Source organism: Leuciscus leuciscus (assembly GCF_965113295.1).
Source record: "Leuciscus leuciscus genome assembly, chromosome: 21".
Classification (NCBI taxonomy): Eukaryota; Metazoa; Chordata; class Actinopteri; order Cypriniformes; family Leuciscidae; genus Leuciscus; species Leuciscus leuciscus.
Genome location: NC_138745.1, coordinates 12,047 through 156,225, shown reverse-complemented (window position 1 = coordinate 156,225; position 144,179 = coordinate 12,047). Strand labels below are relative to the sequence as shown.

General features: G+C 41.7%; 4 protein-coding genes, 2 long non-coding RNA genes and 1 pseudogene across 7 annotated transcripts; 2 read left to right on the top strand and 5 right to left on the bottom strand.

Moving 5' to 3' along the window:
* Positions 1-24,878: 24,878 nt before the first annotated feature.
* LOC309484908 (solute carrier family 2, facilitated glucose transporter member 11-like) lies at positions 24,879-28,086 on the bottom strand. The gene has a single exon (XM_082151382.1). The coding sequence runs from the start codon at positions 27,537-27,539 to the stop codon at positions 26,028-26,030; it is 1,512 nt and encodes a 503-aa protein (XP_082007508.1). The 5' UTR covers positions 27,540-28,086; the 3' UTR covers positions 24,879-26,027.
* Positions 28,087-29,941: 1,855 nt separating this feature from the next.
* On the bottom strand, positions 29,942-31,883 carry LOC309485585. The gene is made up of 2 exons (XR_014201238.1): positions 30,859-31,883; positions 29,942-30,643 (listed from the first exon to the last, which is right to left on the bottom strand). It is a non-coding gene; the product is annotated as an uncharacterized lncRNA (long non-coding RNA).
* Positions 31,884-71,645: 39,762 nt separating this feature from the next.
* LOC309485582 (solute carrier family 2, facilitated glucose transporter member 11-like) lies at positions 71,646-74,863 on the bottom strand. Its single transcript, XM_082152498.1, has one exon. It carries the CDS (start codon positions 74,304-74,306, stop codon positions 72,795-72,797), a length of 1,512 nt encoding a protein of 503 aa, XP_082008624.1. The 5' UTR covers positions 74,307-74,863; the 3' UTR covers positions 71,646-72,794.
* A 2,566-nt stretch (positions 74,864-77,429) lies between these two features.
* On the bottom strand, positions 77,430-108,214 carry LOC309485648 (stonustoxin subunit alpha-like; annotated as a pseudogene). The gene is made up of 5 exons (XR_014211710.1): positions 107,321-108,214; positions 103,961-104,021; positions 102,598-103,336; positions 78,347-78,382; positions 77,430-78,131 (listed from the first exon to the last, which is right to left on the bottom strand). The product of XR_014211710.1 is annotated as a stonustoxin subunit alpha-like (transcript).
* LOC309485015 (uncharacterized protein) lies at positions 103,679-107,332 on the top strand. Its single transcript, XM_082151581.1, has 6 exons — positions 103,679-104,133; positions 104,746-104,817; positions 105,043-105,111; positions 105,396-105,464; positions 105,744-105,812; positions 106,030-107,332. The coding sequence occupies exons 1-6, from the start codon at positions 103,976-103,978 to the stop codon at positions 106,781-106,783; spliced, it is 1,191 nt and encodes a 396-aa protein (XP_082007707.1). The 5' UTR covers positions 103,679-103,975; the 3' UTR covers positions 106,784-107,332.
* Positions 108,215-114,932: 6,718 nt separating the features above from the next.
* On the top strand, positions 114,933-118,014 carry LOC309484795 (carbohydrate sulfotransferase 3-like). The gene is made up of 2 exons (XM_082151177.1): positions 114,933-115,029; positions 115,446-118,014. Exons 1-2 carry the CDS (start codon positions 114,950-114,952, stop codon positions 116,680-116,682), a joined length of 1,317 nt encoding a protein of 438 aa, XP_082007303.1. The 5' UTR covers positions 114,933-114,949; the 3' UTR covers positions 116,683-118,014.
* A 173-nt stretch (positions 118,015-118,187) lies between these two features.
* On the bottom strand, positions 118,188-122,070 carry LOC309485496. The gene is made up of 3 exons (XR_014201210.1): positions 121,233-122,070; positions 118,631-118,659; positions 118,188-118,325 (listed from the first exon to the last, which is right to left on the bottom strand). It is a non-coding gene; the product is annotated as an uncharacterized lncRNA (long non-coding RNA).
* Between the last annotated feature and the right edge of the window lie 22,109 nt (positions 122,071-144,179).

Here is a 144,179-nt window from a genome sequence, read left to right as displayed (position 1 = left end):
ATATGCACGAGGGTGATTCCTGAAACTGATCACCGCTGTTCTATATTCATTGTCAACAGGTACAGACCAGTTTCAAATGTGTTATTAATTACTGTTTATTATGTATTTATGTAAAAGAGTCTTTTAGACTCGCGCCAGTCGAGAGTGAGAATGGCCGCGAATATGCACAAGGGTGATTCCTGAAACTGATCACCGCTGTTCTATATTCATTGTCAACAGAATAAACTTCTTAAAGTGCGATTTGGTGTCCATCTGATTTCAACACAACACAACGCAGAGACTACACTGTTACAATGGTGCCGTGACCGTGACTCTGGAAGCAGCGTGGTGAATCGACTGATCATAGATTTCCTGAGGAGTTCGTGCCGTGGGTGACGAGAGTTTTCGCGCCGGAGCAGTTTGCTGCAATACCGTTTTTGTCCACAAGGAGGAGTAAAGGACCACGTTTCACTGCTGAGAGGAAGAAAGTTCTGGTATTGTGGTATCCATTTGAAGGCAACATTTGCTTATTTGACAATAATAGCCGTTGAAGATTGAACTTTGAAGGAGATATAATTTTTTTTATGACTGAGGTTTATTGAATAGTATTATTGGTGAGACTGAAATTTGCAAATTCATTTTTATTGAACTTTGAACTCTGAATTATTATTATTTTATTTTTTTCTCTCTTTCTGAAAGTGCTTTTCTGAAGTTTTGAAACAACTAAATTACATTTAAAAAAAAAAAAGGGGTAGATTTTTTTGTTGTTGTAATTTTTTTGTGAGTAGTATATATATATATATATATCGTTCTTCATTGCTACTGTCAATATAGGATATGGCTTCAGACAACAGTTTTGGAAGAGGTAGAGGTCTATTTATGTTTTCTCCTATGCCATCAGTTGGGAGCGGCAGACTTAATTATACTCCTGTCACATCTACTCCAATGTCTGCCTTAGAGACTGTACAAGATGTAAATGACAATTCAAGTCCCCCACCTCCCCAGTTCAGTGAAAGTGGACTAAAACAACCCAGTTTGAAAGGGGATGAGTCGATGGAATTAATAGTGGGGATGGTAGAACGAATGGGACGCTCTATTGGGGAGAGCATTGCATCCTGTTTAGAGTCTAAAGTGTGCAGTTCAAGTAGTGCAGACTCATCTGTTTTGAACAGAGTTCTAAAATCTGAAATCAAGGAACCTGTTTGTTTCAGGGGTGATCGGGCTGAGCCGTACAATATACATGAGTGGGAAGCCATAGTGCTGTCATATTTGCGCAAAATAGGGACGCCAATTGAAGATCAAGCTGATGAAGTCATTGGTAGGCTTTTGGGGCGGGCTCGTGAAGTTGTGAGGGTGGGCCTGCGTAGTAACCCTTCCATTGATTTGTGCAAAGGCCCGAGTCCTATTTTTGATTTGTTGAAACAACATTTCAGTGACACAGCTTTTTCTAGCATGCCATTAGCTGATTTTTACGGCACACTTCCACACGCTGGTGAGGATCCCTTTGATTATTGGCTGAGGCTGAATAGGGCCATGGATATGGCTGAGGACTGTCTAAAAAGACAGGACAAGAAAATTGACAATCTATCCCATGAGCTCACTGTAATGTTTATCAGACATTGTCCTGACCCTGAGCTTTCCCTTATATTCAAATGCAGACCTTTGGAACAATGGACGGCGGCTGATGTTCACGCACATTTGGAGGAGTATGGTAGAGAGAGACGATGTGGCTCTGTTTCTAGAGCGTCCCCAGCCATTTCTCTTTTGAAACAGGAAGTTGCTGTCCAGCCTCCTGAAACAAAGGTTAGCAAGGCTGTTAAACCGGAGTCTGTTTTATGTCAAACTCTGTCAAAAGCCTACAGAACCTGTTGAACCCATGGAACGAATCTTAGCAATGTTGGAACGTGTCTTGGAGCATGGGCAATCAAGTCGTCAGGCTGGCACAGAGCGGCATGCGTTTAAGTCACAGAGAAACAGAGTGAGGCCTACTCTACCATGTGAGGTGTGCGGAGATGTTGGCCACACCACCCATTTTCACTGCAGAGCAAATCATCTGTGTTTTCTTTGTTACAAATCAGGTCATGCACGTGCAGAGTGTCCTAAAGCCAAAGCCTTCACTGCTAATGTGATGCCTGAAACAGATGCTGTTCCACGTACGGGAAACGACTAGGCCTGCATGTGGAGGGGGTGAGTGCAAGGCCTAATGATGACCCCCGATCATTGTTGGATTACGATCTGGAATCTGTATATAAAAGTGTATGCGAAGAGTATAGTTCTCAATGTACAGTTGTCTTTCAAAATACTCAGAAACTTCAGCCATATGATGATCTCTTCTACACTTCAGTGATTATTGGTGGAAAAGTAGAGGCAAAAGCAATGCTTGACACTGGATCAATGGCTTGCACCATGAGCTCCAAGATCTTACCTCAATTGCTGAGTACTGGTGTGTTGTCAAACCTTTCACTTGCCCCGACAGATGTTGTTTTGGTTGGATGTGGAGGCACCAGAACGAACCCATTAGGAGTGTGTGAGCTGGATATGAATGTGTACGGCTGTCTTGTCACTGTTCCAACTTTGGTAGTCAAAGGCCAGGGTGATGATCTTATTTTAGTTTATTTAGTTTATTTCAGACAAACAAACAACTTAATTTCAACACAGTTAAACTGACAAACAACAAATTTACAGCAGTCTGAAACAGGTGTAGGCTGAAGCTGTTGCTTATAATGCCTACCCTTTTTGAAACATCTATTTTTACTAAATTATTAATTTACTAATTATTGTCTTACATCATTATAATGTTGACAAACAAATATAAACAGAAAACTCAAACATTACTATGTCCTATGCAATACCGTTGCACATTCCAAATACAACAAGAGCAGTTTGTTCTTTTATCATTCTTTAAATGGTTTCATATTGTTTCAGTGCTTTATTTTTAAATAATTTCTTTAACTTATGAAGTGTCCCACATATTTTTAGTTCCTCATGACAGCTGTTCCATAGATTTACACCTTTAACAGAAATACAATGGTATTTTGCATTGGTCCTCACTTGGTTCTTTTTAAATATACAAGTTCCCCTTAAGTAATGTTGGCATTCTCTTTCTGTAAACAACCCTTGGATACTTTCCGGCAATTGATATTTTTTTACCTTGTACATGATCTGTAATGTTTTTAGTTCTACTAATTCTTTAAACTTTAGAGCCTTTAATGCAATAAAAAGGGAGTTTGTTGGCTCCCTGTAGGTGGTTTTCTTTACTATTCGTATGGCTCTCTTTTGAAGCATAAATATTGAATTGGTGTTTGTTTTATATGTATTTCCCCATACTTCCACACAGTAGGTAATGTATGGAAGCACAAAGGAACAGTACAAAGTATATAATGATTTTTCATTTAAAAAATCTTTTACTTTATATAATATTGCAATTGACTTTGAAATCTTGTTCTTAATATAAGATATATGGGGCTTCCAGTTTAAGTTATTGTCTATAATCACTCCAAGAAATTTAATAGCTGACACCCTTTCTATTTCAACTTCATTAATCATTAATTTACTTATTGTATTCGATAATCGATTACCAAATACAATAAATTTTGTTTTACTTATATTTAATGTTAATTTATTCAAATCAAACCAATTTTTTAGCAGTGCCATTTCTTTTTCCATTGTATCCAAAAGTTGTTTCAGATTGTCACCAGAGCAAAACAAGTTTGTATCATCCGCAAATAATATCAGTTTTAATACTTTGGAAACCTCACATATATCGTTAATGTATAACAGAAAAAGCAATGGGCCCAGCACTGAGCCTTGAGGAACCCCACATATTACATGTTCCAATTGTGACTTACAATTATCTATTTGGACATATTGATGCCTTTCCTCTAAGTAATTACTTATCCAAGAGTGAGCTACCCCTCTTACTCCATATCTTTTCAATTTCTGTAGTAAGATGTCATGGTCAACAGTGTCGAATGCTTTTTTAAGATCTAAGAAAACCCCAACTGTGTATTGTTTATTTTCCATTGCGTCAGATATTTTTTCCACAAATTCTATTAATGCATGTGAGGTTGTTCTTTTACTTCTAAACCCATATTGCTGATTACTTAATATATTGTTTTTTATAACAAAATCATTTAACCTTATATAAAATAATTTTTCCAATATTTTTGAAAACTGTGAAAGCAAAGAAACTGGCCTATAATTCGAAAATGTATGTCTATCTCCAGTTTTATATATGGGAATAACTTTAGCAATTTTCATTTTTTTAGGAAATAAACCTTTTTGAAGAGACAAGTTACATATATGTACCAGGGGTTTCTCAATACACTCAATAATATGTTTTACCACAGACATATCCATGTCATTCCAGTCTGTTGACTTCTTATTTTTAAACGATTTAACAATATCAATTATTTCTTTTCCATCTGTTCCTCGTATAAACATCGATTGCTTATTTACATTACCCATTACTCTTTCCGTTCTACTTTTACTACCAGTTCCTACAATCTCCCCAGCCAGACTGGGGCCAACATTGACAAAAAAATCATTAAATTCATTAGCAATTTGTTCCTTATCACTTATAATTATATTATTCTTTGTCATAAAATAGGATGGGCATCCTGTCCTTCCAACGTTATTTCTTACTATGTCATTTAATATTTTCCATGTTTTTGTTATGTTATTTCTGTTATAATCCAATGATCTACTATAGTACTCTCTCTTACTGTTTCTAATAATATTAGTCAGTTTATTTTTATACACCTTATATTCTTGCTCTGCTTCTTTAGTTCTTTTTTTAATAAAAATCTTATATAATGTGTTTTTCCGTTTACATGATTTTTGGATTCCCTTTGTTAACCACGGTTTTTCAGCAAATTTCTGTTTCCCCAATTTCTTTAAAGGACAGTTTTTGTCATAAAAAGTTGTTAGTATTGATATAAATTTGTCATAGGCTTCATCTACATCTTCAACGTAAACTTCCTTCCAGTCTTGTTTTATAAGATCTTCTTTAAAATAGTTAATTGCACGCTTAGATTTATGTCTTGTTAATTTAACTTGTATGTCTTTATTGGTCCCCTTACAGCATGGAATGATTGCAAAAACTGGCAGATGGTCACTTAAGTCATTAATTAGAAGTCCACTTGTTATTTTTTTATCAATAACATTAGTAAATATGTTGTCTATTAAAGTTGCACTATGTGTCGTGATTCTACTTGGACATATAATGGAGGGGTACAAGCTCATACTATACATTGCATTAATAAATTCTGTTGTTGTATTCTGGTTGAGTGGGTTCAATAGATCTATATTAAAATCTCCACAAACAAAGCACATTTTGTTATTGTTTATACTGTCATACAACGCCATTAATTCTTCTGTAAACGTTTCAATAGAAGAACCCGGAGTTCTATACACACAACTTATAATTATATTTTTTGATCTCTCTATCTCGATTTCTACAGTAACACACTCCATAACTTTGTCTTTGACCAGCAACATATTTTCCACAACTCTGCTCCTATAACTAGAGTCAATGTACAGAGCAACTCCCCCTCCCTTTTTGTTCCTTCTGTTCACAAAGAACATCTCATATCCTTCCATTTCGTACATCACAGCTTGATCATCAATGAGCCATGTCTCGGAAATTGCTATAACTGTAATTTTTTGTTCAATTTGTTGTAAACACCGTTTAATTTTTGAGAAGTTTGAATTTAGGCTCCTACTATTAAAGTGTATTATGGATACTGCTCCATCCATTTTTACCTTTACATTGAATTGTTCATCAGTGTAGTATTCACAATTTATTTGTAGATTTTGGAAAAAGTTATTCTCAGGATCAATTTCATTCTCCATTTCTTGTAGTTTATGCTCAGTATAGTTAAATGTTCTCAGTTCTAGTCTTTCATGATCCATACAAAGTTCAAAGGTTTGATATATTTTGTTCAGGTGTACGTATCCCTTGACTGTATGTCCCATTCATCAGCATATCCAGCAGTGATCGTTATTTATATTTACCTAATTCACTGAGTTCTCTTACCATAATGTTGCTTGCTTCCTCGGGTGATCCATTCAACTTAATCCATACCTTGCAATTCCTTGTCCAGGTAGCTTGTATTTTGTTCTGTTTTTTTAGGATCCGTGCCTGCCTTGCTATATCGGCGTTTTTTTTCGTTAGGTGTTCGTTCAGGTACACATCTGACCCACGCAGCTTCCTTCCTTGTCTCAGTAATTCTGTTTTGGCTTTTCTGTTGGCGAAACGTATGACAATTACCGGCTTGGCTTTCCTGTCCTTTGTGGGAAGTTTATGACAGGTTGAGATCGCGTTGGTTTGTATTTCCATATTTTTACTTTTAAAGAACTGGACAACCTCTCTTTCCAGCGAGTATTGTTCGCTCGGTTTGGCATCCTCTCCTTTCTCTCCGGTTACAACACCGGCAAAAGTTTGATGTCTTGTTGTAAGTCCACTTATGATTAAATCATCCATCCGAGAATATTGTTCCAAATCATCGACGCGTCGCTCAAGATCACCAATTCGTTTATCCTTCTCCTTGATCGCTAGTTTCAGCTCTCTTACTTCCTCCATTAGTCCCAGCAATTTAGCCTGCTGGTTAGCCACCTTGCTAATCTCACCAGACATGAAGTTAAGAGACTGTTTGATCTCTTCCATCTCTTCTTCATTCTGTTGGTTTTTCTTGGGTGGCATTGAGTATAATAGAAGGAAACAAACCGTTCTCGAAGATCAAAATGTGCAATTGGTCGTCTCGTGGTGTTTGTGAAAGCTGGTTCTCAAACAGATTCTATTCACTGTTCAGTTTGGCTTTTATTCTTGGCAGTAACCTCTTGAAACATTTGATTCTTCAGCTGAGAGGTTCTTCAGAGTTATTAATAAATGCATCTGAACGTGAGTGTTATATCAATGAGCAAAGCAAGTTACTTGATCTACAAGCCAATGTGGAGAAGTGGAAAAATGGTTCTGTCCCTGACCTAGTGGGAACAGTAAAGATCAAAAAGGCAGTGTCACTCGAACCCATGACTGAAAACTTAGTTTGGGCCAAACTGCAAAGCACTCATGACATCTCAGCTGGCAGCGCTGTCATTTTGGAGCCCAGTAGAGTTAAATCAAGGCCAAGGACAGTGCTGGTTGGGAAAACCGTAGCGTTGATGCGTGAAGATGGATGGGTTCCGCTTAAAGTGATAAACCCTTCAGAGAAAGCAGTGACTTTGAAAAGGAATTCTACGCTTGCTGATGCTTTTCCTTGCATGGCCTTGCAGGATTTTGACTGCTCTGAGTTTTCTGATGGTTCCTCACTTGATTTAGAGCAAAAAGTTCAGAGAACAGCTGATGTTTTGACTGACAGTCCGGATGAGATGAGTGTAACAGATGCTCTGTGTTTACCAGTCAAATCTGGACCTAACAACTCCTGTTCTGCTGATGACACTGCAGTCTTACACAACTTGGGCTTGGCTGACTTGGATGTGGAGTCTTGTGATGTGTCTGCAGACTGCAAAGCAAAACTGGTGCAGCTTATCTCTCAGTATCATTCTATCTTTTCCAGACACAAGTTGGACTGTGGAAAAGCAACAGGCTTTGTTCATCGTATCCGCCTGAGTGACGACAAGCCCTTTCGGTTGCCGTATCGACGCCTTGCTCCGAATCAATATGACAAACTTCGGCAAGCTTTGAATGAGATGGAAGAATGTGAGATCATACAAAAATCTAGTAGCGAGTTTGCATCACCTCTTGTTCTAGTCTGGAAAAAGTCCGGAGATTTGAGAATATGCACAGATTTTCGTTGGATTAATGCTCGCACAATCAAAGACGCGCATCCCCTTCCCCATTAAGCAGACGCTATTGCCGCGTTGGGTGGAAATGCCTATTTTTCAACCATGGACCTCACATCTGGCTACTATAATGTAGAAGTTCATGAAGATGACCGGAAATACACAGCATTTACATCACCTTTTGGATTATACGAATATAATCGTTTACCGCAGGGACTGTGTAATAGTCCGGCCACTTTCATGCGGATGATGTTGACTATATTCGGGGATCAGAATTTTAACAGTCTATTATGTTATCTGGATGACGTCCTGGTATTTGCACCCACCGAAGAGCTGGCGCTGGAGCGCTTGGAAATGGTGTTTAAGCGTCTCAAGACTCACAATCTCAAGCTTGCTCCGAAGAAATGTCACCTCTTGCGGAGTTCGGTAACATTTTTGGGTCACATCATCAGTGCGGATGGTATTGCTACCGATCCAGAAAAAGTCACAGCCATTGCTTCTGTCACTAAGGATGATCTCATGGTTGAGGGTACCAATGTCCCCTGCCAGCAGAAAATAAGGTCTTTTCTAGGTATGGTAGTGTTTTACCAGCAATTTATTGAAGACTGTTCGGCCATTGCCAAACCATTGTTCAGTCTTACCGCTGGAAGAAAGGCTCCTCGTGGAAGATGGAAGCGTCGAATGTGTCAGAGAGAGTTGTCTGCTTCGGATTGGACTGAGGAATGCAGTCGAGCGTTTCACAAATTAAGGCGGGCTTTGCTAGATCAAGTCTTGTTGGCTCATCCAAATTTCAATGAGCCCTTCCTACTCTCAGTGGATGCTTCTAGTAATGGGCTTGGAGCTGTATTGTCACAGGTTCCTAGCAATGGGACGACAGCCAGGCCAATTGCTTTTGCGAGCAAGTCGCTTACCTATGCTCAGTCGAGATATCCTGCACATAGGTTAGAATTTTATGCCATGAAATGGGCAACTTGTGACAAATTCCATCATTGGCTCAGGGGTCAGAAATTTACTGTTTGGACAGATAACAACCCATTAACTTATATTCTGTCCAAAGCAAAATTGGATGCTTGTGAACACAGATGGGTTGCTAAACTAGCACCTTACCAGTTTGATATTAAGTATATTCCTGGTCCAAAAAACGTAGTTGCTGACGCTCTGAGTCGAGAGCCCTTTGTGCACCCTAGTGTACTCCATCGTCTGACGAGAGTTCCTTATGATAAATTGCTGGCAGAAGCTGCTGCTGTACGCACAGGCTGTGTCCAAGATGTCTTCCGTTGGTCTACTCACCCCCTTGACAGTTCTTCCAACACTGGAGGAGTGGCCATTGCCTGTCATACAGCTAAAGTTTCCTTACCTGGTACAATGTCAAAGCAGGAAGTGGAAGCTGTTCTGCACTCATGCAGGCATAATGATAACTCCAAGTCACATGCCTTGTTGCTGCCTCACTTTCCACAAGCGATAATGCCATCAGAATCACCGGACGTTGATGTGCTGTCCCATGAATATCTAATGAAGAGACAACAGGATGATAGTGTTGTAAAAAGGGTGATTTGCTTTGTCGAGAGAGGACGGAGGCCAAATAGGAGGGAACGAATGAACGAGCCGAAGGCTGTATTGAGGTTTATGAAACACTGGGGAAACTTGCTGATGAAGAATGGTGTGTTGTACAGGGTGTCAAAGAATAGTGTCACCAAGAGAAAAACCTACCTGTATGTCGTGCCGGATGCAGTGAAAACCATGGTGTTGAAAGGCATTCACGATCAAGCAGGACATCAAGGTCAGCAGCGGACTCTGTATCTTGCTCGGCAAAGGTTCTTTTGGCTTGGCCTAGAGAAGGATGTGAGGGAGTATGTGAAGTGCTGTCGTCGATGTGTGATCAGCAAGACACCAGAACCGGAGGGTCGTGCACCGTTGGAGAACATCATTACAACAGAGCCCCTTGAACTCGTCTGCATAGACTTTTGGTCAGCGGAGGACTCTGCCAACCGGTCCCTCGATGTTCTTGTTGTTACAGATCACTTCACAAAAATGGCTAATGCCTTCTTGTGTCCAAATCAGTCTGCCAAAGCAGTGGCGCATCAACTGTGGCATAACTATTTCTGTGTTTATGGCTTCCAAGGCCGAATTCACTCTGATCAAGGAGCCAACTTTGAGAGTGCCCTGATCGCTGAACTGTTGAATATCGCTGGAGTCCAAAAATCGAGGACAACTCCATATCATCCAATGGGGAATGGAGCTTGTGAGAGGATGAACAGAACGCTGGGCAATATGATACGTGCTCTGCCGGCAAAGACCAAGCACAAATGGCCGCAAGTACTCAAATCTCTGACTTTTGCGTATAATTGCACCATCCACGAGACCACAGGGTATGCTCCTTTCCTGTTGATGTTTGGGAGGATTCCACGGCTGCCAATTGACCTGGTGTTTGGACCTGTTCTAGACAATCCTGATGTTGTAAACTATGACAATTTCGTCCAGGCTCTTCGGAGAGATATGAAGGAGGCAATGTGTGTCGCTCAGGCATCTGCCAAGAAACAGCTTAAGAGACATGCTGACTTGTACAATAGGAGAGTCAAGGGGGGACCAATTGATGTTGGTGATAGAGTTTTGCTTGCCAACAAGGGAGCACGTGGAAAACGGAAGCTTGCTGACCTTTGGGAGGATACTGTGTACACTGTTGTTGGTCTTAATGCAGACAGTCATACCTACAGGATTCAGCACAGTGGTACTGGTGTTGTGAAGACTGTACATCGTAACCTTCTAATGCCAGTTAACTTCCTTCCACTTCCTGGTGATGACTTGGAAGGTGAGCCATCCGAAAACCACCTGAGTGGCTCAGAGAGTGTTGATTCTGTGGTTGCTGATGTGTCTGAGGATGCTACCAATTACAGAACACGAGAGTGGGTATCACAGCTACCTTCTGATGATGCAGACTTGGACAATGTGGAGGAAGCTACAGATGTTTTTGAACCAACACAGGCTGTGGACGTGACTCAGGCTAATGAATTAGACCATAATGTGATTGACAGCTCTAACACTACCCAGCTGGGACCAGAGGGTAATCAGGATGTTGAGAGTATGGACAGGAATGTACCTGAATCCTCTGCAGAGCAAGTTGATAAATCTGCTTCTGTTTCTTTGAGTGTTTCAACGCCTATTGGTGGTCGTTTTGAGGAAAATAATTCGGTGTCAAATATCAGTGTTCATAATTTCCGTGCTGGAAGTTCACTAAGTCGTGTGAGATCCAGGGCTGGTAGATTGTTTAAACCAGTAACGAGATTCATTGAGATAATGAACCAGCAAAAAGTTCTGGGGTAAACAGGAGTATGTTGCTTGAGTTTTGTATGTTAACACATCTTTTTCTTTTCTTCTCTTCTTTCTGGTATACATTTTGCGGTATTAGTTAATGCAAATGTTACTGTGATGTTTATATTGATGTATTTTGGTTATTTTAAGAGATTGTGATCTATTAATTTGAGACTGGAGTGACGTCTCGCTGCTGAGCAACTTGTGTGTCCAAATGTATGAATTGTCATTGTTTAGCTAACATGTAACGGGCATGTTTTTCTAAGAGTGTCTAGGGGATTGGCCACCCCCTCTTTTCACTTTAATTCCTGTGGGGAATAGTGTCTACACTGAATTTAATTGACAATGTCATGACATTTTGAACACTTTCTACATTTATTTTCTCTCTTCTTAATGTATATGGTTCTTGAGGTTATGTACCTAATGTAATTTGGGAGTCTGTAATGTGTGTGTGTGTGTGTATATATATATATAATTTTTTTTTTTTTTTTTTTTTTTTGGGGTCATTATTTTGGAGCTATTCTGTGCAGAAGCAAGTGGAATTCAGCAGGGGTGAGTGTAACAGGTCAAATATGTGCTTCCACTTGCTACAGTTATTTTCATGTATGGCCCCTTTAATTGCACTCTCCGCCCAGATCTGGCAGAATGATGAACTGGTTCCGGTAGAGTCATTTAGACTCGCGCCAGTCGAGAGTGAGAATGGCCGCGGTGAGTGAGTGCTCCATGTGTTAAATATATTTTAGTAATTATATAACCATTTTATGGGCTAATACTAAGTTATACGTGTGTTTAGAAGTATGTTGTATGATTTGGGTTTGTGTCACTGTTATATGTATTGTAATATCAAGTTTAATGTTCACTTCCAATAGAATATGCACGAGGGTGATTCCTGAAACTGATCACCGCTGTTCTATATTCATTGTCAACAGGTACAGACCAGTTTCAAATTGTGTTATTAATTACTGTTTATGTAGTTTAGTCTTTTAGACTCGCGCCAGTCGAGAGTGAGAATGGCTGCGAATATGCACGAGGGTGATTCCTGAAACTGATCACCGCTGTTCTATATTCATTGTCAACAGAATAAACTTCTTAAAGTGCGATTTGGTGTCCATCTGATTTCAACACAACACAACGCAGAGACTACACTGTTACACATGCTATCCTTGGGAGATATCATTAAGAAGCATGGCATTAGTTTTCACTGTTATGCTGATGATACTCAGCTCTATATTTCTTCACACCCTGACGAAACTTACCAATTCACAAAATTAACGGAATGCACAGCTGATATAAAAAACTGGATGACTAGCAACTTCCTACTACTTAATTCTGAAAACCCCCCAGAGATTCTAATTATTGGACAAAAAACGTCCTCACGTAATAGCCTAGAATACTGTCTAACACTTGATGGCTGCTCTGTCCAGTCCTCGTCGTCGGTTAGGAACCTGGGTGTGCTCTTTGATACCAATCTTTCATTTGAAAGTCACGTGTCTAGTGTCTGTAAAACCGCCTTTTTTCATCTTAAAAATATATCTAAATTACGTCATATGCTCTCAATGAAAAATGCAGAACAATTAGTCAAATGCGTTCATGACCTCAAGGCTAGATTACTGTAATGCTCTACTGGGTGGTTACCCTGCACGCTTAATAAACAAACTACAGCTGGTCCAAAACGCAGCAGCTCGAGTTCTTACCAGAACCAGGAAGTATGACCATATTAGCCCGGTTCTGTCAACACTGCACTGGCTCCCTATTAAACATCGTATACATTTTAAAATATTGCTGATTACTTACAAAGCACTAAATGGTTTAGCTCCGCAGTACTTGAGCGAGCTCTTAACGCATTATATTCCTTTACGTCTATTGCGATCTAAAAAAATTCCGGCCAGTTGATAATACCTAGAATATCAAAATCGACTGCTGGCGGTAGATCCTTCTCCTATTTAGCACCTAAACTTTGGAACAGTCTTCCTAACATTGTCCGGGAAGCAGACACACTCTGTCAGTTCAAAGCTAGTCTAAAAACACATCTCTTTGACCTATCATACACATAACATACTATAGACTTTTATAATTCAATGTTAGGCTGAATAGATTAGGTCAGCCGGAACCGGGAACACTTCCCATAAATCCTGATGTACTCGTTACATCATAAGAAGAATGGCGTCTACGCTAATATTAGTCTCTCTGTTTATCCCGAGGTTTACTGCAGTCCGCCGGATCCAGGCTGTGTCCAGATCTGATGAAGGACCTGCGCCTGGACGCGACGACAGCGCAGTCCTGAAGTGTCACTAGTCTCTCCCTATGAAGGCCTCCCTCCCTCCCCTCCCTTTACCTCTCTACAGATAAAGCGTTGTTGGGATAATTCCGGTTCGCGTGGCTACTCGGAAGCGATACAAATTTTGTATTATAAATTTTAAGGCCAGACAAGTAGTTTGTTGAGGGTTGATTAGTAGGGAAGGACTACACGCCTATAGACTGAACTCGTAATACGCATGTGCACGCCATCAGCGTTCTCACTGGTTCGCATTTTTTGAAGTTTGCGCAGAAAGAACTGAAGAGTTTTCTGTTAGAACGGTGTCGTGTTAGCGGCCTGTAAGTTAATAACTAATGATTGTTGCGACAGAAGTGAATCAATCAAAACTAACTTTATCCGGACAATAACTTTATTCTAGATCTGCTGTAAAGCCAAAACAATCTCTGTTACTTTAATCTCCTATTATCACTGTAAAACTGCTTTGGAACAATCTACACTGTTGAAAGCGCCAAATAAATGAAGAAGATTTTGGACAAAAATTGCTGTAGTTGATCTATAATTGTCCTAGGTCTTACATTTGAAAAATACATTACCCCAGAATAATTCGCTGATCTCACTTTATGAGCAACAACAAATGTATGCAAATTAATCAACTGAAAGTATAATTTTGGCTAGCATTACTTTTGTAAAAATGACGTGTAACAGCAGTTTTGTTTAATATAAGAGAATAGTACAGTCATGTTGGTCCTCGGAACCATATGCTCAAAACACCATGTGCACTGCCTACGGGAAGGGAAGCAGAGCATGCTGGGAAAAATAAAAGCAGTTGGGTTCCTAAGACCTGATGACTGAAGAGGGAAACTTAATGAATATCAGTGATCCTCCTAAAATGTTTTTATATTTATTTATTTGCTACAGCTATGAATAGTGTGCTTGTGCTGCATTTCTTTAAAGGAAATGCCATTGGGTTTGAGATATTCATATTTTCATTAACATTTTTATATTTTTAACTATGGCTGATGTGTCCAAATAGTTTTTAGAACCACTTTGCGTGCCTTTGAAATGCTTGAATTATATCTGGTATTCGCAGACCTAATGGAAACTATTTTGTTTTTGCAAAATGGCTGTAAAAGTAAATTTCTTAGAGAAAGACTGTTAAGACTTACTATAAAGACTATCTCATGAAGACTCACTGCCTGTGGAGCCCACCCTAATGAACATACACAGGTACAGATGAATCGATGAAATGCATGCATGGTGCTTTAAATCTGGGAATTTGTTGTTCGTTTTTGCAATCTATGTGACTCTTAATAAATAATTTATAAGCATATATAAGCCTGTGGTCTACATCTAGAACAATCCTGTTTAGTTAACTGCATTTCATGATATTTCTCTTCTGTTTTTATCTTCTCTTCTTTCCTGAAACATGATTTGCCTGTTTTTATGAATACAGATTATCCTGTCAGCCTCTATTAGCCCTTCTGGATTAGATTACACACTTAAAGTTGGGGTAAGCAGTAATTAAAAAACGCTGTTTAGTTGGACAACAACAAACGTGTGTAGCCAATCAGCATCAGGGGGCGTGTGACAGTGCAGGAGAGAGAAGGAGCAAGAGGGAGATCTGAAGAAAGACTGCAGAAATAGAGATGAGACACAATACAAAAAAGGAAAACTTAGAAGGAATCACTGAAAAATGTAGGGTTAGATCAGTAAAGAGCTTTAGGACCCGTGTTAATATTAGAAAAGCTTTTCTGAAAGCGAAGGTCGGAAAACAGACGCTGGTGTTGCTTTGATTCGCTCCAAACGTGAGTAACACTGGGTTTAGTTTGTCTGGAGATGCTGTGCTGTTAGCAAATAAGAATAAACTCTTGTTTGTTATTACTTTTGTGTTCTGTACGTAAATGTTTTTGTGCTCCCTTGTCATTCGTTCATCATCTGCACTTTATTTTTCGTGAAGCATTATTTAGTTGCGCTTCTGCTATGATAAACAGAATAGTTAGCAGGCGACTGCTAGTGAATGCGGTGTTTAGCGTCGTGTTAGTGCACTCGCCTCGGGGGATCGGGGTTTGAGACTGACTCAGAGCAGGACAGTTAGGATTGGAGTGTGAGTTTTGGAGGCCGAGCAATGAAGAGAGAGGTGTGTTTATTTGGGTTGATTTCAAATATTAACATTGTCCAACATTGTTACCTCACCTTTAACACATTTACCCCCGGTTTCACAGACGAGGCTTAAGTCTAGTCCCAGACTAAAATGCATGTTTGAGCTGTTTTAAAGGACAAGTTCAGTATTTTACACTTAAAGCCCTGTTTTCAGATCGTTTCTGATGAAATACAATGGTTAAGATTGAAATTTGGACAAATGCTGCTGGCCCGAGAATTTTCGACTTCTGTGGTAGCACCCCCCCACCTCCACAATGGTTGCATAGGTGCACTGGAATAATCCTTCCTAAAACGCATTAAACTTTCGTTTACAAAGACGTGAAACTCACCGAGTGGTCAGGGGTGTTCACTGATATGCTCACACAAAAATCGCTGCAAAAGATGCTTTCCAACAGGTTTTATTGTAGTTTTTCATCCAATACAATGGAGTTGGACAAAAATCCAGCTATCAGAATTATATTTCTTTCCCTTCAAATGCATTGTTCACAGTATAGATTCTCTCATTTTAAAAGTGCTGTTTGGGAAACTCATTGTCCCTTTCTTTGATCTTCTGTTTGCTTCAATAAACGCATGCTCTTCTAAGACCCAGTCAGCTTGCTGTCTCTTCTTGAAGCAATGAAGCCACAACACCAACACAACAGCTAACAGGGACAAAAACAGACCATAAAAGCCTGTTTTCCTGAGAAGCATGCTTTCTTTGCTCAACCTCACTCATTTTAAAAAGACTTTGTAAGCCACTTGAGAATCTCATTAAGCTTGGCTGCTATCTATGCAAATAAAGTCAGTGATAAGTATCAGATGAACTCATTGGTTAGTGAGTACAGAAATTGAATATATTTCTATGCCTATGCCTAAATTTCTAATGATTAACTGGATAAATGCTCATTAAATTAATAATTATGTGTATATAATACATACCCCTGGATTCACAGATAAGGTTTAAGCTTAGTCCAGACTAAAATGAATGTTTGAGCTGTTTTAACTGAAAGAAACTTGCACTGATATCTTAAAATATGATCCCAATAAAATAGAAAGACAAATCTGAAGTGTCCATAGTTCAAGAAACATTTTAAAAAACATCTCGCTATCTAAGAGCGATCTATTTCTTACCATTTTCTCACTTTATCATGTTATATTTGATCTATTGTTTCATATACATAGGAAAACATTTATGATTTACAGAAGTCTATTATGCTAATACACTGTAAAACACACACACACACACACACACACACTCCGTAATAATCTTAAGGTCACCATGATATCAGCATAATAACAGCGACTCAAGGTCACACAACCAAAGCTCTACTTGTTTTGTGCTCTTTTACTGTTTCAAAGCAGGGTTAGCAAAAGGTCACAGCTCCTAATGGATTTCTGCGAAGTGCTCTAGTGTATCAGTAACTCCATATTTCTGTAATAAAATACAAAGAAAGGCAGCTCTCAGCGAGGGGAAATTACTCCAACTTACCAAAAAGCAAGTGATAATAAAGGAGCTGGGTGTGTGTGTGTGTGTGTATGCATTCCCATTTCCACATGCTTCCAATCAGTGCTGCTTTATTTCTGTCTGCACCTCAGCCCCGCTGACCTTTGCAAAGGCCCCTGGCTTTATGAGACAGAGCGACACGCGTCATAATCTGAAAACCACGCCCACACCGGAACCACTTTTGTGTCCTTAAAACACTTGTTTTTTTGGGGGTCGACAGGTTATGAAAACTTATTATTTAATTTTTTTAGCTTGTTTGCTGTACACCTTGTCACATAGCAGCTTTTAGAAATTGTTTTGTTTTTTGTTATAAGTCAGAAATGACAAGGAGGAAGCTTCACGCAATGCAAAGTCAATGGAGACCATTGGATTAACACCTGATGTACTCGTTACATCATAAGAAGAATGGCATCTATGCTAATGTTAGTCTTTCTGTTTATTCCGAGGTTTACTGAAGTCAGCCGTATCCGGGCCGTATCCAGATCAGATGGTGGACCTGCGCCTGTACACGTCCAAAACGCATCCCTGAAGTGCCAGCCTCATCAGCCCTGTGAAGGTCTCAAGGACACCTCAACAAACCCGTCTCCATACCGGCGTGAGGACTCGGTCAGCAACCTTTGATTTACCAGTTCCCTTTCAAGGGAACTCGCGTTGTGTCGAAATTGACGCTATGGGGAACGCTTTGCGTGATGACGTCTTGAAGCACATGTAAAATCAGTCCAATGGTGTGGCGGAACGTCAGAGGCGGGTGACGTCACGTACCAGGAAGCTATAAAAGCCAGCCCGAAACAGAAAACGAAAGCTTTCTGAGTCTTCAGTTGCGCTCTGTGTGAAATCTGTCCCTGTTATTTGGTGTTGTCTGTCTATATTATATTATTATATTTATATATTCAGTATGGCGAGTAAGCAGCAGCAGTTTGGAGTGTGTGTTCACCCCTGCCCGCGTTATTTAACGAGTGGGGACACTCACACTCTTTGTGTTGTCTGTTTGGGTGAAGAGCATGCCCATTCAGCACTCGAGGGTGCTGGCTGTGAGCATTGCGATGCGCTTCCTATGCGTACGCTCAGATCCCGCCTGGCTTTATTTAACCAGGATCTCGTTCCCCAGGGCTCTGGTCCCGCCGCTGCCGAGGCACGGCGTCGATCACAGACCTGGGGTTCGCAAATGGATCTATCAGTGGATGTTGAGACGGGCTCTGCCTTATCTCAGCCTCTTTCTGATAGATCCAGTGCCTCTCATCGGGGTGTGGAAGCACGCGTTGCGGTTTCTTCCCCCCCGATGGAGGCACCAATACTGCAATTGTCCAGCTCTGAGGAGTTGGACGTTGTTAGTATTGACGCTGAGTCTGAGGATTCGCCACCTCAGTCTCATGCGTTTGAAGAATTGCTCGATGTTGTTACGAGAGCTGTCGAGCGATTATCTGTTGAGTGGCCAGAGGATCGGCAGGGCGCTCGTTCGAAAAGCAAACTCGACGAGCGTTTCCTGCCATCTCGTGCACAGCCTCAGCGCAGAAGCCTTCCGTTTTTCCCCGATCTCCACACCGAGGTGTCGAGATCGTGGGGGAAACCAGTGTCATATAGAGTGTATACTGCACAAACATCACACTATTCTTCCATTCACAATTATAAAGAGCATGGTTATGGGGAGATGCCGAGGGTGGAAGAGACGCTCGCGAACTATCTCTCTCCAGCAACGGCATCTTCTCTGAAGGCTACTGCACTACCATCCAAGCCAGTAAAATTCACATCTTCCCTGGTTCATAAGGCTTATGCCGCCGCTGGCCAAGCTGCAGCGTGTTTACACACAATGTCACTAATGCAAGCGTACCAGGCTGAATTATTGGGTGATTCTGAAGAGGGCGGGGGTATTGGTTCCGAAACTGTGTCTGAATTGCATAGAGCCACAGATTTGTCTCTCAGGGCCACCAAGGAGACGGCTAAATCCATCGGCCGTTCTATGGCAGCCCTGGTGGCCACTGAGAGGCATTTGTGGCTCAATTTAAGTGATATAAAGGACAAAGAGAAACATGTTCTTTTAGATGCACCGGTTTCCACTGAAGGTTTATTTGGAGATGCAGTTAATAATGCTGTAGCTAAAGCTCAAGAAGCTTCAAAACAGGCAGCTGCACTTCAGAAACTTCTCCCCCGCCGTTCTTTCATTGAGGCTGCTGAGCGGGAGCAGCCTCACTCATCTAAAAAGAGCGCTGAGCACCGTGCCACTCAGAAACAAAGCGTTTCCTCCCGTGCTCCCCCACAAAAATCTCGGGGAAACGGAGGGCGCTCTCAAACCCAGCAGTCTTCGAGGGGTAAAACGGATCTGCGGACCGTTATTACCGCCAAGAAGGCTGCTGGGAAAAAGTCCTGATGTCTGAGGGCTCAGGACAAATGAGGTTGGTCCCCCCCCCCCCGAAGTAGAGCGCCCAACACCTCTTTTTACGGTGCCCGTCTCTCTTCGGTGCCCTCAGGGGACCGGTCTGCCAACCCTGCCGCCTCCGGTGTTTCAGGGCGCAGCGGTCTCCGGCGAGCACATATCTCAAGGACCACCCGGAAACGTAGTGGCCTCGGGATGCCCGCCCCCTCTGAGGAGGGTGTTAGAGCAGTCTGTTCAGTCGTTCCCTGCCGGTGCGCCGTTACAGGGCAACGAACCGACTACTCAACAGCAGGAGAAAAATACGGTGCCGTCTCTCTTCGGTGCCCTCAGGGGACCGGTCTGCCAACCCTGCCGCCTCCGGTGTTTCAGGGCGCAGCGGTCTCCGGCGAGCACATATCTCAAGGACCACCCGGAAACGTAGTGGCCTCGGGATGCCCGCCCCCTCTGAGGAGGGTGTTAGAGCAGTCTGTTCAGTCGTTCCCTGCCGGTGCGCCGTTACAGGGCGACGAACCGACTACTCAACAACAACACAATCCAGAAACCAGTCTTGAGAGGCTGGTACCTCTAGTAGAATCTTTGACAGCGTGGAAGCTACTGTCAAATGTTTCTCGTTGGGTCCTGCAGACCGTGGAAAAAGGGTATCAGATACAATTCTAGAAACGCCCACCTTGGTTTATGGGGGTCCTGCCCACAGTGGTGGGCCCCGAGCAGGTTCTGGTTATGGAACAGGAAGTAAACACTCTGTTAGAGAAAGGGGCCATAGAATATGTACCTCCCTCCAACAGGGAAACCGGGTTTTACAGCCGGTACTTCATAGTTCCATGACTCGGAATAAACGAGTCAGTCATGCAGCTCAAGTTCAAAATGTTAACATTGAGACAAATCGTGCCACAGATCAGGTCCGAGGACTGGTTTGTCACGATAGATCTCAAGGACGCATATTTCCATCCGTCCGTGTCATTGGAAGTTCCTGAGGTTTGCTTTCGGGGGCAAAGCATACCAATATCGAGTTCTTCCATTCGGCCTGGCTTTATCACCCCGCACTTTCACCAAATGCGTGGATGCAGCTCTGGCGCCTCTGCGCCTCCGGGGTATTCGCATCACGAACTACATCGACGATTGGTTGATTTTAGCTCAGTCGCATCAGATGGCGGTTCAACATCGAGATGTTGTTCTCGCCCATATGAAAGAGTTGGGGTTACGGCTGAACGCCAAGAAGAGTGTGCTTTCTCCATTTAGAGGACCACTTTTTTAGGCGTGGTTTGGGATTCAGTGTCGATGCAGGCGCGCCTGTCACCGCCACGCATAGATTCCATCCTGGCAGCTGTGAAAAGTGTAAAGCTAGGCCAGCTACTCACTGTCAAACAGTTCCAGAGACTGTTGGGTCTCATGGCAGCAGCTTCCAACGGGATACCTTTTGGACTACTGCACATGAGGCCCCTGCAGTGGTGGCTCAGGACCAGAGGGTTTTCCCCGAGGGGCAACCCATTTCGCACAATCAAGGTCACGCGGCGATGCCTACGTGCCTTGGTTATGTGGAAGAAACCTTGGTTCCTGTCCCAGGGCCCAGTGCTGGGAGCTCCTTGTCGTCGCAAACTGCTAACGACGGATGCTTCCCTCACGGGTTGGGGAGCGATCCTGGAGGGTCGCTCATCTCAAGGTCTGTGGGAAGACCATCATCGTTCCTGGCATATCAATCGCCTAGAGATGTTAGCTGTCTTCCGGGCTCTGAGGAGCTTTATCACAGATCTCAGGGGACACCATGTGTTAGTGCATACGGACAACACGTCGGTAGTCGCCTATATAAATCACCAAGGGGGTTTGCGCTCACGCCCATTATGCTATCTGGCACGCCATATCCTCTTGTGGTCCCAGGGGAAGTTACTGTCTCTCAGGGCAGCTTACATCCCCGGGGTCCAGAATGTAGGAGCAGACACTCTGTCGAGACAGGGGCTGAGGCCCGGGGAATGGAGGCTCCACCCCGAGGTGGTGGAGCTGATATGGAGGGAGTTTGGCCAAGCGCAAGTGGATCTGTTTGCGTCTCGAGAGACGTCTCACTGTCCACTTTGGTTCTCCCTCACGCATCCAGCTCCTCTGGGACTGGATGCTATGGTGCAGAAGTGGCCGAGGCTACGTCTGTACGCTTTTCCCCCAGTTGCTCTGCTCCCAGGAGTTCTGGAGAGAGTTCGCAGGGACCGGGTTTGCCTGCTTCTTATAGCCCCGCGCTGGCCGGGCAGAGTATGGTTTCCCGATCTTGTGTCGCTCCTCGACGGGCCTCCTCTGGAGCTACCCGTCAGGAGGGACCTTCTGTCCCAGGCAGAGGGCTCGATAGTTCACCCTCGGCCAGAACTGTGGAACCTGTGGGCTTGGCCTCTGAGGGGGCCCAGCTCATAGAGTCAGGTCTCTCAACTGAGGTTGTTGAGACCATTCTACAGTCCAGATCTCCCTCCACGAGGAAACTTTATGCCCTGAACTGGAGAGTATTCACTTCTTTGCGTAGTGACCGTCGGTTGGATCCAGTCAACTGCCCAATTGGTACAGTTCTGGAGTTCCTGCAGGACCGGCTCACTGCAGGTCTGACCCCGTCCACTTTAAAGGTTTTTGTGGTGGCCGTAGGTGCTTACCACAGTCCTTTGGGTGGAATGTCTGTGGGGAAAGACCCTTTGGTATCTCGTTTCCCTCGTGGCTCTTGGAGGCCTTCTGTCCTCCTCCCTTTCGAAATCGGACCAGGAGGCGAATAATTTGCTTTGCCCTGTTCGGGCGTTAGACGCATATGTCCACAGAGCTGCCCTGTGGCGGAAAAGCGATCAATTGTTTGTATGCTTTGGGTCCCCTAACAAGGGAGGTCCAGTGTCTAAGCAAAGGATGAGCAAGTGGGTGGTTGAGACTATCTCACTTGCTTATGAGGCGGCTGGGCAGCCTTCTCCTTGGGCTGTCCGGTCGCACTCTACTAGGAGTATGGCGGCCTCTAAGGCCCTTATATCAGGAGTATCTTTGCAGGATGTTTGTGATGCGGCAGGCTGGTCCTCACCGCACACCTTCGTCAGGTGCTACTCTTTAGACCTAGACTCTACTCCAGGGTCTCAGGTTTTGTCTTCCTAGTGCTGCTCACTTGATTTCACACAGGACAGACATTTGTAGCTATGGTGGCGTTGGTATAGACGTTCCCCATAGCGTCAATTTCGCCGCAACGCGAGTTCCCTTGAAAGGGAACGCCTCGGTTACGACTGTAACCTCGGTTCCCTGAAGAGGGAACGAGCGTTGCGTCGCCTTGCCATATCTCCTTCATGCCTGTCAGCACGACTTCAGACTCTACGAAGCTTTCGTTTTCTGTTTCGGGCTGGCTTTTATAGCTTCCTGGTACGTGACGTCACCCGCCTCTGACGTTCCGCCACACCATTGGACTGATTTTACATGTGCTTCAAGACGTCATCACGCAAAGCGTTCCCCATAGCGTCAATTTCGACGCAACGCTCGTTCCCTCTTCAGGGAACCGAGGTTACAGTCGTAACCGAGGCGTTCAGTGGTTTAACCCACTAGACCACCATCTCCTTCCCACTGTTGCCTTGACTTTTGGCTTGCTTAGTTGGGGATATTTAATATTTAACCTCAGGTTTTATTCTGCCTTCAGGTGGATGATGATGCAATTTTCTTCTAGAAAGAAACTTTGTTGTATTATTGTCATGTTATGACTGTGAAGCTGCTTTGATACAATCTGTATTGTAAAAAGCGCAATATAAATAAAGGTGACTTGACTTAACTTGACTAGTCACTGAGTTGACTAAACACCACCTAAAAGTGTCCGCAAGAAGATTAAAAAATTTGGACATTTTTATAGACAGGAGAAGGGATATTCTGATGTTTACTGTGTACAGAATTTTCCAAACTCATCGGACACATGAAGTTTCAATCTAACCCAAGCCGATCTGAGAAAGCAGCAGGTGTTAGACATCTGCCATTATTTCACCACTGGGTGTCAGTGCTATTCTAAACTAGTGATCGCAACACTGAAGTGTGTGAGAACAGATAACATCAGTATGAACATTTATTTATTTATTTGAAATAAATATTTTAATCACTATTCTGTCTCATTTTTCATTGTCAATCTTTTTACTATTTACATGTTTATGCCCAAAGTGCTTAATTAAGATTCAAAGTCATTGTCCTCTACGCTGTGTGCGTTACTGTTTAAAGGTAGGGTAGGTAGGATTTTTATAAAAAACTTTTTTTCAAATTTGTTTAAACTGTCTTTATATACCAATACATAATTAAAATGTAAGTGCTCTGAAAAAGAGAGTATAAAAATCGAGTGACTGTAGACCTTTTAATCTGCAATAAACACAGCTCATTATTTCCATCCGGGACGAAACAATTGATTGGTTTGGGCGACTGTCACTCTCTCTCGCAACCATGGCTACCACCACGGTTGCTACAAGATCTGCCCATATGCGCGCACCCGTTTGCTTTGAGGAGTGCAAGAGAGGCGCGGAACCTACGAAGAGTAAAATTATGGCAGAGAAAGAGCATTCAAAATTCAAAGCACCTGCATATGCAGTCAGCGAAGGCAAAAACTACTTCCTCGGACCCTGGTTGCCCGCACTCTTGAACGACCTCCTCTGCTTCGCCCTCGACCCTGGACCTGTCCTCGAACCGACGATGCGGTACTTGTCTCCGGAGTGTAAAGTTAGTCCTCATCAGAGTCAACAATGTTTTCATCATGGAAACTCTTACATGCAAAACACCGTATATGTTATGAATCTTACACAAAATTCACCTTCATCACAGTTTAACTGATGGTAATGGAAAAACGTGTATCAATGCAACATGTTTTTAGCTTTGCCTTATAAATATAGCTCGTTACCGAATCAAACAAAATATATTTTAAACTTTACCAGTATCGATATGCTAGCTTGATAGTGAGTACTAAAAGCCATCTTATTTTTATATTTATAGTGATAAAGTTAGGTATTTTATTACATGTGATTCTGACATGATGTCACTGCATGCACTGCACGCTCCTTCCTCTCCACTCGTCTCAGGTAAATAAATAAGTAAATAAATGCGTCTTCCAGCTGAGCCTGAGCGTTTGGCGTCACGCGTTCATGTGTTTTGGGGGCGTGGCTTTGGAAGGAGCTCAGAAGGGTGGGGGTGGAGTGAATGGAAATAATGAGCTGTGTTTACAACAGTCGTGGGAGGTCTACAGTTTTTATACTCTCTTTTTCAGAGTACTTACATTTTAATTATGTATTGGTATATAAAGACATTTTAAACAATTTTGGAATGTTTTTTTTTTTGAAAAATCCTACCTACCCTGCCTTTAAGATGAATTAAATTCATCTAGCCTATTTTACATCTCCCTAGATGTAATAAGAATGCGGAAGTAGTTGTGCAAGTGGTCCATTAGCTGTCAAAGAAGGCACCAGTGTGAATTCAATATTACACATTGAATGCAATTACATGCAAAGTATCATTTATCATGTGCAAAAAAATGTCTAGCTTAATCATATCAATCATCAATGGAAGGAACAGTGAGACTCTTTCATCAAGCAACTTATTTTTTTACTAGCTACAATCTGAGTACAATATACCCATCATAAAAACAGCATTTTGATTTAACAAAGTTCTTACACATGAATTATAAGAATAAGGACAAATGATTAATCATCATGCAATTCAAAACATTTGGATATAATATTCCATTTCATTTGGTTGAATATAGGTTATATTTACTTTGTAGATTACATAGGCAGGTTAGTAGGCAGAAAATATGTGAAACTCTAAGGCACAAATTAATGTTATTTTGTGTTGATACAGATTGTCTTCTTTTACATCTAAATGCAATGGCATGCTGTGAATATTCTTGTTTTGGTTGATTGAGAAGACATACAGTACAGACAGAAGAAAACAATGATGGTGATATAGTGCCATCTGCTGGTACATCAAGCAATCTCTCATACAGACATCTCAAATGCAAGCCACAGGGTAATATAGTGCACTGCTCTTTGGGTGTGGCTTTCAAAAGAAGTAACTCTTTTATAAATAATGAATAATCTTGCATTGGAGACACAGAATGAGGTAAATACACAAGTGCAAATTGTATTTCACTTTTGCAGGCATAAAGATTCAAGTATTCTGGTAAATAGTAAAAAAATAAAAACAACAAAACAACAAAAAACTGTATCCCTGAAATAGAGAATCAAATTCTAAATACATTTCCAACATGCACCTGTTTTGTTTTTTACAATTGCATGTATTGTATTTCAAGGTGATTTCCAACATTCAAATAGGAAGTAGGAAGGTGAAAGACTGATAGAATAAATAATAAAGGTAAAATAATATTAAATCTAACTTTGTTACCTAAATAAGGACTTGAATGCAACATTTTTACATCAAATCCAGCTCAAACTGCGTCACGGCAGAGAGTAAAAACATTAAGAAACAGATAGTTACAGTGACATTACCTTGACGTAAAAAAAATAAAAAATAATTATACATCAACTTGTAGTTTTTTTTTTGTATTCATGCAGGTTTCATATAGTTTTGAAAAACGGATGCCATTCTCACTAATTTTGAATAAATTACGAATAAATTAAGACAAAAAAATTTGTGTAAAAATAAAAACAAGTAGGGAAACAATTACAGAGTCAAACTGATAAAAGTAAAAGCAGAATTGAGTCAGATTTCACTCAGATCTTCTCAATCTCTTGGCATTCTGGTGGATCAGTCAGACTTTGCGATTGTTGACTATATTTAGGACGTCCATTAGCTGTATCTTTCTTATTCCACTCCTCAGTGATCTCTGCCAGTGTCCTCCCTTTGGTTTCAGGTAAAGTGAAACTGATAAAAAGACAAGCAGCCACACAAACAGCGCAGAAGGGAATGAAGCAGAACTGTCCCAGTCCATTAACTATGAATGGAAACGCCATTCCTATGATGAAGAGATTAAGCCACATCATGGATCCGGCAATCATGTAAGCTGCGGGACGTGTCAGTTGGTCAAAGAGCTCGGCTGGGAGGATCCCGGTGACTCCTGCGGGACCCATGCCAAAACTGAAGATGTAGGCGAACACGCAGGCCATACTCAGATACGGCATGCCGGCCACTTTGCCCTCCAGCGAGAGAGCAACAGTGAAGACCACCGCCCAGCAAGACATGAACAGATACCCGCCTGCGAGGAGTAACCTGCGTCCAACATTCTCAATCAGCAGATTACAGGCCAAAGCGGAAGTGAACTCACAGGCACCCGTGCCGATTGTGACATACTGAATCTTGTCCATTGGAATACCGGCTTCCTGAAAGATATAGGAGGCATAGAAGTAAATTGAATCATTTCCACACAGCATCATGGCACTGCTGGCAACCATTACAATGCAGAGCTGCCTGCGGAGACTTCTGTCTCGGATCAGTTCCCACAGTGTCTTGGCATGGGCATCACCTGCTCCTGCCCGCTCCTGGAGAATCTCTTCCATCTCTTCAGTGAAAACACTGCACGCTCTGAGGCGTTTCAGGGCCTGACCGCACGCCTCTCTATCCCCTCGGTCAATGAGCAAGTAACGCGGGCTCTCTGGAAACCAGGGCAAGGTGATTAGCTGTACTAGTCCGGGGAGAGCATTGCTTGCCAGTAGATAAGGCCAGAGAAACTCACTCCCCAAAACTTCAGTCAGACCCATTATCTGGCCCATCAGGATCCCTAGAGCAGTGAAAACAGCCGAGGAAAAGGCAACAGCACCTCTCAGGTTCTTAGGTGCACTTTCTCCGAAGTACATGGGCTGGACGTTCATACTAACACCAGCATTTACCCCCACAAGCAGACGTGCCAGAATGATCATCTCAAAGGACTCAGCCGAGCGACTGCTCAGAGCCAGGACTGCACTCAGAAAGAGAAAGCTGTTGTTCAGCAGAAGGGAACCCTTCCGTCCAAACTTAATAGCCATTGGGCCAGCAAGCAGGGATCCCAAAAGTCCTCCGAGTGAGTAAGTGGAAACAATAAAGGTCCATATCAGTGTCACCTGACTAGGCTCAAGAGCTGTACCCCATCTTTCCATACAGGTCTCATTAATGAACTTCTGAATATAAGATGTGGGTGCATTAATGATAGAAATATTATAGCCATACTGAAAAGTGCCACCAATGGCTGCAGAGCACACAGTTAATGCAAGAGTGCGTGTGCACCCTCCTTGCTTCTTAGTTTCATTCATTTTTTAAATAAATAAATAAATTCTTATTTATATAGTCAAAAGAAAGAAGTAACTCACATGTAAATATCTATGCCATTATTGACCAATTATAAAAATATCTAGCAGGAAAACAGGCACGTGCTGTCCCCGGTGCTCTCCTGTCATTGAACTGTGCGTTGCAGCTGGAGCACTTCCTCAAAAATGACGTCAGTCTGTCGCTCTTTCAAAATAAGAGTCCTTTTGTGTGTAATATAATTACAGTTCCAATGAACACAGTAAAACGACCCTCAGGTGAAAGACTCAATAAGCCTTTCTTAAACTATAAACACTTTAAACCTTCTGACAGTGATCTTGAAGTGGTGATATCATGACTGCAGTTACTCTCAGATCATAAACTGGGGAACAATAGTCCATTAAATACATGGAAGAAGGGAAGAAAAAGAAAGAGGAGAAAAATAAGAAGGGACTTTCAGAGAGACTACTTTACTAATGTTTGTGCTGAATAATCCTGCATTTATATTACACTGTTTCCTATTGCAGGCACTCTTCAACACGTGGGTTCGAATCCAGCCAAAGACCTTGTTCATAATATTTTGGATTGAATTAAATAAACAAAATTGTTGAATGCATACTGTTCCCAGGTTAATAAAACATATGAATGCAATTCATTTGTTGTCTTTTTGACACTCTTTCTTGAATAATAAAATATACCATATTCAGTCACTTGCACATTTGTTAGTTCTAGGCAAGGCAAGGCAAGTTTATTTATATAGCACATTTCATACACAATGGCAATTCAAAGTGCTTTACATAGAATACATTTAAATAATAAAAAGAAATATGAATAATTAAAACAGTTTCGAAAAATTAAATAAAATACAGTACAGTACAGTACAAACAGTCGGACGAACAGCGGCACAGTGCTCATTCAGTGAATGCATAGGTAAACAGAAGTGTTTTGAGTCTGAATGTGAATGTGATTACTGTAGGAGCACATCTGATCTCTTCTGGAAGCTGGTTCCAGTTGCAGCTGACATAATAGCTAAAAGCGGACTCGCCATGCTTAGAGTGAACCCTTGGTATTTCTAGCTGATATGATCCTAATGATCTGAGTGATCCGTTGGGTTTATATTCAGTGAGCATATCTGCAATGTATTGAGGTCCTAGGCCATTGAATGATTTATATACCAGTAATAATACTTTAAAATCAATCCTAAATGTAACTGGGAGCCAGTGTAAAGACCTGAGGACTGGTGTGATGTGTTCATATGTTCTGGTTCTGCTCAGCATTCTGTATGAGCTGACACTGTCTCATAGTGTTTTTGGGAAAGCCAGTGAGGAGTCCATTACAATAATCCACCCTGCTGGTGATGAAAGCATGAAAAGTTTCTCTAAGTCTTGTCTGGAAACAAAGCATCTAATTCTTGCAATATTTTTGAGATGATAGTATGCTGATTTAGTTATTGCTTTGACATGACTACTGAAACTAAGGTCTGACTCTAGTGTCACACCAAGATTCCTGACTTGATGTTTAGTTGTTTGACCCCTAGAGTGAAGGTATGCGTTCACCTTGAAAACTTCATCTTTGTTTCCAAACGCAAGGACTTCAGTTTTGTCTTTGTTTAACTGAAGAAAGTTTTGACACATCCAACTGTTGACTTCATCAATGCATCGGCACAGGGAGTCAATGGGGCTGTAATCGTTAGGCGATAGGGCTAAGTACAGCTGTGTGTCGTCTGCATAGCTGTGGTAAGCAATTTGGTTCTTTCTCATTATTTGGCTCATTGGGAGCATATACAGGTTGAACAGGAGTGGCGCAAGAATTGAGCCTTGAGGGACTCCGCATGTCATGGATGTCCACTCAGACTTATGGTCTCCTATACTCACATAATAACCTCTCCCATCTAAGTATGACCTGAACCATTTTAGGACTATCCCAGAAAGCCTCACCCAGTTTTCCAGCCTGTCCAGAAGTATGTTATGATCGACAGTGTCAGATGCAGCACTGAGGTCGAGTAGTACCAGCACTGATAATTTGCCTGAATCAGTATTTAAGCGAATATTGTTAATTATCTTTATGAGCGCTGTCTCTGTGCTCTGTGCTTTAAAACTGAAGCTCAGCAAACATCAATCCTCAGAATGTCCTGTTGTGTACTTTTGTGAAGTTCAGAGTCGACTAGTGATGGGTGAAACGAAGCTTTTCAAAGCTCTGAATCAACTGAACAAAATGATTCAGTGTTTCGAATCGTTGGAATCCTGCTGGTCAGAACAGGGAATGCAGTAACTCAGGCCAAACTTGCACTAAAACAGCTTTTACAAACACATGCAAATGTTTTATTGAAAGTATAATCCGTCAGATGCAGTGAACTAAACATCTAATAAGATTAAATATCAGGTGTCTGTATAATATCCGTCACACACACTGATGTCTATATGAGGATTTATTACACAGTTATTCTGACGTGATATTTCAGTGACAGAAGTTCAGCTGTGTTATTAATGTAATGAAGAGAAAATAAGAGACTCTATAACATCTCACTGTTACTGATTTATCATGAAGCTCAAAGCATTATGGGTAGAATCTCTCTACAGTCTATTCTCATTCATCAACAGTTTCACTGATGATCTATCATGAACCTTAAACCCAGGATAGAGCGGCTGAGTGAATGTGGTCTTCTCTTTGTGTATGAGGCTCATTGTGTCTCCGTCGACGCTGTAGAAGGACAGAGTTCCTGCACTGTGATCCACATACACTCCTACTCTACGATTGGACTCTACAGGGAAATCAGTCTTTATGCCATTGTACCAGAATGAGTATTTGGAGGAAGAGCAGAACAAACTCCAGGACTGATCATTTTGTCCAAACGAACACTCTTTACCCAGTCCCTTCCTGCTGATGCTCTTATATGACACTGATATATACACAATAACACCACTCCACTCAATCTCCCAGTAAAAGCGTCCACTCACACTCTCTCTACACAACACCTGAGGAAAATTATCAAATCTGTCTGGATGATCAGGATACGACTGGGGTGTGCCAGTGTTAGTAATCACTCTGTTCCCCTCAGACAGACGGAGCCATACATTCGCTGTGTACAGATCCAGAGTGAGCTGACGGGAATCTGATGGAGATAAAACACATCACAATCAGGAATTATGAATCTGATCTTTTAATGTATCTGAACTCTTCATGTTCAGTATATCAGCAGTGTCTCAGTGCAGTTTAATCATCATTCACATGATCAACTCTAAAACTCTTCTGTCATGTTTTCTTTCAGCTTCTACAGGAAGAACATGAACACACTCAGTGAGTTTCTCTGCTTGTTTTCTGACTTACATTGAAGGAAGTCGCTCCTGGTCTCGGGATCAGTGACTGTGGAAATCAACAGACATGAAGAGTGTGATTATCATGACAAGAGAAAGTAATCCTGCATCCATTACTAACACATGCAGAAATCCTCCAACACAGAAGATACTGTATTTAGAGATGTCTCTGCTGTTTACAGAGCCCAGATCCTGACACAACCACTGTTGAGGGTTTGATATTATTGACATGTCACCATATTTGATTTGGCTTCTGTAGACATGAACTGATCACAGATTTGATGAGAGGGAATATGGTTAATCATATTAATCATATACAAAGTAATCATATTGCTTTATAAGACTTGGATTAAAGCTCAACCTCCTTTTTATTCTTTTTCAAAGAGACATCAATTGATCAATACATGTCTAATGCTCAATCATTTTAATCATTCTACTGCTTATTATGAGAATTTCTGTGAATACATGAAAGCCACATTTTAGTTCTAATTATTAAAATCATAAAAATGCATCATTGATGTTTGGTTTTAAATGCTGATATCACAAAATCATATCTCTTAAATTCTTAAAAACATATTGTTATCAGATATTCATTCGACTCCTGGTATCAATAGAATCAGCAGTATTTAAATGTGTGATTTTAACAGTAAATATCAAAAGTTTCCTTCATGTTCACAAATGCATTGTTGTAAATAGTGTCTACTTAAAGTCACAGAGTATGGGGATTTAATGTCAGATATACTGGTTTTAATTATTGGCTTAAAGCATGTTCAACTCGTTCAAGTATTTGCAATAAGACAAACTGACAACAGAGAATACGGTGAGTTGTGTTGTCTGTAATATTGCTGTCATGATGTGGTGAACTAATTCATACACTATATTAAGCTTTAATATGCTAAAATATTGAATCTGTTCTCGTCTTTCTCATTTTATCATTGAACAGCCTGGTCCCATTGTTAATACGTAGGTATTAATACGTAATTTTCAGAGACACAAAAATGTAAGTTTTTTGTACATGTGGATAGATGCTAAAATGTATAATGTGGACGTATCTGCAACATTTAAACGTAGCATTATTACATTTTTACAGCTACAGAACGTCACATATTTACAAATCTTACATAGCATAAAGATATCTGTATCATTTTCCTTTTACCTAAACATACCCTTTTTATACAGAATTTAAACAAAATAAAACGTAATGAACAGAGATGTGGCGGCATTTGGAAAATTTACATTTTAGAAACAATATAGCATTAAAAAGATGTTTTGAGCTGCTAGGTTAGGCCGCTATGCCTAACACATAACCATTTCTTCAAACTACGTAACGTTATGAAGAAAAACATAACAGACAGACAAGTGTAATCACAATCATTTATTTATTGTGAAAATGTCAAAAACGCCACCAAAAGTCGTTCATATGACGATGTGTCACAGTCGCAGTATGGATTCTAAAGAGTTGGATTACAGCGAGCGAATACAATTGATGTCTTTTGTGAATTTCTGATCTGTTTTGGTGTTATACGAGCGTATGGGACGCTCAGAGGGTTCGGTTAAGCTCTAGTAGAAATGGTGGTGGGAGTTTCCGATTAGAGAATCTGGAGCAAGAGAGCAGAAGGGTTTTAGTAGGGTTATTTCCTTTACAATGAACTTCTGCATGCTTTGCATTAATAATGATTATTATCAAAGAATATAATAATGAGATTTGTATTTGTTAAATATATTATTTATATTAATCATAATCATTTTGTTTTCAGGGATGACTGAGGTCTTTTTACATTGGGCTTAAAGGATTAGTTCACTTTCAAAAAACTGTTTTGCTGATAATTTACTCACCCTGATGTCATCCAAGATATCCATGTCTTTCTTTCTTCAGTCGAAAAGAAATTAAGGTTTTTGAGGAAAACATTTCAGGATTTTTCTTCATATAATGAACTTCAATGGCAACCAATGGTTTGAAGGTTCAAATGTCCGTCTCAATGCAGCGTCAAAGTCTCGACACGATCCCAGTCGAGAAATAAGGGTCTTATCTAGCGAAACGATCGGTCATTTTCTAAAAATATATATATATATATATACTTTTTAACCACAAATGCCTGTCTTGTACCATCTCTGAGATGCACCATGCATTGCGTCATCACGTTGGAAAGGTCATGCGTCACATCATCTATTTAAGTTATTTGTCTGTGTACTCCGGTTCAGAAAGGAGGGAAATTAAAACATCTTTGTTTTAATTTATTATTATAATTTTTTTTTATTATTATTTTTGTGACCTTTCCAACGTGATGACGTAATACGTGGCGCATCTCAGAGATGGTACAAGACAGGCATTTGTGGTTAAAAAGTGTATATATATATATATATTTTTTTTTTTTTTAAATGACCGATTGTTTTGCTAGATAAGACTCTTATTTCTTGACTGGGATCGTGTCGAGGCTTTGACGCTGCATTGAGATGGACATTTGAACCTTCAAACCGCTGGTTGCCATTGAAGTCCATTATATGGAGAAAACTTCGGGAACTTACTCCTCTCTGCTTTTCATCGAGTTTGGAAGACTGTGTTTGTCCTGTGCTGTGCTGTTTACCTTGGATTTACCTCAGAAGAACGCGATTTGAAGACAAGAAAGATGTAAGGTAAGAAATTCTTCATTATTAGTTCATGTTACTGTTGCATAAACTTCACATTGCAGTTGAACTGTTTCTAGATATATGGTGAATATTATAATATTTGGACCCGTGTTTACTGTTACTGTGTTTGTGGATATGTTCGATCGCGTTTGAAAAGCAAAACCAAACAAACAAAGGCTTCATGTTTTTACTATTATCTCATTTCATATCATCATAACGAATGGAAACATTTGAAGTAACATATGATAATCAAAATATTTTTCTCTAGCGTAGTTGTTACTGAAATCTTTTGGAAGATTTATATGCTGCTATAGGTTATTGTTATTATTATTTTATGCAGCACTGTGCATAGCCTATGCTTACAAGGCACAACAAACCTGGTGTTCATTATATTATAAATTGTTGGAAACATTTGTGTGTGTGTGTATTCTGTGAATTTTAAAAAGCAATTTTAACCAGAAAAATCTATATATTCCCTATAGTTTCTCTTGCTATCAGTATGTTCACTTTTTTTTTCTTTCAGGGACCAGATGCCACTGAGTCCTGCTGACTTCAACATTCACATGAGTCTCTGTATATGAACATGGTAAAGTGAAAATCAAACACCTTGGAAAGGTATGTACAATATTTTTAGGAATGGCACAAAGGTCTCTGTCTTTGGATGATTGTTTTCAATAGTGTGCTTTATTTGTCATTTGTTGTGTATATTTGGATTATGTTGTGTTGTAAATAAATCCAAACAATCAAAAAGCCATTCTTTTTTAAATATCCTCATTCTTTGTGCAAGGTTGCTCAGAATGATAGGGCCTGATCACTCATAATAGGGCCGTTAGGGGAGTGTCTTTGTCTTTCTCAGGTGTAAAGCTTACATATTAATGAGATGATCACGCCCCTTCGCATAAAGCTTTCTGACACAAAACACGTCTTAGAAATTTTAAATCAATATATTGTCTTCTCTGAATGAGCAGTCAGGATGATTTTCACATAGTTTTGGAGCAAATATTCTAGGCTACGTGATACAATTTTCAAAAGTCTTGTGAAGAAATAATCAGTATGGGTTTCATGACCTTATTTCAGTGACAATTTTTTTTTGTATTTTCACAAACCACGCATAAATGTCATTATCTCAAAACTACAAACTTTTACATATATGCTGCTGATATATTATTGTAGCAGAGTTTGTGCTGAATACAGTGTAATCAGACTTTAGCCATGAAAATGTCACAAGTAACAGAAATAAGCACAAATGTCAGAGCATGTCAGAACACCTCCAGGGCCCAGAAAACCCCTCAGACCCCAGAGGGTTAAGAGTCAACAGTTTTTGTGTTTTAAGTTGATTATTTGTTTTTGTGTTTGTGTTTAGTTTATGATTGTTGTTGTTTATTTATTTATTTTATTTTTATGTCAGCTATATCATCTGGTGCTCTTTGGTCTGTTTTAGTTAAATTTTCTGTTTTAATCTTTTTTTTTTTTAAATCACAGCTTCATCGGAATGGTACGAAACTTGGTGACTTTTACGTTACAGCATAAGAAGATAATCTTAACTAATTTTAGTGTCTTTGTTTATCCCGAGGCTTTCCCGCAGCCTGTCGGATCCAGGCCGTATCCAGATCTGATGAAGGACCTTTGCCTGGACCCGATGACAACGCAGTGCTGAAGTGCCAACTAGTCTCTCCCTATGGAGGATCCCTTTACCACTCTACAGATAAAGCGTTGTCTGGAAAATTCGTTCCCGACAACACATTTTTAATAAAGTTCAAGTATGTGCAAAGTATGGGTGGCGATGTGCCTGTGACGATCTTGCGAGACATCGGGTGCGATCTAACATGGCGGCGCCCTGAACGCAACTAAAACAAAAATAAACCGATCTGCTCCTCAGTTATCTACTATTACAACTTCCATCATCTTAAACACCAGAACTGGATCAAGAGACAATGTGGAAACCTTGGAAAAGTTTATAGATTACTACTTCAACAATTTGACCACCATGCCACAACCACAAAAGAAACATCCGCGGCGGGAATACTCAGCAGAGTCCGAGGATGGAACTACTACAACAATAGAGGTGGGTCTTCTAGAATCCATAAACAATAAACTGGCAATTCTTGAACTACTCCATCAAGACATCAAGGATCTTAAAACCAGCCTCGAATTCAGTCAATCCCAGATAGAGTCGTTGCAAAAAGCCAACAACGAAATGCATACACAAATATCAGAAATCACAACAATAGAATGTCTCTCAAACGAAAATAAACTATTGAAAGAATCCTTATTAGACATCCAGTGCCGCAATATGCGAGACAACCTGATCTTCTCTGGTATAGCAGAACAAATCCAAGATAACCCAGAACAAGCGATCAAAGATTTCATGCATTCTTCTCTCAAACTCCCAAAAGTACACTGCCTCGGATCTAACAACAATAAAAACGCCGACACTAAACGTCCGCGTCCCATCATTGCAAAATTTGAACATTACAAACAGAAAGAACTGGTCAAGAGCAAGGGCAAAGAACTGCGTGAAACTACCTTTGGACTTAACGATCAATTTCCACGGGAGATTCAGAACAGACGGAGAATATTGGTTCCAATCATGAAACAATTTCGCCAAAATGGAAGGAAAGCCGTTCTCACGGTAGACAGACTATATGTTGATGGCCAACTTTACAGGAACGACACTGTGTACTGGTTATAATCCACCGCGAAGGGAAGATTGGAGAGAGAGAGAAAAAAAAAATCATATGATTTTTCTGACCTTGGTGACGAGAGGCAGCTAGCAGACGGTCGGTTTAGCCAGTCTGTCATGGATGAATACCATCTCTTTTCAACAGGTCAGGTTTGCCCCAAAAACTTTTCCAATTGTCTATGAATTCTATATTATTTTGCGGATACATACACTTTCAGGGTGGAGGGAGACAGCCTTCGCTCCAACCCTTCTTGCAGGAAGGAAATCACGACACTGATCGGGCATTTCGTGGGTTCTTGTTGTTTAGAGGAACACCAGTTGACGAAGAGGTTCCACTTCAACACATAGGCATGTCTCGTGGATGATGCTCTAGCGGAAGTGATGGTAGCCCCCACCGCTGGTGGTAGGGTACTCAAACCTGCCTCGTCCCGTCCAGGAGCCACACGTGGAGGTTCCAAAGATCGGGACGAGGGTGCCATAGGGTGCCCCGTCCCTGAGAAAGCAGGTCCTTCCTCAGAGGGATTGGCTAGGGAGGTGCTGTCGCGAGAAGTACTAGTTCTGGGAACCAGGTGCGGTTGTGCCAATACGGGGCAACCAGATTACCTGTTCCTCGTCCTCCCTGATCTTGCGCAAAGTCTGTGCAAGAAGGCTCACTGGGGGAAACGCATACTTGCGGAGGCCCCGCGGCCAGCTGTGTGCCAGTGCATCCGTGCCGAGCGTGCCCTCGGTCAGGGAATAAAACAGGTCGCAGTGGGACGAGTCGTGGGAGGCAAACAGATCTACCTGTGCGTCCCTGAACGGATCCCAAATCAGCTGAACCGACTGGGGATGGAGTCTCCATTCTCCAGGGAGAGGCCGAAGCCGAGACAGCTCGTCGGCCGCACGGTTCAGGTCTCCCGGGATATAAATGGCTCGAAGCGCCCTCAGATGCTTCTGACTCCAAATGAGGAGGTGGCTGGCGAGTTGCAACATACGGCGGGAGCGCAGACCACCTTGTCGGTTGATGTACGCTACTGTCGCGGTATTGTCTGATTGGACTAGTACGTGCTGACCCCTGAGCAACGCACGGAAGTGGTGCAGGGCGAGACGTACAGCCAGCAACTCGAGGCAATTGACATGCCAAAGCCGCTGGGGTCTTGTCCAGGAGCCCGCGGCAGCATGTCCATTGCACATGGCGCCCCAGCCCGTGGTTTTCTTGAGGCATCTGTCGATACAACAACATGCCTGGAAACTCATTGTAAGGGCACTACGGCCCATAGAAAACTGAGGTTCGACCACGGGGTGAAGGTCTGACGGCAGGTCGGAGTCACTGGGACTCGGAGCGTGCCGTGTTGCCATGCCCACCTCGGGACTCGATCGCGAAGCCAAAGCTGAATCGGTCTCATATGAAGCAATCCGAGCGGCGTCACTGCGGCTGCAGATGCCATATGCCCCAGGAGCCTCTGAAATAGTTTCAGTGGAACCACACTCTTGCCCTCGAATTGACGAAGGCAAGTCAGCAGTGACTGCGCGCGCTCGCTCGTAATCTGCGCGCACATGGCGACCGAGTCGATTTCCATACCGAGAAAAGAGATCCTCTGCACGGGGCAGAGTTTGCTCTTCTCCCAGTTGACCCAAAGGCCCAGATGAGCTAGGTGCCGGAGCACTAGGTCCCTGTGTTCGCAAACCTGGTCTCGAGAGTGAGCTAGGATCAGCCAGTCGTCGAGATAGTTCAGGATACGAACCCTGTGTTCCCGTAGGGGAACAAGGGCTGCCTCGACGACCTTCGTGAAGATTCGAGGAGACAAGGCTAGCCCAAAAGTGAGAACTGCGTACTGGTATGCCTGCCCCTCGAAAGCAAACCGTAGGAACGGTCTGTGTCGAGTAAGAATGGAGACATGGAAGTAGGCGTCCTTCAGGTCGATCGCTGCAAACCAATCCCGCGGCCGCACGCATTCGAAAATGCGTTTGGCCGTGAGCATCTTGAATGGCATCCTGAAAAGGGAGCGGTTCAAGACGCGCAGGTACAGGATTGGTCGTAACCCACCGGATTTCTTCGGTACAATGAAGTAGGAGCTGTAGAAGCCGGACTTCATTTCGGCTGGAAGGACAGTCTCGATTGCACCCTTCGCCAGTAGGGTGGCGACCTCCACTCTCATGACAGGGGCATTGCCACCGACCATAGTGAAGCGAACTCCCCGAAGCCGGGAGGAGACTGCGCGAACTGAATTGTGTAGCCGAGCCTGATGGTCCTCGCGACCCAGCGGGACAGTCTGGGAAGCTCTAGCCAGGCTCCCAAGAACTGTACCAGTGGGGTCATGCGGACCACAGACGTACCCTCGGTGGTGCAGCGAGGCGGAATGACCGGCCCAGGCGTGGGTGGAATAGCGGCCCGGTGCGGGGGCACGGTCATTAGCCGCGTCCTGCCAGAGGAGGCCAGGGAAGGATCAGCGTTCCACAGGGGCGTACTCTGGCAGGGGTCTGGCGACAGAGGGGGACGAGAGTGGCGAGGCTCGTGAGCGGCGCGCACTGTCATCCACAGCCTCTTGGGGCTCGGAAGAAAGGGGCATCAGTTCTTGAAACAAGAGATTCTCCCCCGGCCCTCCACCGGGGGAAGGAGTGGCCCTGCTACCAGTTCCTAAGAAGAACTGAGCCCTAACTCCAAGCTGCCCGTCTCGAGAGTGCTGCTTAGCCCGGCGTTTGGCCAGCTAAGGGGCGGAGACGGGCAATGCCGCCCTCCTGCATCCTCCTCCTGCTCGGGGCCGGTGAAGGCTCGAGGGGAGGAGCCGCAGGGAGGCGGCCTCGGCGGGAAGTAGACTAAGGAGACCGCACGGAGGGATGACCGTTGGTGCAGAAGGCCTCAGTCCGCTTCAGGGGAGGGTCGAAGACTGTTGAGCGCAGTCCTCAACCACACCACCGAGGAGCCCAGCCTGGGACATGGGGAGCTGAGAAAATTAATTCTCAGACCCCCTCACATCAACCTGGCTGAGCCCATTCCTGGACCACACCTGTGGACATCACCTGGCCCAGGGATCACGCAGGTACCGATGTCGCCATAAAGCGAGGTCAGTAGTGTGCGTGGCGGATCGACCAGCCCGGACATGGGAGGCATAGCGTCCCTGCGTGGGGGGCGTGGTCGAGTTTCCGCGTTCTGTCAGTGTTGGCCAGGAAAGGACCAGCGTTCCACGGTGGCCTGGTCTGACAGAACTCCCAAGTCAGCACTGCCTCGAAGGCGACACACAGCACTGCATGCCTGTGTCACGATAGTGACAGAGAACATACAACCCATGATCTCCACGTGATCGAGTGCAGCGAAGGCAGAGGACACCCGCGGGCCGTGATAAGTCATGGGGACTCTCGCGAGCCGGAGGTGTCCTGATGCACGTCCGGGTGAAAGGCACTGGAAGCGAGTGCTGTAGAGCAACACGCACACAGGAACCAATTATAAGCCTACAGCGCTCGGGGGGGAGGGCGGCGTCACTCCAACCGATGCTTTCAGCTGCCCGGGAAAGCATGACCATCAGCTCTGGATCTGACTCGACTAACGCTGACAGTCCCAAGGGAGGCTTGTTTTGTATACTCGAAGGTGAGAGGGTTTCTAAGCGAAACCCCATTCGTCGTCACTGACGTAACTCGTAGTGACCACGAAAGAGAACATGAGTTATCTATTTTATTTGTCCATTAGTAGTTGATAAATTGAGGAACATTTATGTTGGATAAAAAGTTAAAACAACCTCAACATGTAAATGTAGTGTTGAGCTCATAAATCACAGAGGTAACGTGAATCTTGTCTGGATGTTACAGGGACAGATGAACACATGTGTTTTTATCTGGTGGAGAGTGGCTCAAGTCCAATGTAATCAGTGATCGTGTCCTCGCGCTTCGCGCACTCGCACTCTCACCATCACTATCAGCCCACAGATCTCTGCGTGTCTCTCTCCATGAATCGAGCAGGATTAATCTGCTCGATTGCTCCTGTCTGCCGTGCTGCTGCTGCTGCTGATGCTGCGTTGCATTGGTTTGCGTCTGTAAGCTTCGTATCTTTCTGTTTTAATCATTATTTACTACCATTCCTTGTTATTTATACTGCTAAATATAACTTAATCAACATCACACATTAACCTGACATCGCTAGCTTCAATCTAAATCGTTATTGCTAGCACAACACGCTTAAAATTTGCTAGCCTGTTAGCTTGCCATCCGTGCGCTCGCATGGTGGTAAATTTATTTATTTATTTATTCTCTAGCGCGCTCGCACCTTCCGTGCGCTTTTTATTTATTTATTTATTCTCTAGCAGGCTCGCGCCTTCCATGCGCTCTTTATTTATTTATTGTCTAGCGCGCTCGCGCCTTCCGTGTGCTCTTTATGTATTTATTTATTTTTATCGCGTGCCTTTTACGAGTTCATAAAAAAAAAAAAAAACTGTGGTGTATGGCAAGCCGTTTGAACTTTTATTCATTTCCAGGATATGAATCCTTGATATCAACAATTCAATTTTCACTAGTTAAAATGATAGTTATTGATATCAGGAATTAGATTTCTACTAGTAACAATGGCTATTTTTGATATCAGAAATTACATTTCCACTAGTAACAATGCTAATTCTTGATATCCACAATACATTTTCACTAGTTAAAATGATAATTCTTGATATCAACAATTGAATTTCAACTAGTAAAAACTATAATTCTTGATATCTGTAATTGTATTTTCACTAGTGAAATGTCACCATAGGCTGCCATTCAAAATCAATTGTTGATATCAAAAATGTATTTCTTACTAGTTGAAATTCCAATTTCACATATCAGAAATACAATTCTTACTAGTAAAAACCTTTATTTTCAAGAATTCAGTTGTCACTAGTTGAAATGTCTATTCTTGATATCAACAATTGAATTGCTACTAGTAACAATGTTCATTTTTGATATCAATAATTCCATTTTCACTAGTGACAATGTTCATTTCTGATATCATGAATGTGATTGTTACTAGTAAGAAAGTAATTTTAGATATCTGAAATTAAATTGATATCAGAAATAAATGTTCAGATATCAAAAATGACAATTTTTACTAGTAGCAATTCAATTGTTGATATCAAGAATAGACATTTCAACTAGTGACAATTGAATTATTGATATCAGTAATTCACATTTTTACTAGTAACAATGCAATTATTGATATCAAAAATTATATTTCTACTAGTAAGAAATCAATTCTTGATATCAACAATTGATTTTGAATGGCAGCCTATGGTGACATTTCACTAGTGAAAATATAATTACAGATATCATCAATTAATTTGTTGATATCAACAATTACATTTTCATTTTTGATATCAACATTTTTTATTGTTGATATCAAAAATGTAATTCTTGATATCAACAATTCATATCCTGGAAATGAATAAAAGTTAAAACGGCTTGCCATAGTGGTGAGTATAGGTCAACAAACACAGTGAGTCATGTCATCTTCTCCTCTTATTGTCACCTGCACCTCATGTAACATGTATAGCATAGCCTTCTCTGCCAGCACAGGTTTTACATGTGATAAATGCAGGGAGATAGTCAGGCTGGCGAAGAAGTTTTCAGAACTAGAGACACGCATCCAAACTTTAATTGGGGATAGTAAGAATGCAAGGGCTTTAGATACTGCTTTGGATACGACTAGCTTAGTGAACTCTGCACACTGTTCGGTTCCGGCTACAGAGCCCGTGCAGCAGGGCAATTGGGTGACGGTGAGACGCTGTAGTCGCGGGACAAAACACAGCTCTTCCATTCCGATAACAACATTAAACAGGTTCTCCCCACTCAGTGAAACACCCACTGAGAATCCTGTTGATTGTGCCCTAGTTATTGGCGATTCTATTACACGGAACGTGAAAATAGAGACACCAGTCTCCATAGTCACATGTTTGCCGGGAGCCAGAGCGCCTGACATCAAAGCAAATTTAAAAGTGCTGGCTAATGCTAATCGTAAATGACATCATCATTTACGAAATCATGACATCAAGGCTAGATTATTGTAATGCTCCACTGGGTGGTTGCCCTGCACGCTTAATAAACAAACTACAGCTGGTCCAAAACGCAGCAGCTCGAGTTCTTACCAGAACCAGGAAGTATGACCATATTAGCCCGGTTCTGTCAACACTGCACTGGCTCCCTATTAAACATTGTATAAACTTTAAAATATTGCTGATTACTTACAAATCACTAAATGGTTTGGCTCTGCAGTACTTGAGCGAGCTCTTAACGCATTATAGTCCTTCACGTCTATTGCGATCTCAAAATTCCGGCCAGTTGATAATACCTAGAATATCGAAATCGACTGCTGGCGGCAGATCCTTTTCCTATTTTGCACCAAAACTTTGGAACAGTCTTCCTAACATTGTCCGGGAAGCAGACACATTCTGTCAGTTCAAAGCTGGACTAAAAACACATCTCTTTGACCTAGCATACACATAACACATTATAGACTTCTATAATTCCATATTAGGCTGCATAGATTAGGCCAGCCGGAACCGGGAACACTTCCCATAAATCGTGATGTACTCGTTACATCATAAGAAGAATGGTGTCTACGCTAATATTAGTCTCTCTGTTTATATCGAGGTTTACCGCAGTCCGTCGGATCCAGGCCATATCCAGATCTGATGAATGACCAGCGCCTGGACGGGACGACAACACAGTCCTGAAGTGTCAACTAGTCTCTCCTCTTCCGCCGGATCCAGGCCGTATCCAGATCCGATGAAGGACCTGCGCCTGGATGCAACGACAACACAGTACTGAAGTGTCAACCAGTCTCTCCGTTTCCTGAAGTGAGGTGGACCCCGGCCGTATCCAGATCAGATGGTGGATCTGCACCTGGACCTAACCATGACGCATCCCTGAAGTGCCAGCCTCATCAGCCCTGTGAAGGCCTCATCGACACGACCAATCTGACCTCTGACCTGTAATGCTGCCTGGATCATAATCATACACTGTTCATTTCTTGGCCAGAGGAGAACTGGCCCCCAACTGAGCCTGGGTTCTCCCAAGGTTTTTTTCTCCATTCTGTCACCTGATGGAGTTTTGGTTCCTTGCCACTGTTGCCTTGGCTTTTGGCTAGCTTAGTTGGGGACATTTAATATTCAACAATATTATTGATCTGCCTTATTAAGGGTGGACGATGATGCAATTTTCTTCTAGAAACAAACTTTGTTGTATTATTTTCATGTTATCAATGTGAAGCTGCTTTGATACAATCTGTATTGTAAAAAGCTCTATATAAATAAAGGTGACTTGACTTGACTTGAATGAGGTTTCCCGTCCCTTATGTGCGATCTCTCCATGCCAATCACTGAAACAAGACACAGGTGTTTGTCATTTGCACTTGACCCACTTACGTCGCACCTGTCTCCCGATCCTCTCTCCCGTCACAGACTTCGCTAGATAACGCCACCCTTGCCACAGACGCATTTGCCAGCGCCGGGCGGAGAGGAGCGCAATGCATGTAGTGACATCATGGTAGAATCACATGTAATAAAATACCTAACTTAATCATTATGAATATAAACAACTAACATGGCTGTTAGTACTCACTATCGATTCTTCCTAGCTTCCGTGCCTCCCCCCCTTGAGTCAAACGGGCGCGCGCATGTGGGCAGCTCCTGTAGCGGCAGGGGTGGTAGCCATGGTAGCGAGGGAGAGTGACAGTCGCCCAGCCAATCATTTCATTCGTTCCGAATGGAAATAAGTAGCTGTGTTTATTGCGCCCTGCGAGGACTACAGACACTCGATTTTTATACTCTCTTTTTCAGAGTACTTACATTTTAATTATGTATTGGTATATAAAGACAGTTTAAACAAATTTGGGAAAAACTTTTTTTCTAAAAAACCTGCCTACCCCACCTTTAAATCAACCCTAAATGTATTAACAAAATAAATGGGTAGCAGTTTCTTCAAAAAGACCACAAAATGAGCAAGTTTAATCAATATCAAGATATTTACAGATAAATTAATTAAACGTGTCGTTCAAATCTTTTAAGTTGTTGCGCGTGTGATAATGCGTCGTAGGTCACATGATAACGTCAACATAGCAGATATCCGGTTCGCATTCATACTCAACGAGATCTGGCTATAAAGTACCTACTCTTTTAGCGCTCGTTAAGTAAGTACTTATTGAAATTAAGTACCTACTCATTGAGTATGCGGTTTCGAACGCAGCACTAGTCTCTATATTAATCTAAAATACTGCATTAATAAAAAAATTTTTTTTAAAAATTAATTTCTTTTTAAATTATTTTCAATGGCAAAAATGGACCATAATTATTGCATAAACATGAATAATTACCATCAAATCCTCTTAAAATACAATTTTACATTTTACAAATTTGACAAAATAAAACAATTTCAGGTGTCCGGTCACTTTTCCATGTCTCCGCGGGTTCCATTCTCACACTGCGCATGCGTCACGTCTGAACGCGTTGTTGTTTTTGGAGCTCTATCGATTTGATTTATAATTCTTGATTTTTCTCTTTAAACTCACTTACAACGAACATTTTCTACTTTTCCTTGCTGAGAAGCACTAACGTTACTGCTCAAACCTCATAGTTACAACGCGGACTGTTGAGCAGACGCGTCTCAAGCCTATTAGTGATCCAACGCTGGATACTCTTAAAGGTACGTCCGTGGATCACGGCTGAACACGTCTTCTCCACACTCATTTACAAACAAACATTTTTTTCCGCCTATCGTGCGTCTACTCTACACCCCTACCACTAAAAAAAAAACGGATTATATCCAAGACTTCAGTCATAAATTAGTATTAATATTGATAGCATCACTGGTAGCTTCGTTGCTAACTCACTGTCCATCTGTTAAAATGGCGAATATATCAGATGTAAGTAGTCTACCTTTTGGTGCAGGTGAGGACACATTTGAGCTGCACGCACTGCAGTCTGAGCTGGAAGCTGTTGAGAAACAGAAACATACACGTAGATAATCCAAATGATGCGTTAGGGGCTGCGTTTACAGATTTATTAAATTCATTTGGGGTCAAGCAAAACGTCACCGGACCAACTCATCGTCTTAATCATACACTCGATTTAATTATATCACATGGAACCGATCCAACCGATATAGATATCATTCCACAAAGTGATGATGTCACTGATCACTACATGGTAACTTGCATATTACGTACTGCTGTAATATGTCATGCGGCGTCGCGTTATCAACCATGCAGAACAATCCTCCCATCCACCATAGATAATTTCTCAAATTGCTTATCTAATCTGTCTCAGCTGCTGCCTGAACCCAAACAAACAGATGAACTAGAAGAACTAACTAGCACTATGAGCACCATTCTCTCTAGAACATTGGATGTGGTTGCACCTATTAAATTAAAAAAGGTCAGAGAGAAAAATAAAGCACCATGGTACAACAATACTATGCATGTTTTAAAGAGAGAAACGCCTCGGTTACGACTGTAACCTCGGTTCCCTGAAGAGGGAACGAGCGTTGCGTCGAAAACTGACGCTATGGGAACGCTTTGCGTGATGACGTCTTGAAGCACATGTAAAATCAGTCCAATGGTGTGGCGGAACGTCAGAGGCGGGTGACGTCACGTACCAGGAAGCTATAAAAGCCGGCCCGAAACAGAAAACGAAAGCTTCGTAAAGTCTGAAGTCGCGCTGACAGGCATGAAGGAGATATGGCAAGGCGACGCAACGCTCGTTCCCTCTTCAGGGAACCGAGGTTACAGTCGTAACCGAGGCGTTCCCTTTCAAGGGAACTCCCGTTGCGTCGAAAACTGACGCTATGGGAACGTCTATACCAACGCCTCCATAGCTACAAATGTCTGTCCTGTGTGTAATCATGTGAGCAGCACTAAGAAGACAAAACATGAGACCCTGGAGTAGAGTCTAAATCCAGAGAGTAGAACCTGACGAAGGTGTGCGGTGAGGACCAGCCTGCCGCATCACAGACGTCCTGTAACGATACTCCTGATATAAGGGCCTTAGAGGCCGCCATACTCCTAGTAGAGAGCGACCGGACAGCCAAAGGAGAAGGCTGTCCAGCCGCCTCATAAGCCAGTGAGATAGTCTCAACCACCCACTTGCTCATCCTTTGCTTAGACACTGGACCTCCCTTGTTAGGGGAGCAAAAGTCACTTTTACGCCACAGGGCAGCTCTGTGGACATACGCGTCTAACGCCCGAACAGGGCAAAGCAAATTATTCGCCTCCTGGTCCGATTTCGAAAGGGAGGAGGACCTCCAAGTGCCACGAAGGAAACGAGATACCAAGGGGTCTTTCCCCACAGACATTCCACCCAAAGGACTGTGGTAAGCACCTATGGCCGCCACATAGACCTTTAAAGTGGACGGGGTCAGACCTGCAGTGAACCGTTCCTGCAGGAACTCCAGCACTGTACCAATTGGGCAGTGGACTGGGTCCAACCGACGGTCACTACACCAAGAAGTGAATACTCTCCACTTCAGGGCATAAAGTTTCCTCGTGGAGGGAGCTCTGGACTGTAGAATGGTCTCAACAACCTCGGTTGAGAGACCTGACTCTATGAGCTGGGCCCCCTCAGAGGCCACGCCCACAGGTTCCACAGTTCTGGCCGAGGGTGAAATATCGAGCCCTCTGCCTGGGACAGAAGGTCCCTCCTGACGGGTAACTCCAGAGGATGCCCGTCGAGGAGGGACACAAGATCGGGAAACCATACTCTGCCCGGCCAGCGCGGGGCTATAAAAAGCAGGCAAACCTGGTCCCTGCGAACTCTTTCCAGAACTCCCGGGAGCAGAGCAACTGGGGGAAAGGCGTACAGACGTAGCCTCGGCCACGTCTGTACCATAGCATCCAGTCCCAGAGGAGCTGGATGCGTGAAGGAGAACCAAAGTGGACAGTGAGACGTCTCTCGAGACGCAAACAGATCCACTTATAATTTCCATATCAGCTCCACCATTCCCCGGGCCTCGGCCCCTGTCTCGACAGAGTGTCTGCTCCTATATTCTGGACCCCGGGGATGTAGGCTGCCTTGAGTGACAGCAACTTCCCCTGGGACCACAAGAGGATATGGCATGCCAGCGCAAACCCCCTTGATATAGGCGACTACCGACGTGTTGTCTGTATGTACTACACATGGTGTCCCCTGAGACCTGTGATAAAGCTCCTCAGAGCCCGGAAGACAGCTAACATCTCTAGGCTATAGAATGCCAGGAACGATGATGGTCTTCCCACAGACCTTGAGATGAGCGACCCTCAGGATCGCTCCCCAACCCGTGAGGGAAGCATCCGTCGTTAGCAGTTTGCGACGACAAGGAGCTCCCAGCACTGGGCCCTGGGACAGGAACCAAGGTTTCTTCCACATAACCAAGGCACGTAGGCATCACCGCGTGACCTTGATTGTGCGAAATGGGTTGCCCCTCGGGGAAAAACCCTCTGGTCCTGAGCCACCACTGCCAGGGCCTCATGTGCAGCAGTCCAAAAGGTATCCCGTTGGAAGCTGCTGCCATGAGACCCAACAGTCTCTGGAACTGTTTGACAGTGAGTAGCTGGCCTAGCTTTACACTTCTCACAGCTGCCAGGATGGAATCGAAGCGTGGCGATGACAGGCGCGCCTGCATCGACACTGAATCCCAAACCACGCCTAAAAAAGTGGTCCTCTAAAATGGAGAAAGCACACTCTTCTTGGCGTTCAGCCGTAACCCCAACTCTTTCATATGGGCGAGAACAACATCTCGATGTTGAACCGCCATCTAATGCGACTGAGCTAAAATCAACCAATCGTCGATGTAGTTCGTGATGCGAATACCCCGGAGGCGCAGAGGCGCCAGAGCTGCATCCACGCATTTGGTGAAAGTGCGGGGTGATAAAGCCAGGCCGAATGGAAGAACTCGATATTGGTATGCTTTGCCCCCGAAAGCAAACCTCAGGAACTTCCAATGACACGGACGGATGGAAATATGCGTCCTTGAGGTCTATCGTGACAAACCAGTCCTCGGACCTGATCTGTGGCACGATTTGTCTCAAGGTTAACATTTTGAACTTGAGCTGCATGTACTCGTACAGAACTCGAAGATCTAAAATGGGACGCAATCCCCCGTCCTTTTTTGGAACTATGAAGTACCGGTTGTAAAACCCGGTTTCCCTGTTGGAGGGGGGTACATATTCTATGGCCCCTTTCTCTAACAGAGTGTTTACTTCCTGTTCCATAACCAGAACCTGCTCGGGGCCCACCACTGTGGGCAGGACCCCCATAAACCGCGGTGGGCGTTAATAGAATTGTATCTAATACCCTTTTTCCACGGTCTGCAGGACCCAACGAGAAACATTTGACAGTAGCTTCCACGCTGTCAAAGATTCTACTAGAGGTACCAGTCTCTCGAGACTGGTTTCTGGATTTTGTTGCTGTTGAGTAGTCGGTTCGTCGCCCTGTAACGGCGCACCGGCAGGGAACGACCAAACAGACTGCTCCAGCACCCTCCTCAGAGGGGGCGGGCATCCCGAGGCCACTACGTTTCCGGGTGGACCTTGAGATATGTGCTCGCCGGAGACCGCTGCGCCCTGTAACACCGGAGGCGGCAGGGTTGGCAGAACGGTCCCCTGAGGGCACCGAAGAGAGACGGCACCGTATTTTTCTCCTGCTGTTGAGTAGTCGGTTCGTCGCCCTGTAACGGCGCACCGGCAGGGAACGACCAAACAGACTGCTCTAGCACCCTCCTCAGAGGGGGCGGGCATCCCGAGGCCACTACGTTTCCGGGTGGACCTTGAGATATGTGCTCGCCGGAGACCGCTGCGCCCTGTAACACCAGAGGTGGCAGGGTTGGCAGAACGGTCCCCTGAGGGCACCGAAGAGAGACGGGCACCGTGAAAAGAGGTGTTAACCGCTCTGCTTCGGGGGGACTACCCTCATTTGTCCTGAGCCCTCAGACATCAGGACTTTTTCCCAGCAGCCTTCTTGGCGGTAATAACGGTCCGCAGATCCGTTTTACCCCTCGAAGACTGCTGGGTTTGAGAGCGCCCTCCGTGTCCCCGAGATTTTTGTGGGGGAGCACGAGAGGACACACTCTGTTTTTGAGTGGCACGATGTTCAGCGCTCTTTTTAGAGGAGTGAGGCTGCTCCCGCTCAGCAGCCTCAATGAAAGAACGGCGGGGGAGAAGTTTTTGTAATGCAGCTGCCTGTTTAGCAGCTTCCTGAGATTTAGCTACCGCACTGTTTACTGCATCACCAAATAAACCAACAGTGGAAACCGGAGCATCTAAGAGAACATGCTTTTCTTTCTCTTTTATATCGCTCAAATTGAGCCACAGATGCCTCTCAGTGGCCACCAGGGCTGCCATAGACCGCCCGATTGATTTAGCGGTCTCCTTGGTGGCCCTGAGAGACAGATCTGTGGCTCTGCGTAGTTCAGCCACTGTGTCAGGACCAATTCCCCCGCCCTCCTCTAAATCCCCCAATAATTCTGCCTGATAGGCTTGCATAATAGACATCGTATGCAGACACGCTGCAGCTTGACCAGCGGCTGCATACGATTTATGAACCAGAGATGATGTGAATTTTACTGGCTTAGAGGGAAGTGAAGGAGCTTTCAGGGAAGATGCCGTTGCTGGAGAGAGATAGCTCGCAAGCGTCTCCTCCACCTTCGGCATCTCCCCATAACCATATTCTTTATATTTGTGAATGGAAGAATAGTGGGATGTTTGTGGTGCATACACTCTGTATGAAACCGGTTTTCCCCACGATTTCGACACCTCGGTGTGGAGATCGGGGAAAAACGGAAGGCTTCTTCGCTGAGGCTGTGTACGAGATGGCAGGAAGCGTTCGTCGAGCTTACTTTTCGAACGAACGTCCTGCCTATCCTCTGGCCACTCAATAGATAATCGCTCGACAGCTCTAGTGATAACATCAAGCAATTCTTCAAACGCATGATACTGAGGTGGCGAATCCTCAGACTCAGCGTCAATACTAACAACGTCCAACTCCTCAGAGCTGGACAATTGCAGTATTGGTGCCTCCATCGGGGGGGAAGAAACCGCAACGCGTGCTTCCACACCCTGATGAGAGGCACTGGATCTATCAGAAGGAGGCTGAGATAAGGCAGAGCCCGTCTCAACATCCACTGATAGATCCATTTGCGAACCCCAGGTCTGTGATTGCCGCCGTGCCTCGGCAGCGGCGGGACCAGAGCCCTGGGGAACGCGATCGTGAACCGAGCCAAGCGGGATCGGAGCGAACGCAATGGAAGCGCGTCGCAATGCACACAGTCACCACCCTCGAGTGCTGACTGGGCATGCTCCTCACCCAAACAAACAACACAAAGAGTGTGAGTATCACCTCCCGTTAAATAACGCGGGCAGGGATGGACACACACTCTAAACTGCTGCTTGCTCGCCATACTGAATATATATATATAATACTGAGTTATACGTGTGTTTAGAAGTATGTTGTATGATTTGGGTTTGTGTCACTGTTATATGTATTGTAATATCAAGTTTAATGTTCACTTCCAATAGAATATGCACGAGGGTGATTCCTGAAACTGATCACCGCTGTTCTATATTCATTGTCAACAGGTACAGACCAGTTTCAAATGTGTTATTAATTACTGTTTATTATGTATTTATGTAAAAGAGTCTTTTAGACTCGCGCCAGTCGAGAGTGAGAATGGCCGCGAATATGCACGAGGGTGATTCCTGAAACTGATCACCGCTGTTCTATATTCATTGTCAACAGAATAAACTTCTTAAAGTGCGATTTGGTGTCCATCTGATTTCAACACAACACAACGCAGAGACTACACTGTTACAATGGTGCCGTGACCGTGACTCTGGAAGCAGCGTGGTGAATCGACTGATCATAGATTTCCTGAGGAGTTCGTGCCGTGGGTGACGAGAGTTTTCGCGCCGGAGCAGTTTGCTGCAATACCGTTTTTGTCCACAAGGAGGAGTAAAGGACCACGTTTCACTGCTGAGAGGAAGAAAGTTCTGGTATTGTGGTATCCATTTGAAGGCAACATTTGCTTATTTGACAATAATAGCCGTTGAAGATTGAACTTTGAAGGAGATATAATTTTTTTATGACTGAGGTTTATTGAATAGTATTATTGGTGAGACTGAAATTTGCAAATTCATTTTTATTGAACTTTGAACTCTGAATTATTATTATTTTATTTTTTTTCTCTCTTTCTGAAAGTGCTTTTCTGAAGTTTTGAAACAACTAAATTACATTTAAAAAAAAAAAGGGGTAGATTTTTTTTGTTGTTGTAATTTTTTTGTGAGTAGTATATATATATATATATCGTTCTTCATTGCTACTGTCAATATAGGATATGGCTTCAGACAACAGTTTTGGAAGAGGTAGAGGTCTATTTATGTTTTCTCCTATGCCATCAGTTGGGAGCGGCAGACTTAATTATACTCCTGTCACATCTACTCCAATGTCTGCCTTAGAGACTGTACAAGATGTAAATGACAATTCAAGTCCCCCACCTCCCCAGTTCAGTGAAAGTGGACTAAAACAACCCAGTTTGAAAGGGGATGAGTCGATGGAATTAATAGTGGGGATGGTAGAACGAATGGGACGCTCTATTGGGGAGAGCATTGCATCCTGTTTAGAGTCTAAAGTGTGCAGTTCAAGTAGTGCAGACTCATCTGTTTTGAACAGAGTTCTAAAATCTGAAATCAAGGAACCTGTTTGTTTCAGGGGTGATCGGGCTGAGCCGTACAATATACATGAGTGGGAAGCCATAGTGCTGTCATATTTGCGCAAAATAGGGACGCCAATTGAAGATCAAGCTGATGAAGTCATTGGTAGGCTTTTGGGGCGGGCTCGTGAAGTTGTGAGGGTGGGCCTGCGTAGTAACCCTTCCATTGATTTGTGCAAAGGCCCGAGTCCTATTTTTGATTTGTTGAAACAACATTTCAGTGACACAGCTTTTTCTAGCATGCCATTAGCTGATTTTTACGGCACACTTCCACACGCTGGTGAGGATCCCTTTGATTATTGGCTGAGGCTGAATAGGGCCATGGATATGGCTGAGGACTGTCTAAAAAGACAGGACAAGAAAATTGACAATCTATCCCATGAGATCACTGTAATGTTTATCAGACATTGTCCTGACCCTGAGCTTTCCCTTATATTCAAATGCAGACCTTTGGAACAATGGACGGCGGCTGATGTTCACGCACATTTGGAGGAGTATGGTAGAGAGAGACGATGTGGCTCTGTTTCTAGAGCGTCCCCAGCCATTTCTCTTTTGAAACAGGAAGTTGCTGTCCAGCCTCCTGAAACAAAGGTTAGCAAGGCTGTTAAACCGGAGTCTGTTTTATGTCAAACTCTGTCAAAAGCCTACAGAACCTGTTGAACCCATGGAACGAATCTTAGCAATGTTGGAACGTGTCTTGGAGCATGGGCAATCAAGTCGTCAGGCTGGCACAGAGCGGCATGCGTTTAAGTCACAGAGAAACAGAGTGAGGCCTACTCTACCATGTGAGGTGTGCGGAGATGTTGGCCACACCACCCATTTTCACTGCAGAGCAAATCATCTGTGTTTTCTTTGTTACAAATCAGGTCATGCACGTGCAGAGTGTCCTAAAGCCAAAGCCTTCACTGCTAATGTGATGCCTGAAACAGATGCTGTTCCACGTACGGGAAACGACTAGGCCTGCATGTGGAGGGGGTGAGTGCAAGGCCTAATGATGACCCCCGATCATTGTTGGATTACGATCTGGAATCTGTATATAAAAGTGTATGCGAAGAGTATAGTTCTCAATGTACAGTTGTCTTTCAAAATACTCAGAAACTTCAGCCATATGATGATCTCTTCTACACTTCAGTGATTATTGGTGGAAAAGTAGAGGCAAAAGCAATGCTTGACACTGGATCAATGGCTTGCACCATGAGCTCCAAGATCTTACCTCAATTGCTGAGTACTGGTGTGTTGTCAAACCTTTCACTTGCCCCGACAGATGTTGTTTTGGTTGGATGTGGAGGCACCAGAACGAACCCATTAGGAGTGTGTGAGCTGGATATGAATGTGTACGGCTGTCTTGTCACTGTTCCAACTTTGGTAGTCAAAGGCCAGGGTGATGATCTTATTCTTGGCAGTAACCTCTTGAAACATTTGATTCTTCAGCTGAGAGGTTCTTCAGAGTTATTAATAAATGCATCTGAACGTGAGTGTTATATCAATGAGCAAAGCAAGTTACTTGATCTACTAGCCAATGTGGAGAAGTGGAAAAATGGTTCTGTCCCTGACCTAGTGGGAACAGTAAAGATCAAAAAGGCAGTGTCACTCGAACCCATGACTGAAAACTTAGTTTGGGCCAAACTGCAAAGCACTCATGACATCTCAGCTGGCAGCGCTGTCATTTTGGAGCCCAGTAGAGTTAAATCAAGGCCAAGGACAGTGCTGGTTGGGAAAACCGTAGCGTTGATGCGTGAAGATGGATGGGTTCCGCTTAAAGTGATAAACCCTTCAGAGAAAGCAGTGACTTTGAAAAGGAATTCTACGCTTGCTGATGCTTTTCCTTGCATGGCCTTGCAGGATTTTGACTGCTCTGAGTTTTCTGATGGTTCCTCACTTGATTTAGAGCAAAAAGTTCAGAGAACAGCTGATGTTTTGACTGACAGTCCGGATGAGATGAGTGTAACAGATGCTCTGTGTTTACCAGTCAAATCTGGACCTAACAACTCCTGTTCTGCTGATGACACTGCAGTCTTACACAACTTGGGCTTGGCTGACTTGGATGTGGAGTCTTGTGATGTGTCTGCAGACTGCAAAGCAAAACTGGTGCAGCTTATCTCTCAGTATCATTCTATCTTTTCCAGACACAAGTTGGACTGTGGAAAAGCAACAGGCTTTGTTCATCGTATCCGCCTGAGTGACGACAAGCCCTTTCGGTTGCCGTATCGACGCCTTGCTCCGAATCAATATGACAAACTTCGGCAAGCTTTGAATGAGATGGAAGAATGTGAGATCATACAAAAATCTAGTAGCGAGTTTGCATCACCTCTTGTTCTAGTCTGGAAAAAGTCCGGAGATTTGAGAATATGCACAGATTTTCGTTGGATTAATGCTCGCACAATCAAAGACGCGCATCCCCTTCCCCATTAAGCAGACGCTATTGCCGCGTTGGGTGGAAATGCCTATTTTTCAACCATGGACCTCACATCTGGCTACTATAATGTAGAAGTTCATGAAGATGACCGGAAATACACAGCATTTACATCACCTTTTGGATTATACGAATATAATCGTTTACCGCAGGGACTGTGTAATAGTCCGGCCACTTTCATGCGGATGATGTTGACTATATTCGGGGATCAGAATTTCAACAGTCTATTATGTTATCTGGATGACGTCCTGGTATTTGCACCCACCGAAGAGCTGGCGCTGGAGCGCTTGGAAATGGTGTTTAAGCGTCTCAAGACTCACAATCTCAAGCTTGCTCCGAAGAAATGTCACCTCTTGCGGAGTTCGGTAACATTTTTGGGTCACATCATCAGTGCGGATGGTATTGCTACCGATCCAGAAAAAGTCACAGCCATTGCTTCTGTCACTAAGGATGATCTCATGGTTGAGGGTACCAATGTCCCCTGCCAGCAGAAAATAAGGTCTTTTCTAGGTATGGTAGTGTTTTACCAGCAATTTATTGAAGACTGTTCGGCCATTGCCAAACCATTGTTCAGTCTTACCGCTGGAAGAAAGGCTCCTCGTGGAAGATGGAAGCGTCGAATGTGTCAGAGAGAGTTGTCTGCTTCGGATTGGACTGAGGAATGCAGTCGAGCGTTTCACAAATTAAGGCGGGCTTTGCTAGATCAAGTCTTGTTGGCTCATCCAAATTTCAATGAGCCCTTCCTACTCTCAGTGGATGCTTCTAGTAATGGGCTTGGAGCTGTATTGTCACAGGTTCCTAGCAATGGGACGACAGCCAGGCCAATTGCTTTTGCGAGCAAGTCGCTTACCTATGCTCAGTCGAGATATCCTGCACATAGGTTAGAATTTTATGCCATGAAATGGGCAACTTGTGACAAATTCCATCATTGGCTCAGGGGTCAGAAATTTACTGTTTGGACAGATAACAACCCATTAACTTATATTCTGTCCAAAGCAAAATTGGATGCTTGTGAACACAGATGGGTTGCTAAACTAGCACCTTACCAGTTTGATATTAAGTATATTCCTGGTCCAAAAAACGTAGTTGCTGACGCTCTGAGTCGAGAGCCCTTTGTGCACCCTAGTGTACTCCATCGTCTGACGAGAGTTCCTTATGATAAATTGCTGGCAGAAGCTGCTGCTGTACGCACAGGCTGTGTCCAAGATGTCTTCCGTTGGTCTACTCACCCCCTTGACAGTTCTTCCAACACTGGAGGAGTGGCCATTGCCTGTCATACAGCTAAAGTTTCCTTACCTGGTACAATGTCAAAGCAGGAAGTGGAAGCTGTTCTGCACTCATGCAGGCATAATGATAACTCCAAGTCACATGCCTTGTTGCTGCCTCACTTTCCACAAGCGATAATGCCATCAGAATCACCGGACGTTGATGTGCTGTCCCATGAATATCTAATGAAGAGACAACAGGATGATAGTGTTGTAAAAAGGGTGATTTGCTTTGTCGAGAGAGGACGGAGGCCAAATAGGAGGGAACGAATGAACGAGCCGAAGGCTGTATTGAGGTTTATGAAACACTGGGGAAACTTGCTGATGAAGAATGGTGTGTTGTACAGGGTGTCAAAGAATAGTGTCACCAAGAGAAAAACCTACCTGTATGTCGTGCCGGATGCAGTGAAAACCATGGTGTTGAAAGGCATTCACGATCAAGCAGGACATCAAGGTCAGCAGCGGACTCTGTATCTTGCTCGGCAAAGGTTCTTTTGGCTTGGCCTAGAGAAGGATGTGAGGGAGTATGTGAAGTGCTGTCGTCGATGTGTGATCAGCAAGACACCAGAACCGGAGGGTCGTGCACCGTTGGAGAACATCATTACAACAGAGCCCCTTGAACTCGTCTGCATAGACTTTTGGTCAGCGGAGGACTCTGCCAACCGGTCCCTCGATGTTCTTGTTGTTACAGATCACTTCACAAAAATGGCTAATGCCTTCTTGTGTCCAAATCAGTCTGCCAAAGCAGTGGCGCATCAACTGTGGCATAACTATTTCTGTGTTTATGGCTTCCAAGGCCGAATTCACTCTGATCAAGGAGCCAACTTTGAGAGTGCCCTGATCGCTGAACTGTTGAATATCGCTGGAGTCCAAAAATCGAGGACAACTCCATATCATCCAATGGGGAATGGAGCTTGTGAGAGGATGAACAGAACGCTGGGCAATATGATACGTGCTCTGCCGGCAAAGACCAAGCACAAATGGCCGCAAGTACTCAAATCTCTGACTTTTGCGTATAATTGCACCATCCACGAGACCACAGGGTATGCTCCTTTCCTGTTGATGTTTGGGAGGATTCCACGGCTGCCAATTGACCTGGTGTTTGGACCTGTTCTAGACAATCCTGATGTTGTAAACTATGACAATTTCGTCCAGGCTCTTCGGAGAGATATGAAGGAGGCAATGTGTGTCGCTCAGGCATCTGCCAAGAAACAGCTTAAGAGACATGCTGACTTGTACAATAGGAGAGTCAAGGGGGGACCAATTGATGTTGGTGATAGAGTTTTGCTTGCCAACAAGGGAGCACGTGGAAAACGGAAGCTTGCTGACCTTTGGGAGGATACTGTGTACACTGTTGTTGGTCTTAATGCAGACAGTCATACCTACAGGATTCAGCACAGTGGTACTGGTGTTGTGAAGACTGTACATCGTAACCTTCTAATGCCAGTTAACTTCCTTCCACTTCCTGGTGATGACTTGGAAGGTGAGCCATCCGAAAACCACCTGAGTGGCTCAGAGAGTGTTGATTCTGTGGTTGCTGATGTGTCTGAGGATGCTACCAATTACAGAACACGAGAGTGGGTATCACAGCTACCTTCTGATGATGCAGACTTGGACAATGTGGAGGAAGCTACAGATGTTTTTGAACCAACACAGGCTGTGGACGTGACTCAGGCTAATGAATTAGACCATAATGTGATTGACAGCTCTAACACTACCCAGCTGGGACCAGAGGGTAATCAGGATGTTGAGAGTATGGACAGGAATGTACCTGAATCCTCTGCAGAGCAAGTTGATAAATCTGCTTCTGTTTCTTTGAGTGTTTCAACGCCTATTGGTGGTCGTTTTGAGGAAAATAATTCGGTGTCAAATATCAGTGTTCATAATTTCCGTGCTGGAAGTTCACTAAGTCGTGTGAGATCCAGGGCTGGTAGATTGTTTAAACCAGTAACGAGATTCATTGAGATAATGAACCAGCAAAAAGTTCTGGGGTAAACAGGAGTATGTTGCTTGAGTTTTGTATGTTAACACATCTTTTTCTTTTCTTCTCTTCTTTCTGGTATACATTTTGCGGTATTAGTTAATGCAAATGTTACTGTGATGTTTATATTGATGTATTTTGGTTATTTTAAGAGATTGTGATCTATTAATTTGAGACTGGAGTGACGTCTCGCTGCTGAGCAACTTGTGTGTCCAAATGTATGAATTGTCATTGTTTAGCTAACATGTAACGGGCATGTTTTTCTAAGAGTGTCTAGGGGATTGGCCACCCCCTCTTTTCACTTTAATTCCTGTGGGGAATAGTGTCTACACTGAATTTAATTGACAATGTCATGACATTTTGAACACTTTCTACATTTATTTTCTCTCTTCTTAATGTATATGGTTCTTGAGGTTATGTACCTAATGTAATTTGGGAGTCTGTAATGTGTGTGTATATATATATATAATTTTTTTTATTTTTTTTATTTTTTTGGGTCATTATTTTGGAGCTATTCTGTGCAGAAGCAAGTGGAATTCAGCAGGGGTGAGTGTAACAGGTCAAATATGTGCTTCCACTTGCTACAGTTATTTTCATGTATGGCCCCTTTAATTGCACTCTCCGCCCAGATCTGGCAGAATGATGAACTGGTTCCGGTAGAGTCATTTAGACTCGCGCCAGTCGAGAGTGAGAATGGCCGCGGTGAGTGAGTGCTCCATGTGTTAAATATATTTTAGTAATTATATAACCATTTTATGGGCTAATACTAAGTTATACGTGTGTTTAGAAGTATGTTGTATGATTTGGGTTTGTGTCACTGTTATATGTATTGTAATATCAAGTTTAATGTTCACTTCCAATAGAATATGCACGAGGGTGATTCCTGAAACTGATCACCGCTGTTCTATATTCATTGTCAACAGGTACAGACCAGTTTCAAATTGTGTTATTAATTACTGTTTATGTAGTTTAGTCTTTTAGACTCGCGCCAGTCGAGAGTGAGAATGGCTGCGAATATGCACGAGGGTGATTCCTGAAACTGATCACCGCTGTTCTATATTCATTGTCAACAGAATAAACTTCTTAAAGTGCGATTTGGTGTCCATCTGATTTCAACACAACACAACGCAGAGACTACACTGTTACACATGCTATCCTTGGGAGATATCATTAAGAAGCATGGCATTAGTTTTCACTGTTATGCTGATGATACTCAGCTCTATATTTCTTCACACCCTGACGAAACTTACCAATTCACAAAATTAACGGAATGCACAGCTGATATAAAAAACTGGATGACTAGCAACTTCCTACTACTTAATTCTGAAAACCCCCCAGAGATTCTAATTATTGGACAAAAAACGTCCTCACGTAATAGCCTAGAATACTGTCTAACACTTGATGGCTGCTCTGTCCAGTCCTCGTCGTCGGTTAGGAACCTGGGTGTGCTCTTTGATACCAATCTTTCATTTGAAAGTCACGTGTCTAGTGTCTGTAAAACCGCCTTTTTTCATCTTAAAAATATATCTAAATTACGTCATATGCTCTCAATGAAAAATGCAGAACAATTAGTCAAATGCGTTCATGACCTCAAGGCTAGATTACTGTAATGCTCTACTGGGTGGTTACCCTGCACGCTTAATAAACAAACTACAGCTGGTCCAAAACGCAGCAGCTCGAGTTCTTACCAGAACCAGGAAGTATGACCATATTAGCCCGGTTCTGTCAACACTGCACTGGCTCCCTATTAAACATCGTATACATTTTAAAATATTGCTGATTACTTACAAAGCACTAAATGGTTTAGCTCCGCAGTACTTGAGCGAGCTCTTAACGCATTATATTCCTTTACGTCTATTGCGATCTAAAAAAATTCCGGCCAGTTGATAATACCTAGAATATCAAAATCGACTGCTGGCGGTAGATCCTTCTCCTATTTAGCACCTAAACTTTGGAACAGTCTTCCTAACATTGTCCGGGAAGCAGACACACTCTGTCAGTTCAAAGCTAGTCTAAAAACACATCTCTTTGACCTATCATACACATAACATACTATAGACTTTTATAATTCAATGTTAGGCTGAATAGATTAGGTCAGCCGGAACCGGGAACACTTCCCATAAATCCTGATGTACTCGTTACATCATAAGAAGAATGGCGTCTACGCTAATATTAGTCTCTCTGTTTATCCCGAGGTTTACTGCAGTCCGCCGGATCCAGGCTGTGTCCAGATCTGATGAAGGACCTGCGCCTGGACGCGACGACAGCGCAGTCCTGAAGTGTCACTAGTCTCTCCCTATGAAGGCCTCCCTCCCTCCCCTCCCTTTACCTCTCTACAGATAAAGCGTTGTTGGGATAATTCCGGTTCGCGTGGCTACTCGGAAGCGATACAAATTTTGTATTATAAATTTTAAGGCCAGACAAGTAGTTTGTTGAGGGTTGATTAGTAGGGAAGGACTACACGCCTATAGACTGAACTCGTAATACGCATGTGCACGCCATCAGCGTTCTCACTGGTTCGCATTTTTTGAAGTTTGCGCAGAAAGAACTGAAGAGTTTTCTGTTAGAACGGTGTCGTGTTAGCGGCCTGTAAGTTAATAACTAATGATTGTTGCGACAGAAGTGAATCAATCAAAACTAACTTTATCCGGACAATAACTTTATTCTAGATCTGCTGTAAAGCCAAAACAATCTCTGTTACTTTAATCTCCTATTATCACTGTAAAACTGCTTTGGAACAATCTACACTGTTGAAAGCGCTATATAAATGAAGAAGATTTTGGACAAAAATTGCTGTAGTTGATCTATAATTGTCCTAGGTCTTACATTTGAAAAATACATTACCCCAGAATAATTCGCTGATCTCACTTTATGAGCAACAACAAATGTATGCAAATTAATCAACTGAAAGTATAATTTTGGCTAGCATTACTTTTGTAAAAATGACGTGTAACAGCAGTTTTGTTTAATATAAGAGAATAGTACAGTCATGTTGGTCCTCGGAACCATATGCTCAAAACACCATGTGCACTGCCTACGGGAAGGGAAGCAGAGCATGCTGGGAAAAATAAAAGCAGTTGGGTTCCTAAGACCTGATGACTGAAGAGGGAAACTTAATGAATATCAGTGATCCTCCTAAAATGTTTTTATATTTATTTATTTGCTACAGCTATGAATAGTGTGCTTGTGCTGCATTTCTTTAAAGGAAATGCCATTGGGTTTGAGATATTCATATTTTCATTAACATTTTTATATTTTTAACTATGGCTGATGTGTCCAAATAGTTTTTAGAACCACTTTGCGTGCCTTTGAAATGCTTGAATTATATCTGGTATTCGCAGACCTAATGGAAACTATTTTGTTTTTGCAAAATGGCTGTAAAAGTAAATTTCGTAGAGAAAGACTGTTAAGACTTACTATAAAGACTATCTCATGAAGACTCACTGCCTGTGGAGCCCACCCTAATGAACATACACAGGTACAGATGAATCGATGAAATGCATGCATGGTGCTTTAAATCTGGGAATTTGTTGTTCGTTTTTGCAATCTATGTGACTCTTAATAAATAATTTATAAGCATATATAAGCCTGTGGTCTACATCTAGAACAATCCTGTTTAGTTAACTGCATTTCATGATATTTCTCTTCTGTTTTTATCTTCTCTTCTTTCCTGAAACATGATTTGCCTGTTTTTATGAATACAGATTATCCTGTCAGCCTCTATTAGCCCTTCTGGATTAGATTACACACTTAAAGTTGGGGTAAGCAGTAATTAAAAAACGCTGTTTAGTTGGACAACAACAAACGTGTGTAGCCAATCAGCATCAGGGGGCGTGTGACAGTGCAGGAGAGAGAAGGAGCAAGAGGGAGATCTGAAGAAAGACTGCAGAAATAGAGATGAGACACAATACAAAAAAGGAAAACTTAGAAGGAATCACTGAAAAATGTAGGGTTAGATCAGTAAAGAGCTTTAGGACCCGTGTTAATATTAGAAAAGCTTTTCTGAAAGCGAAGTTCGGAAAACAGACGCTGGTGTTGCTTTGATTCGCTCCAAACGTGAGTAACACTGGGTTTAGTTTGTCTGGAGATGCTGTGCTGTTAGCAAATAAGAATAAACTCTTGTTTGTTATTACTTTTGTGTTCTGTACGTAAATGTTTTTGTGCTCCCTTGTCATTCGTTCATCATCTGCACTTTATTTTTCGTGAAGCATTATTTAGTTGCGCTTCTGCTATGATAAACAGAATAGTTAGCAGGCGACTGCTAGTGAATGCGGTGTTTAGCGTCGTGTTAGTGCACTCGCCTCGGGGGATCGGGGTTTGAGACTGACTCAGAGCAGGACAGTTAGGATTGGAGTGTGAGTTTTGGAGGCCGAGCAATGAAGAGAGAGGTGTGTTTATTTGGGTTGATTTCAAATATTAACATTGTCCAACATTGTTACCTCACCTTTAACACATTTACCCCCGGTTTCACAGACGAGGCTTAAGTCTAGTCCCAGACTAAAATGCATGTTTGAGCTGTTTTAAAGGACAAGTTCAGTATTTTACACTTAAAGCCCTGTTTTCAGATCGTTTCTGATGAAATACAATGGTTAAGATTGAAATTTGGACAAATGCTGCTGGCCCGAGAATTTTCGACTTCTGTGGTAGCACCCCCCCACCTCCACAATGGTTGCATAGGTGCACTGGAATAATCCTTCCTAAAACGCATTAAACTTTCGTTTACAAAGACGTGAAACTCACCGAGTGGTCAGGGGTGTTCACTGATATGCTCACACAAAAATCGCTGCAAAAGATGCTTTCCAACAGGTTTTATTGTAGTTTTTCATCCAATACAATGGAGTTGGACAAAAATCCAGCTATCAGAATTATATTTCTTTCCCTTCAAATGCATTGTTCACAGTATAGATTCTCTCATTTTAAAAGTGCTGTTTGGGAAACTCATTGTCCCTTTCTTTGATCTTCTGTTTGCTTCAATAAACGCATGCTCTTCTAAGACCCAGTCAGCTTGCTGTCTCTTCTTGAAGCAATGAAGCCACAACACCAACACAACAGCTAACAGGGACAAAAACAGACCATAAAAGCCTGTTTTCCTGAGAAGCATGCTTTCTTTGCTCAACCTCACTCATTTTAAAAAGACTTTGTAAGCCACTTGAGAATCTCATTAAGCTTGGCTGCTATCTATGCAAATAAAGTCAGTGATAAGTATCAGATGAACTCATTGGTTAGTGAGTACAGAAATTGAATATATTTCTATGCCTATGCCTAAATTTCTAATGATTAACTGGATAAATGCTCATTAAATTAATAATTATGTGTATATAATACATACCCCTGGATTCACAGATAAGGTTTAAGCTTAGTCCAGACTAAAATGAATGTTTGAGCTGTTTTAACTGAAAGAAACTTGCACTGATATCTTAAAATATGATCCCAATAAAATAGAAAGACAAATCTGAAGTGTCCATAGTTCAAGAAACATTTTAAAAAACATCTCGCTATCTAAGAGCGATCTATTTCTTACCATTTTCTCACTTTATCATGTTATATTTGATCTATTGTTTCATATACATAGGAAAACATTTATGATTTACAGAAGTCTATTATGCTAATACACTGTAAAACACACACACACACACACACACACACACACACACACTCCGTAATAATCTTAAGGTCACCATGATATCAGCATAATAACAGCGACTCAAGGTCACACAACCAAAGCTCTACTTGTTTTGTGCTCTTTTACTGTTTCAAAGCAGGGTTAGCAAAAGGTCACAGCTCCTAATGGATTTCTGCGAAGTGCTCTAGTGTATCAGTAACTCCATATTTCTGTAATAAAATACAAAGAAAGGCAGCTCTCAGCGAGGGGAAATTACTCCAACTTACCAAAAAGCAAGTGATAATAAAGGAGCTGGGTGTGTGTGTGTGTGTGTATGCATTCCCATTTCCACATGCTTCCAATCAGTGCTGCTTTATTTCTGTCTGCACCTCAGCCCCGCTGACCTTTGCAAAGGCCCCTGGCTTTATGAGACAGAGCGACACGCGTCATAATCTGAAAACCACGCCCACACCGGAACCACTTTTGTGTCCTTAAAACACTTGTTTTTTTGGGGGTCGACAGGTTATGAAAACGTATTATTTAATTTTTTTAGCTTGTTTGCTGTACACCTTGTCACATAGCAGCTTTTAGAAATTGTTTTGTTTTTTGTTATAAGTCAGAAATGACAAGGAGGAAGCTTCACGCAATGCAAAGTCAATGGAGACCATTGGATTAACACCTGATGTACTCGTTACATCATAAGAAGAATGGCATCTATGCTAATGTTAGTCTTTCTGTTTATTCCGAGGTTTACTGAAGTCAGCCGTATCCGGGCCGTATCCAGATCAGATGGTGGACCTGCGCCTGTACACGTCCACAACGCATCCCTGAAGTGCCAGCCTCATCAGCCCTGTGAAGGTCTCAAGGACACCTCAACAAACCCGTCTCCATACCGGCGTGAGGACTCCGACCTCCAACAAGATGGAACTGGATAAATATTGTGAATGTTCTGATCCACTCTGACCTCTGACCTGTAATGCTGCCTGGATCACAATCACACACTGTTCGCTGGTTGGCCAGAGGAGAACTGAGCCTGGGTTCTCCCAAGGTTTCTTTCTCCATTCTGACACTGATGGAGTTTTGGTTCCATTTACATTTACATATTTGGCAGACGCTTTTATCCAAAGCGACTTACAGTGCACTTATTACAGGGACAATCCCCCTGGAGCAACGTGGAGTAAAGTGTCTTGCTCAAGGACACACTGGTGGTGACTGCTGGGATCGAACCAGCAACCTTTGATTTACCAGTTCCCTTTCAAGGGAACTCGCGTTGTGTCGAAATTGACGCTATGGGGAACGCTTTGCGTGATGACGTCTTGAAGCACATGTAAAATCAGTCCAATGGTGTGGTGGAACGTCAGAGGTGGGTGACGTCACGTACCAGGAAGCTATAAAAGCCAGCCCGAAACAGAAAACGAAAGCTTTCTGAGTCTTCAGTTGCGCTCTGTGTGAAATCTGTCCCTGTTATTTGGTGTTGTCTGTCTATATTATATTATTATATTTATATATTCAGTATGGCGAGTAAGCAGCAGCAGTTTAGAGTGTGTGTTCACCCCTGCCCGCGTTATTTAACGAGTGGGGACACTCACACTCTTTGTGTTGTCTGTTTGGGTGAAGAGCATGCCCAGTCAGCACTCGAGGGTGCTGGCTGTGAGCATTGCGATGCGCTTCCTATGCGTACGCTCAGATCCCGCCTGGCTTTATTTAACCAGGATCTCGTTCCCCAGGGCTCTGGTCCCGCCGCTGCCGAGGCACGGCGTCGATCACAGACCTGGGGTTCGCAAATGGATCTATCAGTGGATGTTGAGACGGGCTCTGCCTTATCTCAGCCTCTTTCTGATAGATCCAGTGCCTCTCATCGGGGTGTGGAAGCACGCGTTGCGGTTTCTTCCCCCCCGATGGAGGCACCAATACTGCAATTGTCCAGCTCTGCGGAGTTGGACGTTGTTAGTATTGACGCTGAGTCTGAGGATTCGCCACCTCAGTCTCATGCGTTTGAAGAATTGCTCGATGTTGTTACGAGAGCTGTCGAGCGATTATCTGTTGAGTGGCCAGAGGATCGGCAGGGCGCTCGTTCGAAAAGCAAACTCGACGAGCGTTTCCTGCCATCTCGTGCACAGCCTCAGCGCAGAAGCCTTCCGTTTTTCCCCGATCTCCACACCGAGGTGTCGAGATCGTGGGGGAAACCAGTGTCATATAGAGTGTATACTGCACAAACATCACACTATTCTTCCATTCACAATTATAAAGAGCATGGTTATGGGGAGATGCCGAGGGTGGAAGAGACGCTCGCGAGCTATCTCTCTCCAGCAACGGCATCTTCTCTGAAGGCTACTGCACTACCATCCAAGCCAGTAAAATTCACATCTTCCCTGGTTCATAAGGCTTATGCCGCCGCTGGCCAAGCTGCAGCGTGTTTACACACAATGTCACTAATGCAAGCGTACCAGGCTGAATTATTGGGTGATTCTGAAGAGGGCGGGGGTATTGGTTCCGAAACTGTGTCTGAATTGCATAGAGCCACAGATTTGTCTCTCAGGGCCACCAAGGAGACGGCTAAATCCATCGGCCGTTCTATGGCAGCCCTGGTGGCCACTGAGAGGCATTTGTGGCTCAATTTAAGTGATATAAAGGACAAAGAGAAACATGTTCTTTTAGATGCACCGGTTTCCACTGAAGGTTTATTTGGAGATGCAGTTAATAATGCTGTAGCTAAAGCTCAAGAAGCTTCAAAACAGGCAGCTGCACTTCAGAAACTTCTCCCCCGCCGTTCTTTCATTGAGGCTGCTGAGCGGGAGCAGCCTCACTCATCTAAAAAGAGCGCTGAGCACCGTGCCACTCAGAAACAAAGCGTTTCCTCCTGTGCTCCCCCACAAAAATCTCGGGGAAACGGAGGGCGCTCTCAAACCCAGCAGTCTTCGAGGGGTAAAACGGATCTGCGGACCGTTATTACCGCCAAGAAGGCTGCTGGGAAAAAGTCCTGATGTCTGAGGGCTCAGGACAAATGAGGGTAGTCCCCCCCCCCCGAAGTAGAGCGCCCAACACCTCTTTTTACGGTGCCCGTCTCTCTTCGGTGCCCTCAGGGGACCGGTCTGCCAACCCTGCCGCCTCCGGTGTTTCAGGGCGCAGCGGTCTCCGGCGAGCACATATCTCAAGGACCACCCGGAAACGTAGTGGCCTCGGGATGCCCGCCCCCTCTGAGGAGGGTGTTAGAGCAGTCTGTTCAGTCGTTCCCTGCCGGTGCGCCGTTACAGGGCAACGAACCGACTACTCAACAGCAGGAGAAAAATACGGTGCCGTCTCTCTTCGGTGCCCTCAGGGGACCGGTCTGCCAACCCTGCCGCCTCCGGTGTTTCAGGGCGCAGCGGTCTCCGGCGAGCACATATCTCAAGGACCACCCGGAAACGTAGTGGCCTCGGGATGCCCGCCCCCTCTGAGGAGGGTGTTAGAGCAGTCTGTTCAGTCGTTCCCTGCCGGTGCGCCGTTACAGGGCGACGAACCGACTACTCAACAACAACACAATCCAGAAACCAGTCTTGAGAGGCTGGTACCTCTAGTAGAATCTTTGACAGCGTGGAAGCTACTGTCAAATGTTTCTCGTTGGGTCCTGCAGACCGTGGAAAAAGGGTATCAGATACATTCTAGAAACGCCCACCTTGGTTTATGGGGGTCCTGCCCACAGTGGTGGGCCCCGAGCAGGTTCTGGTTATGGAACAGGAAGTAAACACTCTGTTAGAGAAAGGGGCCATAGAATATGTACCTCCCTCCAACAGGGAAACCGGGTTTTACAGCCGGTACTTCATAGTTCCAAAGAAGGACGGGGGATTGCGTCCCATTTTAGATCTTCAAGTTCTGAACGAGTCAGTCATGCAGCTCAAGTTCAAAATGTTAACATTGAGACAAATCGTGCCACAGATCAGGTCCGAGGACTGGTTTGTCACGATAGATCTCAAGGACGCATATTTCCATCCGTCCGTGTCATTGGAAGTTCCTGAGGTTTGCTTTCGGGGGCAAAGCATACCAATATCGAGTTCTTCCATTCGGCCTGGCTTTATCACCCCGCACTTTCACCAAATGCGTGGATGCAGCTCTGGCGCCTCTGCGCCTCCGGGGTATTCGCATCACGAACTACATCGACGATTGGTTGATTTTAGCTCAGTCGCATCAGATGGCGGTTCAACATCGAGATGTTGTTCTCGCCCATATGAAAGAGTTGGGGTTACGGCTGAACGCCAAGAAGAGTGTGCTTTCTCCATTTAGAGGACCACTTTTTTAGGCGTGGTTTGGGATTCAGTGTCGATGCAGGCGCGCCTGTCCCCGCCACGCATAGATTCCATCCTGGCAGCTGTGAAAAGTGTAAAGCTAGGCCAGCTACTCACTGTCAAACAGTTCCAGAGACTGTTGGGTCTCATGGCAGCAGCTTCCAACGGGATACCTTTTGGACTACTGCACATGAGGCCCCTGCAGTGGTGGCTCAGGACCAGAGGGTTTTCCCCGAGGGGCAACCCATTTCGCACAATCAAGGTCACGCGGCGATGCCTACGTGCCTTGGTTATGTGGAAGAAACCTTGGTTCCTGTCCCAGGGCCCAGTGCTGGGAGCTCCTTGTCGTCGCAAACTGCTAACGACGGATGCTTCCCTCACGGGTTGGGGAGCGATCCTGGAGGGTCGCTCATCTCAAGGTCTGTGGGAAGACCATCATCGTTCCTGGCATATCAATCGCCTAGAGATGTTAGCTGTCTTCCGGGCTCTGAGGAGCTTTATCACAGATCTCAGGGGACACCATGTGTTAGTGCATACGGACAACACGTCGGTAGTCGCCTATATAAATCACCAAGGGGGTTTGCGCTCACGCCCATTATGCTATCTGGCACGCCATATCCTCTTGTGGTCCCAGGGGAAGTTACTGTCTCTCAGGGCAGCTTACATCCCCGGGGTCCAGAATGTAGGAGCAGACACTCTGTCGAGACAGGGGCTGAGGCCCGGGGAATGGAGGCTCCACCCCGAGGTGGTGGAGCTGATATGGAGGGAGTTTGGCCAAGCGCAAGTGGATCTGTTTGCGTCTCGAGAGACGTCTCACTGTCCACTTTGGTTCTCCCTCACGCATCCAGCTCCTCTGGGACTGGATGCTATGGTGCAGAAGTGGCCGAGGCTACGTCTGTACGCTTTTCCCCCAGTTGCTCTGCTCCCAGGAGTTCTGGAGAGAGTTCGCAGGGACCGGGTTTGCCTGCTTCTTATAGCCCCGCGCTGGCCGGGCAGAGTATGGTTTCCCGATCTTGTGTCGCTCCTCGACGGGCCTCCTCTGGAGCTACCCGTCAGGAGGGACCTTCTGTCCCAGGCAGAGGGCTCGATAGTTCACCCTCGGCCAGAACTGTGGAACCTGTGGGCTTGGCCTCTGAGGGGACCCAGCTCATAGAGTCAGGTCTCTCAACTGAGGTTGTTGAGACCATTCTACAGTCCAGATCTCCCTCCACGAGGAAACTTTATGCCCTGAACTGGAGAGTATTCACTTCTTTGCGTAGTGACCGTCGGTTGGATCCAGTCAACTGCCCAATTGGTACAGTTCTGGAGTTCCTGCAGGACCGGCTCACTGCAGGTCTGACCCCGTCCACTTTAAAGGTTTTTGTGGTGGCCGTAGGTGCTTACCACAGTCCTTTGGGTGGAATGTCTGTGGGGAAAGACCCTTTGGTATCTCGTTTCCCTCGTGGCTCTTGGAGGCCTTCTGTCCTCCTCCCTTTCGAAATCGGACCAGGAGGCGAATAATTTGCTTTGCCCTGTTCGGGCGTTAGACGCATATGTCCACAGAGCTGCCCTGTGGCGGAAAAGCGATCAATTGTTTGTATGCTTTGGGTCCCCTAACAAGGGAGGTCCAGTGTCTAAGCAAAGGATGAGCAAGTGGGTGGTTGAGACTATCTCACTTGCTTATGAGGCGGCTGGGCAGCCTTCTCCTTGGGCTGTCCGGTCGCACTCTACTAGGAGTATGGCGGCCTCTAAGGCCCTTATATCAGGAGTATCTTTGCAGGATGTTTGTGATGCGGCAGGCTGGTCCTCACCGCACACCTTCGTCAGGTGCTACTCTTTAGACCTAGACTCTACTCCAGGGTCTCAGGTTTTGTCTTCCTAGTGCTGCTCACTTGATTTCACACAGGACAGACATTTGTAGCTATGGTGGCGTTGGTATAGACGTTCCCCATAGCGTCAATTTCGCCGCAACGCGAGTTCCCTTGAAAGGGAACGCCTCGGTTACGACTGTAACCTCGGTTCCCTGAAGAGGGAACGAGCGTTGCGTCGCCTTGCCATATCTCCTTCATGCCTGTCAGCACGACTTCAGACTCTACGAAGCTTTCGTTTTCTGTTTCGGGCTGGCTTTTATAGCTTCCTGGTACGTGACGTCACCCGCCTCTGACGTTCCGCCACACCATTGGACTGATTTTACATGTGCTTCAAGACGTCATCACGCAAAGCGTTCCCCATAGCGTCAATTTCGACGCAACGCTCGTTCCCTCTTCAGGGAACCGAGGTTACAGTCGTAACCGAGGCGTTCAGTGGTTTAACCCACTAGACCACCATCTCCTTCCCACTGTTGCCTTGACTTTTGGCTTGCTTAGTTGGGGATATTTAATATTTAACCTCAGGTTTTATTCTGCCTTCAGGTGGATGATGATGCAATTTTCTTCTAGAAAGAAACTTTGTTGTATTATTGTCATGTTATGACTGTGAAGCTGCTTTGATACAATCTGTATTGTAAAAAGCGCAATATAAATAAAGGTGACTTGACTTAACTTGACTAGTCACTGAGTTGACTAAACACCACCTAAAAGTGTCCGCAAGAAGATTAAAAAATTTGGACATTTTTATAGACAGGAGAAGGGATATTCTGATGTTTACTGTGTACAGAATTTTCCAAACTCATCGGACACATGAAGTTTCAATCTAACCCAAGCCGATCTGAGAAAGCAGCAGGTGTTAGACATCTGCCATTATTTCACCACTGGGTGTCAGTGCTATTCTAAACTAGTGATCGCAACACTGAAGTGTGTGAGAACAGATAACATCAGTATGAACATTTATTTATTTATTTGAAATAAATATTTTAATCACTATTCTGTCTCATTTTTCATTGTCAATCTTTTTACTATTTACATGTTTATGCCCAAAGTGCTTAATTAAGATTCAAAGTCATTGTCCTCTACGCTGTGTGCGTTACTGTTTAAAGGTAGGGTAGGTAGGATTTTTATAAAAAACTTTTTTTCAAATTTGTTTAAACTGTCTTTATATACCAATACATAATTAAAATGTAAGTGCTCTGAAAAAGAGAGTATAAAAATCGAGTGACTGTAGACCTTTTAATCTGCAATAAACACAGCTCATTATTTCCATCCGGGACGAAACAATTGATTGGTTTGGGCGACTGTCACTCTCTCTCGCAACCATGGCTACCACCACGGTTGCTACAAGATCTGCCCATATGCGCGCATCCGTTTGCTTTGAGGAGTGCAAGAGAGGCGCGGAACCTACGAAGAGTAAAATTATGGCAGAGAAAGAGCATTCAAAATTCAAAGCACCTGCATATGCAGTCAGCGAAGGCAAAAACTACTTCCTCGGACCCTGGTTGCCCGCACTCTTGAACGACCTCCTCTGCTTCGCCCTCGACCCTGGACCTGTCCTCGAACCGACGATGCGGTACTTGTCTCCGGAGTGTAAAGTTAGTCCTCATCAGAGTCAACAATGTTTTCATCATGGAAACTCTTACATGCAAAACACCGTATATGTTATGAATCTTACACAAAATTCACCTTCATCACAGTTTAACTGATGGTAATGGAAAAACGTGTATCAATGCAACATGTTTTTAGCTTTGCCTTATAAATATAGCTCGTTACCGAATCAAACAAAATATATTTTAAACTTTACCAGTATCGATATGCTAGCTTGATAGTGAGTACTAAAAGCCATCTTATTTTTATATTTATAGTGATAAAGTTAGGTATTTTATTACATGTGATTCTGACATGATGTCACTGCATGCACTGCACGCTCCTTCCTCTCCACTCGTCTCAGGTAAATAAATAAGTAAATAAATGCGTCTTCCAGCTGAGCCTGAGCGTTTGGCGTCACGCGTTCATGTGTTTTGGGGGCGTGGCTTTGGAAGGAGCTCAGAAGGGTGGGGGTGGAGTGAATGGAAATAATGAGCTGTGTTTACAACAGTCGTGGGAGGTCTACAGTTTTTATACTCTCTTTTTCAGAGTACTTACATTTTAATTATGTATTGGTATATAAAGACATTTTAAACAATTTTGGAATGTTTTTTTTTTTTGAAAAATCCTACCTACCCTGCCTTTAAGATGAATTAAATTCATCTAGCCTATTTTACATCTCCCTAGATGTAATAAGAATGCGGAAGTAGTTGTGCAAGTGGTCCATTAGCTGTCAAAGAAGGCACCAGTGTGAATTCAATATTACACATTGAATGCAATTACATGCAAAGTATCATTTATCATGTGCAAAAAAATGTCTAGCTTAATCATATCAATCATCAATGGAAGGAACAGTGAGACTCTTTCATCAAGCAACTTATTTTTTTACTAGCTACAATCTGAGTACAATATACCCATCATAAAAACAGCATTTTGATTTAACAAAGTTCTTACACATGAATTATAAGAATAAGGACAAATGATTAATCATCATGCAATTCAAAACATTTGGATATAATATTCCATTTCATTTGGTTGAATATAGGTTATATTTACTTTGTAGATTACATAGGCAGGTTAGTAGGCAGAAAATATGTGAAACTCTAAGGCACAAATTAATGTTATTTTGTGTTGATACAGATTGTCTTCTTTTACATCTAAATGCAATGGCATGCTGTGAATATTCTTGTTTTGGTTGATTGAGAAGACATACAGTACAGACAGAAGAAAACAATGATGGTGATATAGTGCCATCTGCTGGTACATCAAGCAATCTCTCATACAGACATCTCAAATGCAAGCCACAGGGTAATATAGTGCACTGCTCTTTGGGTGTGGCTTTCAAAAGAAGTAACTCTTTTATAAATAATGAATAATCTTGCATTGGAGACACAGAATGAGGTAAATACACAAGTGCAAATTGTATTTCACTTTTGCAGGCATAAAGATTCAAGTATTCTGGTAAATAGTAAAAAAATAAAAACAACAAAACAACAAAAAACTGTATCCCTGAAATAGAGAATCAAATTCTAAATACATTTCCAACATGCACCTGTTTTGTTTTTTACAATTGCATGTATTGTATTTCAAGGTGATTTCCAACATTCAAATAGGAAGTAGGAAGGTGAAAGACTGATAGAATAAATAATAAAGGTAAAATAATATTAAATCTAACTTTGTTACCTAAATAAGGACTTGAATGCAACATTTTTACATCAAATCCAGCTCAAACTGCGTCACGGCAGAGAGTAAAAACATTAAGAAACAGATAGTTACAGTGACATTACCTTGACGTAAAAAAAATAAAAAATAATTATACATCAACTTGTAGTTTTTTTTTTGTATTCATGCAGGTTTCATATAGTTTTGAAAAACGGATGCCATTCTCACTAATTTTGAATAAATTACGAATAAATTAAGACAAAAAAATTTGTGTAAAAATAAAAACAAGTAGGGAAACAATTACAGAGTCAAACTGATAAAAGTAAAAGCAGAATTGAGTCAGATTTCACTCAGATCTTCTCAATCTCTTGGCATTCTGGTGGATCAGTCAGACTTTGCGATTGTTGACTATATTTAGGACGTCCATTAGCTGTATCTTTCTTATTCCACTCCTCAGTGATCTCTGCCAGTGTCCTCCCTTTGGTTTCAGGTAAAGTGAAACTGATAAAAAGACAAGCAGCCACACAAACAGCGCAGAAGGGAATGAAGCAGAACTGTCCCAGTCCATTAACTATGAATGGAAACGCCATTCCTATGATGAAGAGATTAAGCCACATCATGGATCCGGCAATCATGTAAGCTGTGGGACGTGTCAGTTGGTCAAAGAGCTCGGCTGGGAGGATCCCGGTGACTCCTGCGGGACCCATGCCAAAACTGAAGATGTAGGCGAACACGCAGGCCATACTCAGATACGGCATGCCGGCCACTTTGCCCTCCAGCGAGAGAGCAACAGTGAAGACCACCGCCCAGCAAGACATGAACAGATACCCGCCTGCGAGGAGTAACCTGCGTCCAACATTCTCAATCAGCAGATTACAGGCCAAAGCGGAAGTGAACTCACAGGCACCCGTGCCGATTGTGACATACTGAATCTTGTCCATTGGAATACCGGCTTCCTGAAAGATATAGGAGGCATAGAAGTAAATTGAATCATTTCCACACAGCATCATGGCACTGCTGGCAACCATTACAATGCAGAGCTGCCTGCGGAGACTTCTGTCTCGGATCAGTTCCCACAGTGTCTTGGCATGGGCATCACCTGCTCCTGCCCGCTCCTGGAGAATCTCTTCCATCTCTTCAGTGAAAACACTGCACGCTCTGAGGCGTTTCAGGGCCTGACCGCACGCCTCTCTATCCCCTCGGTCAATGAGCAAGTAACGCGGGCTCTCTGGAAACCAGGGCAAGGTGATTAGCTGTACTAGTCCGGGGAGAGCATTGCTTGCCAGTAGATAAGGCCAGAGAAACTCACTCCCCAAAACTTCAGTCAGACCCATTATCTGGCCCATCAGGATCCCTAGAGCAGTGAAAACAGCCGAGGAAAAGGCAACAGCACCTCTCAGGTTCTTAGGTGCACTTTCTCCGAAGTACATGGGCTGGACGTTCATACTAACACCAGCATTTACCCCCACAAGCAGACGTGCCAGAATGATCATCTCAAAGGACTCAGCCGAGCGACTGCTCAGAGCCAGGACTGCACTCAGAAAGAGAAAGCTGTTGTTCAGCAGAAGGGAACCCTTCCGTCCAAACTTAATAGCCATTGGGCCAGCAAGCAGGGATCCCAAAAGTCCTCCGAGTGAGTAAGTGGAAACAATAAAGGTCCATATCAGTGTCACCTGACTAGGCTCAAGAGCTGTACCCCATCTTTCCATACAGGTCTCATTAATGAACTTCTGAATATAAGATGTGGGTGCATTAATGATAGAAATATTATAGCCATACTGAAAAGTGCCACCAATGGCTGCAGAGCACACAGTTAATGCAAGAGTGCGTGTGCACCCTCCTTGCTTCTTAGTTTCATTCATTTTTTAAATAAATAAATAAATTCTTATTTATATAGTCAAAAGAAAGAAGTAACTCACATGTAAATATCTATGCCATTATTGACCAATTATAAAAATATCTAGCAGGAAAACAGGCACGTGCTGTCCCCGGTGCTCTCCTGTCATTGAACTGTGCGTTGCAGCTGGAGCACTTCCTCAAAAATGACGTCAGTCTGTCGCTCTTTCAAAATAAGAGTCCTTTTGTGTGTAATATAATTACAGTTCCAATGAACACAGTAAAACGACCCTCAGGTGAAAGACTCAATAAGCCTTTCTTAAACTATAAACACTTTAAACCTTCTGACAGTGATCTTGAAGTGGTGATATCATGACTGCAGTTACTCTCAGATCATAAACTGGGGAACAATAGTCCATTAAATACATGGAAGAAGGGAAGAAAAAGAAAGAGGAGAAAAATAAGAAGGGACTTTCAGAGAGACTACTTTACTAATGTTTGTGCTGAATAATCCTGCATTTATATTACACTGTTTCCTATTGCAGGCACTCTTCAACACGTGGGTTCGAATCCAGCCAAAGACCTTGTTCATAATATTTTGGATTGAATTAAATAAACAAAATTGTTGAATGCATACTGTTCCCAGGTTAATAAAACATATGAATGCAATTCATTTGTTGTCTTTTTGACACTCTTTCTTGAATAATAAAATATACCATATTCAGTCACTTGCACATTTGTTAGTTCTAGGCAAGGCAAGGCAAGTTTATTTATATAGCACATTTCATACACAATGGCAATTCAAAGTGCTTTACATAGAATACATTTAAATAATAAAAAGAAATATGAATAATTAAAACAGTTTCGAAAAATTAAATAAAATACAGTACAGTACAGTACAAACAGTCGGACGAACAGCGGCACAGTGCTCATTCAGTGAATGCATAGGTAAACAGAAGTGTTTTGAGTCTGAATGTGAATGTGATTACTGTAGGAGCACATCTGATCTCTTCTGGAAGCTGGTTCCAGTTGCAGCTGACATAATAGCTAAAAGCGGACTCGCCATGCTTAGAGTGAACCCTTGGTATTTCTAGCTGATATGATCCTAATGATCTGAGTGATCCGTTGGGTTTATATTCAGTGAGCATATCTGCAATGTATTGAGGTCCTAGGCCATTGAATGATTTATATACCAGTAATAATACTTTAAAATCAATCCTAAATGTAACTGGGAGCCAGTGTAAAGACCTGAGGACTGGTGTGATGTGTTCATATGTTCTGGTTCTGCTCAGCATTCTGTATGAGCTGACACTGTCTCATAGTGTTTTTGGGAAAGCCAGTGAGGAGTCCATTACAATAATCCACCCTGCTGGTGATGAAAGCATGAAAAGTTTCTCTAAGTCTTGTCTGGAAACAAAGCATCTAATTCTTGCAATATTTTTGAGATGATAGTATGCTGATTTAGTTATTGCTTTGACATGACTACTGAAACTAAGGTCTGACTCTAGTGTCACACCAAGATTCCTGACTTGATGTTTAGTTGTTTGACCCCTAGAGTGAAGGTATGCGTTCACCTTGAAAACTTCATCTTTGTTTCCAAACGCAAGGACTTCAGTTTTGTCTTTGTTTAACTGAAGAAAGTTTTGACACATCCAACTGTTGACTTCATCAATGCATCGGCACAGGGAGTCAATGGGGCTGTAATCGTTAGGCGATAGGGCTAAGTACAGCTGTGTGTCGTCTGCATAGCTGTGGTAAGCAATTTGGTTCTTTCTCATTATTTGGCTCATTGGGAGCATATACAGGTTGAACAGGAGTGGCGCAAGAATTGAGCCTTGAGGGACTCCGCATGTCATGGATGTCCACTCAGACTTATGGTCTCCTATACTCACATAATAACCTCTCCCATCTAAGTATGACCTGAACCATTTTAGGACTATCCCAGAAAGCCTCACCCAGTTTTCCAGCCTGTCCAGAAGTATGTTATGATCGACAGTGTCAGATGCAGCACTGAGGTCGAGTAGTACCAGCACTGATAATTTGCCTGAATCAGTATTTAAGCGAATATTGTTAATTATCTTTATGAGCGCTGTCTCTGTGCTCTGTGCTTTAAAACTGAAGCTCAGCAAACATCAATCCTCAGAATGTCCTGTTGTGTACTTTTGTGAAGTTCAGAGTCGACTAGTGATGGGTGAAACGAAGCTTTTCAAAGCTCTGAATCAACTGAACAAAATGATTCAGTGTTTCGAATCGTTGGAATCCTGCTGGTCAGAACAGGGAATGCAGTAACTCAGGCCAAACTTGCACTAAAACAGCTTTTACAAACACATGCAAATGTTTTATTGAAAGTATAATCCGTCAGATGCAGTGAACTAAACATCTAATAAGATTAAATATCAGGTGTCTGTATAATATCTGTTCTTTTATCAATGTTTGGTGCTTGTTGTGTTTCGAAGCTTCACAAGGAAACGTGAAGCAAAAACGTAATGTTGCTTATTATAGCACCACCATGTGGCTGAATCTCACAAGATTTGATACAGAGCCTCATTTTGACACATATATATGCTAATTATCATAACAGTCAGACATTATGAATTGACCTTATTAGCTGCTGTGATTTCATTGGCTGCTGAAGGCCAAGTTTGTTGAATTGTGTGAGTGATATTTGAAGAGTGTGTTATCATGTGACCCAGAGAAGATGAATATCAGGATTTATTGGGTTTGATCGTGACGTTCAGCAGATGCAGATCAACATATACAAATTATCATTTAATATCTTCACAGTGTTTTGATGTGTCAGGGTTTTTTTGATGACTTTTTGTCATGAGTTTGAGTGAATTGGATCAAACGATCGAGGAGAAGTTTATTTTATTTCCACGCTTGAGATCTTTATGACTTACAGTCTCTGACGCCCAGACATGTTTAGAGCAGGAAAATAATAACTGATAAAACAGTGCAAATATAATAATGTTGCAGCGGCTTCAGTGCTTGAACCCATAAAATACACCTGGATTAAAATACGTTTAACAAATCCCACTTCTACATGATTTATAAATGATTGATGTGAATCTACTGTGAAACTAAATGAAGCTGATCTTCATCAACACAAACAGAGCTTGAGAAAAGCACATACACACCGTCACACACACTGATGTCTATATGAGGATTTATTACACAGTTATTCTGACGTGATATTTCAGTGACAGAAGTTCAGCTGTGTTATTAATGTAATGAAGAGAAAATAAGAGACTCTATAACATCTCACTGTTACTGATTTATCATGAAGCTCAAAGCATTATGGGTAGAATCTCTCTACAGTCTATTCTCATTCATCAACAGTTTCACTGATGATCTATCATGAACCTTAAACCCAGGATAGAGCGGCTGAGTGAATGTGGTCTTCTCTTTGTGTATGAGGCTCATTGTGTCTCCGTCGACGCTGTAGAAGGACAGAGTTCCTGCACTGTGATCCACATACACTCCTACTCTACGATTGGACTCTACAGGGAAATCAGTCTTTATGCCATTGTACCAGAATGAGTATTTGGAGGAAGAGCAGAACAAACTCCAGGACTGATCATTTTGTCCAAACGAACACTCTTTACCCAGTCCCTTCCTGCTGATGCTCTTATATGACACTGATATATACACAATAACACCACTCCACTCAATCTCCCAGTAAAAGCGTCCACTCACACTCTCTCTACACAACACCTGAGGAAAATTATCAAATCTGTCTGGATGATCAGGATACGACTGGGGTGTGCCAGTGTTAGTAATCACTCTGTTCCCCTCAGACAGACGGAGCCATACATTCGCTGTGTACAGATCCAGAGTGAGCTGACGGGAATCTGATGGAGATAAAACACATCACAATCAGGAATTATGAATCTGATCTTTTAATGTATCTGAACTCTTCATGTTCAGTATATCAGCAGTGTCTCAGTGCAGTTTAATCATCATTCACATGATCAACTCTAAAACTCTTCTGTCATGTTTTCTTTCAGCTTCTACAGGAAGAACATGAACACACTCAGTGAGTTTCTCTGCTTGTTTTCTGACTTACATTGAAGGAAGTCGCTCCTGGTCTCGGGATCAGTGACTGTGGAAATCAACAGACATGAAGAGTGTGATTATCATGACAAGAGAAAGTAATCCTGCATCCATTACTAACACATGCAGAAATCCTCCAACACAGAAGATACTGTATTTAGAGATGTCTCTGCTGTTTACAGAGCCCAGATCCTGACACAACCACTGTTGAGGGTTTGATATTATTGACATGTCACCATATTTGATTTGGCTTCTGTAGACATGAACTGATCACAGATTTGATGAGAGGGAATATGGTTAATCATATTAATCATATACAAAGTAATCATATTGCTTTATAAGACTTGGATTAAAGCTCAACCTCCTTTTTATTCTTTTTCAAAGAGACATCAATTGATCAATACATGTCTAATGCTCAATCATTTTAATCATTCTACTGCTTATTATGAGAATTTCTGTGAATACATGAAAGCCACATTTTAGTTCTAATTATTAAAATCATAAAAATGCATCATTGATGTTTGGTTTTAAATGCTGATATCACAAAATCATATCTCTTAAATTCTTAAAAACATATTGTTATCAGATATTCATTCGACTCCTGGTATCAATAGAATCAGCAGTATTTAAATGTGTGATTTTAACAGTAAATATCAAAAGTTTCCTTCATGTTCACAAATGCATTGTTGTAAATAGTGTCTACTTAAAGTCACAGAGTATGGGGATTTAATGTCAGATATACTGGTTTTAATTATTGGCTTAAAGCATGTTCAACTCGTTCAAGTATTTGCAATAAGACAAACTGACAACAGAGAATACGGTGAGTTGTGTTGTCTGTAATATTGCTGTCATGATGTGGTGAACTAATTCATACACTATATTAAGCTTTAATATGCTAAAATATTGAATCTGTTCTCGTCTTTCTCATTTTATCATTGAACAGCCTGGTCCCATTGTTAATACGTAGGTATTAATACGTAATTTTCAGAGACACAAAAATGTAAGTTTTTTGTACATGTGGATAGATGCTAAAATGTATAATGTGGACGTATCTGCAACATTTAAACGTAGCATTATTACATTTTTACAGCTACAGAACGTCACATATTTACAAATCTTACATAGCATAAAGATATCTGTATCATTTTCCTTTTACCTAAACATACCCTTTTTATACAGAATTTAAACAAAATAAAACGTAATGAACAGAGATGTGGCGGCATTTGGAAAATTTACATTTTAGAAACAATATAGCATTAAAAAGATGTTTTGAGCTGCTAGGTTAGGCCGCTATGCCTAACACATAACCATTTCTTCAAACTACGTAACGTTATGAAGAAAAACATAACAGACAGACAAGTGTAATCACAATCATTTATTTATTGTGAAAATGTCAAAAACGCCACCAAAAGTCGTTCATATGACGATGTGTCACAGTCGCAGTATGGATTCTAAAGAGTTGGATTACAGCGAGCGAATACAATTGATGTCTTTTGTGAATTTCTGATCTGTTTTGGTGTTATACGAGCGTATGGGACGCTCAGAGGGTTCGGTTAAGCTCTAGTAGAAATGGTGGTGGGAGTTTCCGATTAGAGAATCTGGAGCAAGAGAGCAGAAGGGTTTTAGTAGGGTTATTTCCTTTACAATGAACTTCTGCATGCTTTGCATTAATAATGATTATTATCAAAGAATATAATAATGAGATTTGTATTTGTTAAATATATTATTTATATTAATCATAATCATTTTGTTTTCAGGGATGACTGAGGTCTTTTTACATTGGGCTTAAAGGATTAGTTCACTTTCAAAAAACTGTTTTGCTGATAATTTACTCACCCTGATGTCATCCAAGATATCCATGTCTTTCTTTCTTCAGTCGAAAAGAAATTAAGGTTTTTGAGGAAAACATTTCAGGATTTTTCTTCATATAATGAACTTCAATGGCAACCAATGGTTTGAAGGTTCAAATGTCCGTCTCAATGCAGCGTCAAAGTCTCGACACGATCCCAGTCGAGAAATAAGGGTCTTATCTAGCGAAACGATCGGTCATTTTCTAAAAATATATATATATATATATACTTTTTAACCACAAATGCCTGTCTTGTACCATCTCTGAGATGCACCATGCATTGCGTCATCACGTTGGAAAGGTCATGCGTCACATCATCTATTTAAGTTATTTGTCTGTGTACTCCGGTTCAGAAAGGAGGGAAATTAAAACATCTTTGTTTTAATTTATTATTATTATTTTTTTTTATTATTATTTTTGTGACCTTTCCAACGTGATGACGTAATACGTGGCGCATCTCAGAGATGGTACAAGACAGGCATTTGTGGTTAAAAAGTGTATATATATATATATATATATTTTTTTTTTAAATGACTGATTGTTTTGCTAGATAAGACTCTTATTTCTTGACTGGGATCGTGTCGAGGCTTTGACGCTGCATTGAGATGGACATTTGAACCTTCAAACCGCTGGTTGCCATTGAAGTCCATTATATGGAGAAAACTTCGGGAACTTACTCCTCTCTGCTTTTCATCGAGTTTGGAAGACTGTGTTTGTCCTGTGCTGTGCTGTTTACCTTGGATTTACCTCAGAAGAACGCGATTTGAAGACAAGAAAGATGTAAGGTAAGAAATTCTTCATTATTAGTTCATGTTACTGTTGCATAAACTTCACATTGCAGTTGAACTGTTTCTAGATATATGGTGAATATTATAATATTTGGACCCGTGTTTACTGTTACTGTGTTTGTGGATATGTTCGATCGCGTTTGAAAAGCAAAACCAAACAAACAAAGGCTTCATGTTTTTACTATTATCTCATTTCATATCATCATAACGAATGGAAACATTTGAAGTAACATATGATAATCAAAATATTTTTCTCTAGCGTAGTTGTTACTGAAATCTTTTGGAAGATTTATATGCTGCTATAGGTTATTGTTATTATTATTTTATGCAGCACTGTGCATAGCCTATGCTTACAAGGCACAACAAACCTGGTGTTCATTATATTATAAATTGTTGGAAACATTTGTGTGTGTGTGTATTCTGTGAATTTTAAAAAGCAATTTTAACCAGAAAAATCTATATATTCCCTATAGTTTCTCTTGCTATCAGTATGTTCACTTTTTTTTTCTTTCAGGGACCAGATGCCACTGAGTCCTGCTGACTTCAACATTCACATGAGTCTCTGTATATGAACATGGTAAAGTGAAAATCAAACACCTTGGAAAGGTATGTACAATATTTTTAGGAATGGCACAAAGGTCTCTGTCTTTGGATGATTGTTTTCAATAGTGTGCTTTATTTGTCATTTGTTGTGTATATTTGGATTATGTTGTGTTGTAAATAAATCCAAACAATCAAAAAGCCATTCTTTTTTAAATATCCTCATTCTTTGTGCAAGGTTGCTCAGAATGATAGGGCCTGATCACTCATAATAGGGCCGTTAGGGGAGTGTCTTTGTCTTTCTCAGGTGTAAAGCTTACATATTAATGAGATGATCACGCCCCTTCGCATAAAGCTTTCTGACACAAAACACGTCTTAGAAATTTTAAATCAATATATTGTCTTCTCTGAATGAGCAGTCAGGATGATTTTCACATAGTTTTGGAGCAAATATTCTAGGCTACGTGATACAATTTTCAAAAGTCTTGTGAAGAAATAATCAGTATGGGTTTCATGACCTTATTTCAGTGACAATTTTTTTTTGTATTTTCACAAACCACGCATAAATGTCATTATCTCAAAACTACAAACTTTTACATATATGCTGCTGATATATTATTGTAGCAGAGTTTGTGCTGAATACAGTGTAATCAGACTTTAGCCATGAAAATGTCACAAGTAACAGAAATAAGCACAAATGTCAGAGCATGTCAGAACACCTCCAGGGCCCAGAAAACCCCTCAGACCCCAGAGGGTTAAGAGTCAACAGTTTTTGTGTTTTAAGTTGATTATTTGTTTTTGTGTTTGTGTTTAGTTTATGATTGTTGTTGTTTATTTATTTATTTTATTTTTATGTCAGCTATATCATCTGGTGCTCTTTGGTCTGTTTTAGTTAAATTTTCTGTTTTAATCTTTTTTTTTTTTAAATCACAGCTTCATCGGAATGGTACGAAACTTGGTGACTTTTACGTTACAGCATAAGAAGATAATCTTAACTAATTTTAGTGTCTTTGTTTATCCCGAGGCTTTCCCGCAGCCTGTCGGATCCAGGCCGTATCCAGATCTGATGAAGGACCTTTGCCTGGACCCGATGACAACGCAGTGCTGAAGTGCCAACTAGTCTCTCCCTATGGAGGATCCCTTTACCACTCTACAGATAAAGCGTTGTCTGGAAAATTCGTTCCCGACAACACATTTTTAATAAAGTTCAAGTATGTGCAAAGTATGGGTGGCGATGTGCCTGTGACGATCTTGCGAGACATCGGGTGCGATCTAACATGGCGGCGCCCTGAACGCAACTAAAACAAAAATAAACCGATCTGCTCCTCAGTTATCTACTATTACAACTTCCATCATCTTAAACACCAGAACTGGATCAAGAGACAATGTGGAAACCTTGGAAAAGTTTATAGATTACTACTTCAACAATTTGACCACCATGCCACAACCACAAAAGAAACATCCGCGGCGGGAATACTCAGCAGAGTCCGAGGATGGAACTACTACAACAATAGAGGTGGGTCTTCTAGAATCCATAAACAATAAACTGGCAATTCTTGAACTACTCCATCAAGACATCAAGGATCTTAAAACCAGCCTCGAATTCAGTCAATCCCAGATAGAGTCGTTGCAAAAAGCCAACAACGAAATGCATACACAAATATCAGAAATCACAACAATAGAATGTCTCTCAAACGAAAATAAACTATTGAAAGAATCCTTATTAGACATCCAGTGCCGCAATATGCGAGACAACCTGATCTTCTCTGGTATAGCAGAACAAATCCTAGATAACCCAGAACAAGCGATCAAAGATTTCATGCATTCTTCTCTCAAACTCCCAAAAGTACACTGCCTCGGATCTAACAACAATAAAAACGCCGACACTAAACGTCCGCGTCCCATCATTGCAAAATTTGAACATTACAAACAGAAAGAACTGGTCAAGAGCAAGGGCAAAGAACTGCGTGAAACTACCTTTGGACTTAACGATCAATTTCCACGGGAGATTCAGAACAGACGGAGAATATTGGTTCCAATCATGAAACAATTTCGCCAAAATGGAAGGAAAGCCGTTCTCACGGTAGACAGACTATATGTTGATGGCCAACTTTACAGGAACGACACTGTGTACTGGTTATAATCCACCGCGAAGGGAAGATTGGAGAGAGAGAGAAAAAAAAAATCATATGATTTTTCTGACCTTGGTGACGAGAGGCAGCTAGCAGACGGTCGGTTTAGCCAGTCTGTCATGGATGAATACCATCTCTTTTCAACAGGTCAGGTTTGCCCCAAAAACTTTTCCAATTGTCTATGAATTCTATATTATTTTGCGGATACATACACTTTCAGGGTGGAGGGAGACAGCCTTCGCTCCAACCCTTCTTGCAGGAAGGAAATCACGACACTGATCGGGCATTTCGTGGGTTCTTGTTGTTTAGAGGAACACCAGTTGACGAAGAGGTTCCACTTCAACACATAGGCATGTCTCGTGGATGATGCTCTAGCGGAAGTGATGGTAGCCCCCACCGCTGGTGGTAGGGTACTCAAACCTGCCTCGTCCCGTCCAGGAGCCACACGTGGAGGTTCCAAAGATCGGGACGAGGGTGCCATAGGGTGCCCCGTCCCTGAGAAAGCAGGTCCTTCCTCAGAGGGATTGGCTAGGGAGGTGCTGTCGCGAGAAGTACTAGTTCTGGGAACCAGGTGCGGTTGTGCCAATACGGGGCAACCAGATTACCTGTTCCTCGTCCTCCCTGATCTTGCGCAAAGTCTGTGCAAGAAGGCTCACTGGGGGAAACGCATACTTGCGGAGGCCCCGCGGCCAGCTGTGTGCCAGTGCATCCGTGCCGAGCGTGCCCTCGGTCAGGGAATAAAACAGGTCGCAGTGGGACGAGTCGTGGGAGGCAAACAGATCTACCTGTGCGTCCCTGAACGGATCCCAAATCAGCTGAACCGACTGGGGATGGAGTCTCCATTCTCCAGGGAGAGGCCGAAGCCGAGACAGCTCGTCGGCCGCACGGTTCAGGTCTCCCGGGATATAAATGGCTCGAAGCGCCCTCAGATGCTTCTGACTCCAAATGAGGAGGTGGCTGGCGAGTTGCAACATACGGCGGGAGCGCAGACCACCTTGTCGGTTGATGTACGCTACTGTCGCGGTATTGTCTGATTGGACTAGTACGTGCTGACCCCTGAGCAACGCACGGAAGTGGTGCAGGGCGAGACGTACAGCCAGCAACTCGAGGCAATTGACATGCCAAAGCCGCTGGGGTCTTGTCCAGGAGCCCGCGGCAGCATGTCCATTGCACATGGCGCCCCAGCCCGTGGTTTTCTTGAGGCATCTGTCGATACAACAACATGCCTGGAAACTCATTGTAAGGGCACTACGGCCCATAGAAAACTGAGGTTCGACCACGGGGTGAAGGTCTGACGGCAGGTCGGAGTCACTGGGACTCGGAGCGTGCCGTGTTGCCATGCCCACCTCGGGACTCGATCGCGAAGCCAAAGCTGAATCGGTCTCATATGAAGCAATCCGAGCGGCGTCACTGCGGCTGCAGATGCCATATGCCCCAGGAGCCTCTGAAATAGTTTCAGTGGAACCACACTCTTGCCCTCGAATTGACGAAGGCAAGTCAGCAGTGACTGCGCGCGCTCGCTCGTAATCTGCGCGCACATGGCGACCGAGTCGATTTCCATACCGAGAAAAGAGATCCTCTGCACGGGGCAGAGTTTGCTCTTCTCCCAGTTGACCCAAAGGCCCAGATGAGCTAGGTGCCGGAGCACTAGGTCCCTGTGTTCGCAAACCTGGTCTCGAGAGTGAGCTAGGATCAGCCAGTCGTCGAGATAGTTCAGGATACGAACCCTGTGTTCCCGTAGGGGAACAAGGGCTGCCTCGACGACCTTCGTGAAGATTCGAGGAGACAAGGCTAGCCCAAAAGTGAGAACTGCGTACTGGTATGCCTGCCCCTCGAAAGCAAACCGTAGGAACGGTCTGTGTCGAGTAAGAATGGAGACATGGAAGTAGGCGTCCTTCAGGTCGATCGCTGCAAACCAATCCCGCGGCCGCACGCATTCGAAAATGCGTTTGGCCGTGAGCATCTTGAATGGCATCCTGAAAAGGGAGCGGTTCAAGACGCGCAGGTACAGGATTGGTCGTAACCCACCGGATTTCTTCGGTACAATGAAGTAGGAGCTGTAGAAGCCGGACTTCATTTCGGCTGGAAGGACAGTCTCGATTGCACCCTTCGCCAGTAGGGTGGCGACCTCCACTCTCATGACAGGGGCATTGCCACCGACCATAGTGAAGCGAACTCCCCGAAGCCGGGAGGAGACTGCGCGAACTGAATTGTGTAGCCGAGCCTGATGGTCCTCGCGACCCAGCGGGACAGCCAGCGGGAAAAATGAATTCTCAGACCCCCTCACATCAACCTGGCTGAGCCCATTCCTGGACCACACCTGTGGACATCACCTGGCCCAGGGATCACGCAGGTACCGATGTCGCCATAAAGCGAGGTCAGTAGTGTGCGTGGCGGATCGACCAGCCCGGACATGGGAGGCATAGCGTCCCTGCGTGGGGGGCGTGGTCGAGTTTCCGCGTTCTGTCAGTGTTGGCCAGGAAAGGACCAGCGTTCCACGGCGGCCTGGTCTGACAGAACTCCCAAGTCAGCACTGCCTCGAAGGCGACACACAGCACTGCATGCCTGTGTCACGATAGTGACAGAGAACATACAACCCATGATCTCCACGTGATCGAGTGCAGCGAAGGCAGAGGACACCCGCGGGCCGTGATAAGTCATGGGGACTCTCGCGAGCCGGAGGTGTCCTGATGCACGTCCGGGTGAAAGGCACTGGAAGCGAGTGCTGTAGAGCAACACGCACACAGGAACCAATTATAAGCCTACAGCGCTCGGGGGGAGGGCGGCGTCACTCCAACCGATGCTTTCAGCTGCCCGGGAAAGCATGACCATCAGCTCTGGATCTGACTCGACTAACGCTGACAGTCCCAAGGGAGGCTTGTTTTGTATACTCGAAGGTGAGAGGGTTTCTAAGCGAAACCCCATTCGTCGTCACTGACGTAACTCGTAGTGACCACGAAAGAGAACATAAGTTATCTATTTTATTTGTCCATTAGTAGTTGATAAATTGAGGAACATTTATGTTGGATAAAAAGTTAAAACAACCTCAACATGTAAATGTAGTGTTGAGCTCATAAATCACAGAGGTAACGTGAATCTTGTCTGGATGTTACAGGGACAGATGAACACATGTGTTTTTATCTGGTGGAGAGTGGCTCAAGTCCAATGTAATCAGTGATCGTGTCCTCGCGCTTCGCGCACTCGCACTCTCACCATCACTATCAGCCCACAGATCTCTGCGTGTCTCTCTCCATGAATCGAGCAGGATTAATCTGCTCGATTGCTCCTGTCTGCCGTGCTGCTGCTGCTGCTGATGCTGCGTTGCATTGGTTTGCGTCTGTAAGCTTCGTATCTTTCTGTTTTAATCATTATTTACTACCATTCCTTGTTATTTATACTGCTAAATATAACTTAATCAACATCACACATTAACCTGACATCGCTAGCTTCAATCTAAATCGTTATTGCTAGCACAACACGCTTAAAATTTGCTAGCCTGTTAGCTTGCCATCCGTGCGCTCGCATGGTGGTAAATTTATTTATTTATTTATTCTCTAGCGCGCTCGCACCTTCCGTGCGCTTTTTATTTATTTATTTATTTATTTATTTATTCTCTAGCAGGCTCGCGCCTTCCATGCGCTCTTTATTTATTTATTGTCTAGCGCGCTCGCGCCTTCCGTGTGCTCTTTATGTATTTATTTATTTTTATCGCGTGCCTTTTACGAGTTCATAAAAAAAAAAAAAAACTGTGGTGTATGGCAAGCCGTTTGAACTTTTATTCATTTCCAGGATATGAATCCTTGAAATCAACAATTCAATTTTCACTAGTTAAAATGATAGTTATTGATATCAGGAATTAGATTTCTACTAGTAACAATGGCTATTTTTGATATCAGAAATTACATTTCCACTAGTAACAATGCTAATTCTTGATATCCACAATACATTTTCACTAGTTAAAATGATAATTCTTGATATCAACAATTGAATTTCAACTAGTAAAAACTATAATTCTTGATATCTGTAATTGTATTTTCACTAGTGAAATGTCACCATAGGCTGCCATTCAAAATCAATTGTTGATATCAAAAATTGATTTCTTACTAGTTGAAATTCCAATTTCACATATCAGAAATACAATTCTTACTAGTAAAAACCTTTATTTTTGATATCAAGAATTCAGTTGTCACTAGTTGAAATGTCTATTCTTGATATCAACAATTGAATTGCTACTAGTAACAATGTTCATTTTTGATATCAATAATTCCATTTTCACTAGTGACAATGTTCATTTCTGATATCATGAATGTGATTGTTACTAGTAAGAAAGTAATTTTAGATATCTGAAATTAAATTGATATCAGAAATAAATTTTCAGATATCAAAAATGACAATTTTTACTAGTAGCAATTCAATTGTTGATATCAAGAATAGACATTTCAACTAGTGACAATTGAATTATTGATATCAGTAATTCACATTTTTACTAGTAACAATGCAATTATTGATATCAAAAATTATATTTCTACTAGTAAGAAATCAATTCTTGATATCAACAATTGATTTTGAATGGCAGCCTATGGTGACATTTCACTAGTGAAAATATAATTACAGATATCATCAATTAATTTGTTGATATCAACAATTACATTTTCATTTTTGATATCAACATTTTTTATTGTTGATATCAAAAATGTAATTCTTGATATCAACAATTCATATCCTGGAAATGAATAAAAGTTAAAACGGCTTGCCATAGTGGTGAGTATAGGTCAACAAACACAGTGAGTCATGTCATCTTCTCCTCTTATTGTCACCTGCACCTCATGTAACATGTATAGCATAGCCTTCTCTGCCAGCACAGGTTTTACATGTGATAAATGCAGGGAGATAGTCAGGCTGGCGAAGAAGTTTTCAGAACTAGAGACACGCATCCAAACTTTAACTGGGGATAGTAAGAATGCAAGGGCTTTAGATACTGCTTTGGATACGACTAGCTTAGTGAACTCTGCACACTGTTCGGTTCCGGCTACAGAGCCCGTGCAGCAGGGCAATTGGGTGACGGTGAGACGCTGTAGTCGCGGGACAAAACACAGCTCTTCCATTCCGATAACAACATTAAACAGGTTCTCCCCACTCAGTGAAACACCCACTGAGAATCCTGTTGATTGTGCCCTAGTTATTGGCGATTCTATTACACGGAACGTGAAAATAGAGACACCAGTCTCCATAGTCACATGTTTGCCGGGAGCCAGAGCGCCTGACATCAAAGCAAATTTAAAAGTGCTGGCTAATGCTAATCGTAAATGACATCATCATTTACGAAATCATGACATCAAGGCTAGATTATTGTAATGCTCCACTGGGTGGTTGCCCTGCACGCTTAATAAACAAACTACAGCTGGTCCAAAACGCAGCAGCTCGAGTTCTTACCAGAACCAGGAAGTATGACCATATTAGCCCGGTTCTGTCAACACTGCACTGGCTCCCTATTAAACATTGTATAAACTTTAAAATATTGCTGATTACTTACAAATCACTAAATGGTTTGGCTCTGCAGTACTTGAGCGAGCTCTTAACGCATTATAGTCCTTCACGTCTATTGCGATCTCAAAATTCCGGCCAGTTGATAATACCTAGAATATCGAAATCGACTGCTGGCGGCAGATCCTTTTCCTATTTTGCACCAAAACTTTGGAACAGTCTTCCTAACATTGTCCGGGAAGCAGACACATTCTGTCAGTTCAAAGCTGGACTAAAAACACATCTCTTTGACCTAGCATACACATAACACATTATAGACTTCTATAATTCCATATTAGGCTGCATAGATTAGGCCAGCCGGAACCGGGAACACTTCCCATAAATCGTGATGTACTCGTTACATCATAAGAAGAATGGTGTCTACGCTAATATTAGTCTCTCTGTTTATATCGAGGTTTACCGCAGTCCGTCGGATCCAGGCCGTATCCAGATCTGATGAATGACCAGCGCCTGGACGGGACGACAACACAGTCCTGAAGTGTCAACTAGTCTCTCCTCTTCCGCCGGATCCAGGCCGTATCCAGATCCGATGAAGGACCTGCGCCTGGATGCAACGACAACACAGTACTGAAGTGTCAACCAGTCTCTCCGTTTCCTGAAGTGAGGTGGACCCCGGCCGTATCCAGATCAGATGGTGGATCTGCACCTGGACCTAACCATGACGCATCCCTGAAGTGCCAGCCTCATCAGCCCTGTGAAGGCCTCATCGACACGACCAATCTGACCTCTGACCTGTAATGCTGCCTGGATCATAATCATACACTGTTCATTTCTTGGCCAGAGGAGAACTGGCCCCCAACTGAGCCTGGGTTCTCCCAAGGTTTTTTTCTCCATTCTGTCACCTGATGGAGTTTTGGTTCCTTGCCACTGTTGCCTTGGCTTTTGGCTAGCTTAGTTGGGGACATTTAATATTCAACAATATTATTGATCTGCCTTATTAAGGGTGGACGATGATGCAATTTTCTTCTAGAAACAAACTTTGTTGTATTATTTTCATGTTATCAATGTGAAGCTGCTTTGATACAATCTGTATTGTAAAAAGCTCTATATAAATAAAGGTGACTTGACTTGACTTGAATGAGGTTTCCCGTCCCTTATGTGCGATCTCTCCATGCCAATCACTGAAACAAGACACAGGTGTTTGTCATTTGCACTTGACCCACTTACGTCGCACCTGTCTCCCGATCCTCTCTCCCGTCACAGACTTCGCTAGATAACGCCACCCTTGCCACAGACGCATTTGCCAGCGCCGGGCGGAGAGGAGCGCAATGCATGTAGTGACATCATGGTAGAATCACATGTAATAAAATACCTAACTTAATCATTATGAATATAAACAACTAACATGGCTGTTAGTACTCACTATCGATTCTTCCTAGCTTCCGTGCCTCCCCCCCTTGAGTCAAACGGGCGCGCGCATGTGGGCAGCTCCTGTAGCGGCAGGGGTGGTAGCCATGGTAGCGAGGGAGAGTGACAGTCGCCCAGCCAATCATTTCATTCGTTCCGAATGGAAATAAGTAGCTGTGTTTATTGCGCCCTGCGAGGACTACAGACACTCGATTTTTATACTCTCTTTTTCAGAGTACTTACATTTTAATTATGTATTGGTATATAAAGACAGTTTAAACAAATTTGGGAAAAACTTTTTTTCCAAAAAACCTGCCTACCCCACCTTTAAATCAACCCTAAATGTATTAACAAAATAAATGGGTAGCAGTTTCTTCAAAAAGACCACAAAATGAGCAAGTTTAATCAATATCAAGATATTTACAGATAAATGAATTAAACGTGTCGTTCAAATCTTTTAAGTTGTTGCGCGTGTGATAATGCGTCGTAGGTCACATGATAACGTCAACATAGCAGATATCCGGTTCGCATTCATACTCAACGAGATCTGGCTATAAAGTACCTACTCTTTTAGCGCTCGTTAAGTAAGTACTTATTGAAATTAAGTACCTACTCATTGAGTATGCGGTTTCGAACGCAGCACTAGTCTCTATATTAATCTAAAATACTGCATTAATAAAAAAAAATTAAAAAAAAATTAATTTCTTTTTAAATTATTTTCAATGGCAAAAATGGACCATAATTATTGCATAAACATGAATAATTACCATCAAATCCTCTTAAAATACAATTTTACATTTTACAAATTTGACAAAATAAAACAATTTCAGGTGTCCGGTCACTTTTCCATGTCTCCGCGGGTTCCATTCTCACACTGCGCATGCGTCACGTCTGAACGCGTTGTTGTTTTTGGAGCTCTATCGATTTGATTTATAATTCTTGATTTTTCTCTTTAAACTCACTTACAACGAACATTTTCTACTTTTCCTCGCTGAGAAGCACTAACTCTACTGCTCAAACCTCATAGTTACAACGCGGACTGTTGAGCAGACGCGTCTCAAGCCTATTAGTGATCCAACGCTGGATACTCTTAAAGGTACGTCCGTGGATCACGGCTGAACACGTCTTCTCCACACTCATTTACAAACAAACATTTTTTTCCGCCTATCGTGCGTCTACTCTACACCCCTACCACTAAAAAAAAAACGGATTATATCCAAGACTTCAGTCATAAATTAGTATTAATATTGATAGCATCACTGGTAGCTTCGTTGCTAACTCACTGTCCATCTGTTAAAATGGCGAATATATCAGATGTAAGTAGTCTACCTTTTGGTGCAGGTGAGGACACATTTGAGCTGCACGCACTGCAGTCTGAGCTGGAAGCTGTTGAGAAACAGAAACATACACGTAGATAATCCAAATGATGCGTTAGGGGCTGCGTTTACAGATTTATTAAATTCATTTGGGGTCAAGCAAAACGTCACCGGACCAACTCATCGTCTTAATCATACACTCGATTTAATTATATCACATGGAACCGATCCAACCGATATAGATATCATTCCACAAAGTGATGATGTCACTGATCACTACATGGTAACTTGCATATTACGTACTGCTGTAATATGTCATGCGGCGTCGCGTTATCAACCATGCAGAACAATCCTCCCATCCACCATAGATAATTTCTCAAATTGCTTATCTAATCTGTCTCAGCTGCTGCCTGAACCCAAACAAACAGATGAACTAGAAGAACTAACTAGCACTATGAGCACCATTCTCTCTAGAACATTGGATGTGGTTGCACCTATTAACCCTCTGAGGTCTGAGGGGTTTTTGGGGTCCTTGAGATGTTCTGACATGCCCTGACATTTGTGCTTTTTTCAGTTGCTTATAAACATATTAATGGCAAAAAAAAATTACACACTATTTAGCACAAACAGGGCTACCATAATATGTGAGCAACAAGAATGTACATGTCTGCATTTTTGAGAGAATAATGTTTATGCGTGGTTATTGAAAAAACTAAAAACTAAAGTTTCTGAAATAAGGCCATAAAACACATGCTAAATATGTGCCAATAAGACTTTTGTCTAATAGATGTCATTGCCTAGTGTTTTTTCTTCAAAATGATGTGAAAATCATCCTGCCCTTATCATTCACATAACACAATACATTGATTTGAATTTTGCAAAGCACTTTCTGTTTGGAAAGGCAATATGCGGAGTGGGCGTCAACGATCATGCATATTTAGTGGTTCACACCTTAGGAGACAATGGGGCCCGCATACTTAATGACCCTTTCATTCAGGTGAGTCACTGAGCCACAAGAATGCAAGAGCAACAGTTGGAAGCATCTCAATTCTTTTTTATTTTTCCACATATTGTGCTTGCAATTTGGCCTATAATATCCAAGGAAAACATGTCTAGTAATTGTGCAGTTAATTCTCATACTGTATTTTCAGGTTTTGGAATATGTATCCTCTCCCCAAATTTGTCACTAATAAAACACAATAAAAATTATTTAAAGAAAAGGCTCATATTTACCTTTTAATAGTTTGTTTACATCTACCTTGTAAATATATTTTTTTATTAAAAAGGTTACAATTACAACAACAATTCAAGTGTAATCTTTCTTTGTAAAAACTAAAGTATACATTTTATCATACATATTTCAAAGTTAAAAAGGTTACAACAACAATAATTACAATTTCAACAATATTTCAAGTGTACTCTTTCTTTGTAAAAAAAAAGATTATAGGCCTACATTTTATCTATGTATTCATTACTTTGAATATAGCCAACATTGGAACAGCTAACATCTTAGTTGATGACTTTATTTTTGACAAAAATAGTAGGCTATTTTATATATAGAAATTGCTAAACAAAAGCTTATTTGATGTGGCAGTATATTCTACAGTAAAAACTGTACCCAAATCTACTAAACAAAATGTTGTCTTTCATATTTCGCCTGACTGTAACGTTGTGAACGCACCGGAGAAATGCACATTTATTAGGCTACATAGTTTTTTTGTTTTGGATGGTTTTGTTTAGAACCAGCTTTCTGTAAATATATTAAATTTTTTTTAGACATGTGAGGCGAGTAGGCTACGGGTTCATGATGATCTCCAGTTCAGACCTTATGTTGTGATTGCTAGCCTATATTTACTTTAAATCCAGGAAATTTGTTAATGAAAAAATTATTAAAATTAAGATACAATTGATACAAAACGAAATTCGTTTTAAAGAAAGGATTTGTACTTTCTGTTTTGAGGTCTCTGTGAATGTTTGAAAGTATTTTAGTGCTTAGAGCGCTCGCGTCCATAATGGAGAACTGTCACGTAATATTGTTTTTTTCCTCATAAATGCGAACACGAAAAATAAAAGACAAAAGACTTTTAAGTAAAACTTACTCCGAAATTGTGTCCTCGGCGGAATTCGCTCTTCAATATGCTGCCGTTCGTCGTCTGTTACAATCTTCCTCTGAGGAAACAACCCGGTATCGTGCATTCTTCCTCGCTGTCCAGAATCATCTGAAGGGCGTCTTTATTACCGGAGAAGCGTGCCATACTCAAAACGCGATGAACTATCAGTAAGTCTGATAGAAACTGTGTTTTTATGGCATTGATCGGGGGGCGTATACTAGATCACCTAAACTATTTAAATGTGAATCGCGCCGGGGGCGGGGCGCCCGCAGCTGATTATAAAGATAATGAGGCAGAAGGAAAAACGGTACCTCTCCTTGCTTTCAAACGGATTACATGAGTTGAAAACATTTGTGTTTTATATAAATTACTTCATTTAAAAGAAGAGATTTCAAGCTTCATAAAGACATAACTCACATGCCTGTGTGAGAAGTATTCGCTGAGTTATGATTCATTTTCGGACGCGTTTCGGAATGGACTACACGGACAGAGAGAAGGCAGAACCTAGCTTCGTGTTTATTTTTCTTTATTTGGCAAAAAGCACCACACTTTGTTTTTATTGTGAGTATACACAAAAATAATACACATTTAACAGAATCGATTGATGTATGAAACTTGCTTGTAATATCAAAGTCAACAGAGCAAAATTAATTTCTTTTGAACTGAACTGAAAAAAATCCAGCAAAACGCGTGGGCGCGTTTCTCGACCTCAGAGGGTTAAATAAAAAAAGGTCAGAGAGAAAAATAAAGCACCATGGTACAACAATACTATGCATGTTTTAAAGAGAGAAACGCCTCGGTTACGACTGTAACCTCGGTTCCCTGAAGAGGGAACGAGCGTTGCGTCGAAAACTGACGCTATGGGAACGCTTTGCGTGATGACGTCTTGAAGCACATGTAAAATCAGTCCAATGGTGTGGCGGAACGTCAGAGGCGGGTGACGTCACGTACCAGGAAGCTATAAAAGCCGGCCCGAAACAGAAAACGAAAGCGTCGTAAAGTCTGAAGTCGCGCTGGCAGGCATGAAGGAGATATGGCAAGGCGACGCAACGCTCGTTCCCTCTTCAGGGAACCGAGGTTACAGTCGTAACCGAGGCGTTCCCTTTCAAGGGAACTCCCGTTGCGTCGAAAACTGACGCTATGGGAACGTCTATACCAACGCCTCCATAGCTACAAATGTCTGTCCTGTGTGTAATCATGTGAGCAGCACTAAGAAGACAAAACATGAGACCCTGGAGTAGAGTCTAAATCCAGAGAGTAGAACCTGACGAAGGTGTGCGGTGAGGACCAGCCTGCCGCATCACAGACGTCCTGTAACGATACTCCTGATATAAGGGCCTTAGAGGCCGCCATACTCCTAGTAGAGAGCGACCGGACAGCCAAAGGAGAAGGCTGTCCAGCCGCCTCATAAGCCAGTGAGATAGTCTCAACCACCCACTTGCTCATCCTTTGCTTAGACACTGGACCTCCCTTGTTAGGGGAGCAAAAGTCACTTTTACGCCACAGGGCAGCTCTGTGGACATACGCGTCTAACGCCCGAACAGGGCAAAGCAAATTATTCGCCTCCTGGTCCGATTTCGAAAGGGAGGAGGACCTCCAAGTGCCACGAAGGAAACGAGATACCAAGGGGTCTTTCCCCACAGACATTCCACCCAAAGGACTGTGGTAAGCACCTATGGCCGCCACATAGACCTTTAAAGTGGACGGGATCAGACCTGCAGTGAACCGTTCCTGCAGGAACTCCAGCACTGTACCAATTGGGCAGTGGACTGGGTCCAACCGACGGTCACTACACCAAGAAGTGAATACTCTCCACTTCAGGGCATAAAGTTTCCTCGTGGAGGGAGCTCTGGACTGTAGAATGGTCTCAACAACCTCGGTTGAGAGACCTGACTCTATGAGCTGGGCCCCCTCAGAGGCCACGCCCACAGGTTCCACAGTTCTGGCCGAGGGTGAAATATCGAGCCCTCTGCCTGGGACAGAAGGTCCCTCCTGACGGGTAACTCCAGAGGATGCCCGTCGAGGAGGGACACAAGATCGGGAAACCATACTCTGCCCGGCCAGAGCGGGGCTATAAAAAGCAGGCAAACCTGGTCCCTGCGAACTCTTTCCAGAACTCCCGGGAGCAGAGCAACTGGGGGAAAGGCGTACAGACGTAGCCTCGGCCACGTCTGTACCATAGCATCCAGTCCCAGAGGAGCTGGATGCGTGAAGGAGAACCAAAGTGGACAGTGAGACGTCTCTCGAGACGCAAACAGATCCACTTATAATTTCCATATCAGCTCCACCATTCCCCGGGCCTCGGCCCCTGTCTCGACAGAGTGTCTGCTCCTATATTCTGGACCCCGGGGATGTAGGCTGCCTTGAGTGACAGCAACTTCCCCTGGGACCACAAGAGGATATGGCATGCCAGCGCAAACCCCCTTGATATAGGCGACTACCGACGTGTTGTCTGTATGTACTACACATGGTGTCCCCTGAGACCTGTGATAAAGCTCCTCAGAGCCCGGAAGACAGCTAACATCTCTAGGCTATAGAATGCCAGGAACGATGATGGTCTTCCCACAGACCTTGAGATGAGCGACCCTCAGGATCGCTCCCCAACCCGTGAGGGAAGCATCCGTCGTTAGCAGTTTGCGACGACAAGGAGCTCCCAGCACTGGGCCCTGGGACAGGAACCAAGGTTTCTTCCACATAACCAAGGCACGTAGGCATCACCGCGTGACCTTGATTGTGCGAAATGGGTTGCCCCTCGGGGAAAAACCCTCTGGTCCTGAGCCACCACTGCCAGGGCCTCATGTGCAGCAGTCCAAAAGGTATCCCGTTGGAAGCTGCTGCCATGAGACCCAACAGTCTCTGGAACTGTTTGACAGTGAGTAGCTGGCCTAGCTTTACACTTCTCACAGCTGCCAGGATGGAATCGAAGCGTGGCGATGACAGGCGCGCCTGCATCGACACTGAATCCCAAACCACGCCTAAAAAAGTGGTCCTCTAAAATGGAGAAAGCACACTCTTCTTGGCGTTCAGCCGTAACCCCAACTCTTTCATATGGGCGAGAACAACATCTCGATGTTGAACCGCCATCTAATGCGACTGAGCTAAAATCAACCAATCGTCGATGTAGTTCGTGATGCGAATACCCCGGAGGCGCAGAGGCGCCAGAGCTGCATCCACGCATTTGGTGAAAGTGCGGGGTGATAAAGCCAGGCCGAATGGAAGAACTCGATATTGGTATGCTTTGCCCCCGAAAGCAAACCTCAGGAACTTCCAATGACACGGACGGATGGAAATATGCGTCCTTGAGGTCTATCGTGACAAACCAGTCCTCGGACCTGATCTGTGGCACGATTTGTCTCAAGGTTAACATTTTGAACTTGAGCTGCATGTACTCGTACAGAACTCGAAGATCTAAAATGGGACGCAATCCCCCGTCCTTTTTTGGAACTATGAAGTACCGGTTGTAAAACCCGGTTTCCCTGTTGGAGGGGGGTACATATTCTATGGCCCCTTTCTCTAACAGAGTGTTTACTTCCTGTTCCATAACCAGAACCTGCTCGGGGCCCACCACTGTGGGCAGGACCCCCATAAACCGCGGTGGGCGTTAATAGAATTGTATCTAATACCCTTTTTCCACGGTCTGCAGGACCCAACGAGAAACATTTGACAGTAGCTTCCACGCTGTCAAAGATTCTACTAGAGGTACCAGTCTCTCGAGACTGGTTTCTGGATTTTGTTGCTGTTGAGTAGTCGGTTCGTCGCCCTGTAACGGCGCACCGGCAGGGAACGACCAAACAGACTGCTCCAGCACCCTCCTCAGAGGGGGCGGGCATCCCGAGGCCACTACGTTTCCGGGTGGACCTTGAGATATGTGCTCGCCGGAGACCGCTGCGCCCTGTAACACCGGAGGCGGCAGGGTTGGCAGAACGGTCCCCTGAGGGCACCGAAGAGAGACGGCACCGTATTTTTCTCCTGCTGTTGAGTAGTCGGTTCGTCGCCCTGTAACGGCGCACCGGCAGGGAACGACCAAACAGACTGCTCTAGCACCCTCCTCAGAGGGGGCGGGCATCCCGAGGCCACTACGTTTCCGGGTGGACCTTGAGATATGTGCTCGCCGGAGACCGCTGCGCCCTGTAACACCAGAGGTGGCAGGGTTGGCAGAACGGTCCCCTGAGGGCACCGAAGAGAGACGGGCACCGTGAAAAGAGGTGTTAACCGCTCTGCTTCGGGGGGACTACCCTCATTTGTCCTGAGCCCTCAGACATCAGGACTTTTTCCCAGCAGCCTTCTTGGCGGTAATAACGGTCCGCAGATCCGTTTTACCCCTCGAAGACTGCTGGGTTTGAGAGCGCCCTCCGTGTCCCCGAGATTTTTGTGGGGGAGCACGAGAGCACACACTCTGTTTTTGAGTGGCACGATGTTCAGCGCTCTTTTTAGAGGAGTGAGGCTGCTCCCGCTCAGCAGCCTCAATGAAAGAACGGCGGGGGAGAAGTTTTTGTAATGCAGCTACCTGTTTAGCAGCTTCCTGAGATTTAGCTACCGCACTGTTTACTGCATCACCAAATAAACCAACAGTGGAAACCGGAGCATCTAAGAGAACATGCTTTTCTTTCTCTTTTATATCGCTCAAATTGAGCCACAGATGCCTCTCAGTGGCCACCAGGGCTGCCATAGACCGCCCGATTGATTTAGCGGTCTCCTTGGTGGCCCTGAGAGACAGATCTGTGGCTCTGCGTAGTTCAGCCACTGTGTCAGGACCAATTCCCCCGCCCTCCTCTAAATCCCCCAATAATTCTGCCTGATAGGCTTGCATAATAGACATCGTATGCAGACACGCTGCAGCTTGACCAGCGGCTGCATACGATTTATGAACCAGAGATGATGTGAATTTTACTGGCTTAGAGGGAAGTGAAGGAGCTTTCAGGGAAGATGCCGTTGCTGGAGAGAGATAGCTCGCAAGCGTCTCCTCCACCTTCGGCATCTCCCCATAACCATATTCTTTATATTTGTGAATGGAAGAATAGTGGGATGTTTGTGGTGCATACACTCTGTATGAAACCGGTTTTCCCCACGATTTCGACACCTCGGTGTGGAGATCGGGGAAAAACGGAAGGCTTCTTCGCTGAGGCTGTGTACGAGATGGCAGGAAGCGTTCGTCGAGCTTACTTTTCGAACGAACGTCCTGCCTATCCTCTGGCCACTCAATAGATAATCGCTCGACAGCTCTAGTGATAACATCAAGCAATTCTTCAAACGCATGATACTGAGGTGGCGAATCCTCAGACTCAGCGTCAATACTAACAACGTCCAACTCCTCAGAGCTGGACAATTGCAGTATTGGTGCCTCCATCGGGGGGGAAGAAACCGCAACGCGTGCTTCCACACCCTGATGAGAGGCACTGGATCTATCAGAAGGAGGCTGAGATAAGGCAGAGCCCGTCTCAACATCCACTGATAGATCCATTTGCGAACCCCAGGTCTGTGATTGCCGCCGTGCCTCGGCAGCGGCCGGACCAGAGCCCTGGGGAACGCGATCGTGAACCGAGCCAAGCGGGATCGGAGCGAACGCAATGGAAGCGCGTCGCAATGCACACAGTCACCACCCTCGAGTGCTGACTGGGCATGCTCCTCACCCAAACAAACAACACAAAGAGTGTGAGTATCACCTCCCGTTAAATAACGCGGGCAGGGATGGACACACACTCTAAACTGCTGCTTGCTCGCCATACTGAATATATATATATAATATAGACAGACAACACCAAATAACAAGGACAGATTCAACACAGAGCGCAACTGAAGACTCAGAAAGCTTTCGTTTTCTGTTTCGGGCCGGCTTTTATAGCTTCCTGGTACGTGACGTCACCCGCCTCTGACGTTCCGCCACACCATTGGACTGATTTTACATGTGCTTCAAGACGTCATCACGCAAAGCGTTCCCATAGCGTCAGTTTTCGACGCAACGGGAGTTCCCTTGAAAGGGAACCCGTATTTTAGAGCGTAAATGGAAACAAACTAATTTAGAGGTCTTTAGAATCGCGTGGAAAGACAGTATGTCACGTTATAAAAAGGCCCTAAAAGCGGCCAGGGCTGAGCACCTCCGCAAACTAATAGAAAACAACCAAAACAATCCAAGGTTTTTATTTAACACCGTTGGCTAGACTAACAAATAAACAGACGTCACCTGAACAAAATATCCCGTTACAGTTCAGTAGTAATGATTTCATGAACTTCTTCACTGAGAAAATAGAAAGCATCAGAACCACAATTGTAAACGTTCAATCTTCAATTGCGCCTTATAATTTAGCTTCAATTATCACCCCGCAAGAACAATTACAGTGCTTTACAACTATAGAACAAAAAGAGTTAAATAAACTTATCACTTCATCTAAAACAACAACATGTTTATTAGATCCTATACCAACTAAACTACTGAAAGAAGTGTTACCTCTAGTGGAAGAGCCTCTCCTCAATATTATTAACTCGTCTTTATCTTTAGGTCATGTTCCAAGAACATTTAAACTGGCAGTTATAAAACCTCTCATTAAGAAACCACAATTAGATCATAATAATCTAGGAAATTATAGACCCATTTCAAATCTTCCATTTATGTCTAAAATATTAGAAAAAGTTGTGTCCGCTCAACTGGGCTCTTTCTTGCAACAAAATGATATCTATGAAAAGTTTCAGTCTGGATTCAGACCGCATCATAGCACTGAAACTGCGCTCGTTAAAATCACAAATGATTTACTTTTAGCTTCTGACCAAGGCTGTATCTCAATACTAGTTTTACTTGATCTTAGTGCTGTGTTCGATACTATAGATCACACATTACTCTTAGATCGACTACAAAATTATACTGGTGTTCAAGGACAAGCATTAAGCTGGTTCAAATCATACCTATCTGACCGCTACCATTTTGTCTATTTAAATGGAGAAAAATCGATCATAACTCCAGTAAACTATGGAGTGCCGCAGGGATCTGTGTTAGGCCCTCTGTTATTCTCAATATATATGATGCCACTTGGAAATATTATAAGGAAACATGGAATTAGTTTCCATTGTTATGCTGATGACACTCAAATATATATTTCATCACGGCCGGATGAAAACGCTAAATTTTCCAAATTGACAGAGTGTGTTAAAGATATGAAAGATTGGATGACGCGTAATTTTCTTTTATTAAATCCAGACAAGACAGAGGTAATACTTATCGGTTCAAAAAACCGCCCACAAAACCTTGCACAATACAACTTTAACATCATAGGATGTCCTGTTACTTTATCCTCTACAGTAAAAGACCTGGGTGTTATACTCGATTGCAACCTGTCTTTTGAAAATCATATTTCATATGTTACAAAAACAGCCTTTTTCCACCTTAGAAACATTGCTAAGCTACGTAATATGCTATCAGTTTCTGATGCAGAAAAGTTAGTTCATGCATTCATGACCTCGAGACTGGATTACTGTAATGCTTTATTAGCTGGTTGTCCTGCATCCTTAATAAACAAGCTACAGTTAGTCGAAAATGCCGCCGCTAGAGTTCTTACGAGATCAAGAAAATATGATCATATAACACAGCTTTTATCATCACTGCATTGGTTACCTATAAAGTTCCGTATTAATTGCAAGGTATTGCTACTGACTTATAAAGCCCTAAACGGCTTAGCTCCAGTCTATTTAACGGATCTTCTATCGCCCTATAATCCATCGCGCTCTTTAAGATCACTAAATTCAAGGCTTTTGGTCATATCTAGGATATCCATAACCACCAAAGGAGGGAGAGCATTTTCACATTTGGCTCCAAAACTCTGGAATAGTGTTCCTGATACTGTTCGTTGCTCAGACTCGCTCTCCCAGTTTAAAACTAGATTAAAGTCGCATTTCTTCAGCCAGGCATTCATATAATCCTACAGTTCAAACTACAATCCGGCCTCTAGCTCATAAATGCCAGAGGAGAACTGGCCCCCGACTGAGCCTGGGTTCTCCCAAGGTTTTTTTTTCTCCATTAGGTCACCTGATGGAGTTTTAGGACACCATTAGGTCACTTGATGGAGTTTTTCGGTTCCTTGCCACTGTTGCCTTTGGCTTGCTCAGTTGGGGATATTTTGGGGATATTTAATTTAATTTTATCAATCAATAAATTCCTCTTGAAACAAACTTTGTTGTATTATTTTAATTTAATACTGTGAAGCTGCTTTGATACAATCTGTATTGTGAAAAGCGCTATACAAATAAACTTGACTTGACTTGACTTAACTTTTGACCACGAAGAGAATAAGAGTGACTCCCAAATGAGGAGCACCAGAGGGTTTTAAATGTCCTATTGGTTTTCATACAGAGAAATGTACGTGTCACTTGTTCAAGGCATTGTATTGTGAATGTCATATGATTAAGTACACTAGCCTACATTAGACATCAATTACATAATATACTCTGCGTCTTTAAGGACTATTTGTAACAACATGAATAAAGGAAATAATACGTTCATATATACAGTCAAGTGAGAAACACTTTACAACATGTTACACATTTAATTATAGCCACACATGTTAGGAAATATGGTTGTCAATGCAAACACTGACTGTGAATGAAGCGAAATATATATATAAAATAAAAAAAAGTGCAAATGACACCTACCTGAAGACTGTATGGGGCCGATAGTATCACTGGCTTCACTCACTTTCACTTTACCCACTATCCTGTAGCGGATCGAGTATTGCTTTCCAAACTCCAATCCAGTCAGAGTAAAGACTTCATCAGCTGTGTTTATGATAATCCACTGTTCCTCAGCACCAGAATCTGCTTTCACCTGCTGGTACTCCACTCTGAACTGCACAGTTTCTCCAGTTGGGGACTTCTGCAGTTTCAGGGACACACCGTGTGCCAGGACCTTCATCACTTCTGGTGGAGGAGGCTTCGACACGGGCTGGAACTGTGTGTCTGTCAGCTTCCCTTTTTCATACAGATAGATAGAGGAGCCAGGATTGGAGGGATCAGAGATGGCAGAAATAATGAATCGATATCTCTTTTCATCTTTAGTAGCCTCTGAAAAACTTCTGAAGAGGGATAAGTTATCTCTCATCTTTGAGATGACATCAGGATCGTTGAACCACTTTCTGACAGATGCTAAAGTGCTAGAATGTGGTTTCATTCCCACATTTAGGCCTTTAAACTCATCAGATTCCAGAAACTTCTTCATGGCTGAAAGATACGGGTCTTCATACTTCAGAGATGTGAAGGTCAAGCACACCACAACATCAATATTAGGATCAAGGAGGATGATGTTGAGACGGTTTGAGTCTTCAGTATTGATTCCCTCCAGCATCTTGGTTTGAAAACTCAAGAGGTTAACTTCAGCCTTTGCATGATCTAACCACTGGTTAGGGTTAGGGTTAGGGTTAGGGTTAGCCTAACCCTAACCCTAACCCTAACCCTAACCCTCTGGGGACCAAAAACGCGCCCGCGCGTTTTGCTCGTTTTTTTTTTTTAGCAATGAAAATAAACACTAAATGCTCTGTTAATTTTGATCTTTCATTTTCGTGTAATACATCAATCGATCCTGTTCAGTTTCTATTTTTTTTCTGTATATTCACAATAAAAATAAAGTGTTTTGCTTTTTGACAAATAAAGAAACTTTAACATGATGCGATTTCTGCCTTCTCTCTGTCAGTGAACTCCCGTTTGAAACGCGTTCGAAAATGATCTGATAACTCTGCGAAAATTCAGTCAAACAGGCAAACAGACCCACGGGCATAAAGCTTGAGATCGCAGCTTTTAAATGAAGTAATTTATATAAAAAACAAATATTATCAGCTTCTGTAATCTGTCTAAAAAGAGAGCGATTCCAGTCGAGCTCATTACGAGCTCATTGACTTTAATTCGTTCACGCCTACTCACGGAGCGCGCTATTCATAAGATAATGTGTTAAGCCGTCTATGCAAAACAGGTAAACGCCCCCAAGCAAATGCATTAAAAGCTTCAAGTTTCATCATTCAGTCACCTGCGCGTTGGGAAGATGACACGGTACACCGGTGCGGAAGCCCTTCAGTTCGTCCTGGATACTAGCGACGAAGAGTCCACATTTTCATCAGAAGAGGAGCGCGACTACTCTGACGACGACCGTTTGTATTTTGAAGAGCGTCTTGATCCAGCCGTGGATAGAATTTCGGATGAGTAAGTATTTATTCTTACTTGCATTAGTTGACAAGCTATTCAAAACATGAGCTTACATATTATACTGGGTGGACTTGCCATCCAGAGTATTGACATTTGATATCTTCCTATATTCAACACGAACTAATGAAAGTGCATATCTATACCATGAATTTAATATCTCGTACCATTTCAACGTCAAAAATGTTTTGTTTTGTTTTTTTTGTGTACATATGCTACACCCCTTGGTTAGGAAATTTGTATTTGTATGTGTAGCCTAAATGATATGTTTAGATCATTATGTATGAAAGATAGAATTTAGAAAGTAGGCCTAGTAGGTGTTTAGATTATATTTTGACTATATAAATGCTGCCTCATTATCATTAACGATGCATGCTCGCAAATATCAGTTGTAAATGTGTGTAAATGTACTGAAATGTGTAAATATACCCAGTTAATGAAGTGCACAAATGTGTTAGGCTAATGTTTGCGGTGTGCCTCTCCGGTAATCGCCCATTGACACGCATATAGGCTTATTGCACGCGTCTAAAATTATTTACATCAGTTATTCATTATAGACTAATTCTACTATAGTTATATTTATGTAATAATATTCTTCAACTTTTTTAAAAGGAATGTAGCGTCATCACTACGTCCGCCTGCAACTCGGAGTGCGCTTAGCAACACAGTCAGAAATCAGAAAGAGTAAGTACATATTTACCCACTATTTTACAGATGTTAGTTACATTTTGTTTATACTTAGTGTTAATAATATGAGCCTGTATGACTTTATTATTTATTTTGGGAGATTGGTTGATGTTACATATGTTTTATGTTATCAGCATTGCTAAATGTCCATCAGTTATGCATGTGCTGAAATGGTACTCTGTAAAACATATGATAATAACAGTTTTTAACTTTTTTTAAAAGGAATGTAGCTTGTTCACTCTCGCCTTCCACTGCAACTCGCAGGACAGGCAGCAACGGAAATCAAAAAGAGTAAGTACATATTTACCTACTATTTTACAGATGTTAGTTACATTTTTGTTTATATACAGTACTTAGTGATGATACAAATGTAGCCTATATGTGCCTGTGTGGCTTTGCAAAAAATGTGTTGTTATGCATGCACAATATAACAATTATTGATTGGTAATGTTAATATAAAAGAGCTTATATTGTGTTGCTTTATCAGCATTGCTAAATGTCCATCAGTTATGCATGTGCTGGAATAGTACTCTGTAAAATATATGATAATAACAGTTTTTAACTTTTTTTAAAAGGAATGTAGCTTGTTCACTCTCGCCTTCCACTGCAACTCGCAGGACACGCAGCAACGGAAATCAAAAAGAGTAAGTACATATTTATCTACTATTTTACAGATGTTAGTTACATTTTTGTTTATATACTTAGTGATGATACAAATGTAGCCTATATGTGCCTGTGTGGCTTTGCAAAAAATGTGGTGTTATGCATGCACAATATAACAATTATTGATTGGTAATGTTAATATAAAAGAGCTTATATTGTGTTGCTTTATCAGCATTGCTAAATGTCCATCAGTTATGCATGTGCTGGAATAGTACTCTGTAAAATATATGATAATAACAGTTTTTAACTTTTTTTAAAAGGAATGTAGCTTGTTCACTCTCGCCTTCCACTGCAACTCGCAGGACACGCAGCAACGGAAATCAAAAAGAGTAAGTACATATTTATCTACTATTTTTTTACCTACTACTGTGGCTTTGCAAAAAATGTGTTATGCATGCACAATATTACAATTATTGATTGGTAATGTTAATATAAAAGAGCTTATATATTTTTTGTTTTATCAACATGCTGATTGCCCTGCCCTGACATGCTGATAGTACTTTGATCAACCTTTATTAACCTTTATTAATATTATTATTTTTATAGGAATGTGGCAAAGAGGGCCAAGACAAACATTCAGACGAGCAACAAGGAGTCCACTCTGTCATGGAAAACAGAGACTGACATTGATATGGTTCCACAGACTCTGAGATTCCTGCCTGCCCGGGAACTTGGACCACAGCTGAGTTCTGCTGACACACACACTCCCCAGACTCTCTTCAAAATGTTTTTTTCTGAGAATGCAGTTTCAACTCTGTGCCACAACACCAATGCTCAGGCTGCTGGTGCAATTGCAAAGGGGCGCAAATTTAAATGGACTGATGTCAGCATCAGTGAGATGTACCGCTACATTGGGCTGGTGTTTTACATGGCCATGGTGAAGGTCAGCTCCATCAAGGACTACTGGCGGCAAGACAGTCTTTTCTCTTTGCCTTTTCCTGCCACAATCATGGCAAGAGAGAGATACCGCACCATTTCATGGAATGTGCACATGAGTCACCCAGATGCAGATAAGGAGAATGACAGAAAGAGGGGCACACCTGAACATGACCGTCTTTTCAGAGTCAAACCTCTCATGGAAACTATCCGTCATGCTTGTAAATCCATCTATCATCCTAGAAGAAACTTAGCTGTGGATGAAAGAATGGTGGCATGCAAAGCACACACAGGTATGACACAGTACATGAAAGCTAAGCCAACCAGATGGGGTTTCAAGTTGTTTGTTCTTGCAGACTCCTCAAATCAACGGAGCATAAGCATTTACTGTGAGATACCTTTTGTTTTTACAAAATTACAATAAAACAGATTGAAAAACAAAACATTTGAATCTCCTCATTCTTTAAGGCTGCCTCACTCGATGGCCCATTAGCACTTGGGGGAGCGTCTATGTCACACCCCTGGTCTGAATCTCATTAATATTGATGACCCATTACCACTCCCACGCATAAACCTCTTCTGACAAAAAAACTGTTTTACAATGTTTAAATCAATGTTGTGTTTTATGTGAAAGATTAGGCAGGATGATTTTCAGATCATTTTGAAGCTAGAACTCAAAGGGACAACATCAATTAATCAAAAGTCTTGTGGACAGATATTTAATATGTGTTTTGTGGTCTTAATTCAGCAACTTTCATTTTAATTTTTTCCAAAAACCACGCATAAACATTATTCTCTTAAAAATACAAACATCTACATACACGTTGCTCGCATATTATGGTAGGCCTGTTTGTGCTATATAGAGTGATTTTACACCTTTGCCATTAACATGTTTATAAATAACTGAAAAAAGCACAAATGTCAGAGCATGTCAGAACATCTCAACGACCCCAAAAACAGCTTGGTCCCCAGAGGGTTAAAGGGGGAGCTGTTGTGGATCTTCAGGATGTCTTCCAATGAATGTTGCTCCATCTCTCCTCCTCGTATAGCAGGCAAGACCTTGGCCACTACTTTCAGGAGCACTGTTTCGTAAGTGCTAAGAGAGCCCTGAAATAAATGGAACCTCTCTTTGATGTCTTTGAAAACATTTACCCGTGTTTTTCTGGAGAGGTTGTTGCATGTCCTCTCTACTTCTCCCAGCCCCTCTATTATATCTTCAGTGTTGGAAACCAGACTTGTGCTAATTTCTCTCTCCAACTTAGCAGCTTTTGTATCCAGTAGAGAAAGAGGATAGAGCCAGACTTTTATTGGAACTGCATTCTGTGGATTCTCCTTCAGTATAGTGGGGAGCTTCTTGTACACCTCTAGGGCCTCTATGTAAGTGGTGGGGTTCTGCTCAAGGCGGACGTCACCATAAAATGTGCAGGCAATATTTTCAGCCACTTTCTTTTGAGCATCTGTCATATTTACAGCTCTGTGTCCCTTAATGGAAAATTGAGGAATCTGCTTGACCATGATATTCAGTTCTCCCTCAATCTCCTGCTTGTCTTCCTCTTCTGAAAATGTCCTATCAAACACCATGACGGCCTGAGCTCCGTATAGTACACCTGTGACCACATGAGTTGCAGTTTTCTGGTCAAAGACCTGAGGGTAGGTGATCTCCTCCCAACTGAGTCATAGTGAGCTCTTCGAATCTTGTGGTTTCACTGTAATACATTGTAACTCTGGACTGTTGGTGTGAGGATTTGGTGTCACAAAGGAACTTGGCAGATCCTCCCACCTCCACCAGCCCTCCCAAGAAGCTGGCCTTCAGGGAAGCACTCATATCCAGGAGACTGGACTTACTAGAGAGAGAGTCAGAGCTATTGAACTTCAATTCTGTCGTTGTCTGTGGATGACTGTCCAAATCTTCTCTCAATGATTTCTTATCCCACAGAGAGACACCTGAAATGAGAAATTACTTTTAGAGTTACTAGTGCAAAATGCCCGTGCAAAATCAGTTTTTGTGTGTGTTTTTAGTAATTGTTGGTTTGGTGTGTTTGAGTGCTCATTGTTACAATTACACAGCTAAAGTTCAGTGACATTTTTATTTGTGCATGGTAGAAAGCACACAGTGAACCGAGAAATCGCTATGCTTGAGCAAACAGTTTGGGAATAGGCTACTACAAATGATGCCCGCGAAAGAGACTGTGAATGCATTGAATAGGATATGTTTAGCTGGTGAATAGCATAGGCTACTATTACACAGCAGCGATAACATTAAGTGCACCAGAATGAAAAATAATATTCAGAAGTAAACAACATAGCTGACTTACAGATTCAGTTAATGATGTTTTATTAATGTAGTTCGGGATGAATACGTCAAAATAAGCTACTCTATTGCCACCTGCTGTCTACAATCAGTAATCAACAAATACTCTAGAATCACCAGCTGTCTACAATCAGTAATCAACATATCTACCCAATCAGCACGAAGGTAAACCATATATAATCACAGTCAAACCTACCTAAGGACATTCTACAGTCTTCAGAACAGGTTTCGCCTAACAGCCGCCATGTCGGAGATTGAACTCTTCCCGTCTGATGACAAATCTCTCTACTCTCAGGACTCTGCATCAATTCCAGCCACCCCAAACAATGCCATTACACCACCAGGTGCCATCGCCGAGTCTCCAGCTTCAGTGCGCGGTCACCAGCCAATCTGCACCGCTATCCATACTCCACAACGACAAAGACAGCGCTCACCTCCACCAACGAGACGCACACCTTCTTCCTCGTCCTCGTCCTCATCCTCATCCTCATCCTCATCATCCTCCTACTCACTGGCCCAGCCAACCATTCCTGCAATCGGGAAATGGACAGTGTTAGGTCTAAGGCAAGCTTTGACCAAGGCGGATGTCCATTACCCCAGACGGATGAATAAAGCCGAATTATACCAATTATACACTAACCTACAGTCAACGTGCACCCCCTTTAAACCCTCATCTCCCTCTAAGGTCTCCAATAAAGCGAAAAACAAAACCAACAAAGGTAAAACACCACGTACCTCCCAAATCCAGTATTCCTCCACAGCGAGACCGGACCACCGTCGATCATCATGTAGGGGCAGTGCGCCTTCAGCGAGCCTGGGACGGGCCCCAGATTCCGCCGCCGCTAGACCGCTATCCTCTCCGCCTTCTGCTCAGCATCACTCATTACCGGTCACTAACAGCGACCGTCTTCCCTCTAGCGTGAGGTTGCCTCCGCTAGCGGGGCAGGCGCAACCTGTTGTTACCATCCCAAATTCTCTCCACCGTTCGTGGCGTGCTGCTCCTGACGTGAGTTTGCCTCCGTTAGAATCGCGGGCCCAGACAACTCTCCCTTGTCCTTCTCCTCCGGCTACCACTAACCCTTTTTTCCAGCTGTGGCCTGCAGGAGACCCAAGTGTAAGGATGCCCCCACTAGCAGCGCAGGCCCAGTCACCTTAAGTTCCACCTCAGCTTTCTCTCTCCTTCCCGGTTGCTTTCCAAGCTCCAGGGGCCGTCGCAAACGCAAGACCATCTCCGTTTCCCACGTCGGCCCCGGATTGTCTCCCCCAAAACACGCTTCCTCAGGCAAAATCACCATTTTCTCTGTTTACAGCAACTCAGATGTCCATACCTCCAAATGCCATCGCTTTGGAACCGCCCCCTGTCTCCAGCAACATCAGAGTGCAGATTCTTTCAGAAATTCAGACAGTTGGCTCCAGAAGCAGACCCCAACCCAACGCCAGTACCTCATTATTCAGAATTGATCTTCCCGTAAACCACTCCTTGAGACCACATCTCGACGCATTTCTTGATTCTATTTTCCAAGCCTTTTCCCCCAGAACTCTCCAATCATATTTAACAGCTTGGAGATGTTTTAAAACCTTTCATTTAATTTTTAACCTACCCTTCCGGGATGTCTCTCTGCTCACAATTATATAGTTTGTCTCCTACCTCAACACAGCAAAAAAACTCCACGTTGGTTCCATTAAAGGCTATTTAAGTGGAATCCAATTTTTCCACAAATTAATTTTCGGCTCACCCTCTCCTGCTTTAACAAACTCACAGACATCATTGCTTATTAACCCCCCGGGGTCGGCCGTATCGCCGGCGATACCAGCTCGCTTTTTTTTTTTTCAGTTCAAAAGAGATTAATTTTGCTCTGTTGACTTTGATATTACAAACACGTTTCATACATCAATCGATTCTGTTAAATGTGTATTATTTTTGTGTATACTCACAATAAAAACAAAGTGTTTTGCTTTTTGCCAAATAAAGAAAAATAAACACGAAGCGAGTTCTGCCTTCTCTCTGTCAGTGTAGTCCATTCTGAAACGCGTCAGAAAATGAACCATAACTGAGCGAATACTCAGTCAAACAGGCATACAGACACACAGGCATGAAGCTTGAATTCTCTTCTTTTAAATGAAGTCATTTATATAAAAAAAAAATATTCTCAGTTCATGTAATCTGTAAGAAAAGAGCGAGATGTCAGTCGTTCTCATCTCAGCTCATTACGTTTTAATCTGCCCCGCCCACAGAGAGCGCTATTCAAACGCAAATTACTGAGGCGATCCCATACAAACTGAGAACGCCCACATATCAGCTCGAGAAAACACAAGTTTAATCAGATCATTGTAATTGTTTACACTGTCTCGCAGCGCTGTGAGGAATAATAATAATGGAAAATGTACCTCAGAAGTGCTGGTATTTCGAGGAGTAACGGATGGAATACTGTAGTAAGTTTTTTTCATTCTCAAGTAAATCGCGTTTCTGTCTGTGTGTGAATGAATGAACGGCAGAGATGCGCTGTTTACCACAACTCACAAAAAGACGGTTTAAATTTGAATTGCGTTTCTGTGTGTGAATGAATGATCTGCTTTTAGCAAACTATTTTGCTATACTGAGTAAAAATCGACTGAAATATGTTGAAATAAAATGTATTTGTATAAGCAACGTATTAAACTGCAAATTAACATTTATATTCCTTATAATAAAAACGAAAGACCTATGTTACAGACAAATGAAAGACAACATTTCGTTGATTAGTTTTGGATAGATTACACATTTTTACTGTAAAATATCTGCCACCTCAAATAAGCTTTTGTTTGCCAATTTTTGCTAATATGTTAAATATAGTATGTTTTGTCAATGAAGGCTATATTCGAAGTAATGAATCCTTAAACCATGCTAATGCAATTCCACTAATGCCAACATCATTTTCGAGTCTATTTAAAAGAATGTTGTGGTCAATAGTATCAAATGCAGCACTAAGATCGAGTAACACTAATAGCGAGATACAACCACAATCGGATGATAAGAGCAAATCATTTGTAACTCTGATGAGAGCTGTCTCAGTACTATGGTACAGTCTAAATCATGACTGAAAATCCTCACAGATATAATTTCTTTCTAAATAAGAACATAGTTGTGAGGATACCGCCTTTTCAATGTTCATCTTTGACAGAAAAGGTAGATTCGAGTTCGGCCTGTAATTGACTAATTCTGTACGATCAAGTTGCGGTTTTTTAACAAGCTTACAGGCTTCCGTACGTGGACCGCGTGTTCTGGGATTTTTAACGGTTCGATTCTCTCAAGTCTGTATTCAATGCATCCTCGATATCAAGAACTCATCCGGGTTCTTTCATGCGCCCTCTGTATTTCCGTTCTTCAGTATTGGAATTGAACTTCGACAGTTGATGATGATGTAGTACGAGAACACAAGGACACATGATCGCTTAAAGCGACACTATGTAACTTTTCAACCTTCATAATATATTTCCAAGATCCTTGTGATGGTACATCGACTTACAATAGGTTGAATGACACGTCTGCCATAGCCTGACAGGGTCTGTATCGCTTTTACTGGCACTATGTAACTTCGGTGTTCGGGTAGTAACAAGAGCACAAAAAAGAACTACAAAATTCGACTGCTTTACGGCATACGTCACTTCCCCCACCACTTCGTCAAATTTGGACGTGAGAGGCCAACCAGCGTTTGTTTTCGGCTTTCGTGCGTATGTTTTTGTCATGGGGGCTGTTTACACCTGGCCACTTAATGCGTTTTCTCAGATCGGATAGCTATCCGATCGTGAAAAGTCCAGGTTTAAATGCCCTCCGAAACGCATTTGAGATGGATTTGAATCCGATCCCTTAAACCACTTCAGGAGGAGATCTGAGACGCATTCCAGACGAAACTGGACAAGTGTAAATGCATATGGTTTTTGAAACCACATATGTAAATTGTACTCCTACCAAAAATGCTAAAAAAAAACAAACAAAAAAAACGTGTGAGAGCGTTGTATAGGCTATATGTTATATCCAGATTAGAGCTGTAATCGGGCCTTAAAAGTTCGGCCCGAAAAGGCCCGAGCCCGACAGAGTTTGGCCCGAGCCCGACAAGTACATTTTGATTGACAGCTTTTTAAAAGCCTGAACCCGTTTACAGCCCGACTGTCCAAAAGGCCGTCTATCAGCAGTGATAAGAGTGTCGGAGAATAGCGCGGACACGCGCTTCACACCGCGAGCCGGCACACGCACCACTCGGCGGAAAAGGGAGAGAAAGGAAAAAAGAGACTGCGCCGCACGCACACAGCTTTGTCTTTCGTAAAACAAAGGAGTAATTTATACATTTTTTAACATCATTTATTCATGACTAACGGAGGCTAGAGGCCACTTGGAAGTTGGAACAAAGAAATAAAATAAGTCCTCCAGAGACCAGCCTCCATTTCACCTCCTCAAGATCCATTTTCACGCTAATCTAAACACATCACCTGACCGCTCATTTACCACGCAACCCGAAGCGCGAGCCCGAGCCCGGCCCGAGCCCGTGTAAAATAATAGAAATTAAGACCGAACCCGACCAAACCCGTCGGGTCCCGTCGGGTCCCGTCGGGTTCGGGCAAAGATCTTCAGCTCTAATCCAGATATGACGACGCGCTGGAACACGCATCACCGCAGATGAGCAACTGCATCAAGCCAACGTGCAAACTATCGCAAATCAAAGTGAAAGTAAGTCGCAGACGCTTATCACACAATCTTCATCATTAAAAGTAAAGAAACGAAATTATCTACCAGGGCTGTTACTGCTCTCTCTTATTGCGGTCTTTGATTTTGAAATTTTAGCTGATGATCTATAAAATGCAGCTCATATCTGTTGCTTTCGGAGACGTGAACTCCATTAAATCTGCATAAAGCGCAAGAATTGAAGATCGAATTTAAATCCGTTTCGCAAAAATACATTTATGTGACCAGGTGTAAATGGAATCGTTTTGATAAATCAGATAGCTATGCCTCACGAATTAGTTTGCCAGCTGAACTCAGGTGTTGTGAGGTGTATTTATCACGTAGTCCTGAGGGATTTCAGAGGACGCTGTTGACGTTGATTCCTGCGATTATCATGAGAACAGCTTTCAATATCTCACATAATTATCATAAATAAGCCTAACGTAGAGGTTGTAAATAGTGTAAACGAGCACAATTTGCAAACTATTATGATTAATTGCAATAATCATGTCTAATGACATCATAACGGCCAATGTTATGAAATAATGCGACGTACATTTAACTTAATTGATGTTATCTGGCATTTTGTAATGTTTACATTCCAATAAAAACAACACAAATTAAATTATACAGTAGGCCTAGACTATAGACTATTTACTTGTGATTTAGCTGCAATCATGTAAAAATGTTATAATATAATTTACGACAGTGCAAGTATTCCACAGCGACTCTAGGGGTCGCTGTTTGACAAAAACACAATTTCTACTTAGTGTGGCTTTAAGAACGCATACTGAGAAACAGCCATTAAGAACTAATAATTTTTGCAATGGTAACAAACAAAGGACACAGGAACTAAACACAAGAGAACACAGAAACAATAGGAATAGAAAATAACTTCAACCTTAAAGTCCTTCAGACAGGAATCATGACACATGTGTTGTGTGTTTTATTTCAGAGTCAGTTCAGAGGAGAAGATGGAATGATTTGAGAGTGATTCACCTGCTGAACTAGCCTAGAAATCTAGACGCACCCTAGCGGCAGCAAAATTATTTTGCAGCCAGGGTGGGTCTAGCAACTCTCAATAGACCTTTTTGCTGCAAAAACCTAAATTGGGTCAGGCCAATCACGTCGTGTATAGAGTAGGCGGGGGCGGGCTTAACATATGACGACAGAGTTGCGACGGTTCCTGCCACTTGAAAACAAAGAATGACGGCTGCTGCGGATGGAGAACAGCGGTCTTTCGAATCGGCTTTGGCCGCAACTCTGGAGGACTTGGAGTTAAGTTTTTCTTTGAGAAAAGAACAAAGAACGGCACTTAAGTCATTCTTAAAAAAAGGAAGATGTGTTCGTAGTTTTGTCGGCCAGATTTAAAAGTTGAATCTATCAACTAACGTTAGCTCCGCTGTTGGGAAAACGCTCTGGTTGGTTGAAGCGCTGTCCTATTGTGTGCAGAGGGAATTTGAAAGACAGCCGTTTATCCCACCCATCAGATTGACCGTGTCTATGGTGAGTTGCCAGACTAAACATCTTGATGTACGTCTGGCTTGCCAGGCTACTGCTGAACACAATCACACACAAGAATGCGCATTAAATATACCATTTCTGTCATCTTTATTGTGACTCTGGTCATCATAGAAAAGGAAAACAACATTATTTCAAAGTAGGTGCTTCTCTCAATCTCCTCTATTTATTCTTCCGTATGTGTGAATAACAGTCAAAGAGCACTTTAAAATCAAAAGTTGTCTGGTGTTTTTCATTTTTCAATTTCTATTAAAGGGATATTTCACCCAAAAATGATCATTCTGTCTCATCATGCGGTTCCAAACCCGTTTGGCTTTCATTCTTCTGTGCAACACAAAAGAAGATATTTTGAGGCTGTTGGGAACCAAACTAAACTTGTTATCATTGTATGGACAAAAACCTCCCCAAAATCTCTCTGTGTTTTGCAGATAAGAGAACATCACATATGCTTGGAAGGACATGAGGGAGAGTAAATTATGACAGAATGATCATTTTTGGGTGAACTGACCTTTTAGCACTAATAGCGACTATCACGGTTTCTTCTGACTCTTTCAGGGTGTCTGATAAACTGAGCACACAACTAACCCCGCTTCTGCTCGGCCCGTCTCTGTCCGCTCCACACAACGCCTCGGCAGACCAACACCTGGATCATCTTCTGGAGAACGCCTCGGTTGACCAACACGAGGATCATCTTCTGGAGAACTCGACCTGGTCCATCCAGCAGAGCGTGTCTCCAGCGTCTGCGTCAGGAGGACAGAAACACATTCTTCTGCTGGCCACCACTCGCACAGGCTCCTCTTTCGTTGGGGAGTTCTTCAACCAGCAGGGATCAAACATGTTTTACCTGTTCGAGCCGCTGTGGCATGTGGAGCGCATGCTATCGGTCGAGTCTGGCGGGACGAATGCCTCAGTTGCTGGGCCGGCGTATCGTGACGTTCTGCATCAGCTGTTCCTCTGTGAGTTCTCACTGCTGGAGAGCTTCATCGAGCCAGCACCACAGGATCATGTGACGGCTTCGCTCTTCCGCCGTGAGTCCAGCCAGTCGCTGTGTGAGGATCCCGTCTGCACGCCGTTAGTGAGGAAAGCGTTTGAGCACTACCACTGTCGCATGTGGCGCTGCGGGCCGCTAAACCTGACGCTGGCCACTCAGTCCTGCAAGCAGAAGGAGCATCACGCCATTAAATCCGTCCGCGTGCGACAGCTAGAGACGCTACGTCCGCTAGCTGAGGATCCCAGACTCGACATGAAGTTCATCCAGCTAGTCAGGGACCCTCGCGCAGTTCTCGCCTCTCGAATGGTTGCCTTCTCCAGCAAGTACAAGATCTGGAAGAGGTGGGCCGTGGACGAAGACCTTCCAGTGGACGAGGACGAAGTGAGAAAACTCAAAGGAAACTGCGACAACATCCGTATGTCTGCTGAGATCGGACTCAAACAGCCACCATGGCTTCGCGGACGCTACATGCTGGTGCGCTACGAGGACATTGCACGATTCCCAATGCACAAAGCTACAGAGATGTACAGCTTTATAGGCATTCCCTTCACCGTAACGGTGGAAGAGTGGATCCTACAAAATACTCAAGCATCTAAGGAGGTCAGTGGAGTTTATTCCACCCAGAAAAACTCCTCTGAACAGGTGGAGAAATGGAGGTTCAACATTCCCTTCAAACTGGTTCAGCTGGTGCAGAAAGTGTGCGGCCCCACCATGACTCTGTTTGGCTACAAGTTTGCGGAAAACAAAGACATGTTGATCGATAAATCAATAAGCCTGATCGAAGAGAGAACATTCTTATGATACTACTCAGACTTCATGAAGGAGACTGCTGAGATATTTGAGGATCAGGGCTTGACATTAACACCCACCAAATGCGGGTGGATTTCAGCAGTGGCGAATAACGCAGTCACTCCTACTAGACACTTTTTTTTGTCCCTAACCCTAACCCATACATATGATACTGAAATATCTAAAACTCTTCCAATACAAATTTTCTGCAGAATAGACACACGATACCAGCTGAGTTTTCTCGCTCTCTCGTCTCTCTGACAGCGAGTTACACACAAACCCGCCTCCCCTCACTCACTCGTTTCATTTGCTCCGGATAAATTTTGTTTTAAATATTTTAAGTAAATATTGTTGGTGTTACAAAGCTTGAATTTTGGCGTGGGATTGTGTGTATTGTACATACTTTGAATCATTCCCACAGATTTTGTGCTCAGACCCAACTAAGGATCCGTGCGTCAGGTCTTAAAGTACCTGCCATAAAGTCCACTGCAATTGACTGAAATTTCCAGCTTTCCGTGTTTTCACTGTTATACGATAGGGGGTGCTATTACACAACTTTTGAAAGAGTACTGAATCTCTGGATCAAAACACAGGCGAAGAAGAAGCAGAAACAAGCGATAGCATATGTAAGCGTATGCATTTGTAAAATAACTTGACCATCAACATTAAACAGCATATAAATCAAAACTTCCTAATGTTACTGAATGAAATGTCGACCCAGGACAAGATACAGGACTGTGAAGCTCTAAGGTGTTGATGGACTTGATCTACTCCATCTGTGTTTGATCATCGCTTTGAATCTGATCTGGATGGATTCTTTGACAAAAATGTCAATTTTTACACCTTTTTGCTCAAAATGTTGCTTTTTTTAATTAAACTTACCCACATTCAAGTGTTGATAAAAAAGGAATGCATGAAGTTAGAATAAAACATTTATTTTTTCAAAATATTCTGGGGGCAATGAAACTTGTGTGAAAATGATAAAAAATGCTGGTGATGGCTGGCAATTTTTTTTAACATTTTGTCAGGGAAAGAGCTAATATACCATTTGCCAAATTATGAGTTAATATTCCCCCATGGTATCGATGTCAAAATGGTGGCCAGTGAAAATGCAGAGTGGACAGTAACTTTGGAAAACCACTTGCCAGAGTGGCTGGTGAGCAAAAAAGTGAATGTCAAGCCCTGTGTAGGATGTTTGTGACATTATTGAAACATTATGCGAAAAATTTATTACATAACTTCCTTAAAGGGTAACTAAACCCTAAACCAACTTTTTTTAGTTAATGATCTGTAAGAATGGGGCTTTATTAGTGCTGTTCATTGATTCAAGTAATTTTTTTGACATTTGTGCTGCTTGCTGCAGCATCTGGATCAGTTGGAGAGGTTTGACTGATGCTGGAAGGCCTGCCAGGAGAGCATTACAATAGTCCAGTCTGGATAGAACAAGAGCTTAGACAAGGAGTTGTGTGGCTCCGATAGGAAGGGCCGGATCTTTCTGGTGTTGTATAAGGCAAATCAGCAGGATTGCATGGTTTGGCTGAAACCATAAGCAGTTTTGTCTTGGCAAGGTTAAATTGAAGGTGAAGGTCATTCATCCAGCAAGAATTTTCCATCAGGTAGGCTGAGATGCGAGCAGCAACCGTCAGATCCTCTGGCTGGAATGAAAGGTAGAGATATGTGTCATTAAGTGATAGGAAAACCCATGTTTCTAAATGACAGAGCCTAGTTACAATACAAAAAAAAAGAAAAAGATAATAGATGGGTGGAATCTAACACAATCGTGGTCTTACTGAAGCAAAACCAAACCTTGTGCAGCTCCAGTGGCCTCACAAGGTTCAAATGAATATTCACATGGGAAAATATAGTATAAAACAAATTAAATTTTCTGCCACTTTTAGTGCAATCATATGGAATCAGAAGACTCGGCCATTACAATATTTTAAATTACTTCTTCCCATACCTTGTTTGCCATGATCATTCTGCTTTCCACTTGACCTGAAATCACACACAATTTTTTTTTTTTTAACACAGTATTACATTTGCACATGTCAGAATATAGCTATGTTTCCATCAACACGTTTTTATCCGAATTATGTGATATTGAATGAAAAATGCCTTATGGAAACAGTAAAATTCGATGGAATTTCTTGAATATCGACTAAAATGAAATACGGTCGGTCTCATCGGATTTTATCTTGATCGATATACGGTTTATGCGATAAACGCTGATGGAAACGTTATTTGCCGAATAAATAATGGATTGCGATTAAGTATTAGGTCATTTTATGGGTACAACCCGCCACAAAAGAAGAAGTTTTAGTTAATTTCCGCCCAGTTTGCACCCATTATAGGCTACATTCTGGTTTGCACACATGGCCGGTGTCAACAAAGTGGACAAACGAGGAGATGAGATACTTTTTGAATTTAATTTAACAGAAAAATAAAACGGCTATTATAGCAACAATCTAAGAAATGCCATAATAGTCAAATAATGTCGCTATCAGCTGTCACATAAGCACCTAGAGTCCTGCAATGGGTTGGGTACCCGCATAAAAGTGGCTAAAATGGGTGGATTGTGACATTCCTAAAATTCACAGGCGGGGATGCGGGCGGATAATGAACTCCTTGCGGGCGGGTAGCGGATGAAAAATATGTGCAATATTTGTATGTCTAAATTGCCATTACACACTCGCAAATATGTGTTTTGGGCATCCTTAAAAATATTCTTGTTTGCCGTTACCCGACCGATCCTGTCAATTTAGGACCGACCCAATAAATTTTTTTCCCCTTTTAGTCCGACCGACTGGCCGGTTGTAAACTTGCGTTGAGATCGACCGATTTATTTTTTTACTCTTCAAACAACTAATACAAATGCAATAAAATAATATTAATTATATTTTAGTAGGCCTAAGTATTGTGTATATAAATTGCCCATAGCCTATATAGGCCTACAAACGTAGGCTACGCTCTTTCTTTTAAATAAAAACCCGTCAAGCAAAATAATATTCAATGATTGTAGGGCAGGCTAATAAGCCTATGTGTTGTAGCCCAGTCATTAAAAAACGATTTAGTTTCATATTCATGTTTAAATAAAATAATATATATATATTTTTATTTTTTATTTCATGTTGATTATATGAAAAGTGAAAAAAGCATGAATAAGATAAGATGATCCCGAATATCGGGAGACAAATGGAGTGGGCAGACATGATTTTGACCACTTTATTAAGTTTGTTTTTGTAGAAAGACTTTCTTTAAAGTGAATTTCGTTTTGTATTAATTGTAATCAATTTTAATCAATGTTTAATCAACCATTTTCCTGGATTTAATACATAAGAGCTAAATATAGCAGTATAAATATAATCAGGACACGGAGAGGCGCCCGCGCGTGAACTGGAGGTAGCCTAGGCTACTTGAATGGCCCAAAACAAAGCGCACTTTAGCGCTCATTAGCCCATTCATGAGGCTATTGTGATGTTGAGAGAGGTGCGAGATAAAAAATAAAGCACTTTAAATGGAATGATTTTAGCTTGTGTGCGATTTATCGCGGGCACGGGTCAGATCTGGTGCTGAACTTTGCGGGTACGGGCGGGGGCGGGTCTCCAAAAATGGACCCGTGCAGGACTCTGCACTATTACAACTTGTGCAATATTGATCATTTGTTGGTAGATGGCGCGATCCATTTTGTCTAGCAAAACTTTGTTCGCAAATGTTTGCTTGAATGTTGTGTGATTCAGTGCGAAAATGAATGGAAACACCTTAAAATGTCTCAAATCAATTCGATATACCAATTTGATCGCAAAACAGCATGTGACGTCATTACGCACAGGTTTTTATTCACTTTAAAGCCGTTTGATGGAAACACACTTTCACCAGCTTTATTCGCATGATTTTTTTTACCGAACTTCAGATAATTCGATTGACAAGTTGATGGAAACATAGCTTATGTTCCACTGGGACAATGCAAAACCTCAACTGACGTGTTGGCAAGCATGCAGCCAGAATATGCAATTTATCATGTGGTGTTCATATTCTAGCCTCATGTGTTTTCCTGTATCATCAACAAGTACATTATTTACTGAATTCGTTTTCTTAACGGTCTTGATAGCCATGTTAACCCTTGTGAAAATTAACTATGGTTAACCAAAAAAAAACTGTGGTTATTAAAAATGGTAATAAAATCCGCCAAAAACGTGGTCACTATTTTTTAAGAGAAGAGTTTTCAGCTTCCAGACAGTGTTTAAAAATGTCCCGCCATTTAAGAGATTGATTTACTGACAGATACTATCGCGTATTAACAAAGATTTTATACACAATTAAACGGACTTTATGTATAACAAGTCTACGAAAGCTTGTTTTAGGTCTTTTTTGAGGTGTGGGTTCAACTGATCTTTCTTAAAACAGATGGGAAATGTAAAGATGCATGCTACATTTTCAGTGTTTTGCCTCCAGCTCTCGCCAGTTAACTGAACATCATTTAAAATGCTAACGTTAGCTTGAAAACTGTAACGTAAACTTAACACAAATGTAATATAAAATATCGTTCACATGCAGACTCTTACCTCAGCCGGTGATCGGTTGGCATGATGTCCGCTGTGACGAACCAGGCTCACTGAAAAGTGCGTTATTTCCGAAGAATCCAAACCAATAACATTATATAGATCAGTGATCCAAACAGACTGACTGACAACAGGACTCCTGCTCACGGCTGCTCTCGACGAATACGATTGCTTTGAACCACTGTTAATCTCACAATCCACTTCACGAGAGTAGACTGAATTCAAATCTCCCGCTTGCCCTTGATACAGATCCAAAGTCGACTGATCAGCTAACTGTTGTGGGCGGGACTAAACAGCGGAAACGTAATGGCGGCGAATTTGAATCTGCGTCATCGCGTGGGCGCACACGCACACACACACACACAAAGCCCTGAATGTGCAGCAACGGAGATTTGGAAAAATATTAATAAAATATACATGAAATTATGGGAGAATAAGACAATGAAATAATGATCAAAATGAGCATCTATTTGCAAGACAAGATTAAAAGACTATATGCAATAAAAAAGAATTCAATACAGGTCTACTGTAGCCTATGTAGGGTAGGCTACTGTATGTACAAATACTATTATTTAACCTTAAAAAAAACTCACTTTAACCCCCACATGCTTAATAATCTGTAAGGACAACATATTGAATAGATGCAGATTTCTTCAGTTATACCTTCTTTTCTTTGTTTTCTAATTTCACAGAAAAAAATCTGTAAAATATTACTTTGTAAAAATACAGACAAGTTCCTTTTAAAAAACGTAAAATTGATGTAAAACCAAAATACAAGCAAGCAATTACCTGTAAATTTAATAGTGGACCTTTAAATTACAGCAAATATCTGTAAAATAACAGGCATTCACTATAATGAAAAAACGGTAAAATTCTGTAAAAAAAATACAGACCATTACCTGTAAAATTACACTTTTTTTTACAGTGTAGGCAACATAAATAAAACCCCAAAATGTAGAAATTTACATTATTTATTTACTTAAGAACAATCAAATAGTACAAGAACAAAAATAAGACAAAAAACTGAACAGAAAAAAAAACAATTTATCTTTTTGATCAGCTCCGTGAGCTTCGAATTGATGGATGTGCCTATCTGAGCTAGGCATCATGTATAACAGTTGCCAAAGTGAGATATGAGCTACAAAATGACCATCCTGCCATGAGCTATATAGGAGACTTATCTTGTATGTACATATAGGGCTTATATGTATATATAAAGAAGCAATACAGGAGACCTATATGGCCTGTATATGCACATATATGCACCTCAATTTTGCCTATATATGGCATATATACGCATATATGCAGCATATATATTATCATATATGTGCATATATGCTGTATATATGCAGCACATATGCTGTATATATGCAGCATATATGTGCATATAAACTGCATATAGGTTTCATATATGCGCATATATCCTCATATAGATTCTTTCCATGTGGGATCAGTTTTTCCATTGAAGTGTAACAAAGTTTGATGATTAATCCGATTGTAACAATTTACATTTTATCTGCTTCTGCTTTTAATTACCATTGATACTTTTACATTTAATCATTCAGCAAATTATTTTATCCTAAACGAATTACAAATGAGGAAGATAGCATGCAATTTGATAGAAAAGTCACAATATTCTTTGTACACAATGTCAAGTTAAAAGTAAAATCAAGATTACAAAAAAAAACTAGATAGGTGGAACTCAGAAATGAAGAGGGAGACCGTGTTTAATGGTTGATGGGAATTTTAACAAAATTTAGCAAAGAAAAGGCAACTGTTATTCTGTCACAGAGTCAGAGTACTTGCATCCTTGTGAGACCTGTAACCATAACTGACTCATTTACAACTAAGGGGAATTCATGAAAGACAGTATTTGTCAGATAATTAATAACCAATATGCTCTGTGTCTTAAAGCATAACAGAAGGGAACAGATCCAACCATGTTGTAATGATTCACATAGAACAACTGTAATAGCTACAGTCGAGTTTCACTCATTCCCACATTTGTCCTCAGTTGTACAGTAAGTGATGTCAAACCTCAGGACTGGCCCGCGTCTGAGAATGAGGCATCCGGAGAGAGAAAATAGCCACACGCACCTGAGCTTGACTGAGTATATAAACAATACTATTGATTCACCTGGTTTTATAAGAGTTTCCCTCAGGTTAAAACTTCCCCGTCATAAAGTTTTTACCAAAAGAATGAAAAGCAGCCCTAAAGCAGCAAAAAAGAAATGACATGGACCAGACTTGAAAACCACAAATGTTTTTTGTTCAGACATCTCAAGGAATTTTTTTTAGCTGCCTCCTTTTCTCTGTTTGTCTTTTTGCTCAGAATAGATTTTGCTGCAAACATTTCACATTCCTTTGTGTGTGTGTGGCAAATGCCATGCCACTGTTTGGAGTGTTAGTGTCTACTTCATGCCCAAAGTTAGTGAATACATCCGTTACTGTATCTCCCTGTAACTCTCAGTTTAGAATATTTTTTAAAGGGGTCATATAATGTCATTTTTGTACAAGCTAATATGATTCTTTAGGGTCTAAATTAAAAGTTTCTAATATACTTTAATTAAAAATTCTCATTAGTATTGTAAGAAAACACTCATTTTACCTGGTCAAAAACAGCTCTGTTTTCAGCATGCCGTTTAAGTGCATGTGTCTTTAAATGATTATGAGCTTTGCTCACCCCGCCCCTCTGTTCTGTGCGCACACCGTAACACAATAACACAATAACACAATAACCATAACGCGTTGTTCATTATAAACATGGGATTATGAATTATATTGAGAACGTCATACAAAGAAAACATGCTGTAATGTACCCTGAGTGCAAACAGCCGCATTCATCGTGAAGCGTGCAGCAAGCGCTTTGCAAAGATTAATATAAAGATTAATATAAAGGTCAATAAAACGTTACACTCACTTCAGTTCTTCTGGAGGTGCAGCAGGAACACGAATAGTTGGTACTGATCATTTTTTCAGGAGCAGCTTCTTAGCAAATAACCAGCTTTATACTGACCCTCGTTTGTAAAGCAGTCTGGTGAAATGATTCGCGCAAACATGAAAGCATTGACGTTGATCGTGGGGAATATTCCCTTCGAAAACAAACTCAGCCACTGCGTCTTTAGCTGTATGGATTTAGGAACATCAACTTGATGCTGTGTTCGTTATTGCACCGAAGAACAGAACACCACAATCGCTTAGATGCCATTCTACTCAGTGCTCCAGCGTATCAACAATGATGCGCCGGTCCGCGCTGGCTATGATTGACAGCTCGCTCACGAGGGCGCGAGGGCGGGTCTGTGTTGAAACGCTCCTGTCAATCAACCATCGTGGGAGGGGCGTCGATTTTGCGACGTCACAAAATCGAACAGCTTGATTTGAGATGGGAGGAAACATATAAGAAGATTTAAAAAAAAACACTGGATGGATTTTTATTATTTTATGATGGTTGTGTACAGGCACTGCCAACACACATTTCAGTACAAATCAGCTTGTAAAAGTGCATGTACCATTATATGACCCCTTTAAAGCACAGGAAAAACACAACCTCTCCCTGCAAAGTATTTAATCTGCAGTCTGTTTGTTCCATAAGTGTATTGTACTGTCTTTGAGGTCCTGAAGAGTTGATGTTCAGAAATGAACTAAAGCAAAGCAGGGTCAGTATCATAACTTTATCAAAGTTTAGTTTTATGTGATGAACTATGAGAGTTTTTAAATGTTTTTGTACTGAACCAACACACACATTATTCACTACCTTATTGCTACTCCAGCAAAGTTTGTGCAAAGAGATTTTTTTTCCTGATTAATTGCTCAGTGTTGATCTGAAGTCAACTACTCCATGCTTACTTACAGTCCCCCTGCAGTCAATAGTTTTATCCCTTAAAACTCATCTTTGATCACCAAAATGACACATAAAAAAAATACAAAATCCAGTGAAAATAATTATCTCATTCCTTAAAATAGCTTGAATGTAGCTCTACATCCTTACTTAATTTATATGCGGATTCATGAATATGCAAATAAGCCCTGCCTCCACTCACAGCAGTTCAGAATACCTGATCCACTCGCTCATCTTTACTATAGTAAACGCTGCTCGATGGGAAGTGGCAGTGGCGGTTCTAGACCACAGTAACTGGGGGGGCCAGGCAGGGGCCACTTGTGCTTTTAGGGGGCACACCTTTAACATTCATCTTAACCTATTTTCAGTATTATTTCAAGTCATTTTTCACCATGTCATGCATGACTGCAATCTCTAGAAAAAACAAATAAATGATAAGCTAATAAAACAATTTCAATTCAAATGAATGTTTCATTATGTTTAATTGTAGTGTGATATAATGATCAATAATAACACATTTTTAGCATCTAAGCACATCTAGGCACTTTTTTACACCTGGGGTGGGCGATATGGCAATAATATCATATCACATATTATTTTTATTTTTTTCAGGAAAATCACGATTTTATCACGATTCTTTTTTCATGTTGGTTTTACTATTTTGCATGTGACTGAGCATTACAGCCAAACTAATGTCCCTATTTTAAAAGCAAAGCCTTAAATATAGGTAACAAAATATAAAATAAAAAAGAATTCAGTTCAGTTCAGTTCAGTTCGAGTTTATTTATCCCTTAGGAAATTGGTTTTGCACAGGTGCTGCACATCACAAAAAACACTCACATAGCAAACACTCACATAATAAACACTCATGATTATGGCCAGTTCTAATGTGGTACCTAAAAGAAACAGGTCTATTTGATAGAATTTAAGATCAACCAAGAATAAACCTTTTTATATATATATATCTATATAAGTGTCTAAATCCGCATTGAAGCTCCACACCCCAAACAGTTGGTGGCGGTAATGCACCAAATTGGTATGACAACCGCAAATAAATTTAAAGAAGAAGAAGAAGATGCTCTGGGTTTTTAATTAGATCCAGCAAGTCCTAATCACTAGAATATTACTATATAGCATAGTTATGGGAGAAACAAAGCTTTTCTAAACTCTGAATCAATTGAACCAAATGCTTCACAAAATAATTCACCGTTGCAAAGTTCTCAGAACGGCCACAAGATGGCCTGCTGGTCAAAATGGTTTATGCAATGAAAACAAATAACAAATAATTAAATACCATTAAATATGAAATATTCTGTGAAATTTGTGTTCTTTAATTAATAACACATGCTTGTTTTGTGTGTTATTAGGCACGGGTTAGAAAACTAGGTCAATCAGATGAGTAAAATATCATTTAAATTTTTTTGGTTAAATTTATAAAAAATTTACCTAAATTATAAAACTGACAAGATCAGGTAAAACCATTAGATTGCCTTTCATGAGTTGCAATATCAATCAGCATAACGAGCTGTTTGTACAGCTAAATATAAAAGGATGACTTCAGAAGACTTGCACATTCTAATTACAAATGACCCTTGTTGTGTTCATGTGTTGTATAATGATATAATGTGTGAGAACAGAAGTGAAAAGTGTAAACAAGATGGATTAAGTTCACTATGTCTGTCTAGTGTCTAGTATATCTGACAGATACCACAGCCGTGCCTGCTCTTGATTTTAATATAAGGACTAAATTACTAAATGAGAGGGTTTAATGAGACTCTGACATATCCAGTTTAATAACTTTAGTCCCTTCTCCGTGAGGTCTTCAGTTTACATGTGGCACAGTGTTGAAGACACTGAGGAAAATCACAGCAACACAATGACATATTCAGAGCCTTGTGAGAATCATGTGATGCAAGACATCAGATGACAATGATTTCTCTGTGATGAAAATCTAATTTTTTATGTTGTTTATATGTTTATGTGGTGTTTTAAATATGCCTTAAGACAAACCATGTGCAAATTCATCAGTCAAAACCACTGATGATATTTTTTCTCCTTAAAACTGCAGTTTAACAAAAACGCGATTTGAAATTGCCCGTTCTCAACATCACAAGCATGTTGTAACCAATCCCGTCGCGAGGGGGGCGGGGCTTTAGCACATCATTAACTATTCTCTGAAGCAGAGAAGCAGATTATCCCAGTATATTTTTCTGTTGATATGAAAAATCGGGTACATTTAGCAATAAAGCAGGTCAATTATGAATATGATGTATATTACAATGTTATGATGAACTATATGCCTTTCTCCACTGACGTTATGAGTTGTTCAAAGTGTTTCTAAAAATACAGATTTTTAGAAGGCAGTTGTCTGCAACACATTATTAGCATTTTGATAACATAATCAAGCAAAAACCTAATCATATTATTTACCGTTATGTGTCCAACGTTGTAAAGAGCGATACATAAAACGCATTACCATTCTGATACATCAACTTTGTAGACGACCCTGTATAATTCACTCTTCCACTTCTTTTTCTGAATCAATTTCTGGTTCAAACATATATGGCTGAATTAACCCAGTATTTCCACTTCCCAGTGGCGGTTCTAGGGGGGGGCCCGGGGGGGCCAGTGCCCCCGTGTCACCAAGCTTGGCCCCCCCTCTGGCCCCCCTAAATTTGGAATCGTAAAATCACACCAAACAACTGCGCATTTTATCAGTTGCGGCGCCTTCATCTATAGGCTACACTGCAGCACGACGTATATTCACATCAAATGTTAACGCAGAGGAACGGGACACTGCAGTTCACAAAAGTTCATTATTTGCATGTGCTTTAAAGCCTTGCCGGTTAAACATGTCATTCGCTGCTGATGCGCTGTTCAAATATGCGCTTTACTGAGCGCGTACACTCGACGCGCACATGCACTAAAAGCCTGTTACTGGACTAAGTTATCTTTTGAGTCTTATATTGCGCTAATACTGTCAAATACAGACAATGTTTACATAAACAAAGTTGGTTATGTCTAAAGTGAAAGCAAACAGAGAAAATTGATTAAAATCTGCTTGTCATATGCGTGTATATTAGACGCGTCGCGTGCAGTTCTTAAAGAGACAGTAGCCCTAATAATAAACATGCTGCCGCTTGTCCTTAACCCTCTGGGCGCCACGGTCGAGTTTACTCGACAAGATGCGGCACTGAATAAAACGGCCGATTTTGTCAAATAGGGTGTCAAATTTCGTTCGACCTCCCCTCCACTAGTTGGCAGACATGTCATACTTCATCCCCGACTCAAAAAAAAGTCATGCTTCTATACAAAATATTCGAGCTAGAGCGCATTGAATCAGTGCGAACAAAAGCGGAGCTAGTGTGCGAGTGAGCCATTTCATCAGAGCAATATTGTCAACGTCAGCGAGTATTTGCATTAGATTATTATTATTATTATTATTATCTAATGGCATCAATAAAGCTTACCCGCAATGAAGTGTTGGGTCTTCTATTCGCGGACCCTGATTCTGAAGGGGAATAACGTTATCTGCCTTCAGAAAATGACGGTGATTCTGAAAGTGAAAGTGTAGCCCTACACCAAGCACAAACGGTGAATCCTTTGCCCAATATAACGTTAGATGGTCCTTTGCCCAATGTCAGTGGTGGGAACAATGTTTCCCGGGGTCAGAGTGTTCATCGCGAAGTTAGCAGGCGTGTTAGTGTTGTGGGGAACGAGGCGGCCGCGGGAGATTTTTACCGCGCTAGCCATGGTGACCGTGTGCCTCTCCGCAATCGCGGCGACAGTATTGTGGTGGAGACTTTGTCTAATGCCACTGGGTATGTTAGACGAGGTCGAAGTATTCATAGGACAGTTAGGGGGCAACGTGGAGGCAGGGTGGGGAGTCGCAATGACAATGACAGTAGTCCGAGCTGTGCACACTCGACGCGCGCGCGAGGCAGATCTGGCCGCGCCCGCGCTGCTGCTCGTAGCAGGAGAAGAGGCGATGTGACACGGGGCAGAGGGGCTATTATGCATAGTCTATCGCAAGACCACACCATGAAACACTACAAGAAACGTCACCTGGATGAATATGGAGTCATTATCTCTACAGCAAAAGCCCTGCAACAATTGTTTTTGTCTGCCATTTATTACACTGTTGATTTACTATCTATTTCCCTGACCATTTAGTAGTGCACAATATGTGTTCTTTTTTGTGTGTTCATGTCCTTGTGATGTGTGCGTCTTTGTCAGCTAAAAAACAAAAAAACAACCAAATAAACATCAACAAAAACCATAAAAATTCTATAATCCAAGATGGCCGCCACCATATGACGTCATAATATGCTAATTAGATGGGAAAATGTAATCCCTACATAAACTTTGGGTCATCCTTAATATTTCTCTAATTTACAGAAAGTCTCTATCTTTTATCACTTTTAAGATATAGCCTTTTGAAATTAAGATGTCAAAATCGAACGTTTTAGGAAAAAACCTCTGGCGCCTAAAGGGTTAACATTAGAATAGCAGTTGGTATGAATGAGTTCTTAAACCTCCTTGTTCTCCCTCCCATTACTCTATATCTACGTCCTGATGGAAGAATAACAAACTCTTTGTGTAATGGGTGTGTTGGGCAATTGATTATCGCAAAGGCTTTTTTGACAACCAGGCCTTTTTAAAATGTCCTGGGGCAGTATCTGCTGAGCTCCAATCACTTTCGAAGCAGTCTTTATCAGTTTGGTTATTCTGTTTCTGTTGGACAGGCTAATACAATGAAACCATACAATGTCACAATAAGAAATTACGGATTCAATAAAACTCCCATAAAACAGTGTCATTAACACTGAGCATACTTTAAAAGAGTTCATTTTTCTTAGGAAAAACATACGCTGCTGAACCTTTTTACAAATGGCATCTGTGTTAGCATTAAAATTTAATTTATTATCAATAACTGTACCCAGATAACGATATTCTTCCACAAACTCAATATCTCTTCCATTTATGACAGTAGGAGAAACTGAAATGGCAGATTTTCCAAAATCTATGATCATGTCTTTGGTCTTTGATATATTTAGACCTAGGTTACATTTTGCACACCAGGAGACAAAGTCCTCCACCACTGGGCCATGAGATGTCTCCTCATTTACAAGAAGACTCACAATCACAGTATCATCCGCGAACTTTAACATATACCTATTGTCAAATGTGCTCCTACATGTATCTGGCAGACATTTAGGCAGACATTTAGGCAGAATGGCAGACATTTAGGCCAAAGTGGCGAAAATAAAAATCTTTGTCACTATTTTCTTTGTTATTAAAAATTAAGAACAGAGATACATATTACACATACACAACTTAATATACAAATGAAATAAACAGTGCTTTATTTTTTCAGCTATAGGTGTATTTAACAGTAGAATTGAAGAAAGTAATTAAATGAACAAATCTGAAAATAAAACACAACAGACTTAAAGTTCTCAGTCAAGAGCAGTGAATGATTTCCTCTGTGTGTTTTGTTTTTTTATTAACATTAAAGGGATAGTTCTCCCCCCAAAAAGTCATAATTTACTCTCTTAAGTTGTTTTAAACCTGAATAAGTTTCTTTCTTCTGTTGAAAATAAACTTTATTTGAAAGAATGTGAGTAACCAAACAGTTGATGTACCCCTGACTTCCATAGTATATTTTTTTCCTACTATGTATGGAAGTCAATGGGGACCAGCAACTGTTTGGTTTTGGGTGAACTATCTCTTTAACCCTTTAGGCGCCAGAGGTTTTTTCCTAAAACGTTCGATTTTGACATCTTAATTTCAAAAGGCTATATCTTAAAAGTGATAAAAGATAGAGACTTTCTGTAAATTAGAGAAATATTAAGGATGACACAAAGTTTATGTAGGGATTACATTTTCCAATCTAATTTGCATATTATGACATCATATGGTGGCGGCAATCTTGGATTATAGAATTTTCATGAAAAGTCACATGTTTAAATGATAAAATGCAGCACTTCTTTCCCCCCAAAATGTCCCTCACCTTCTGTATGCTATATTGCATAATACTGAATGCTCAAGTAAATAGTAAGTAGTAAACAAACTGTGTAAATCATTAGAAACAAACCGAATGGCTCACTCTTACACTAGCTCCGCTTTTGTTCGCACTGATTCAATGCGCTCTAGCTCGTAGATTTTGTATAGAAGCATGACGTTTTTTTGAGTCGGGGATGAAGTATAACATGTGTGCCATCTAGTGGAGGGGAGGTTGAACAAAATTTGACACCCTATTTGACAAAATCGGCTGTTTTATTCAGTGCCGCATCTTGTCGAGTAAACTCGACCGTGGCGCCTAGAGGGTTAATGTAGAAAAAGAAAGTAAACCCTCTACTGATAAATGTGTATATCCTAATTCTTTGACTTTTTCTAACAGTATGATTCTCTCTGTGCTGTATGCTTTACACTCTAGCAATACATGTTCTACAGTCTCTCTTTTGTCACAGTTTATGCATAGTCCTGTTGCGTGTTTCCCTAAACGACTGAGATTGTGATTGAGACCTGTATGTCCAATTCTTAGTCTTGTGATCACCGTTTCTCCCCTTCGCTTTGTCACGATTCACTGTCACTGTCATCGTCACTGTCTTCTGTTAGTTCCGTCAGCACTACATTTCCCATCATCCTCTCCGGCTCACACCTGCACTCAATCCATCATTACCCGCACCTGCCAGCCATCATCATCGTCTTCACTCATCGTCTTCAGCTGTTGTCTTCATTGTTCTTCTGTGTATTTAAGTTCCCTTCGTGTCATGTTCAGTGTTGGTTATTGTTTGTGCATGCTCACTGTTTTGCATCCTGGATTACTATCATTGTTGAAATAAATTTTCTTGTTATTTTTATATGCCAGTTGTCTCCATCGTCATTGAGAACCAGCGTTACAGAATAACCAACCAAACTACCAAATGGATCCTGTGGTTCTTCTGATTCTCCTGGAGCAGGACCAGCTCTCTCTTGAGGCCCACACCATGGCTTTTCTCGACCTGGCGTGCCTTACTTCCTTTCCTGACTTTTCATTGAGTTTCTTTTTCTTTTTCTTTTTTTACACAGGTGTCAATGTGGAGACAAAGGCACGCCTGCCTGGTGTAGGACCTCGAGAGAACTTCGAGGCCTTTGTTGAGTGTGTATTATTCCACTGTGGTTCTCAGTTCACCATCGGCCCTTCCATCAGCGATGACCTTGAGACCACCCTTCCTGAGTCCCCTGTTCCTATCCTAGTCCAGAAACAAGAGTCTTCACGTTATGTCAACCGAGCCTGAGAATCATAACCTGTGTCTTGTCCACAGAAAACCGAACACCCCACCTGTTTCCCCACTTCTCAACAGTGCGGACTGCTGCCTGTAGCTTCTTTCCAACAAATGCTGCATTATGACCTCTTACCCATATTGCCCTATCATATGCATATAAAGACTTCCCAAGGCTAGCATCAACCTCTGAAAAAAACCTCATTAATCATGATATTAAATAAAATAGGACTACATACACTTCCTTGTGGTACCCCATTTTCTATAGAGTAAACATTGGATTAAGATACTCCAATTCTTACCTCTATAGTCCAGTCCTTCAGAAAATGCATAATCCAGTTGAACATTCTTCCACCAATTCCCATGGATTCTAATTTAATAAGGAGACCCTCTTTCCATAACATATCATAAGCCTTCTCCACATCAAAGAAGACAGCAGCTACCAGTTCCCTTTTTGCCTGAGCCTTCCTAATTTCATCCTCCAAACATATCACAGGATCCATGGTTGACCTCCCTCTACGGAAACCATTCTGCTGTGGTATTAGCAAATTCCTACTCTCTAATATGTAAGTTAACCTGTCAGTGACCATACGTTCCATTATTTTACAGAAATTAGATGTCAGTGCGATAGGTCTATAGCTAGTTGTTTCGCCTTTATCTTTCCCTGGTTTCCCAAATGGGATAACAACAGAGTGTTTCCATGCTGACGGCAATACCCCTGATTCCCACACCTTATTATATAGCTGCAGGATCACCAACTGCGCTTGATGAGTTAGGTTTTCAACCATTTTATAACATATTTCATCCTTACCAGGGGACGTTGCTCTGGCTCCTACCAACGCTCTTTTCAGCTCAAATAAAGAAAAGGAAACATTTAGTGTTCCATTAAAATCATCCTTTTCCATTAATATGTGGGAGGGTTCTCTCATTACTTCATCTCTACCTTTCCTTGCATCAGATGTCAGATTTGTAGAGCTATGAACTTTTACAAATGTTTTTGCCAGGGCCTCCGCCTTATCTTTATTTGTTATCATAATTTAGTGATTATATTTGATAGCTGGCAATGTATACTCCCTCCTAATTCCTGCCATCCTTCTTATCATACCCCACACTTGACTAATATGTGTTTCTCTCCCCATGTTATTTCAAAATTGCTTCCAGTAATTTCGCTTAGCTTTTCTAATCGCTCGTCTAACTTCTGCTTGTGTCTTTTTGTATTCGATTAGGTCATTAAAAGAAAAGGATCCTTTAACTTTCCTAAAAGCTCTGTTTCTTGCCTTAATTGCTTTATTGCATTCATCTGACCACCAGGGGACTACCTTATGTTGTTTTAATCCACTTCCTTTACCAATAACTTCTACTGCAGTGGAGTGCATGATTTCTACTACGTTTGCATTAAAATCATCTATACTATCATACCTGTTTTAACTCATTCCTTCTAACCTCATACTACATGTCATATTATAAAGTGCCCAGTTGGCATTTCTTAATTTCCATCTAGGGAAACCTATTTCCTCCAACTGAACTGGTCCCACTCCTATTTCACAGATTATTAGGTAATTGTCACTACCTACTGTGGTATCGTGTACAACATCCCACTTACTGACTCTTGCTATTTGTTTAAATACCAAAGTGAGATCAATTGGAGATTCCAATGCTGCGTTCCAGTCCACTTTTAGACATGCACTTGCGAACTTCCCTAAGCACTTCCCCTCGGGGGAATCCCTGCCGCCATTTTGAAGTGCGTTCCACTTCGTGAAGTGGACGAGGGAAGTTTAGATGGACAGACCCTCGTTCCCTCGATTTTGACCGAGGGAGCGAGTCTACTTCATATGTACACTTCAGGCACCTATATGTCCCACAATGCAGTACGATTGTGACGTCACCACAGATCTCGTTTTATCACCACCACAACAGACAACTCTATGATATATTATATATATATATATATTTTTTTTTTAAAACAACCCAAACACACATATAAACATTTGGATGCTGCATTAAACAAATTCTTAAAGGAAAAAAAAATGTAAATAATAAATCAACTACATAGCTGATTCCAAGTGATCAAGGGCTTAGGACGTTCCAATTCAGCCCATTGCAGTTTCCGCCAGTAGTGGGCACTCGCAATGACGTACATCCGAGTGAACGAGACTGAGGGAAGTTAGCAAGTGAAGGGCATGACAACTTTGGACTGGAACGCAGCCCAACCCTCTTCTTCTTCTTCTTCTTTAAATTTATTGGCGGTTGGCATACCAATTTGGTGCATTACCACCACCAACTGTTTGGGGTGTGGAACTCTTCTTCTTCTTCTTCTTCTTTTTCATTTTATTGGCAACCGCACTTTACAGTGCATTACTGCCATCATCTGGTAGCTTGGAGCTCGGACCAGAAACATTCCTAGCTCTTAATATTTCTAAGCACCCCCCCCCAAAAAAAAAAAAAAAAAAAAAAAAAAAAAAAAAAAAAACACCCACTGGCGCTGCGTGTTCAGCTCCTCCAGCTTCCACCCCATTTCCCTTTAACTCCCGCTTCCCATCCGTAACCTTATTTACCTCCAAATTGACTTACCCTATCTCACACTATACTTCTATACATCTTCTACCTCTCTCTATAAACCTATATACATATTTATCCTACATTCTCTTCATTAAACCAGTATTATTCAAAAACTGAAACAACACAATAACCATACTATTTCCTATATCTGAATCTAATATATTCTTTAATGTTAACTCTTTCCCTTCATTCTTCCATAATTCTTCTCTTAGCACTTCTCTTTCTTCCTCATAACCATTACAATTAATAAACACATGTTCTACAGTTTCACTCTGCCCACATTTCTCACACAAACCCGTTGGATGCTTAGAAATTAAATGTAATGTTTTATTCAAACCAGTATGTCCCACCCTTAGTCTCGTAATTATACTTTCCTCCCTTCTATTTCTCCCTCTTTTCCTACCTTTTCCTACTTTCTTTTGTATTGCATATAAATGTCTCCCTTTACTCTCATTATCCCAATATTGTTGCCACTTTTTAATCATTTTCTCTTTTATTACTGCTTTAATTTCTTTTAAACTAGGGTGTGGAACTCAGAGCAACTTCCGGAATAAAATGTTCTATCTGTGCAGTTGTGCATCATGGGTAGGGTGGGAGAAACCAAGTGTGGAGGATGAAGGGGATAATTTGTTGTTTTAAAATTGAACAGTTGTTCAAAGGTTAAATATGTACAGTTTACATGATTGTTAAATATATATTATATTAAAAATAATTTATATTGATTAGGGGAAGTACAAAAATCTAATAAAATTGAGGTTCATTTATTTGGTGAAGTTAATTTGGGGTTACCTACTTGACTATTAGTCTAATGGTTGTGCCCATGGGTTTAAATCTTCACACATTGGCTGTACTTTGTCAGTAGTTGAAATGGTAGTTGAATGAGGTTGCTGGATGAGACTGATTGAAAGCGGCTGGGTTTTTATTGGGAAAAGTTCATCAAAAGGTATTTATTCACACCCTATCTTCATTTTTATTTGAAATATTTGCCCTGTTTTTGTATATTTGATACTACTTTTGTTTTTCAACTATTCTGAAACCTCTAACCAATGCAATGTATGTATTTTGAGTTTGAGTAAATGGCTTGAGCCAATTTTGTTGGCTGTTGTTGGTACACACTAAATACGTGTGTGGGTGTGTGGGGGTGTGTGTGGGGTGTGTGTGTGTGTGTGTGTGTGTGGGGTGGGGTGTGTGTGTGGGGTGGGGTGTGTGTGTGTGTGTGTGTGTGTGGGGTGTGTGTGTGTGGGGTGTGTGTGTGTGGGGTGTGTGTGTGGGGTGTGGCCATTTAATAGATCTCGCCCCTCTGCCCTGTTTTCAGTATTGAGTGTGTTTGAGGAATCGCCGTTATCCTGCGACGTATGACTTTTTGTTTGTGTTTATTTTGTCCTCTCAGTAGTTTTCTTTTAGTGTTACATTTGGTCCCTGCCGAGCATTGCTCGGAACAATGTTGGGCCTGTTTTTTTTATTTATTTTTATTTATTAGGAATGTGCTCTGGTTGGTTATGTGGTTTAGAACTAGAGTGTATGATATTCATTTTGTTTGTTTATGTTTTGATACTATCCGTGAGTGAGATGTAATTTCTTATTCCTTAAGTCTGTCAGTTATAAGATTGTATTGGCTGTTTGTATAATATATTATTAGCATTGTTTTTATTTGATTTGGGAGTTTGTATAAGTTGTTTGTCTGCGTGGTACCTGTGCCCTTATGTGCATTTGTACTTAAAGGTTGCTTAAATTGTAATTGTATAATCACTTACTTTAACTTTTGACCATTGGTGTTTAAAGCGGTTTTGATACAATTTATATTAAATTAGTATACACTGTATTTCACCGCTTCAGTTCCAAATTTTCACAACTGACTTGATTCTAGCCAATAGCCATATTGGCTCATCTTGGGATTGACTGAGACCTAAATTTGATCAAAGAACAAAATGACACCATCTTTCTCTACCAACTTCACCAAACTTTGTAGGGTTTTGAGAACAGTTGACACTTCTTGGAAATTCTCTTCTGTGCAATCATTCTTTTGAATTTTATACTAATTCTAACTGAAATGTGATGTATCTTCCTCTAGGTGAGCTGGGTGTGTGGTTGTTCTCCCTTCAGAATGGAAGTTCACATGTTGACCCTACCGTCCACCTTGAGGCTCATGGTACAGAATTCCAAGTTCTTCTAACCCTTGTTTGACCTTTTAGTGGCGGCTGTTTCATCAGCTCACAGCTGTGTCTTAGTTACACCACAATCAGAATGTTCTTAGTACTCTAGACATTTAATAGTTCCTTTTTAATAATTGTTTCAGTCAGATTCTGACAATGCAAACCCCAACCTTGAACCTTGAATTTTAGATTAGATTCAACTTTATTGTCATTACACAAGTACAGGTACAAGGCAACGAAATGCAGTTTAGGTCTAACCAGAAGTGCAATAGCAGCAAGTGCAGGATATACAGTGGTTCCATAAGTGCAGAACATGGATATGTACTGAATAAATATAGAGTTGAATACTATTATAAACAAAAAATTACAGATAGATTTGTCCTATGAATATAATATACAGATAACTATTACTGTGAACAGAATTTACAGCTAGATATGTACTGAATATAATATACAGATGGCTATTACTATAAACAGAATTTTTACAGATAGATATGTACTGAATATAATATACAGATGGCTATTACTATAAACAGAATTTTTACAGATAGATATGTACTGAATATAATATACAGATGACTGTTACTATAAACAGAATTTTACAGATAGATATGTACTATGAATATATATACAGATGGCTGTTACTATAAACAGAATGTGAGCATAATATACAGATGGCTATTACTATAAACAGAATTTTACAGATAGATATGTACTATGAATGTATATACAGATGGGTGTTACTATAAACAGAATGTGAGCATAATATACAGATGGCTATTACTATAAACAGAATTTTACAAATAGATATATGTATAAGTTAGGCTAAAATGAGCAGTATAACAATGGATTTAAAGTAGTGCAAATAAAGTTTGGACAGAAGCTATCCGAGTGAAAGTGCAGTGGAAGTAATTGCATATTACAGTTAAAGTACGGTATTGCAAATGTATATGTAAACAGTCGGTACTGTAAATAAACAGTCGGCAGTGCAAATTGAGCATATTCCAGTCAAGGTAGTAGTGCAAGATGCATATGTAAACAGTTGTTTCTATAATAACAGTCAGCAGTGCAAATGAACATTATAGTATTGCAAATAACAAAATGGAGGCAGGTGTGAGGAGGGAGAGGAGAGTCAATCAGTATATGAGGGAATTGAAGGCTAACCTGTGAAACATTGTGTATATTGGTCTCTTTCATGGGTCAACAGTTTTATGGTGACTGCCAGCATTTTTAGTAATGATTTTTGTATTATGCTTTGAGTTATTATGCCGGTTTTTATCTGTGCCTTTTTATTTTTGCAAATAGGACCCTTTCGTTTTGTCCCTGTCCTCATTGTATTTATTTCTGCCAATATTTCTTTCCTATTTGCTTTTGTATTTTTCCCCTTTAAACCATTGTCTTTGTCCTACTTATGGTTGTCAGTCACATTAAGTTGTTTGTCTGCTTGTGCAGACTTGGGTATCCTTTGGAGTAATTCATTTTTTTGTTAATTGTGATCCCTGATCTTGAGTGTTCAGTGTGTGGGCGTTTGTGACGTTTTCTGTTGTGAAGTGCTGAGGGTTGGGGATATTGTGTGCAGTGAAGAACACAGATTTTATGTGAGTGATATGAGCTTTAGTTTTTTGAGTGAGTGGCTGTTTTCCTTGCACTTTAGCCCTCAGCCTTATCTTTTGCATTTAGAGTTTTTCATTGTGTTGTGTTTTTTTTTTTTTGAGGAAAAATAAAAAAGCTTCCCTTTTTAATCTTTACCAGTTTTTAGTAATGCTTTTGTATTATGCTTTGAGGTAATGACTATTTTTGTTCTTGTATTTTTGCTGGTGTTATCTGTTCCTTTTGAATTTTGAAATTTTGCAAATAGGACAATAATGACATTGTTTTTGTTTTTTGTCCTACTTATGTTTGTTGCATTTAGTTATTTTTCAATGCACATTTTGAAAAGCAGATTTGTCCCTTGTACTTCATGTTTTTCCTGTTTTAATGCCTTCTATCGTCTTTGTGTTTATAGGAGCATTTTTTTTTTCTCATTAAAAAATGTATAAATTAATGTCATACTCAGGAAATTTATTTGACGACTTTTGTTTTTGTATTTATGGCTTGGCCATTTGTTACCCTTTAAGCCTTGTTTAATTGTACCTTTTCCCCCCTTAATGTTTCTTTCATCTCCATTTTTGTCTGATTGATCCTTTGCAATGATGGTATTATGCTTTTGTTTTGGTCTTTTGTATTTTAAACCTTTCACTTATTTCTTCCATTGTCTGCCTTTTATGATATTGTATGCCTCTTGTATTGTAAAGCTTTGAATGTATGAAAACCTGTATTTTTTTTTGTGTGCCTTGTGCCAACCTATTGTGTCCACCTGCCCCTTGTTGACTCAATTTTGATGGCTGCTACACACTCCAGAAAAGTTGGGACAGAGGCATGTTTACCTATGTCACTTCACCTTTCCTTTTAATTACACATTGAGGATACTAATTGTTGAAGTGTTGCAAGTGGACTATTTGCCCAATCTTGCCTGATACAAGATAGCTGCTCAACAGTTCGTGGTCATCACTGTCCGATTCTCCTTTTCATGATGGGTCATACTTTTTCAATAAGAGACAGATCTGGACTGCAGGCACATCCCTTCTATGGTGCAGAGTGTGTAGAAACCACTCAGTTTTAGCATGTGTAGAATGAGGCCTGGAATTGTCTTGCTTCTCAGGAAAGATGTGATCTTGATGGCTTGATGGTTTATGTCTCTGTACAATCCAAACATATCGTCCCCTTGGAATTATAAGGTTCAATCTGACATTTTTGTCAATTTAGTTATTCACATATTCTTATTCTATGACCACTTCTTTACATTATGTGATGTTGTTTTTTTAAGTTGTGTACATTTTTTGGAACTTTTTATTTAGAAAATAAAAAGGTTCTTTCTACATAGTCGAATGGAATGCAAAAACTTTAAAGCTCAATATCTCAAAACTGCTCAGAACGCAGATAGAACCTTATAATTCCAAGGGGACGATATGCCTCCACATCAGTGGTACCTTCCCACAAATGCAAGTCACTCAAGCCGTTTGCACTGATGACCCCCAATACCAGGACAGATGTTTGCTTTTGCACCTGTCACTGAGTCTGGTTGGACCCTTTCGTCTTTGGGGCCAAGAATTCAATGTTTGTTTTTCCCAAAAACAAGTTGAAACGTGGACTCATCTGACCACATCACACATTTTCTCTGTCTTCTAGACCATCTGAGATGAGCTCAGGCCCAGAGAACTCGCCGGCATCTTCGCATAGAACGGATGTATAGCTTTCTCCTTGCGTAACAGATTCAAGTGGCATTTCTTGATGCAGCGTCAGACTGTGTTAAGTGAAAATTGTTTTCTAAAGTACTCCTGAGTAAATGTGAGTATTTAACAGAGTAGCATGATGGTTTCTCATGCAATGCCATCTGAGGGCTCGAAGGTCACGCACATTCAACAGAAGTCTCCTGCCTTGACCTACACAGACTGAGATTTCTCTGGATTCCCTGAATCTTTTCACAATATTATGTATAGAAGATGGTGGAAGACAAATTCTTTGCAATCTTGCATTGAGAAATGTGATTTTTGAATTGTTTGACAATTCTTTCATTATATTTAGCACAAAGTGGTGAGCCATGACCCATCTTTGCTTGCAAATAATGAGAAGCTCTTTTAAACTCAAACACGAATCCCTCAGCTATTACAAATTCACTTGCTCATTGTGGATGGTTTTGAAAGAGTTGGATAATCTAACTTGAATAATCTATTCACTTTTATTTAGCCTCTGTTCCAACTTTTTTGGAGAGTGTTGCAGCCATAAAAATCTAAATGTATTTATATTTACAAAATACCAATATGTTGGTCAATGAAAAAATTGGAAAACTTTTCTTTGTAACTTTTGTCAGTAAAAAAAAAAAAAAAAAAAAGTTTCAAGAGAATTAACAAATCACAGATTCTTGATTTTTAATGCATTTTATAAAATGTCCCAAAGTTTCTGGAAATGGGGTTGTAATACTAACAGAGGTGCATTGAACAATGTGGCTGTTAAAGTTTTAGTGGTGGTTATTTATTGATGCATTTATTGAATGTTAATGTTAACAATCTTTTTTTTTTTTTTTTTAATCAGCCTTGAAGTTTGTTCTTGCTAATGTTGATGTGTGAATGTGGATTGTAATTTGTAAGTTTGCCTGTCAGCATTTTCTTGTACTCATCTGCATTCTTTGCATTTATTTAATCTTGTAATACCTCCATAACTCTGTTCCCTTTCCCCTTTAAATTACTTGTATTTATGTCTTTGAAATCATTTTGAGAAGCACTATACAACTAAAATTGAGTCAAACAAATAGGACAAAGTGGCTTTATGCCACTTTATTTTAGCCTTTGTGCTCTTTTGCATCATTTTGTAGTTATGTCCTTGTGTCCTCTTCAATGCACCATTTGTTTAAGTTTATGACTGTAATTTATTTATTTTTTTGGCCTTTATGTCCCTTTCCTATTATTTATTATATATTTGAACATTTCTGTTTGTTCTGCAAGTTAGGTTTTTGATACCGTCTTTATACCTTTTTTTTGTATTTGGCCACTTTTGTGCCTCTTTGTATTATGATTTTTATACTCTTTTTGTATCCATTAAAACTGATTTTTTTCTTCTTCAGTGTAATGTGCTGTTAAACGTCTGTATGATTTATATACGTGTTCTCTATGCCTTTGTTCCTTGTATTTTTGTGCTCTTTTTATTTTATTTGTTATTTTTGAGTTTTGGGACCCTTTCCATTTGTCCCTGTCCTCTTTATATTCTTCTGTATATATATATATATATATATTTTTTTTTTACTATTATTTCCATTTATACCCCTGTATTTATGCCTTTTGTCCTACTTGTGTTGTGTATTGTACTTATCATGAGCATTTTTTTTTCTTGGGCTTTTTATAATAATTATGATACTTTCTTGAGTATTAATGTCACACGCATTAAATTTATTTGACAATTTTTGCTTTTTGTATTTATGGCTTGCTATGCTTTTACGGCTTTAATGCTTTTTCTTTTTTACTTTTTTCTTTTTTTTCTTTTTTTAAAGCAGCTTTGTCCACTTGATAATTAAAGTTTATGCTACATTGTATTGTTTAACCTTGCATTGACACTTTTTTTGTATTTATGCACATTTTAGGATTTTGTCATAATTTTGTTGCATTTATGCCCTCTATATTTCAATCTGTCTTTGTTTTTTTCCTTTTTGTATTTAAATAAATAAATAAATACATACATGCATATACATATATTCACACTCACACACTCACACACTTCCATTTAAACTTTTGGTTCTGTGTGCCTTTTATAATTTTGTTCTGTGTTAGACTAGCTTCGACAGGACCATACAGTTCACAGGCATAACAGCTGCATGTCTCAGATTATTCTTCCTTTGCATTCCTTTTCACCTTTGTGCTTTTTATTTATTTTTTATTTTTTTATTTTTTTATATAGTGATGGTTTTTATAGTTTACATTTATGCCTTGTGGTGTTTGATTTCATTTTAAAGTCTTGTACTTTGTCCCTTTTGTTTTATTCATGCACTTTATACCTTAATGCTCCTTTATTTTTTGTCTCTGCACTTATGTCCTTATCGTGGTACCTGTGCCCTTATGTGCATTTGTACTTAAAGGTTGCTTAAATTGTAATTGTATAATCACTTACTTTAACTTTTGACCATTGGTGTTTAAAGCGGTTTTGATACAATTTATATTAAATTAGTATACACTGTATTTCACCGCTTCAGTTCCAAATTTTCACAACTGACTTGATTCTAGCCAATAGCCATATTGGCTCATCTTGGGATTGACTGAGACCTAAATTTGATCAAAGAACAAAATGACACCATCTTTCTCTACCAACTTCACCAAACTTTGTAGGGTTTTGAGAACAGATGTGACACTTCTTGGAAATTCTCTTCTGTGCAATCATTCTTTTGAATTTTATACTAATTCTAACTGAAATGTGATGTATCTTCCTCTAGGTGAGCTGGGTGTGTGGTTGTTCTCCCTTCAGAATGGAAGTTCACATGTTGACCCTACCGTCCACCTTGAGGCTCATGGTACAGAATTCCAAGTTCTTCTAACCCTTGTTTGACCTTTTAGTGGCGGCTGTTTCATCAGCTCACAGCTGTGTCTTAGTTACACCACAATCAGAATGTTCTTAGTACTCTAGACATTTAATAGTTCCTTTTTAATAATTGTTTCAGTCAGATTCTGACAATGCAAACCCCAACCTTGAACCTTGAATTGAAGGCTAACCTGTGAAACATTGTGTATATTGGTCTCTTTCATGGGTCAACAGTTTTATGGTGACTGCCAGCATTTTTAGTAATGATTTTTGTATTATGCTTTGAGTTATTATGCCGGTTTTTATCTGTGCCTTTTTATTTTTGCAAATAGGACCCTTTCGTTTTGTCCCTGTCCTCATTGTATTTATTTCTGCCAATATTTCTTTCCTATTTGCTTTTGTATTTTTCCCCTTTAAACCATTGTCTTTGTCCTACTTATGGTTGTCAGTCACATTAAGTTGTTTTTCAATGCATATTTTGTAAAGCAGCTTTGTCCCTTTGTATTAATAATAATCTGTATTAAGGCCTTCTATTGTCTTTGTCTATAGCAAAGGAGCTCTTTTATTTCTCTTTCTTTTCGTTTTTTTTGGTTAATGTCACACTCATGATATTGATTTGACAGCATTTATTTTTGTATTTATGGCTTGGCCACTTGTTCCCTTTAAGCCTTGTCCCTTAACTCCACTGTCCTATGTTTGTTTTAAAACGTAACAGTTTTTCAATGAGGAAATATGTATTCATGGCTGTTAAATAATAATTTGGTGATTAGGGCATGTACAGAAAGTTTATTATATTGAGATTTGGTTGTTTGTTGAGATTTGGTTGTTTGTTGAGTTTTGGTTGTTTGTTGAGTTTTATTCCTGGTTGTTTGCATTGTCAGTGGTTGTGCCCATAAGTATAAATGCCCACAGGCTGATCCTGCACAGGACTGTCAGTGTGTGATGTTGGTTGGAGAGTGAAGGACCAGCTGACGTGAGGATAAGACATTTATTTTATTGTTGTTTATTTTTCAATTGGTCTTGTAGATCT

Bases quoted from the DNA above. Each gene is read 5' to 3' on its own strand.
- LOC309484908 (XM_082151382.1), bottom strand. From the start codon at position 27,539: ATGAATGAAACTAAGAAGCAAGGAGGGTGCACACGCACTCTTGCATTA.
- LOC309485015 (XM_082151581.1), top strand. From the start codon at position 103,976: ATGACACGGTACACCGGTGCGGAAGCCCTTCAGTTCGTCCTGGATACT. The intron at 104,134-104,745 runs GTAAGTATTTAT...CTTTTTTAAAAG, and splicing joins GTGGATAGAATTTCGGATGA to GAATGTAGCGTCATCACTAC. The intron at 104,818-105,042 runs GTAAGTACATAT...TTTTTTTAAAAG, and splicing joins ACAGTCAGAAATCAGAAAGA to GAATGTAGCTTGTTCACTCT.
- LOC309485582 (XM_082152498.1), bottom strand. From the start codon at position 74,306: ATGAATGAAACTAAGAAGCAAGGAGGGTGCACACGCACTCTTGCATTA.
- LOC309484795 (XM_082151177.1), top strand. From the start codon at position 114,950: ATGCGCATTAAATATACCATTTCTGTCATCTTTATTGTGACTCTGGTC. The intron at 115,030-115,445 runs GTAGGTGCTTCT...TGACTCTTTCAG, and splicing joins GAAAACAACATTATTTCAAA to GGTGTCTGATAAACTGAGCA.